General features: G+C 39.6%; 6 protein-coding genes across 10 annotated transcripts; 2 read left to right on the forward strand and 4 right to left on the reverse strand.

Moving 5' to 3' along the window:
• Window positions 1–4,844: 4,844 nt before the first annotated feature.
• On the forward strand, window positions 4,845–53,391 carry rem2 (RAS (RAD and GEM)-like GTP binding 2). The gene is given in 6 exon segments (XM_036596717.1): window positions 4,845–5,129; window positions 11,656–11,832; window positions 11,834–11,981; window positions 13,192–13,265; window positions 42,512–42,689; window positions 52,563–53,391. Coding segments are annotated over 6 exon segments (924 nt in total). The 5' UTR covers window positions 4,845–5,117; the 3' UTR covers window positions 52,898–53,391.
• A 14,738-nt stretch (window positions 53,392–68,129) lies between these two features.
• On the reverse strand, window positions 68,130–72,674 carry si:ch211-119o8.6 (uncharacterized protein LOC556659 homolog). 3 transcript variants are annotated; one of them, XM_036597786.1, is made up of 5 exons: window positions 72,605–72,665; window positions 72,212–72,502; window positions 70,951–71,127; window positions 70,821–70,843; window positions 68,130–70,091 (listed from the first exon to the last, which is right to left on the reverse strand). In XM_036597786.1, exons 2-5 carry the CDS (start codon window positions 72,491–72,493, stop codon window positions 68,468–68,470), a joined length of 2,106 nt encoding a protein of 701 aa, XP_036453679.1. In that variant the 5' UTR covers window positions 72,494–72,502; window positions 72,605–72,665; the 3' UTR covers window positions 68,130–68,467. The 3 variants fall into 3 exon arrangements, with proteins under 3 accessions (XP_036453679.1, XP_036453680.1, XP_036453677.1); XM_036597787.1 differs by having other exon boundaries at window positions 70,951–71,124; window positions 72,212–72,674; XM_036597784.1 differs by having other exon boundaries at window positions 72,212–72,674.
• A 4,069-nt stretch (window positions 72,675–76,743) lies between these two features.
• LOC118826701 (zinc finger protein 883-like) lies at window positions 76,744–83,674 on the reverse strand. 2 transcript variants are annotated; one of them, XM_036597746.1, is made up of 4 exons: window positions 83,215–83,674; window positions 81,201–81,374; window positions 81,058–81,080; window positions 76,744–78,850 (listed from the first exon to the last, which is right to left on the reverse strand). In XM_036597746.1, exons 1-4 carry the CDS (start codon window positions 83,494–83,496, stop codon window positions 77,353–77,355), a joined length of 1,977 nt encoding a protein of 658 aa, XP_036453639.1. In that variant the 5' UTR covers window positions 83,497–83,674; the 3' UTR covers window positions 76,744–77,352. The 2 variants fall into 2 exon arrangements, with proteins under 2 accessions (XP_036453639.1, XP_036453638.1); XM_036597745.1 differs by having other exon boundaries at window positions 81,201–81,377.
• Window positions 83,675–89,774: 6,100 nt separating this feature from the next.
• Window positions 89,775–91,135, forward strand: LOC118826218 (complement C1q-like protein 2). Its single transcript, XM_036597120.1, has 3 exons — window positions 89,775–89,985; window positions 90,617–90,751; window positions 90,834–91,135. Exons 1-3 carry the CDS (start codon window positions 89,958–89,960, stop codon window positions 91,118–91,120), a joined length of 450 nt encoding a protein of 149 aa, XP_036453013.1. The 5' UTR covers window positions 89,775–89,957; the 3' UTR covers window positions 91,121–91,135.
• A 1,823-nt stretch (window positions 91,136–92,958) lies between these two features.
• On the reverse strand, window positions 92,959–112,863 carry copb2 (COPI coat complex subunit beta 2). The gene is made up of 22 exons (XM_036596550.1): window positions 112,807–112,863; window positions 110,124–110,261; window positions 109,890–109,976; window positions 109,048–109,174; window positions 108,767–108,915; window positions 107,691–107,837; window positions 106,571–106,670; window positions 106,313–106,455; window positions 105,502–105,701; window positions 105,050–105,160; window positions 103,333–103,421; window positions 102,105–102,211; window positions 101,841–101,984; window positions 100,548–100,678; window positions 99,956–100,163; window positions 99,176–99,286; window positions 98,670–98,884; window positions 97,592–97,684; window positions 96,489–96,672; window positions 94,375–94,449; window positions 93,665–93,835; window positions 92,959–93,402 (listed from the first exon to the last, which is right to left on the reverse strand). The coding sequence occupies exons 1-22, from the start codon at window positions 112,807–112,809 to the stop codon at window positions 93,307–93,309; spliced, it is 2,829 nt and encodes a 942-aa protein (XP_036452443.1). The 5' UTR covers window positions 112,810–112,863; the 3' UTR covers window positions 92,959–93,306.
• A 4,262-nt stretch (window positions 112,864–117,125) lies between these two features.
• rbp2b (retinol binding protein 2b, cellular) lies at window positions 117,126–121,218 on the reverse strand. Of its 2 annotated transcripts, none has more exons than XR_005008688.1 (4): window positions 121,086–121,218; window positions 120,762–120,940; window positions 117,980–118,095; window positions 117,126–117,259 (listed from the first exon to the last, which is right to left on the reverse strand). XR_005008688.1 is itself a non-coding variant. In XM_036596515.1 (4 exons), the coding sequence occupies exons 1-4, from the start codon at window positions 121,156–121,158 to the stop codon at window positions 117,206–117,208; spliced, it is 408 nt and encodes a 135-aa protein (XP_036452408.1). In that variant the 5' UTR covers window positions 121,159–121,218; the 3' UTR covers window positions 117,126–117,205. The 2 variants fall into 2 exon arrangements, 1 of the variants encoding a protein (XP_036452408.1); XM_036596515.1 differs by having other exon boundaries at window positions 117,980–118,081.
• Window positions 121,219–121,896: the final 678 nt, after the last annotated feature.

The following is a 121,896-nucleotide window of genomic DNA, read 5'->3' on the forward strand; positions in this document are numbered from 1 at the left end:
TCCTGCTGTCCAAAACCAATTTGCTGTAGAAAAAAAGAAAACATACAGGTGAGCTTCCTTTGCTTTTTTAGAGAAATACACCCTTCTACTTTCTAAAATTAAAAGAAAGTCCTGGGCAAGTGATTAGAAACTATTTTAACTTTTTGGTTTTAGCCGTTTAGCTCCATTCAAGGACTCACTCGTGGGCGCTCTCTGGCAGTCCTCTGTTTGATATAACAAGGGAAATAGGAAGCGGCCAGGCTCCTCATAAACTGGCTCTGCTCATACTTGCTAAAGATCAGTGTTTCCCAACTGGTGGTCCTGGTGGACCACTGTCCTGCATATTTTAGTGTTTGTCCTGCCGCGGCCACTTAAACTCAGTAAGAATCTGTTAATGTTGCTACACCGTCATATCCCAGGTGGTTGCTATGGTGTTGCTCAGTGGTTGCTAAGGTATCCCAAGTGGTTGCTAACGTGTGGCTAAGTGGTTGTTATGGTATTCCAGTTGGTGGTTCAGGCGTTGCTAAGTGGTTACTATGGTATTGAAGCTGGTTGCTAGCTGGTTGCTATGATCTCCCAAGCGGTTGTTAGAGTGTTGCTAAGTAGTTGCTACGGTATCCCAAGTGGTTGCTAGGGTGTTGCTAGGTGGTTGCTATGGCATCCCAAGTGGTTGCTTAGGTGTTGCTAGACGGTTGCTGTGGTGTCCCAGGTGGTTGTCACACGTGTTGCACGGTGGTTACTAAGGTATCCTATACCAGGTGGTTGCTAGAGTGTTGCTTGCTGGTTGCTATGGTACCCCACATGGTTAATAAGGTGTTGCTATTTGACTTGTATCAGGTTGGTGCACAGATTTTGCACACCATTCATTCCTTTTGGAAAATCAAATCATTTAATGACCATTGTATGAAAACAGTGGCAGAGGCTAATAGTCAAAATTAAAGCTGCTTTAAATCTACCTGACCTGACCATCTGTAATATATTTTTTCCTTAGTTTATTCATTCATAAAGCAATCAGAAGCAACACAAATGGCAAGATAAAGTACACTAAGTGCCTGATTATGTATGTTTATCTAAGTAACATTGCTCTTGTGGTCCACTTGTTAATAGCTAACATGATATGCTTCCAGGGATTAAACCATCGGGGAGCAAGGGTAATGTTAGGTGAAGGTAAAGAAAGGACACGAGGCAAAGGCTAACAGACATGGGCTGAGAAGAGAAGCAGGGGTGCTTAGAAACACATTGCAAATCTTTTTTCATGAAGAATTATGCTCTTTACCCTTGTTTCACGTCCATTACACAGTGTTGATATACATAGAGAGCTCCATAATTGTGATATTGTGATATTCATATAAAGTAAAAAATGAATGAGCTTCTATGTAGTTCTGAGTACTAAAACATAAAAAAAGCATATTTTTTAGTGATTTGTATATAAAAGCATTAACATCTACAACTTGCCATTAAAGCCAGTGGAAATACCTGAGCATGTTTGGACTTCTTGCCAATGTTAATATGTTTCTCTAACCATATTGTACCAACCATTTTCCACTTTGTGAATTCTTAATGAGATTAGAGTGTTATATCTTCAAAAGCAGTTTAATAGCTGTTGTGATTTCTTTTCTGTGGCTGCACCAGATGGTCCTGTTCAACCCCCCCCCAATTATATTAATTCATGTAAAGGGACAAACGAGTTACTCCTTTCGCTCCTTGTAGCCTATAGCCTGCAAATAAATGACCAAATGAATTAATAATGTCACATTTATATTATGTTAGTATGGAGAGAATAGATAGTATAAGCACAGGGAGGGAAGTAGCAGCTTATAGTTTATGATGTCCAGCATATTGTTGCCTGAAAATTGGTACAGAATCCGAGCTTTCTGTCATCCCTTCAGAATACATTGGTGACTATAGCCATGCGTGGTTCTCCAGCTCATTTGCATGTCTTGTGAGCCCTCGTGAGTTATTGAAGTTGTTTACACTTTCCATCGAGCTGCATTTAATCACTGTTTGTAATAATACAATGCGCAGCCAGTTGTATGTGTGTTAATATGTCTAGTGAATTTGGCCAGTGTTGTTTGTGTAACCATGCACTAGAAGGCTGTGTGAGTACCTACCCCCTGTGTGCAAAATCCCTCCTGGTTTTTGGGGGGTCCCATGTTAGCTGGCTGCTAACTCACTTGCCACAGTGGCACTGATTCTGGCTTCAACGGAAACAAAATATTCGGTTCAACAATATTTCTATTGGAAATGCTCTCTTCCACACATTAATTGAGATCTTACACATGTCTTTGTCTTCAGTTTGAGAAGTGAGTAACAGTTCAGTCTTTCCACCAATCTCTTGTGAAATAGAGCAACTTTTCAGTTTGCTACAGCGCCACCCTGAGGTAGACCAGTGCTGTATCACCAGTTAGTTAAGAATACCAAAGACAGAAGCTTGTAGACTTTGGGTAAAGCAGCTAAACAATGACCTTCCCACGAGTTCGTATTTTCTATTTTTCCATAATGGACAGCATAACGTCACAAGTTTATTTTTTTAGTTTAATCAGGGGGTCCCAGACTGCCCAGGACCCCCTGTATTTTGCGTCTTGCTTACCCCTCTCCAGAGGTCGGTACCAACTAGTTAAGTTTACTCAGTTACATGTACTCAAGTATAATGTAAAGGATGTTCAGTTGTACTGAGTATTTTCATGTAAAAATACTGTGGTGCCTGTTTTAAGAGGTGTTACATGTTGATTGTGCTTTATTGTGCTCGCTATGGGTTGTTTGGTGACCTGCCCCACTATGCCCTGTGATTCAGGAGCGAAGAGCGAAGCTTTCCCCTTGCTGCCTGTTCAATAACGTCTCCCATTTCTTATTCAATGCTGATGCCACAGTGGTGTCAGAAATGGGATAGTGCCCCCCTTGCTGCAAGGAGTGGAAAGGCGCTTGAGGAACTTCAAAGTGGACGGCGAGGAAGAGGGCGCCCAGCAAAAGACCGTGAACGGATCAGTGCGGCAAGGCTCAATTGCAGAAACCTGGATCACTATGTAGAACACTATTAAAGGGAACATAATTTGTGATGGTGGTAAACATTTTCAGACACTATGTTGTACAGGTTTGCTCATTACTGTGTGACAGCAGATTTCGTCACATAAGCACTATAAACGTCACGCCACCAGTCTACTAACCGCTGAGCTTGGCGGCCCACATAAGAAGTCCTCACTTACATTTGTAACATACATTTGTTTGAGGTAGGTGCTAAAGCTGTGTGTGAACCTTCAAACCTAGGAGCACAGGGCATTATGGGTATCCACTATCTGCTAAGGTACAACAGGTGTACACTACTCTAATTGCGATGCATTGTGGGATTGTTTGAGTGCACTAGATATTCTGCACTACGTATTCAGACACCACTACAAAATGGTGGAAATAAAATACAATTCCATTGATTCACTATGCTTGTCCCACCTCTTCCTTGCAGATGCTATAATACATTCAGATTATTTTCTAGGACGCTGAATAGTTCTGTGGTGATTGAACATTCAGCTATGTTGAGTCATATTTTTTTGCACCTTACACAGTTGATGACTTGCCACATGAGTTGTCCAAACACCACTCGCCACAGTCAACAGTGCAGTGTTTTTATGCCCACTGTAGAAAGTCATTTGTCCATTCCCATTTCAACAGCTTCTTAAGACCATGTTGCACACATTACCACTGTATCTTATTAAGGGGTCTGGCCTAAGAAGCCATAACGCAAATGTCCACCACCCTAATAGACTTCAACAGAGGAAACTTTTCATTTTTCCCAGTGTGTGAATATGCAGGCCACAAATTTTTTCTGAAAAGAAAAACCCTACATAATTAAATCATTAAGACGTAAACAAAGTCATTCAGAGTGGTTTGGTGTGAAGTGCTCCATTCTGGAGAAACTTGCCAAGTCAGAATTATTCACAGTGATGGTGATAGGAACCAGACGTCCACCTCTGAGAGTTAATACATGAACTAGTTAGATATAAGCTGCCTGGTGTCTGAAACACTTTTTTATGATAACAAATGCATTTGAATCCATTTATTTTAATCCATTCATGGCGGAGGGATACATGCAGAGCATTGTGAGGCAAAATAGTCCTCGAAGAAAACTTATTGTTTCAGATTTATGACTATTTTACCATTATCAACATTACATATACATTTATATGGCAAAGCAAAGCTTCCATTTATTTTAATCCATTCATGGCGGAGGGATACATGCCATTGTAAGGCAAAATAGTCCCCAACGAAAACTTGTTTTTTTCACATTTATGACTATTTTACAATTATCAACATTACATAATCAAACTCAGAAGACACATGTAGGTTCACTGGTGGTTTGGCTAGTAAATAAAATCGCAATATTCATGTTGTAGACATGGCGACCCCTGGTTCCTATCACCACCCTGCAAAGAAATCAGTCTGTAAGTTTCTCTACAAGGACCCATTTTCACGTCAAACCACTCTGAATGACTCCGTTTACATCTCAGCATTTTGAAAAAGTGGTATAATTCCGCTTTAATGTTATTGCCTAATCAAAAATCACTAAACTGAACGATTCAGCTCATAAAATTTTCAGAGGCAAAGCGAAGCTTCGTGAAGAGGAAAATGGACGTAATGTCTCAAATGACGTCATGCGTCAGTATTGTATGCAAATAGAGTGCAAAAAAAAAAAGCCACAAGAACACAACATAAACACAGAGAGGGGGCGTGGCCATAACGCCTCTCTCCGCCTCTCTCCGAGAGAAAACAGGTGCGTTCATTGGCGGAGCTGCTGAGAGGGGCGTGGCTCCGCCTGGCTCTTCTCGTGGCGAGCCACTACAAAGACTTTCACGAGCAGGTGTAGTACAGCCAGCGGAGAGCTCGCAGCGGTGTTGTCGGCTGTCCTCTGAGAGAGAAGGGGGACCAGGCAGGGCGCTGGCTCTTTTTTCCCTCACGGAAAGTCATGCGGTAGCGTACGAGCCGTTTTGGTGACAGAAACACCCGCGAAAAGGAGAGAAGGAAAGGAGGAGAGGAGGAGAGGAGGACGGCGACGGTACGTTTCACGTTTTGGCGCCCGCTGAACATGTCATGGAGGGAGTTCCTCCTTACCAAGGAGCTTCTCTGTGAGCAAACAGCAACTGAGGACGATGTCGGAGCAGGTAAGAAGCTCATGAGGGTCTCCACGGTGTGGTTTTGTCTCCTGGTTTAGTTGTAGTGTCTCTCGACGACGCTGCGTGGTGTACACGCCCTCTTCCTCAGCTCCTCAGAGCATGTTGGGGGGCTTTCGGCTGCCAGCACGCACCTTTATTTAGCTTCACGGTTCCCTAAGGAGCCCCTAAGGTGACATGGTGTCTATTATTTAATGAGGCGTGGCCACAAATGTTTATGTTTCAGTGTTTATATGTTAATAATTAATGGCCATGAGATAAGTTTCTCGTGGCAATGAATTAATACACTTACTGAGCGCTTTATTAGGTAAACCTAGGATAGGTGGACTTTGTAGTTCTACAATTGCAGATTGTAGTCCATCTGTTTCTCTGTATACTTTGTAAGCCCCCTTTTACTCTGTTCAATGGTCAGCATTGCTGAAAGAAACAGCACAGACCGGCGAGCATTTCATGCTGATCTGTGCTGGTTTATGTTGGTCTGGTTCTGGTTTAGCTGCTCACCCCAGCATAGTAATGCTGGTTGACCAGCATACCAGCATTCAAAACACAACATATGCTGGTTTCACTGGTGACCAGCCATGCTGGTCTATGCTGTTTTTTTTTTTCATCAGGGAGGACCCCCACAGGACCACCATAGATCAGGTGCTATTTGGGTGGTGGATAATTGTGTGCTAGTGTGTGTTGTGCTAGTACGAGTGGATCAGACACAGCAGTGCTGCTGTGTCTTCTGACCACTGATGAATAACTAGAGGATGACCAACACAAAAACAAATGAACTGTCATCTCTGACTTTACATCTGCAAGGTGGACCGACAAGGTAGAAGTGTCTAATAGAGTGGACAGTGAGTGGACGCAGTGTTTAAAAACTCCAGCAGCACAGTGGAGCTGATAAAATGGGCAGTGAGTGTGGATATAAGGAGGTGGTTTTAATGAAGTGGCCAGTCAGTGTACATGACATATAAGCCAATGTATTTGAAATTGGCCATTTTCAAATATATAGTAACATATACAAACATATGTGTGTAACAGTATATGATATATGATATACTGATATACCATATATTATGCATGTGTTCACCCACCTGACAGACATGATCCACATATAATGCATATATGTCCAATATTTGCTATATATATGTACATCATCTATATGTACATAACCTATGTGTACATATACTTTAAAATATATGTTTAATCCTTTTGTTATTATTTTGTGCAATTTACAAATGATGATAATAATATGAATCAAGCTGATTTAGATAATCAATAATAATTGATTGGCAACAGTGATTATTACTGGTGTACTTATCAATTAACTAATGTGACCACAGTAAGTGCTATGTAGTATGACGGTCAACCTATTCATGGTAATGACAGTAGAAATGATAGTGTCATGTAGATTCACTATAGGGCAGTTACAGTTACAGTGTAGTAACTATTTTTGACCTGATAACCCTATTAATTTTAACGACAACAGACAATATTGATGATATAGTCAACATATCAATGCAATAATATTTACTATTCTGCCATGATAATAATCCTACTGATGTTAATGACAGTAGAAATTATAATATCATTATGTAGATTGTCTAGCGTGACAGTTACAGTTATACTGTGATATCTGTTTTTGACATGACGATTCTATTAATGTTAAAGACAATAGACAATAGAAATGATAAGTAGGGTCATTATATTAATGCATTAACATTTGCTTTGACATTTTTGCAATGATAATAATCCTGTTAATGTTAATGACAATAGCAATTGTAGTGTCATTATGTAAATTTATTATAATGACTATGATGCACACTCTTAGCAAAAGGTTTAACCATTCAGATGGTTCTATTCTGTATATAAACACTGTGTTTACTAATGAATCCTTGAATTAAAAATTTTTTTGTTTTGTATTTCATTTGATAATCCTGTTTATATTAATAACCATAGACAACAGTATGATAAACACAGGTATTATATGAATATACACATATTATAGTAGTGTTACACTACAGTAATCCGGTTTTATTATGATGATTGCCATATTAATATTAATATCAAAAGTAATTATAACTAAGGACTTTATATCAGTGTACTATTTTTGCCATGTTGATTGTCCTGTCCATGTTAAATGTAATGAAAAATAAACAAGACAATAATAGTGATATTTATTGTCATTTATATGGTGTTAATATTATTATTCCAGCTGCAGTGTGTTAATGCAATGCTTTGTGAAGTGAGGTGGACTGATGTAGCTCCGTGCACGACTTTGTATCTTCCTCCTGTTGTCCTCTTTACAATCGAATATGATTAATTAATTAGCTCATTGCAATTAGTGTAATTGGTTGCGTGCATGTGTGTGGGTGCGTGAGTATTGAGCTTCTGGCGGTACATTGGCCTAACACAGTCCTCAGCACACCTGCAGTGCTAAGCCTGGGTTAATTGCTGCATTAATATTGATGGCAGTTGCCTGTGTAACCCCAGCGCAGAGCTCCTTGGGTCCATCTATTGTTTAAAGGGAAAGGGAGATTTATCTCTCACCAGCATTGAGTTTCCGCAGCCCATTGTGTTTGTGGAAGGATTTGTAAATGTGCTAAATGGGCCTGATGTAAGACAACGCATTCTAGAGAACAGAGAATTGTCACTTTTAGACGACACTCAGGTCTATGTTAGTGTCAGCCTTGCTCAGACTATAACGTCACCTGCCACAAAGTCATGGATGAGTGTTTTTTACACCTGAACACCAACAAAACTGAGATGCTTTTAATAACTCTTAAACAAGCTCTAACTTCTAGGTCAGGGGTCGGCACTGTGCGGCTCTTTTACTGTCCTGTTGCGGCTCCACAGCAGAATTAGATTTGTAGGTAAAAATAACTTTGCGGTAAATTATAGCTTAGCTGATTGTTTTTACACAGTTTTAACAGTAAATGGTCTTAAACGCTGGAGTTGTATAATACATAACTGCTAATTCACCCTTAAACTGTAAAGGTTGGCGCATAGACTGCTGGTCACCATAGCAACGGCAGACAGCCTCACCTAGCTAGTAGCTAATGAAAAGGCAAACATCGGTAATTTGGAGACGAACGGACTCATATGCAGTTATAAGCGCTCAGCTGGTTTCCTAATACGTTTAATCTGCAACGAGAAACTGTCAAACACAAAGTTTGTGAAGCTGAAGTCAGCTTCTCGTTCGAATTTTCCCATTCCACCTTAAATGGTGCAGCAGTTACATCCTTGCACCTCAGGCAGCATTTAAGGTGGAACAGGAAAATTTGAACAAGAAGCTGGAGAATGAGAAGCGACTTCAGCCTTGTAAAAAATCGAACATCGAGAGACATTTTACAAGAATCTATTCTACTTTTGAGGAAAAGTTTCCTGCCAGAGATGTGAGAAAAGCAGTTATAGCTGATCTTAAAGCAGATCAAAGTAAGTCTGCGTTTTCATTTATGTTATATTTTTTAGCCTGTACTAGTACATTAGCATAAACTGAGACATATTTACAGCCAAGACGGTAAAATGGATATAAAATGTTGTGGCTCTCAAGACGGTTTGATATTTATTGGAAGGACAAAATGGCTGTTCTTAACATTTGGGTTGCCGACCCCTTGGTATTAATATTTATGACATTTTATTAATGCCTTCTGCTAACATTCGCAATCTTGGAGTTATCTTTGGTCCCGCACTCCCTTTTCACGTACACTACAGTTGTATAGTTAACACAGCATTTTTCCATCTCGATACCATTACAAGCCTTCAGCCCCTAATTAGCCTAGCAGATGTAGAAACACTTATACGTGCATTTGAAAGCTAGAGGTGGGACCACTGTAATATTCTTCTACGTTATATGGACATAAGTATGTGGAAACCCCTCCTAATTATTGAGTTAAGGTTTCAGCCATACCCATTGCTGACTGGTGTATAAAATCAAGCACATAGCCGTGCAATCTCCATAGACAAACAGGGGGTCTTACTGAAGGGCTCAGGCACATTAAACACTGTCATAGGATGCCACTTTTGCCCCCAGCCAGTTCATGAAATTTCTGCCTTGCTAGATCTGCCCCTGTCAACTGTAAGTGCTATTATTGTGAAATGAAAGCATCTGGAAGCAACAGCAGCTTTGATGTGAGATGGTAGACCACACACACTTACAGAGCAGGACCACTGAGTGCTTTAAAAATGGCTTATCCTCTTACTACAGTGTTCTAGACAGCTTAAGAACAGTGTGTTCAGAACTTAGTGAAATTGGATTCCATGGCTAAGCAGCTGCACACAAAGCCTAAATAAATAAAAGTGATAATGATGAAACTTATTCACAGTGGTGGTGATGGGAACCATTTGTTGGAAGAGTTAAATGCCTCTAAAAGCTGCCTCACAAAGTTATTAGATGAAATAGTTATGAATATGCTGCTGGATGCCTTAGACCCTCCTTATTTATCAAAGTTGTGCAACAATAGTGCAGATTTGACTGCCTTTAGTGAGGTGTCTGATTCATTAAACTTTCCTACAGCAAGGAAACAAGCCAAGATTTGAGCTTGAGTGCATGAAATCAAGCGCTGACCTGTTGGTGCATTTACATATCATTTACATGAAGCACACCCTAGTTAATGCAAATGTTTCAGTAGTGAGCCAGTAAAACAACAGCATTCAGCAGCTTGGCCGTGCTTGTAGGGGGAGTTTGAGGTCAAGCAGTGAGTGCACTGTTCCCTCTACTGACCAGACTTTAAAATTAAAATTATGACAACTAAAAAGTTGTAAAATTAGTGTTAAAATTACGACAACTAAGTGTTAAAATTACAACAACTAAAAAGAATAAAATATGAGGTAAACAAAATGTCAAAATGTCTTAAAAACAAAGTGTTTTTAAGGTGCTAGAGTGATGTGATTGTGTAGTGTGGTTATTTTCCTAAAATAACATATTTAAATGCTCTATTATTGCAGTTGATGAGCTGCTTATGCTCTAAGAGTGGTGTTGATAATATAAAACAAACGCACAGGGTAATATGTCTTGGAATATAGAACATGGAATATATGTGTTTTTTGTTTGTTTGTAGAAAAAAAGTTTTGGCCTAAAATGTATTTTTAAAAATGTATGCATGGCAGGGAGGTGCATGCAGGGCATTATAAGGCAAAATAGTACCTAAACAAAACTTATTTTACCATTATCAACATTTCATTTAGTTTCTCTGCAATGCATTTTACACCAAAACACTCTGAATAACTGTACATCTGAACAATTATACTGAAATATGAAAAAAATAGGTGCAATTAAATTTTAACATGACTTGCTTCTTCCATATAAGTGCATACAGTAAACAAATCCTGACTGAATGTATAACTTCCCCCACTTCATTATAGACTAACATCAATAGATTATTGATGTAAACTTCATGACTGGCAGTGTATTGCCCATAAATAATATATCAGTCGTAAAGTCTTGGCTGGCTGATATTCACATGACTGCACATATGGCTTGTCACATCCTGTGAAGTCTCCGGTCAATACTTTCAATATTCAGCATTTTCAGACAGCACTTCAGTGCAGATCGCTGTATAAACTACAGCTCACTGCCGTCCGCTTGTTTTGTGACACTGAAATAGGATGACATCTCTGCTGTTAACCTGACCGCTGCAAGAAATTTGACCGCTGCTACATTTCCGTAGCTCAAGGACTAACCTTCATTTCTAGACTCCATGTAACAATCCAGATGCTATGCTTTGTGTACCAGCTGACTAGAAATATACAGAAATGCAAATATATTATTAGAAATTGGCTCTATTATTAAAATGGTAGACTCTGGTCATTGTTTCAAATTATTTTTTTTCTCTTATTTTTCCTTAGATTATAATGGAAAATGCCATTTATTGTATTTGTTTGTTTATTTTCTTTCTAGGTATTCCTCTTAAAGTACAAAGTCAGTTCCAGAATTGTTGGAACACTGTGAAATGCGAATAAAAACAAAAAAGCAGTGATTTGTAAATCCATTTTGATCTGTATTTAAGCAAAAGCAATACAGCTTTTTTGTAAATAGAGACTAATGCTTGAAACACATTCCAAAAAGTTATAATCAAGTCAATTTAAGACTTGGAACATTGTTAAATGTTTAGAAACATTTTAAAAACGGTGATGTAATCATGCTTGGGTGTAAAAAGCCTAGTCCTTGGCATGGGCTTGGGACTACTTTGACAAACCATTGTCAATAAACACTGTCGCTGCATGGCAGAAGCCATATGTCAATAATGTCCAGAAACGCCGCCAACTTCTCTGGGCTCAAGCTCATCTGAAATGGGCTGATACTTAGTGGTGTGGTCTGGTGAGTCAACCTTTCAGATTGTTTGTGGAAATAATGGAGGTGGAATGGATGTGTTCTCTGGACTAAAGAAGTCAAGGACCATCCAGACTGTTACCAACGTAAAGTTCAAAAGCCAGGGTCTGTCATGGTATCAGTGTGTATAAGTGGGTAACTTGCACATCTAATTTTTTAACACCTTAAAGTTTATTACAGATTTTCTTGTGTTTACAGGGTTATGGATTGACTCTTTCTGCTGCACCCCCGCTTCGCAGAGGAAGCACCCCGCTACCAATCAAACACCAGCTAAAGCGGGGAGAGGCTGTCTCAGAGGACTATGATTGGACGCCAGGTGTAAATGAGCCCGCCCCTCCGCCGGTCAGCAGTAGTGACATCAAGGATGCACCGCCACCCCTCTAAGCCCCCACCGCAGAAGTACCATGGGCCCCTGAGAATCGTTCTACTGGGGCAGAATGGGGTGGGAAAATCCTCCCTGGCACTCTCTCTTGCTGGGCTGTCTGACAGATCTCTTTCTGTTGACTCTGAAACCCAAGCAAGTGGTAAGAAACGTTTCCTGTGTTTTGAGTCAGCGTTTTCATCAGTTCAGCCCAAAATCAAATTTACAACATTGTGGATATTTTCAGATCAGAAGCAAAAGTGGAGCTTGAATTTTCTCCTCTCTCTCAAAAATGAAGCCTTTAAGTACTATTTATCTGATGGTGACAGTTTTGGTGATCTTGTACTTAATGGCCATTTTGACTGGAAATGAAATAAATGAAGGGTGACCCGTGACTTTTGTGCACAACTGCTTACATTTAAGTTAACATTAGCTCCAGGGCTGATAGACCACATGTGGCGTAAGTGCAACACTTTGTAAATTAGATCTTTTTGCTGAACCTTTGCTTTCATCTACACAGTTATACAGTTATTAATTTTAAGACTTATTATTCAGTAACAGCTGTTAAAACCACTACAATACCACTTTTTCGTCTAATACCAAGTGCTAATATTGAAACCTTGATATCGAGCTGATACTGACCAGATTTTTTCTACCACGCTTTAAAATGTGTAAAATTACAATGCTTCAAAAATAAGTAAGTTATAAATAAGTCAACATGTAAGATGAGCATCTAAAAGTAGGCTATGTACTCAAACACCCCTAGGAAGTAATACATAGACAACAACATGATATCACAAGATTCGAGTCAGCCCAGATTTGTTACAAGATTGGATTGGATTCATTCTTTTTTCCCTTCGTTATTTGCTTCAGCATTTTCTGCTGATAGCAACCCGACACCGATAATGAATCAGTGCCATCTCTAGCTAATATAAATGATGTAGAACTAATGTGAAACTAATATGCAAGTTATAAAGTTATGACCAGGAGAAATTTCCACCAAAAACGAGCCCTTGCAGTTGTGGTTGAAGGGGTTAAGCAAGATCCAAAAGGCTTTTGGCTCACTCTATGAGTCAGTATCTGCTGCCCCTCATCTGACAGACACAGAATGAAGAGAAGATTACCAGCAAGGGGCTCTCGAGGGGTTGATTGGAAAGTCTGAGGGTTATGTCACGATGGCATTCATCTAATAGCATAGCCTTTCATCTGTCTTGTGGATTTAATAGGCTGCCAGATAACAAGCTCTTGCATTCAGATGGGAGCGCGGCTTCTGTTCAGTGACAGAGTGCATCTCGACCCAAGCAGATTGTTTATAATGGAAGGGCAAGAGTAAAGAAAGAGATTTGTGAAGGATAAATCTGTTTGTTTTGTAGATGAGGGGTATCAGCGGAGAGTGACAATAGATGATGAAGATAGCTCCATCTTGGTGTATGACAACTGGAAGCAGGTGAGTCATACACGCGCAGATGCACACAGTTTTGGAAGCCTGTGTATCTGTCATTCCCTCTTACACACTGCTGTCTGGAATTGGTTGTCGCCGACTGCATTGACACTGCCACTCATTTACACATGTCTCTATTAACACTGCCACTCCAATATTCAGATTTCCAGTTCGTGGCGGATGGATATTCACTGACAAATTAAATTAGCGTCTGTGTGATGGAGTGAGGAGTGAAAATGCTATGATCGAAGAAAAAGAACCTAGGATTTCAAGAGTACTGTAATAAATAGAAATTTGAAAGGTTGATTTAAAGAGGTGCTGAACGTATTGTATCAAAAGTGTAAAGTGTTAAAAATCTAAACACCATCATTGAAATAATATATTTTGACCCCAAAGTGCACTACATGGCTAACAGGATGTGAACATCACACCTATATGAGCTTATTGGACATCCTATTCCAAAACCATGGGAATTAATATGGAGTTGGACACCCTTTGGCCCATCCACTCTTCTGAGAAGGCTTTCCACAAGATTTTGGAGTGTGTCTGTGGGAATTTCTGCCCGTTTATTCTAAAGAGCATTTGTAAGGTCAGGCACGGATGATCATTCTTTTCACCGGTGAACATCTCCACAACCTGAACTTTGAGCTTAAAAAAACTTTTGTTGGGCTCCTGAGTGGCGCAACCGTCTAAGCGTTGGCCCTATCATCAGGAGATCGCGAGTTCGATCCCTGGTGATGCTACAGCCATCCGTAGCCGGGAGTCCAAGAGAGCACAATTGGCCTCGCTCTCTCTGGGTGGGTAGGATGGCCCCTCCTTCTCCCCCCATCACTCAGCGCGATGCTAGTCAGCGCAGGCGTCTGTTAGCTGACGTACCAGATCTGGCGGTTGACGCTTTCCTCCGAGTGCGTTCGGCTGTCCAATGACGTTGCGTGAGCGGCAGCTCGAAAAGAAGCGGTGGTTGGCTTCACAGGTCTCGGAGGAAGCCTGTGTTAGCCTTCACCCTCCTAGCGTTGATAGCATCGTGTGATTGGGGGAGTCCTAACTAGCGGGTGGAATTGGAGACGACTAAATTGGGGAGAAAATCGGGTAAAAATTAAAAAAAAAACAAACAAAAAAAAAACAAAAAACTTTTGTTTATCCAATTTCATTATGACAATGGCAATCCATATATTCAAAAAATTAAATGTGGAAAGTGAAAATCTTTATCTTCAGCTTTCTGACAGAGGCCATCTGATTTTGCGCTAACATATCTTATATTGGAGCTAGTCGTTATCTCATTTATCTGGTCTAGAGCCCCTGTTCCAACTGAAGAGAAGCAGCCCAACCTGGGATACTCCCACCGTCATGCTTCACAGTAGGCATGATGTTGTTTAGTTGATGAGCTGTGTTGTCATTGCACCAAACATATCTTTTAGGATTCATGTCAAAAACTTAAACCTTAGTCTCATCAGATTGTTTTGGTGATTTTATGCATTTTTTTGCATATTTTAGATGGACCATTTTGGTGAAAAGGTGGCCAGTACCTGACAAAACCTCCTCCAGCTTTTTTAACATTGCTGTAGGCCTCTTTTTGTCCACTTTTTAGGATGTCCCCATGGTGCCACATTTTCAACTTACTGATGAGTCTTTACTGCAGGGATGCACAACTCCAATTGTTGTTTTTTTTTGTTTAGTTTTTTTACAAATAACTATTATTTCTGTTGCTTGCAAGATTCCATTAAAGAAGGAAAAATGTCTGATATGCCTACAGTTTCAACTAGAGGGGGGAATTGCATGAAAGAACTTTGATTTGGCTTGACTAAGCTTTTGCTATGTTATCCCAAGTGGTTGCTACGGTATTGCTAGGCCATTCCTACAGTGTTCCAGGTGGTTGCTAAAGTGTTGCTGTGCTGTTGCTATGACATACAGGGGGTCGTTACAGGGTTGCTAGACCATTGCTATACTATCGCAGGTTGTTGCTTAGGTGTTACTAGCTTGTTACTACTATGATGTCCCAGGTGATTGTTAAGGCGATGCTAGGCCGTTACTATATCACAAGTCGACGCTATGGTGTTACTAATCCATTGCAATGTTAAATAAACACTGTACAACAAAAACTGTACATGCAGTCTTTCCCAAAATCAGAAGTGCAATATTCCTTTAGAAGGATTTTGGGGTTCTAGCTCGAAAAAACTGTGACCTGTGAAAAATTTGTAGAATAATAGAATGAAGAACAGTAAGTTTGCTTTGTCAAGCCAACTTAATATGGGTGTGTAGACTTTTTTCATTCACTGTAGCTACCTCTGGTTCATCAGTGGAGAAGTTCATCATGAGAACATAATAATGTACTGTCTTGCATTTGAAAAGCCTTATAAAACTGTTCAAAGACTTCTCACACAGTTTGTAAACAAGTAAATAAGAGGTGTGACATTTTAAATTTGGTTGCAGCTCAGTTGTCACCCGTTGTTTAATGGTTCTTCTTAAAAGCAGAGGAGGAAAAAAGGGACCGGGCAGCACCCAGAGGCAATGACAGGCCTGTTATTGGTTGTTTCTTTTGCCTCTGTTTCCTTTTCTTTAGAAGAAATTGTTTTTTTTTCCCATGTAATTTGTTCCACTTAAGTTACAGCGAGAGCCGGGAGCCTTCTGCGGTTCTCGCTACATTTTATCTTTCTGTGAAATCAGGAAGGGCAAGACTCAAGCAAACCACAAATTATTGTCTTCGAGCACACATTCTATAACCAGGCTCTATGCTAAATAGCTACAGTGCCTGTGAAATTAAAGGTTGAGGACAATGCAAATGCAAAATTTAGTTTAAGCTTTTAGTTTAGCTTGCTCATTTATCATAGACCCCTGTGACCCCTATGTCAACATTAGGGCCAGAATGATATGAACATTTTATCAGTGATATGGATTATAAAGAGCTAAAAAATTTGGTAACTGGTAATAACAACTGAGTTCATTTCGTATGTTTAAAAATTAAACAGACTCCAATTTGGCCACTGAGAATTGTCCAATATGACATAATATTACAGTTAAATTAACAGCAACTCACAAAGATCTAAAAATAACCATGAAACTTTATAACTTGTTACCTTGAAACAAGTTGATAACATGAACTCTCACAGTGTTGATGTGATGTTGGATGTAGGAATTTTGAAATTGACACTAAATCTAGCTGGATTAGTATTATGCAAACATTTTGGCACAGTAGCCAGTGCTGCCTAAACATTCTGTGCTTCCAGACTGAAAGAAATAAATCATCTGTTTGAAATATTGGTCAAATTGAAACAGGTCGAATGTTGGTCTATTTTAAAGGAAATATCTGCTGATACTGCTGTGATTCCGATATCGACACATCATACCTGGTCCTTAAAGTCATAATTTGTCTGAAATGACGTTTAACAAATGAAAGGCTTTAATAAGTATTTCGTGGTGCTAAATGTAAGTTCACATGAGATTTTAGGATAGAGACATGTCTCGTTTGATGTTTTAGGGAATTTTTTAAGAAAACGTGATATCATACTCACATTGAATAATGCAGGGCTGTTGTAGTAACACAAGGGCATGCATTAAACTAACGACAGTAAAAAAAAATATATATATATAAACAAATGTACAAAATTTAGCACATATAAAAACATTTTAATATTCACAAATAAAAAAGGGAAATCTTTTATCCACCGCAAGTTTAAATGGTAGGTTTTCATGTCTGATAAGTCTTGAGTAACAGAGACTGCCTTGTCAGATGATGTGCCAACATCTTAGTTTGTCGAAGTAACATTGAGAACTAGCGCTGCAAGATACGGACTTTCTTTTTCTTTCTTTTTTTTTATATAAATAAATATATAAAACACAAAAGACCCATTTGTCATTGCACAAATAGCAAAAATGTGCTAGTGCTGCATCACTTTTAGATATATGTGCACATATTCTGTAAAAACATCCTAATGGTGATGCAGATTTGTTGTAACAGTACCCATTAAGACTGAGAACAGTCATCATGTTTGAAGTTATGATTAGATTATTTTGAGAGGTGTGTGTGTGTGTGTGTGTGTGTGTGTGTGTGTGTGTGTGTGTGTGTGTGTTTGTTTCAAGCAGCTGTATAGCAGAATTAAATCACTCGCACCGTACACAGGAAGTTGAGGTTTGGTCCCTGCTGAGAAGAACAGCTGCTCTAATATTAGACGTTCTTGGACTGCACGTACAATGTAGTTTGATCTGTTTTCCCAGGCTTTAGTGATTTGTTCTTCATGGACACTCATCATATCATGGTGTTGATTCAAATCTGATTAATTGTGCTCAGAACAAAGAAATATCTTTAAAATATTGTTTTTGGTTTGATAGTCTTGCATATAATATGCTTATTTAATCATTAATACAAGCAATAATACAACAATACTGCCACACTGTACAGCATTTTACTGAATTTTGACCTTTACATTTTCTTCCTTGACTTTTTATGATTCAGCATAACAACCACCTAAACAGCAACTCAAACAAAGATTCATATTTACAGTCAGAGAAATTATGATCTCAAAGACCCTTTCCCTGTGAGAATCAGGGCATTCAGTCATGTTTCCTTTGCAGCATCTGTGTAGCTGAATAATTTACTTTAGACCTTGTCTCGACTCAAAAAGATTTAGGTCATTCCAGTTCTGTCTGTGTCTGCCCTCCTCTGTCCATCCTCCTGTACCCACCTCCCTCGTTATCCCTCTCTTTCTCTCGTATGATTTTCATGGTTTCATGATATTTTTCAGGTTTGGGCTATTAACACATCCTCTACAGAGAACACATTTTAATGCACAATTACTGTTTGTTTGATGAATTTAACATATTGGGGAAAAAGTAAAACATTAAATGTGGTCTGCGCAAAGTTATGGTGCGTTTTATGTTTATTTGTTTATTTTTTACAAGCAAACTGTGCACTAAATTGTGCAAATAATGACATATTTACAGTTGCTCACTGTTAACTTATTTTCAACTAGAAAATCAACAAAACATCTTTTTTTTTCAAACCTTTGCATACAACTGTAAATCAGTTATAAAAGCTGTTGCGAATTTTTCATTGTCTCTGCTTCATTTAAGCAGCATATAAAAGTTCATATGTGCATTCATGTAGTCAGATTTCAGTACATCCTAAACACACAGGCGATGTTGATTTCATAGCAATGGCTTTGTCAGGTTCGTTCATGAACTTTCCCATTTCTGGTTTATTTTACTGCCTGTTCGGAGACTTTAATAAACAATTAAATCAAATCAAATCATGTTTATTGTCGCATCACATTTACAGAGGTGTGAAGATGAGTGAAAATCTTAGGTGTGTTGCCCCCTTGTAGTACTTAAATATGCAAAAAATATATAAGAAAAGAAACTATATATGTGTAGTTTTTCTTTTCTTGTATATATACACACACATTAGACTCTAGATATATACACATATACACAATATACACAGTAATGTACACCAGTGTTGCACCATTCCAATATACAGTTTTTGTACAGTAATATGTTATGAAATACAAGCTATGATATGTACAGTTATACACTTCCATGTATGCAATATGTGAATATAGATAGAGAGATAAATGAGATGCAGGTACACAGGGGATAGAATATTGATGTATATGTTGCAGATTATACAAGATATAGATAGATGTACAAGATGTCAATCTATATGTGCAGGTATGGGTTTGCTAGATAGAAGTTACGGTAAGATCAGAATGAGTCTGTTTGAGGTTTGGGTGCGGTGTAGATTTTCTATGGAGATCATCATGATGATTCAGAATTAAATCAAATAAAGTTATTAAATAGATTATCAAATAGTTATTAAAAGCTTTAATAACTATATTTCAATCATACTTTTGATTCAGCAGATAATATTACAAAAAAATTCAAATGAGAGATAAATATGACAGTAATGTAATTGTTTGCACAATTCAGGTTTTTCGTGACATTGTTTACATTTATTTCTCATAGAAACAGTAATGTAATGGTTACATTATTCAATAGATCAACCAATTATAGAAGCTATCATTCATTGCAGCCCAAGTTTGGATAATGGAGTTTAATATAATGTATAATATGAATAGAAGAGTTTGGGTGTCTCATGCAAATTGCATGTTTTGTTGGTTTTCTTTGTGAAGATATGACTGTGAAAATATGACTGTATAACATTAAGAGAAAATCAACAAAACGTGTTGAAACTTTGGCATACATCTACACAAATTTGTCCCAGTTGTATGTTACTGTTATATTGCTGCTGTCGGGAGAAAACCTTGTATCTCCATTTTGGTCGTTTTTCAGTTTTTGGCATAATTTGAAAATGTCTGATGCCCTTTACATTGTACGTAAATTTCAAGATGAACGGACCAAAAGAAACGGCCCAAAATGACTTGGAAAAAAGTCTGGTTCCATTGACTTACATTAAAAGTAAAGGATGTTTTTTCCTTCTCCTGTAAAGTTGTCATTTTGGAGGTACGAGGTCTTCTTCTGACACCAGTGATATGATGCCCCCAAGCTCACAGACCTTTTTAAGACATGGACCATATCTAATGTTTGCTCTTTAAGCTTTGTCTTCCAGATTTATTTAAATCTCTTTATAAAGCTCTTATGACCCACCTTAGTGTGGCTGGTATGTGATTATGTGTATTGTATGTCAGTAGCAGAGGTGTATTAGAGAATGACTGCACGCTTTGGACGGGCTCCAGAGCAGCGAGAGAGCCAAGACTGGACATGCTCCAGGGCCCCTCTCTGTTTCACCATCCCTCTCTCTTCTCATCCTATCCATCCATCCAACAAGACATCACATTACCATGCCCCACTTGGTCTGCCACATGTTCATATGGCCAAAAAAAAAGGGTTAGAACAAACTAACTCAGGAGAAATGCAGGTAATGTAGGGATAAATCTCAGAGAGTCCAACAGTTAAGTAAAAAAAAATCTTTAGGAAGTGTTTAGTGCATCATGAAATCTTCCACCATGATTTAGTTTGATTTATTTTGGTGCGATTCAGAATCCTTACACTGCAAATTAAGATTAAGTGACCCTTATTAGTCCCACAACGGGGGAAATTTCACCTCCGCATTTAACCCACCCGTGCAGTTAAACACCACATACACACTAGTGAGCACACACACACTAGGGGCAGTGAGCACACTTGCCCAGAGCAGTCGGGCAGCCCTATCCACAGCGCCCAGGGAGCAGTTTGGGGTTATGTGCCTTGCTCAAGGACACTTCAGTCACATACTGTCGGCTCAGGGATTCAACCGGCGACCTTCCGGTCACACCTTCCGGTCACAGGGCTGGTTCCCTGACCTCCAGCCCATGACTGCCCCCATGTGTAACTGAAGGGAGTATTTGCAGAGTAGTGAAATATGGACAATTGAGCAAAACACCTACTTTATGTTTGAAAATGTCCCAAGAATTTGAATTGTGGCAAAAATGTGGACATACATTACTGTTCAAAAGTCAGAGACAATCTTTCAGTTATTTTCAGGTCATTTTTCTGTCCACTCTGCCTTTATTACAGCTTCTGTTCTTTTTGTCAGAATTGCTTTCAGTTTTTTGAAGAAATCTGCAGGCTTCATTTTCCCCACCACCGAAGTTCAGTCTTAGAAGTTGGTTTCCTTTTCTGCTTTTTACATTCCAAGTAATCCTATACGTATTTATTGATGCTGAGGTCTGGACTCTCAGTTGGTCAGTCCATTGTTCTGAGAACACCAGCAGCTTCTTTGTTTGATTTGCAAATGTTGTTCTTTTTTAGCAATTTCCTTTTATCAGTATTGGCTTCTTGACCTTTACACATCCTTTCAGACTCATAGCGTTGAGTTGTCTTCTCACAGTGGAAGGATGGACAGAAACGCCTGTGGATGTTTTCAGATCTGAAGCAAGAGTGGAGCTTGATCTTTCTCTCAAATATGAAAGTTTTAAGTGCTGTTTATCTTATGGTGACACACGGCGGTCTAACAGATTTTGCGGGTGGTAGTTAGGACTCTCCTTTTTCTGTATTGCTTGGATTGGAGAGTTTTTTCACTTAAGTTCCTTTCCCCTCTCTTATACAAGTGGATTATTTTACATGTGATCTCCTCAGAAATCTTCTAAAAAATAAATAACTTGTACTTAATGGCTGTTTTGACTGGAAATGAAATATATTTAATCTATTATAATTGATTCTAACTTTCTAAAATCGATGCCACTTTCAGATTGATGCATCATGATGTATTATAAATGCTGCTTACAAGTAATAGGACAATTTCATGTTGTGTTGGACTTAAAATGAAATAGCGATTATGATGTTAAATTGTCAGCTTTTACTAGAGGTTATTTACATAGGAATCTGAGCCCTTTTAATACATTGTGATTCCTAGTGCTTAGTTGCAAATCCCTTTCACATCTGTGTCACAGATGTGCTAGTATAATTTGGATCAGGTTAATCTTCATCTCTTCATCTCTGCATCTGTCCATAAGACATTTTTAGCGATTTGTTACCTTCTGTTGCTGTTTTACCATTGAATGTGCTCTTCCCTTTATGGAAGCCTTAAACTATGAGTGTATGTGGAGTGTTCTGGAGTGTTCATGACCTGTTTTTTTCTTTGTGCTTGAAAGTATTCGGTCATCCAATATTTGATACTATGGTCATCTGTGGCCTGCCAGTTTAAGTTTGCCAATGTGTTCTTTTTTTGTTTTTAAGGATTATTCAAAAGATTTTTTCAACTTAAAAATAATCTTAACTATTGTTTTATGCACAAAGTCATTCAGAGTGGTTTGATGAAAAAGTGTTCATTGTTAAGCAACTATATATATATATAGCCATTTTATTTACTATTCAAAACCACCAGTAAGTTTTATATGAAACAAAAGTTTTCTTTGGGGACTGTTTTGCTTTGCAACATCCTGCATTTATTGCTCTGCCAAAAAAATCTTTTAGACCAAACCCTTATTGCAAAACTATTGTAAAACAATGTCCCAGGCATCAGGCAGCGTATTTGTGCATGCAATAGCTTTCTGTGAGGGACCTTTTAGAGGCATAAAAACTCTTCAGACAGACTCTGGTTCTTATCACCACCACTGTGAACAATTCAGACATCAGTAAGCTTCTTTAGAACAGAGCATTTCACATCAAACCACTCTGATTGATTTTATTTATATCATCTAACCATCTAATTATGCAGAAATAAAAAAAATGTCTGATTTATTTGTCTACGGTCACCTCATAATGGCCTGCTGAACTGGCCTTGAATTTTCTTTACTCAAGGGTCTTGATCATGACTGCGGATACACATTAACTAACACACAGTTGGCCTAAGAACAACTGAGCAACCAGTTGTCAAATATACAAAAGGCTGGCATTCATATTCATATATGTTTCACCCAGTATAGCTGTAAATACTCTCAAATTGAAGCTGTTTTTCTGGACTGGACTGCAGTTTGCCCTTTAACTAGGTCATTGTTCCATTGGTTGTGCACTGTACATGTAACATTTAGGTTTAGACTATACTATAGGAACTCCTAAATCAATGCACAGTACAGTGCAAAAGTCAAAGACCACAATCAATTTATTTAATTTCCAGTCAAAACGACCATTACGTTGTTCATTTTTAAGGAGATATTTTTGAGGAGGTTAGATTTGAAGATAAGTAAAAGAAAGTTAAGATAAGTTAAGGAAAGTAAATAAAGAAAAAAAAGTTTCCAAGTTTCCAAAAATTATTAAAGGGTATAGAGAACATAGACTCTAGACAACCATGCAAGACCTGGTGGACCACCAAATCTGTACTTAAAGCTTTCATCTTTGAGAGAACATCAAGCTCCATTCTTGCATTAGATCTGAAAAGCGTTCCTGTCCATCCTTCCACTGTGAGAAGACACAGTGTGTGAAATACTCTGGTCGTTGGTTGGCTACTCAGCATTGACTAGCTGTTAACTCACTCACCATAGCGGCGCTAATGCTAGCTTTTAGGGTAACAGTTCTTCTTCTGGAAATGCTCTTTTCTAGTTTGGTAATCCGCTCTTCCTCACCTTAATTGGGATCTCCTCTAGTGTCTCAGGTTTGGGAAAATCAACCACGCTCTGTTTCAGAGATATATCAAGCATAGTTGTTATCTATGAAGGACTAACTAAGTGAACCATTATGCTAGAGCGCCACCCTGAGGCAGACCAGTGCTGCATCTCTAGTTAGTAAAGAACATTACACACAAGTTCCTTGTTTGTGGTTGAAGCAGGCTATTCAAGTCAGTTTTTCCTAACAGACAGCATAAGTTTATTTTCAGGGACCCCCCTGAATCTTGATTTTGAGACATTAAGGGGGACCAAGAGGTTATTTTGGACATCCCAGACCCTCCAGGACCCCTTGTACTTCAGAAGGCACCTCAACGCTTTGGGCCTGAAAGGATGTGCAGCTCTCAAGATGCAGTTACTAAGAAGAGGAAATAGACAAAAAAGAAAAACATTTGCAAATCAAAGAAGCTGCTGGTGTTCTCAGAATAAAAGACTGACCACCCCAGACCCCCATATGAATGAGTTTGAATGTGTTTGGGTTTACTGGGATTGTGAGAAGCGGAAAATGCAATCAACTTCTAAGACTGAACTTTGGAGGTGTGGAAAAATATTCCTGCAGAATTCTAGGATAAACTGAAAACAAGTTTCCTGAAAAGAATGGAAGCTGTAATAAAGGTAAAGAGTGGTCACGTTAAATACTGGAAATGTTGATATTACATGTCAGTTGTTGAGGCGTCTGAGAAATTAAGCGTGGCAATTTTTTTTTCCTAGAGAAATGAATAACTGTAAATGGCCAATTAAAAACATGAAGGGTTCACATAATAATTCTCAGTTTATTAATGAAAGAAAAATATTTATTTAATGAATTCTGTTCTTTCTCCAAGGTTGTTTTGGTGCTCCTTTTTAAAAAGAGAATGAGATCTAACTGGAGTTAACCTCTTGAAACTGTGAACTGTGGGAAGCAGGATTTAGTTTGTGTTGAATTAGGTCAGTTCTGCAGCAGACTTTCCACTAGTGCTATAAACGAAAAGCAGGCACCGGTCACCTTGTTCTTCACCTTCACTGAGCCCGCCGGACACATGAGTCAGTCACCCAGGCCTCTGCGAACACATGACCCTGTGGAGGACTGCATACATAAACCAAACAAACATGCAATATGCTGCAAACAGGAGCACTCTTGCATTCACAAATATATACAGTACACCCTCATTTACGCACACTTAGCTTGATGTATGCACACTGACACACTCGCACACTCACACACGCCTGCTCCCCGGAGTCTAGACCGCCTCCATTCGCCCCGAAACTTGAAGTGCTTTTGACAGCAGGAGGAAAGAATGGTTTTAATAAGTCATCCACTTTCCTAAAATAGCCGGTCATACGGTCAGCTACATCCTCACGCTCACGCTTCAGCGTCCTGTCACTGCTCTCAGCCATCAGCGCTGGTGCGTGTTTACGTCACGCTCCCTTACTCCTGTTTTCATGCTCTTTACTCTGGAGATGAGTAGTGGCAGGCCATCTGAACGTGCACGCAGAGAGCAGTTGAAACCTGACCAACCTGTCTCAAAGCTGCCGTGTCCACTCCGTTATCCAGTAACGTGCCGCAGGGTCTGCCTCGATGCAGTTAAATGCAGGCAGGGTACAGAAAGGACTTGGCACAGTTTAGCATATTCCCCTGAGATCTGCTCTGAAATGAATGGAAAGATTTGCGACTGTGAATTGATTTCAGTGCGAAAGTGAAACTGAACAGGATGGTCTACAGCAATGCTACCCTGTAAAACATCTGGGCATTATAAGCTATACTGATTGACATTCAGTGTTCTCTTGAGCTCACATAAAGCTGCTAAATGTTAACTTTACAGAAGAAAAACATACTTTACCTTTAGGGTAAGTCAATGTAATCAGACATTTTTCAAGTAATTCTGCGCCATTTGTTTTGGTCCATTTATCTTGAAATTTACACAGAATGTAACAGGCAGCCAGAATTTATGTCTTCCAAGGGGACTCAAGGGGAAGGAAGTAGTTCGCAGTGGAACCGGTAGAGATGTATAAGTAAAAACATCGCAGTCGCAGGCTAATTAAATGTCATCAGTTTGAGACAACGCAGCCGAGGGGAGCAGTGCAGACAGCTAGTCACAGATGGAGAGCTTCCTCGGGGCGCTACCTTGTTTGGTGCGGACCTATCAAACGTTTTTCTTTAGTTCGCTCCATTTCGATGTATGTAAACACTCCACCCGTATTCGGGTCTGCATCAAACAGCTGAACCGGTCTGACAAAACCCACGGGTCTCGGTCCGCTTCCAACCGAACCCTGTTCGGTTCATCACTGCTGGCGTATTCTTCAATAGAGCTGGCTTTCCTCTTCTTCCAGCAGCACATCAGCACTGTATGCTGTCAGTATAATCTGCCTGTTTGAATGTCTGACTCTTTACAGACTCTCATTGCACTTCGAACTGCAGCTGATAAAAATGACAGACGAGCCTGAAAATAATATCTGAGTTTGATTAAATTGTAAAAAAAAGTTGATTTTAGTTGTTCTGTGGGCCGCTATACTTTATAGTTCTAAACAGCTGGGCCTTGGTGTGGAAAAGGTTGAGAACCCCTGATGTACACAAAGAGGGGGAAATGCTTGTGGGTTCACAACATTAACCGACACAAGATTTCTGTTACATTTGATTTGTTTATTAGTCTACACTGTATATTATAGCATAAACACTGCATTTCTTTACTGTGTCTGCCTAGAAACTGCTAGCATGCTGCATGTAGTATACATTAAAAATAGACCCAAAGCATATTTTTGTGCTTCACATATGCATTACCGCTGTGTTGCCTCATCACAATATTAATATTTAAATTGATATGGGAGCGTATATTGCACAGCACGGCGCTGTTACCGCAACTGGTGTAAAATGGGCTTTAGGAGTCTTGCCCAAGGACTTGTGCTGGAGCTGAACCCTGGTTTGTCACATGGAAAGGAGTGGTGTTACCAACTATTCCACACCAACCTCAACGTAACTACAAATATGAACATCAGAACACACAAGATAGGCCATATGACTTAATATGTATACATTATGGAGTTTTGAATTTGTGTGGTGGAAAGATTCAGACTTTTTTTGCCTAAAGCCAGATAGTTTGATGTAGTGGCAAAACATGCCATCCCTTGGCCCATATGCAGAGCTTTTGGGCCAGGCCCCCCTTAATCCAAGACGCATATTGCCACAAGACGCGAGACCTGACATAACAGTGCAAAATCTTTATAGAGCCAAGATTCTCATGATATAGCAGCAGAAAACATAAGACGTAAAAACAAAAAACACAACCTTGTGACTCGCTACAAACATTTTAAAACTGACTTCAACAATTATCGAACAGATTACAGGAACAGAACTGATGCTGCGGCGCAATAGAATTCTAACTAGTTTTATTTATGAGGGAAAGTTGCTTTTTAGTTTACTGACTCAGATCAAACGTCTGATTCAGCGATGCATTCAGATGTCAAGTCAGATTATCTGAGATTTGATCATGTTGTTTTTAGGGAGATTGTCTGTTTCACCCCATTTTTATAACAAACACATTAGATCTACTGCAAAACACAGAAGGCTGTTAAGAGAACCAACTAAATTGCTTACTTTTCCGCACACATTATTCAGCTGATGGCGAGGCTCACCAGCAGACAAATCCAAAGCTTACGTTTCTTTTATTTGTTCTCAGCTTTGGACATAAATAGAAAACAAAACAGTGCACTCTAGGATGTCAGGGGTCATTTAAATTCTCCTCTTATGACCAGTTCTGGAGAACTCTGACGCACTGTGAACTAAAAGCTTGACCGAAGTAATGGCAACTAGCATGCTGAGCTGTGATTTGAGGGCTGCAACACATTGGACGAGAATACAGAACAGAAAAGCATTGAAAAACACCCATACACTTAAAAATGGGGGTTCTTCAAGGGTTCTTTTGTAAAGAAAATGGTTCTATATGGAACCATAAACATTCAAAGAACCCTCTCCATGACTAAAGGGCTCTTTGCATTGTGAAAGGGTTCTTCAGGTAGATGTGCTGTAGATGTTTCTATATAGAACCTTTTTTGAAAAGGGTTCTATATAGCACCAGAAAGGGATCTTCTATTGTAACAAGCCTGACATCGTAACAATAGAAGAACCCTTTTCGGTACTATATGGAATCCTTTTCAAAAAGGTTCAATCTGAAGAATGCTTTCACGATGCAAAAAAACGTTTAATCACTGAAAGGGTTCTTTGAATGTTCATGGTTCTATATAGAACCATTAAATAACCATGATTTTTACGTATGTAGCACAAGATCATCTTACACTGTACTCATATAGTTGTGAATAAACCTTTATTTATTGTAAAGATGGATATCTTCACAATCTCACTGTTTTTAAGCTTTGAAGTAGGAGGTGAAATAAGTTATGATGTGACTAGTTAAGGTTAGTATGGTTAGTATTTGTCCGTTTATTATAAAGTCTATAGATTGATCGCTTTTCTCTTTGTAAATTTTAAGTCAGGTCACCTACTATGGCTTTTTGTGGTTTCATTTCAGGTTTAATTAAACGCAGTCAGTGTGTGAATTCTCAGCTTTTTGTTTAGCTGCGGTAGCATTCTGGTCAATGTATTTATATTTATTATATTTATTTCATTTTTGTATGCTGTGAGCTTCTACAGACCATCTAGAGTCCATTCTATTATCCACAAACACGCTACAGGGCCAGTCTAACTGCAGTCTAATGCAGGAAGAGTATGTGAACAATTGCATTAAATGGACCAATTTGGTACACTCCCCAAGATGTACTCCGAAATAAATGGAAGAATTAGAGATGGTGTATTACATTTCAATGGATCGCTTTTATTGGTGGAAGTGAAACAGAACAAGGGCAGTAGACATCAAATATCATGGGGCTTTTTGCTGTAACTTAGCTGTGGTACCTTAAAAATTAGATTTCTGGTCAAAGTAGGGATGCAAATTTTGGACATTTCTTTTGACCAAAAACCAGCTGTTATAAGTCAGCAATTAAATGTTAATTGGCAAGCTTAAAATCAATGGCTCATCAAAATACCAATTACAACATGGACAGTTTCGGGTTCTTAAATCTAATAACCCGAGCCACGTTTGAAGAACTTTGTAAAATATTTAATATATACATACCCATTTTTGTTTAAACCAAGGAGCTGAGCTATAATATGTTCATGATTACATGAACTAATTGATTTCTACTTTCTAAAGTTGGAAAGTTCTACTTGCCACTGATTTGTAGCCAAAGTTAAAAGGGACATAAAACGTAGATGTCATGACCAGGCCTAGCTTTGGCTCAGTATTCCTCAGCAACTGTGCAAAGCTGTCACCATCCACCAAGTCCTTCTCTATAATTTTGCCCACCATTGGGTGATTTCCTCACATTGCTGTGCGTCACACTTTCGCTCGTAGAACATGGACGAAGCTCAAGATTTTTGCTTTCGATATGGTTCGTTGTTGTAATTGTGCTGTCATCCTCGCAAAAAGTGTTCCTGACCACTACTATTTTTAGCTGTGCTTCATTTTTTAGTGGGCATGTCCAACAGAACTAATTACCTATTGTGTTGTCATGACTGCATTTAAAAAAAAATCATCCTTAACTCGAATGATAAACCCTAATAAACTAGAAACTGTTTAGTGGAAATGAAATGAAATGTAACTTTTTAAAACCGATAGCATTGGCCGAACCATTGTTTACTGGACGGTCACTGCGTGAAAGAAATCCTTTAACCTCAGTGTGCTTTGAGCTCTCACTCACCGTCTAGGGTCTGCTCTGGTATATAATGACACACTGCACAGTCATTCCCACTGCAACTTAATGCAGGTAGAGTACATGGAAAAAATTTCATCAAATGGCCGAACGTGGTACGTTCTCCAAGATCGACTCCGAAATAAATGGGAGGATTGTGATTGAGATGGTGGATTGAATTTCAATGAATCGCTTTTCTTGCTTTTATTGGAGGTGAACAGAACATGGTCTATTAAAATGCTGGAATGCCACTCTTTTATCCAGCGACATGCTGCGGGTCAGTCCCACTGCAGGCCGGGTGCAGAAAGAAGTGGGGGAATTTGGAACATTACCCAAGATCTCTGAAATTAATGAGAAGATTTGAACTGGTGAATTAAATTTCAGTGAATGGTCTTTGCTGGGGAACATGAAACAGGAAATGACAGTCTGCTGCTACAAATAAGAAGTAAAAGCCTAGTAGACACCAATTAGCATGACGTTATTTACATAATGCTAATTTAGGGCTATTTGCTTTCACCCAGCAGTTTTAGCATGCAAATTAGAGTCTCTAGTGAAAGTATTCCTTCAACCCTGGTAGGCTGGGAGCTCCTACAGACCATCTTTAGTGATGGAAGTTAAATAGAGTAAGAACGTCTATTAAAATGCTAGAACAGCAAATGAAAAGTGAAGGCCAGTAGACGCCAATTAGCATTAAACAGTGCTAATTCGAAGCTGTTTTTGCTTTGACAATTCAGAGTTGTTTGCTTCCCCAGCTCTTTGTGGGAACATGAAAATTTGATTCTGGTCAAAGTTTTCCTTCAACCCTGGTAAACTTAGAGCTCCTACAGACGGTGTGGTGTTACTCAATGCCTTGCCAACTGGACACCCAGGAGAAAGGATGGCCATAACTAATACATTACAGGAGTGAATTATTAATGCTATTAACAGCATGAAGCGTAGCCCACAGGCCAGTGTAGAAGTTCATGCCACACTGTATGGAATTCATTTGGGTAAATGTAAAGTATAGGTGATGTCAGCATGCTGTTTAATGCTAGCAAAAGTAAATTTATCGTACTCTCCTTGGAACATCACATTGATCGTAGGGAGCGACATATTGATTAATTACATGGGGCTTCTATCGAAGGATGCTTATAAATACCTCGGCATGGTTTATATTTGGGCAGAAAATCAATGATTCAGTTAACTTTCCTGTCTGTGCTGGATGTAATTTGCTGTTGGTAGTCCTGGTACACTTTATTAGAAACAGCTACCTTCTATTTTCACTCACTGGCCAATTTATGAGGCCCGCCTACTTTATATACACTATATAGAGTGGTCCAGAAAAGCATTTGAACATTTTAAACTATATGCTTTAATGTAGTTCTTTTGATTCCTTCATAAAATGTGGAACACAGTGATGTTTGTTTAAGAGAGAAGCACTTTAAGCACTGCACTGCACTGATCTGGAAATATTGTGGTCGATATGTAATGATTCTAAGGTGATTAAAATTTAAATAAATTATAATATCAACTTTATTCACAGACATGAATGTCATTTTCTCAATTGTAGGTCTTAAACAAAAATTAGATCTGGATCCACTGTACATGTTACATACATACAAACCAGGTATTGGATGATAAATAATACTGGGCTGCCACAAGGAGAGGTTGGGAAATGATTAAATGAACACATTTACTTGTAAAATCACTACTAAGTGTATTCATGTTATTTGCATTTATTCTAATATTAGTGTTTTTCTGAGAAAATAAACACCTACTGCCCCGATTAACATCTTTTAAATCTGATTTCTCAGGCACCTAAAACATTTCCAGAGTACTGTATCCACAAACCTGCTGTAATTCAAAGAAAGTGTTATTACTAGAAGTGAGGATGAAGAACTCATTAACAGAAATTTATAATATTTCCAAAAAAGAATATCCTAAATGGAGTTTCTGGAAAATTTGGATTTCAGTAGATGTCAATGGGCATTACCCTCCCTTCTATCCTTTATCTTCAAACCCTCCCTTCTGTCATTATTACAGTAAGACAAAAAAAATAGGACAAAAGTCTGTTAATTCCATAAACAATGTAAAGGGTTGATTCGTCAGACCACAAAACATGTTTTCACTGTGCATCAGTCCATTTCAGACGAGCTCAAGCCCAGAGAAGTCGGCAGCGTTTCTGGATGCTGTTGTCATATGACTTGTATTGTGCATAGTACAGTCTTAGCTCACATTTATGGATATAGCGTATTACTATGTATGACTATATATCACTGTATATTCTCCTGTTCAGCCCAGAGAAGCTTAGCCCTGCCCATTTACACTGGAGTAAGGAGTGTTTCGGCCCATACAAGGCAGCCAACCAGAACAGAGCTAAAGTTGCAGTAACAAAACAGCGTGTTCAATTCTAGGGGATAAAGAGAGGTTGAAAATGGTAATGTTAAAGACAGTTTTGACCATTTTTTGTGCATAAAACCACAAAATTAAGATGATGTAGGTCCAGAAACCTACTGTAATTCACATGCATGAAGAGCATGGTGTTAGAACAAAACACATTGAGGTAAAAGCATAATAAAGGTCTTAAATACAGATTTAGGGACGGCTGAAACTTTAAAACACCTTCTAGATGCTAACAGAATGCATGTTTGATGGAAAGCTTTAGGTTTAAAACAGTGAGGCATGACTCAGTCCTGTGATGGTTAAGTAGTTGGAAAGCTGCTTGTTGACGTGGAGTCTGAAGCAGCAGGCCTGGCAGAAAGCTAGGATTTTGTATCTGCAGAGGTGTATGTGCATTGGTTGGGACAAAAGATCTGGACACAACATATTATTGTGGGTGACCAGACTTTTGGACAGCAAGGTTTGTGTTTCTGTTTATACTTGTTTGGACAGAGAGCTTGCTTGGTGTAGAAGGCTTGGACAGATGGTCACTTTTATGACTGTCCTAGGGTGTGTGGCTCCTCATTACATTACAGAGAAACAAACTCAGCACAAGGCTAATCCCCAACATCCAATTATCAGATTTTACTCCTCTCTGTTCAGACAAACAAGTCAACATATCTTTTCTCTATGTTCTCTCTCTCTCTCTCTGGCTCAGGATTGAAGGCCTTGGCTTGATTTTAGTCTAATCTCTTTTTTTCCCCATGCCAGTGTCTAGTTCTCGTTCCAGGAAAAGGCGTGTATGTGTATTAAAGCCCAAGGGAGAGTGGGGTCAGTTGGGTATTTGGCATGGGGGGTATTTTAATTGCATGCCATGTGCACTAAAGATTCTAATCAGCTTTGTTCCGACCCCACATGAACTTCTTCTGTTTTGTGGAACAACTAGCTTAACTGCGGCAGCAAAAAGTAGAACACTGTGAGTGGACGGAATCGCAGTGAGGGGTTTTTAAAGCCATTTTAATTTTAAATCAACTACATTAAATATGAAATGTTATTTTTTCATTTAATTTAAATCTCAGTATTTTCAATAATGTTGATTTACATACATTATTGAAAAAACAAATACAATTAAGTAAAACAAACAGAATCGGTGCAGCCAGGCTCATGATCAAATACTGTATTTTAAATATTTAAAATGATTGTGTAATAACAGCATCCAGTTTCAGGGTCCTCTGAGGTTTATTCCAGGAGTATGGAGAAAACATACCATCTCAGGACAGATTGAACCTGACCTATATCGAGCAGGAGTAGCTGCATTGTTCAGGGGTTGTAGGTATCGACCTCCAGCATGATATATGAAAGCTGTTTATGGAGAGTGGCTATGTAAATAAACAAGTACCATTGATGTTGCTTTCTTACAATGACGAAAGGCCGTGTCACTTTTATGTGCACAAACCAATTCCAAAGAAGTTGGAACAATGTGTGAAATGCTTATAAAAACAGAAAGCAGTGATTTATTAAATTATATTTGACTTGTATTAAGTTGAAAATGGTACAAAAACGCAAGTTGATTTTCTTACCTTATCAGCTTCATTGTTTTTTGTAAATGTATGCTCATTCCTAATTTGATGCCTGCAACATGTTCCAAAAAAGTTGGGACAGGAGCATGTTTACCACTGTGTTACATCAGTTTTCCTTTTAACAGCACCTAATAAACATTTGGGGACTGAAGACACAAACCGATCCAGTTTTGAAAGCAGAATTTTATTTGCCATTTGTCTGTTATAGCAGTCTTCAGCTGTGCAACCATACGGTCCTTCATTGTTGGAGACCAGGTCTGGACTGCAGGAAAGCCAATCTAGCACTTGCACTTGATTACACGTTGTTTTAACACATGCCGAATGTGGTTTGGCATTGTCATTTTAACATAAGCATGGATGTCCTTGAAAAATATGTCATCTAGAAAGCAGAATGTTACTCACATTTTGTTCAGCATTAATAATACCTACACACATGTGTATGTTACTCACTAATACCCCCATACCATGACAGACCCTGGCTTTTGAACTTCACGCTGGTATCAATCTGGACAGTCTTTTTCTGGACAGTCTATTAAGTCCAAGCCCAGAGAAGTCGGCAGTGTTTCTGGATGCTGTTGACATATGACTTCTGCTGTGCATAGTACAGACTTAACTTACATTTATAGACACAGTAACTGATGGTGTTCATTGACAGTGGTTTGTCAAAGTATTCCCAAACTCATGTGGTGATATCCATCACAGAAACATGGCCTTTTGTAATGCAGTGCTGTCTGAGGGGTCGAAGGTCACTGGCATTCATTTGTGGTATTCAGCCTTTTAACTTTACACAGAGGTTTCTCTGGATTCCCTGAATTTTCTATATTGTACATCGAAGAGTGTGAATTACCCAAAATTCCTGCAGTCACTCGCTGTGGAACATTCTTTTTAAACTGATGCATTTTTAGCAAGGTGGCGAGCCCCGACCCATCCTCGCTCATAAGGAACTAAGCCTTTCCTGGATGCTCGTTTAAACCCAAGCATGATTGCATCATCTATTTTGAATGTTGTTTTTTTTATCATTTCTTGGTCTTAAATTGCCCCTGTCCTAACTTTTATGGAATATGTTGCAGGCATCGGTTTCTGAATGAGCATAGGTTTACAAAAACAATGAAGTTGATAAGATAAAACATTACATATGTTGTCTTGTACTGTTTTTGTTCAAATACAGGTCAAAGTAGATGTATGAATCCTTGTTTACTGTTTTTGTCTGCATTTGTCTCAATGTTTTTGGAATTGGGTTTGAAAAACATAGTGACAAACCTGTTAAATGATAACTGACATCAATCATTTTAAGTACAGAGACGGCAGTATGCCTCTGTTTATTACATTTCCATAATTAAAAACCCTACAGCCTTTTGTCAACAGGCTATTGGAAAGCAAGTTGCATTGCTGTTTAAATGTACTAGTTTCACCCTGTTTGTGACTGTTTTCAATGTATGTTTTAAAAAAATGACTTTATCATTAAGCCAAAAGGCAAAGTAATTATAATAGGAAACATTTTTCATCTAAAATGCAAATGTTACAGTGGTTAAGGTTTCTGGGAGCACAGGCAAAGAGTATTTAAAGTAACTTGAAGGTTTTTGAATAGCCAGTTAATCAGATTCAGCACAACAGTACAGCACAGTGTCATTAGCATATAGATGAATATTACAAGTTACCATCGAAGCAATACTATTCATATAAATAGAAAATAAGACAGGACCTAGAATAGATCCCTGTGGAACACCTTTCACTATTTGCAGAAAATATGATGACACATCTCCATCGTCATGCAATCAAGTACTCTCTGTTAAATAATTCTGAAACCATTTACATGTAGAGGCATGAAAACGAATAAGTGACAGTCTATTTAGCAGCAGGGAATGAACAGCTGCGTCAGAGGCTTTTGATAAGTGAACAGAAAGGGTGGCAGGATGTCGTCTATTATCCGAGGCAGAGATAATGTCATTTACACCCAGAGAGAGGGCTTTGAAAATGCTATGACCGGCCCTGAAACCATACTAAAAAGGAACTTTTTTTTTGTGTAGCACTTTTTTACAACTGACTGTAGCTTTTTTTGGTTGCTTGGATATCAGTTATTGTGGTTTAAATAAGGAAAGGCCATTGCTATGACAAGAACCTTGTATTGCTGAAACTGACAATTTTAAGGGTGAAAAAAGGTTATTTAGCTTGTATTGGCCAAATGATCACAAAAGGTTAGAAGCATGAAGTCTGTGGTGCACAGCATCTCACTGAACTTAAGGCACCCCACTGATAGAACTCATTATAAACTCACTGGCCTTGATAATAAGTGAGGGCTCCTCACGGTTACATTACAGGAGTTGGTCAGTGTATAAACATATTGAATGCACTGAAAATAACTATGTTTAGCACTTTTATGCCAGTGATGCCAGTTTGGATGGTCATGTGGAACCCAAACTGAGGTCAAAAATGCTATGCTGTAAAAACTAAATATCAAGGCTAGGCATATGCCCTAAAAATATATTATAATAATCACAGTAGTTTTTAACACAGCTTATATATCTGCTGTCGGAACCAAACCCCGTGTCTCCAAAATGGTAACTTTACAGGTGAAAGAAAAAACATACTTTACTTTTAATGTAAGTCAATGGAAAAAGACTTTTTTTCCAAGTAATTTTGGGTCATTTATTTTGGTCCATGAAATTTACACACAATGTAAAGGGCAACAGGCGTTTTCAAATTATGTCAAAAACTGAAAAACGAAAAAATGGAGATACAAGGTTATCTCCACTACAATAACGCAAATTACCACTTATATGCTATTTTCCATGTTATGTTAGCATGAACTTAACAGTGGTACTGTTTTCCACATTGGGTTTAATACCACACAGCTCTGGCCTACACATTTAAAGCTTGTAACAGACATTCAGATATCAATTTTTACCTTGTATGTTGCAGTTTTAAGGAATCCTTCACTGATATTTCAATCTACAGAGGAGACTCTTATGCCCTATTTGTATGGGATTAGTTTTATTATGAGAAGGTGAGGTAATGTATTGCTTACCTGCACTTTTCATTGATTTTGGTCTCGTCTGAATGCGCCATGTCAGTTGTTTTTACTGACTGAGTGCTCATGCATTAGTAGAGATTCCTGTATCTTCTGCCTTTTATAAAACACAGTAGAAATAACCTCAGTTTATATTAATCTCGTGATGGAATTGACGATAAAAACGTTATCATATTCTGTGTAAAAAAGCGTGGAGGCACTTAAAGAAGCTCTCTGTGGCTAAAATCAAGCAAATAAGTATTGTCCTACCTCAAGTTCTACCTCAAATGTTGAATTCAGAACATTTAAAAAGTCAAATTACATAAAAAAAAGGTTGATTTTATGTGGTTTGCTGTTAACTGTAAATTCTCAACTAATGGCAATACTGGTGATGCAGTGCTTTCACTTAAAACAGCAAGACAGATAGTTAGGATTAACAGAATAATGACTAAATGAATTGTTTTGACATGTTTTCTACTCTTTTCTGGAATAAAGGCAGTGAGTGAATTGAATAGCCGCTTCCATCTCTATCATTTATACTGAGAGTTCTTATCCCATTTGAATTGGACATAAACATTACAGACGTCCTATGGCAAAATTACATTACCCTGCTTCCCCATACAAAACTAATCCTGTCCCAACAGCACTTCTGTTAAGCTGATTATATTTAATATGCCATAAGCCTTTTACTTTTTATATAAGCAAATATGTTTAGTATGCTGTTAAGCATTTTATGTAATTGAGAGTGAAACTAGCCTCGTTCTCTTTGGGTGGGAAGAATAGCCCTCCCTTACCCCCCATCACTCATTGTGATGCTAGCAAGTATGAGCATTTAATAGCCGATGGAACAGAGTTGGCAGTTAGTGTTCTCCTCAAAATGTGTTGCACTGTCCAGTGATGTTGTGTTAGTGACAGTTGGCTGGCTTTGCGTGTCTTGGAGGAACTAGTACTATCCTTTACCTTCCCAGCTTGGCAGTGTGATAGTGGAAGAGCTAACTAGTGAGTGGAATTGGCAACGAGAAAAAAAATCCCCCCAAAAAAAAAGAACAGGAAAAAATGGTGACGTAAAACATCTCTATCTATTACAGCAGTGATTTGTTGAATCAGCTCTGCTATCTGCTCTGTTTTGTCGTAAGTGGTAGTCTGACATTGATTTGGAGCATAAAAATAGAGCATTATGAATAATACACTGAACCTGGATTCTACATCTGTACCTGCCTGTAAAAGGGCAGCACTGGTGAACAGTGGTACATTTTCATTAGATTACAGTTAAATGAATTGGTTACATAATGTATGCTGCCTTATATCGGATTATTAGACTTAATAATATCTTGTGTATTTATTTGTCATCCAACATCAGCATCAGATTTATAAGATTATTATGTAGTGTCAGAGATAATTCATTTTAGTGTCTAATCTAATAATCTCTGCACACAAAAAAGACTTTGCCTTGCTTACTTGCTGGCAGCTTGGAGAACATCTGTGGGCTTTGAGTTTGAAAAAGGATAATTGGGTGGCTGTGTGAACAGTAAGTATGTGTGTGTGTTACTAGATTTGAGTTTACGTGTGTGAGAGAGAGATTTTTAAGACTTGACTGGATTTATGTGCGTGCATGAGGGCCTAAGTGTGTTTATATTAGGATTGTGCTTGAGTACTTACTTTAACCATTTGAGTTGCCAGTATTTGAATACTGAAATCACTATTTGTGTACTTGTTCTGCTTCATCACAAAAAGACGGAGAAAATATAAGTGGTTGTTAGTTGAACTGAATATGTTTTAACACGACAGTAAAATTTTGCTTATTTTGTAAATGTGTATGTATATTGCATTGTGCCACTCTGTACGAGTGCCTGAACGTGAGATAATGTTGCTAAGGCCGTGACAAAAAAGGCTGATGTAGCATGGCTTTATAGCTAACTAGGCTAACTACGCTAGTTGATGTTAGCGAGGTCCAGAAACACACATACATTATCTAAACTGCTTATCCTTCTGGGTTGCCATGGGGTGCTGGTGACTATCCCAGCGGGCATTGACCGGAAGGCAAGATACACCCTAGACAGGTCAGGTCCAGAAACATGTTGGCACCTCATTCAGTGACGAGAAAGGACAATGTGTCCTCATCGACATCCAATTGATGTTTTTTATTAAAAAATTAATAAAATAACATTAACAAAATCTCCTTATTAGTAGGTTATGGGAAAGTCAGGGAAGCCAAAGGTGTCCAAGTTGCAAAATGAAATTGAAGATGTCAGTGTAGTTTTACTGATAAACCAAAACTTATGAGACAACAGTTTTGTGGCATCAGCACAATTTTTTTTTTTACACATTTTATCATTTGCAATTTGTGCAGAAAGTGGATAGAAACATAGCTAAGAAGATAAAAGCTATTTGGCTGCTAATGGTGCCCCCTTGTGGAGAATCTCCAGCCTGCTAAACGTGAGTGAGTAAGTTAGTTAGTTACAAGGCAGCTCCATGAAGTGCTTTGTATCTAAAAAGGTAAAACGAAGGAAAAAATACCTCCAAATTCAGCGTCAACCCATAAATCCGGTTATGGTTATTTGAGGAGTCTGTTGCCAGCACAGGCCTATGTCTGAGAGAAGTAAAATCCATATGCTGGTGTAGTGTAACTGTATCTGTGAGTATATGTGTGCTGTTAGAAGGAGAGAGAAAGATAGAAAAAGATGTGACTTTTCATAGCTATAACTGCGTGTTTATAGTTATGACTATTACAAGATTTGACTGTTAGTGTGTGTGTGTGTCTGTGTGTGTGAGTGAATGCGTGAGCGGGCGGACTCTGACAGATGGCCTGCTCTGCAGTAAGCAGTGTAGAGTCCCTTTGCGGATGCTACTGTACGCTCTCCCCCTCCCTCTCCTGATGAAAAGACCTTTTAGTTTTGTCAGAAAAGCCCTAGAGAGCCCTCTGTCATGCCGCACACTATCGACCACTCATCCCCCGTCCGCCCTGCTCTGCGACAAACATTACTGCCTGTCCCTGAAAGGAGGAAGCATCTTCCCCATCTGCACCCCCACCCCCACCCCTTATCTCTCCATGAAGTAGTGGAAGGTAGGGCCGAGTAATTTTCACAACTAAATGATTCCATTTGAGTTTTAATACAACCAAAGCTGCACAAAATTATGTTTGTTAGTGTTTACCACAATATCAGTCTTTGCAACACACAGAAGGCTGCAGAATGTTTCTGTGCAAGGTGGGATGAAGTAAAGCAAAGCATTCACAAGATCCAACAAACGTAAACGTTCCATGTTCCAGGGTGCCCAAAGTTTTGAATATTGTTTTGTGTAGATTGTATATTGTCTGAACCATGCAGGTCTAATGTGGTGTGTAAAATATACAAATACAAAAATTTTCCATTAAAATATTAGTAAATTCTTCAGTTACTTTTGTTAAGAAAACATACATACATACATCCATCATCTAAACCGCTTATCCTTCTGGGTCGCGGTGGGGTGCTGGAGCCTATCCCAGCTGTCATTGGGCGGAAGGCAGGATACGCCCTGGACAGGTCTGTTAAGAAAACAGTTGGAGACTAAAAATGAAACTAGAGGGGGAAAGTTTGCAAACTAAGTTTAAGTTGGCTTGACAAAGCTGTTGCTGTGAAATCCCAGGTGGTTGCTAAGGTGTTGCTGGGCCACTGGCATCCCAGGTGGTTACTAAAGTGTTTCGTACTGTTTCTATGGTATCCAGGGGGGTTTTAAGGTGTTGCTAGACCATTGCTATGTTACCCCAGGTGGTTGCTAAGGTGTTGCTGGGCCATTGGTATCCCAGGTGGTCGCTAAGGTGTTTCTAGGCTGTTGCTATGGTATCCAGGGGGTTTTTAAGGGGTTGCTAGACCATTGCTATCCCAGGTGGATGCTAAGGTGTTGCTAGGCAATTGCTGTGTTATTTTGGCTCGGTGCTATGATGTTACTAGGCTGTTGCTGTTATCCCAGCCTTGTGCTAAGATTGAGACAGGCAGTACTTCTCTTGTGGAAGAGCTTGTAACTAAGGTAGTAATGGTAACTTCAGTCGTGTGAAGTTAGTTTGGATTTGGAAGGTTTGATGTCAAGCAAAAAGTTTAACTTTAAAAAGAAATCATCTAAAAATGACAGCAAATTTCTTCACTTGGGACAAAAACACCCAGTTGATCCAATACTCAGATTTGTCCTATTATAATAAACAAAACTGTGGTTACGATTTAAACGAGAAAAATTCCAAATAAAATTGTGAAATATCTAAAAGAATTTTCGTTTTTTTTTACTGTATTGCCTCGGCTGCATCTTTTCTTTTGGTTACTTCCCTCCAGCTCACCCTCCCCCATCACAGAGGATCCGGGGCTTCAAATCTTCTCCTTCGGGGCATGGTCCAATTGGCTCAGCCAGGATGTGAAATTTTCAGGCAGCTCTCCAGAGGGCTAGAATTCACCTTCAGGGCTAGGGATGTAGGACAGAATCAAAAAATATATAAATAAATACATAAAAAGAGGGAGAGAGCAACCTTCTCTCCACTTGTCCTCTCTTTTTTTTCTTCTGGGATAGAGACAGAGCCCTAAAGATGATGGCGAGAGGGGGGAAAAGGCGCTAAAGCTAAGTGCTTGGCCTATGTACCTCACAGCCTGGAAGAGTGAGGGAAGTGGAGAAGGCCCTGTTGTAGCCATGAGTAGGGGGATAAATGTGCTCTGCCTTCTTCACGGTAGTTCTTCTTGCTTCTCTGATATCTCTGATTATAGAACAAAAACCCACCATAGCAGCTTGTATTGCCTGTGCAGCATTTTTTTAGAAAGAGAAAAACAGATTTTGCAGCTTATTTTAGCCTAGTTATGAAGAAAGTTTAGAGGTATTATGTCTGTGACTCACTGCATCTCCCTCATTTTATTGTGTCTCAGTGGTAGAACTTATTTTACACCCACAAGCCTTGGAAACAACTGAGGATGTTCCTCAAGGTTCCGTGTTAGGGCCGGAATGATTCAATTTATGTCAGTTAAACTATTCTGTATGCATGTGAGGAACCTAAACTGAATCGGTGTGGTCATCACATGGCTCAGTGGGGGGATTGCTGTGTCCTACTTCACCTTGGCTGTTACCTTTAAAGCATAGCAGTGTGATGAGATGATGTGACATGACACTTGCGGAGGAGGAACTGCTGGGTATGAGGCATCTGTGTGTGTCTACACTGGAACACTCGCAGAACACACCTGAGCTCAGTCTTCTGGGACCATGAACATAGACCCTCACTGTAGATTTCAGGTCATCTCTTTCAATTTCACCAATGCTTTTTAGAGGCAAACAAAAACAGGCCAGCCAGTGGAAAATGCATTTTGCTGTTGTGAGGAAATGGGGGAAAAAAAATCTATTGGCCTGTTCATCCTGAAATGTGCACACAATTTAAAAGGCAGCAAACAGTTTCAATTTGTGTAAAAATGGAATTACTGGAGCTCTTTTTATAACATTTTTTAAATAATGTACACTTAAAGTATACACTACTTGGCCAAAAGTGTGTGGACACCCTTCTAATTAGAATGTTCAGCTGTTTCAGCCATACCCATTGCTAACAGGTGAATAAAATACAATGCCATTAGAATGGGTGATGGTTAAGAATTCAGTGACTATGTGGTGCTGTCACTGGATTCCACCTTTTTAGTGCAATGCCAGGCATTGGCTGGAGTGCTGTAAAACGCATCGCTGTTGAACCGTGAAAATATGTTCTCTGGATTGATGAATCATGCTTCATTATCTGGTATTCAGATGCCAGGAGAACACTACCTACCCTAAAATGGAACCTTGTGGAACACCCCAGTTATTTCCAAGGCCTGTGAGTTTTACTGCTGAGATACACTGAAATGGGGGAGATGCAGTGAGTCATAGGCATTGTCTCTCTAAACTTTTATGATGACTAGGCTAAAACAAGTTGCAAAGTCTGTTTTTCTCTGCTGCACAGGCAATACAAGCTGCTACAATGGATTTTCCTTTTTTAGTCAAAGTCTGAAGTAGGTAAAGCCTCCCTACTCATGGCCATGCTGGGGCCTTCTCTACTTCTCACACTCTTCTAGGCTGTGAGGCACAGAAGCCAAGTACTCATCTGCATAGACTTTTTTCCCTTTTTTTTCTGTTCCAGTGGTGGAAAATCCAAATGCTACATACAATGACATTCTAAAGAATTGGAGGCTTCTAATTTGTGGCCGGTCCTTTGCCTGACTTTGGACCCATGCACAAGGCGAGGTCCATAAAGCAATGTCTTTCCTGCAAACAGAGCCCTAACTTCAAACCCACTTCAACACCTTTGGAATGAATTGTATTGCAGACTCAATGTCTTATCACCCAACATCAGTGCCTGTTCTTACTAATGCTCTTGTGGCTAAATGGAAGCAGCAGCGAAGTAGCAACCAACCAGTGGGATAAGCACCTGTGGATGCATGCCTGTACACGTCATGTATCTTATGTGTATTTTATAACTGAACAGCATCAATGTAGGTTCAGTAATGTGCAACTGCTCAACATTGTACAGCTTGTTCTTGGCTAACTCTCCTCATGATTGGCCTGTGTGTGTTTGATTGACAGGACCTGTCCACTCTGCAGTGCGAGGTGTGCATCCTTGTCTTCTCCCTGACAGACAGACGTAGTTTCCACCGCGTGGCTCAACTGCGCCTGTTGCTGAGGGAGAGCCAGCCAAACACTCCCATCATCCTTGTGGGCAACAAGAGCGACCTGGTGCGCTCACGAGAGGTCAGCACAGAAGGTGAGGACGATGGCCTGTGATGCTCTCACACTAAACTACCCATAAACCAACATCTGCTCTGGGTTTTGCTCAAAGCTTCATATGGCAACGTTACATTTACACAATTATGACTCCAAACATAGCCAAGAATTCTTTGGTCTCTAAAGTTTGCCTCAGTTTTCCTCAAAGTTAGCTGCATCTTGAGCTGCAGTGATTCCGCAGAGACCTGAGGGATGCTATGCTGAACAGTTGGGAGTTGTGTAATGCACCTGATTCAAGCTTGGTAAATGGCTGATGAGCTGAATCAGGTGTGCTAGAGGGGAAAACACTAAACTGTGAAGAGAGTCCCTCTGGACTAGGACTGAGAACAGCTGTCCTAGTTTGCCCTTATTTATCTTGCTTTTGAATCTATCTATTGAATATCCTGATTTCTCAGGGATTATTATTTGCTGTATTCATGTCACAGGATCCTGAGGGCCTGTATACAAACCCAATTCTAAAAATAGTCAGGACAGTATGTGCAGTGCTAATAAAAAACAGAAAGCAGTGATTAGTAAATTTGGTTTGACCTGTATTACATTGAAAACAGTACAAAAACATGACCTTACCTTATGAACTTCATTGTTTTTTGTAAATATACAAACACTTATTCCAAATTTGATGCCTGCAGCATGATCCAAAATAGGACAGGAGCTTGTTAACCACTGTGTTACATCACCTTTTCTTTTAACAATGTTTAGGGACTGAAGACACAAACTGATTCAGTTTTGTAAGAGGATTTTCTGGCCATTTTTTTTGGTTATTCAGTTCTTCAGCTGCGCAACCCTGTGGGGCATTTGTTGTCTAATTTTGAGCTTAAGTCAGATAAGTCATTCTAGCACCCACACTCTCTCGTCACACAGCCACAATCTTGTAACTTCTGCAGAATGTGGCTTAAAATTTTCATGAAATAAGCAAGGATGTCCCTGAAAAAGATGGCGTCTAGAAGGCAGCATATGTTGCTCCAAAATGTGTTCAGCCTTAATGGTGGAACCGTAATGGTTCTCTGGATCTTGAGTCCAGTGAAGCGTCTCTGGACGTTGCTGATGTATACCTTCCGCTGTGCATAGTACAGTCTACTTGCCTTTGTGGATGCAGCGATGGACTGCGTTTGTTGACAACAGTTTGTCAAGGTCTTAATAAGTACATGGGGTGATATCCATCACAGACAGATGCCAGTTTTTATTGCAGCCCTGTCTGAGGGATCGTTTGAGCTTGTGTGGTCATCTGTTGGTACATTTATCATGTGAACACGAAATATATGCTGGGAGTGAACCAATTACTCTGTCCTTTGGAGAACACAGAGGGGAGTTATCGAGCTAGCACTGCCCTCAGCACATTCTCTTCTACTGCAATGTGGATATGGAAATTTTAAAAATCCATCTTGCAGAACAAGATATTGGTTACTTACTGGCACGACCTGCCTATTCACTACATGAACGCTTTGTAAAACAACTATTTTGGTAGTTGAATAATCTATCAATTATTGAAGTGAGTAACGATTATGAATGTATCACTCAATGACTAAATAACTCTTACGTAGCTATCAGCTTTTAAATTTAGCTTGAGGTTGTTATGCACTAACAGTGAAGACAATAAAGATGAATACCTAATTGGCCGTTTGAAATTTGAACAATTTTGTGTAAAAATTACATTTGAACGGCAACTCGTCATCCAGCTCCCCTGTGTGTTCGTGGAGAAGCTATTTGGTAGTGGTGGCAAATGTTCACAGAGAACTCAAGGCAATCAGAAAAATGTTTGCAACTGTTTGCAAACGTTCTCCTATGTTAGTCGAAATGGAACGCACCGGTGGCCTCGACGTTAAGACAACGATGCACTGTTTAAAACTGTAATCGTTATTTGGAACATGAACAGGGTTGTCGTGAATAATAGTTACTTGCTTCTCCATTAACGATTCCAGAGAGAATTAAATTCAACATAGATGTTACAGCTCCTGACATGAAGTACGACGGCTTTTAACATTGATATTAGCTAACAAGCACACCTATCTTACCCAGATGAATCTTCTTCATCGAGTGAGCCGGCGTGTTTCCTCTTCAAAAGCTCCAGCATGGAGAATGTGCTTTCATGCCAGCTGAGGTCAGCTTTACAAATAGCACAACTAACAACCTATTTTTGGAGTTTAGTGTGAAATGCTCCCACACTTTTTTTTGTTCTTGAGGCTGCCATCGTGCTTTTGTCTCCTCTCCAAACATTCCTAGTTAGCGCAGGAAACACGCATGATGACGTCACCAACTGATCGACTATCAAATTTGTTGCCAACTTATTTGGTCGTCACTTTTATTTGACGAAGACAATTCATTGTTATACCCCTAATTATCGCACATTAGGACGCAGACTTTGAAGAGTCAGTATATTTGACTCTACCTGGTACAGTGTTTACCAGTTTAGTCTATTTATGCACTGTGTGAAGTAGATTCAGACATTTCTGCAACATGGACCTCAAAATTCTTATCCTGGTTACGGCCTTGATTAGGAACCACAGCAGAATCAGCTGTTTGTTGCTGCTTTGTAAGCCGTTTTTGGTTTTGGAATCATGGTACATTATTCGCCAGCCTGGTCACTGCATTCATGTGGTATAAGGGACTGTTCTAGGCTGGACCAAGCTCTGGTAACATGGAAATTGCCTGAGCTTAGTTCTTGTATTTACAACGTTGTTGGCCATTCGAGTGCATCTTCCATATGGTAAACTCTGGAATTCACACGTTTACGGATTTGCAAGGGCTGCACACACCGTGAACACTGTGGGAAGACAAATGGAGACTAATTAGAGACTGTGATTGCAGTCCCACCAGACCCTCATGCTCTTGCATTTAATGTGATGCAGCAAGCTGTGCAGTCTTAAAACCTTTTAAACTGACTGTCTGAGATCCTCCAGGTTGGTCTTTGTCTCTCTTCTCCCGAGAGCTCATGTGCTTTCTGTTTGCTCTCTTTCTCTGTTGTCTTTGGGGTATTTGTCTGTTTGCTCTAGATTATCTTTCACCCACAGAGCGCTGGTGTTACTATCTTAATGTGCGCAAGTGTGTTTGTCTTGCGCATCTGCCAGTGTCAGCACACACACACACACACACACACACACACACACACACACACACACATGTGTGTGCACGTCTCTTTCTATCACCAACACCTCTCTCTCTCTCCATTCTCTCCTCTGCTTGGTGTGGCTAACGTTCTTGCGCTGTGTTTGCAGGACTACGATAAGAGAAGACAGAGAGAAATAAGCCTGTGAGTGTTTAAATCACAGTAGAACCTTGTGTGGGAGCTTTTTGTGTACTCGTGCCGATAACAGTAAGGCAGCAGTCTTAGAGGGGGGAGGAAGATGTCAAAGGTATGCTGCAGCGTGTATTTAAAAATAAAAACCGGAGAGTCTAGACTTCGCTGAAGCTTGCACAAGAGGTGGGTGTGGCATACAGAGAGAGGAAGGAGCAGAGTGGAGAGGACAGAGGGGGGTTATCCGGCTAGCGCTGCCCTCAGCACATTCTCTTCTACTGCGGTGTGGCCATCGATATGGAGATTTTAAGAATCCATCTTCATCTTCCATCCTCTCTTCTTTTCTCCTATTCAGATTCTTCTGTATATAGATGAGACCAGGGTATTTGGTATGGATATTGCTTGATATTAGAATGGATCACATATGCATACAATATTTATAAAAGTGAAGAGATTTATCATCTTTCAGGCCACGCTGGAGGAAGAGTCCTTTTTCTGATGTGCATACTGTTTATAGAAGTAGTTAAAAGTGAAAAAATCTCATTTCTTAGTCCGAATGTACAAGCCCATTTCCGAAAAAGTTGGAACGATGTGCAGAATGTAAATAAAAAAGAATGCAATGATATGCAAATCGTAAGAACCATATTTTTAAAGGTAAATACTACAAAGACAACATCAGATGTTGAAACTGAGAAATTTTATTGTTTTTTGAAAAATGTATGCCTATTTTGAATTTGATGCCAACAACACATTACAAAAAAGTTGGGGACGGGGGCGTGTTTACCACTGTGTTTCAACACCTCTTCATTTAACAACACACTGTAAGAGTCTGGGAACTGAGGAGACCGACTGCTGTAGTTTTGAAAGCAATACGGTTTTTCTTTCTTGTTTGATATAGGATATCAGCTGCTCATCAGTGCCTTCACAGATGTGCACGTCACCCATGCCATGTGCACTAATGCACCCCTATACCATCATGAATACCGGCTTTTGAACCGTGCACTGATAACGAGCTGAGTGGTCTTTAGCCTGGAGGACACAGTGTCCATGATTTCCAATAAGAATTGGAAATGTTGATTCGTCGGGCCACGGGACACTTTTCCACTTCACCTCAGTCCATTTTAAATGAGCTCAGGCCCAGAAAAGGTGGCAGCGTTTATGGATCCTGTTTATATTTGGTTTCTTCTTTGCATTTTAGAGTTTTAACTTGCATTTGTGGATGCAGCGACAAACTGTTTTCACAGACAGTGTTTTTCATAAGTGTTCCTGAGCCCATACAGTGATTTCCACTACAGAATCATGTCTGCTTTTAATGCAGTGGCGCCTGAGGGCCCAAAGATCATGGATTATGAATTATGATTCATAATCCATGATTTATGATTCACAATTGTGAATTATGATTCACAATTATGAACCATAGATGATGAAAAGCAAAAGTTCTTTGCTATTTCATGTTGAGAAATGTTTTTCTTGAATTGTTGCACTATTTGATCGTGCAGTCTTTCACAAAGTGGTGAACCCCTCCCCATCTTAACCTCTGAAAGACTCTCTGAGATGCTCTTTTTATACCCAAACATGTTAATGACCTATTGCCATTTAACCACCAGGTGTTTTTTTTTGCCATTACACAACTTTACCAGCCTTTTGTTGCTCCCGTCCCAACTTTTTTGGAACGTGTTCTTGGCATCAAATTCAAAATGGGCTAAATTTTTTCAATGAACAATAAGATTTCTCAGTTTCAACATTTGATTTGTTGTCTTTGTACTAATTTCAATTAAATATAGGGCTTGAATGATTTGCATATCATTGCATTTTGTTTTTATTTACATTTTGCTCTTGTCCCAGCTTTTTTGGAAATGGGCTTGTAGATCAGCATCAGTATGACCAAAGTTTACTTTTTTTTTAGCTAAAGCTACAAGGATTGCACCAACTTACTTACAGATGGATGACATGTTGTGGCGAAGGAACATCTTGAATAAATGAGTGACGATGCATAACAAGTGCAGATGTATATACAGTCAGCATCCTACCACGCTCTGGATCAAGATGGCAAGAGGAAAAACATCTGAGTTACTTTGAAAGAGGGTTCATTATTGGGGCACAGATGGCAAGAACCTCAGTCAGTCAGCTCTTCTGGCTAGTGTTTCAGTAGAAACAGTGGCTAAAGTGACATCAGCAGTTAGATTTCTGGGAAAGACATCAGTGAACAGGGCTGAAAATTGTGGTCGACAGCACACGTTCAATGAGTGTGATGCTCGTGCATGAGTGCCATAAGGAGGAACAGAAGAGCAGCAGGTGGCTGAGAATGCAAATGCAGGACATGATCAGAAAAATCCATCCACAACGACATAAAGAGGGATATTTTATCAGAGGTGCAGTGCATATAAAGACAAATGACCATTTGAGAGTTCAGTGCTGTAAAAGCCATTGGCGCTGGTCTACAGAAATGTGGAAAAGGTGATATGGTCAGAAGAGTCATCTTTCACCACATTCTCTACAGGTGGGTGAGTGCATGTGCAGCATACACCAAGTAAACAGTACAGGCCTAAATGCTGGACTTGTACAGTGAAGAGGTCTGGTGGCTCTGTTATGTTATGGGGGGCATTTTTGCTGGCATATTTTGGGTTACTTTCTCGTCTTACAGGGAAGGATCAATGCAAATCAATGCTGAATGATCACCTTTATCATATGATAAAGCATTTTCTTCCTTATGGGAATGGTCTCCTCCAGGACGGCAGTGTCCCCATCCACAGAGCACGAGGGATTGCTGAATGGTTTGATGAGTATGAAAATAATGTAAATCATATGCTACAGCCTTTGGAGTCACCAGATCTCAACCCATTTGAACACCTGTTGGAGATTTTAGACCACAACCCTCTCCACTACCATCATCAAAACAACGAATAAGGGAATATCAACCTCAAGTGTTCTATTGGTTTTATACAACAGTTAAATAAATTAAGTAAGAGACAAATATTGGGGCATGAACGTGGCATTTGATGTTTTAATGTTAGCAATTTTTCTGCCAAATTATAGTTCCTTAACAAGCAGAGTAGAGTCAGAGTAACGAACTCCGCTCACTCACTGCACAGTCTGCTGTAAGCCTCGCCTTTTGAAGTACGGACTGAGCCAAAAAACCGCCGCAATATCAAGTTTAGCTCAGTTTTGTCAATTTTTGCCAGATCAGTATTAATGTTGTTTTGTTCCAGCCAGTCTGTAAAGCATCTTACAGCCCATTTAGTTTGGTGAATGGTATTGGGTTCATTTCGGGCTGATTCCAGGTTGTTTAGCTGTTCTTCTGTCACAGCTGCCGACTGAAAAGCTGCTCAGTGGTGATGACAGTTTGGGAATTTAGTGTCGTCTCATCTTTAGAGTCTGACCAAATCGGCTGTCGGTCAAATGTGATCTTAAAAGTATCCATTTTCTGTTTGTGGCAAAGTAAGAAGTAAAAACGTTCAAATGGCTTGAGCATCTCCTACAGCTGTCATTTGCTTAGCAACAGCGTCTCAGCGGAGTGATAGTAGGCGAAATAACTGCATGGTTAGAATGTTTCACAACCAGTCAGCTTGTGTGGCCGGAACTAACTGTTGTATAATAAGAGGATAAGTGATTTCTACATGCTACGTGCTACAGTGCTCAGCAGTCCCGCTCTGTGAGCTTGTGTGGTCTCGTCCTTTTCACAATAATAGTACTTACAGTTGTCCGGGGCAGATCTAGCAGGGCAGAAATCTCACAAACTGACTTGTGTCAAAGGCAGCATCTTATGATAGTGCCACATTCAAAATCACTGAGCGCTTCAGTACTGCAAATTCTTGTCTATATGGAGATTGCATGGCTATATGTTTGATTTTGTACACCTGTTAGCAGTGGATATTGCTGACACACCTGAACTCAATAATTAGGAGGGCCGGCCACACACATTATACTAAATGTATTCTGGCTGGAGAAATTGGACTACAGCTTTAAAAATATGAGTTCATCTTTACTCACTGTGCAGCTTTGCCTGTCGATTTCAATGACCAGGTATATATGACATTTAATACACACACACACACACACACACACACACACACAAACAGTCATCCAACACAGCAGTAAATCTCCACTTTACTCCAGCTGAGACGAAGCCCCTTTATCCTTATGATAACACAATGTGCTATTTTTTAACTGCCTTGGTGATGAATGCAACCAATCTGTCCCCTCTCTCTCTTTCTCTCTCTCTGGCCTAGTGAGTGCACCCCTCCCACCCCGTCCTCTCTTGTTCTTTCTCTCCGGCTGTGTCATTCCGCAGCTGAGGTGTTGGGGGACTCACTCGCTGTCCCGCTGAATCAGACACTGATCTGTATCCAAACCTCCTCCTTCCCTCCCTCCTCCATTCACAGCTCCATCATGTCTTTCTCACCTCTCCTCTGCTTCACTCGGGCCCATTCAATTCACTTGGCTGTCCCAGGCTAAGCTGGAAAGAGGATTGTCAAACTTAATACGTGCATAAATCGCTCACTGTCTCTCGCACTCACTCACTCTCTGGCTCTCTCTCCCTCACAGACACGCACGCATATGAGCTTTCAAATCAAATCAGCAAAGTTTTATTGCCTCACATCAAGTCAATGAAGCTTCCTTGTAAGAGGAATAAAAAGCATTCAGGTTAATTGAGGTGATAATGGCCTAGTGCAGGGGCTCTCAGCCCTGGTGCTGGAGTACCTCCACCCTACATGTTTTTGTGTTATTCCTGCTCTGACACACCTGGTTGAACACATCATCAAGTAGGGCTTGTTACTTAGCTGATTAGGTCAGGTGTGTGAAGGGCAACAGGTCTCCTGGACAAGGGATAAGAATCAATCCAGAAGGTTGCAGGTTTGAATCCCAGGAATGAGCAGGTATTCCTAGTTGGTGGTTGGGCTGCGGACTGGAGGGTTGCTAACACCAGGAATATGATAAGCCTGCTGTTATGCCTTTGGGTAAGGCACTGAACTCTTACTGCCAGAGGCGATGTTGCTCCCACTGCGTGTTGTTAATAGAGCTTTAGATATTTTATAATACATCTTTCTCAAATATTTGCTGGACTCAGGTCGGCTTCAGATTCCACATTTGGGTTTCCCAAGTGGTAAACCTTAACTGCTAAAGCTAGGCCTTATGTCCGGGCCACACTTGTCCAAACGCTAAAAAAATAAATGATTAAAACCCTCTTTAATAATGCTAATTACTGCTAGCAGCCATATGTGATTTCTAATAGTATGTAGTATCTAATAATATATTAATAGTAACCTCACTTTTTCTGGGGCATCTAAATATTAGACCCAGGTGTGCTGGATCTGAACTCTCAGGGGTGGTAGATCTCCAGATCAAGGAATGGTCACTCCTGCCTAGATTGATGTTTTTCTTGCTTTCTTGTCCCACCCATTGTAAATCAAAATTTGCTGTTGATTCCAAAGTCACTTCCTAATTGCTTGGTAGTTAATCTAACATGGAAGGCCTTCTGTCCAGTTCCTAAAGGCCTAACCAGTAGGAGAGCTCACCTGGCTGTACCAACCTAGATACCACACAATTTTTTCCACTGGCCATTTCAAGTTTATCCCTTTTGTTTTTGACCAAACCTTAACAATGAAATTAGAGTCTAAATACAACAAGCACAATGATACTATCAAATAAAAGTGAACTAAAAATGATAGACATTATAGTATTTTGTTTAGTTCTCAGAGAAGTCCCTGAAGGTTCCCCATTGGGTTTCTTACAGCTCCTCTGCGACTTTTTTACTATTTTGTCCCACTTTTACTCCACTGTAGTTGTTTCTCCCTCTACTTTATACTTTCCTCTCTACTTTCACAGCCTATATTAAACTGTGTTTGTTCTGGATCCAGCTACTCCAGTGTTGCTGGCAGCAAGGTCCAACGAGAAGCCAGCATGATAAATGATAATGATGGCTGTCAGTGTCGCTACAAGGTAGCGTAACATTAAAGCTAAGGTAGTTTATCAGGCGCTGTCATTAGAGATGCTGGGTTTCATTAATTCTCCATTTGGTTTTGGACAGGTTCAGGAATTTGTTGGGCTACAGTCAGATTTAAATTTAAACTGCTGTGGGTCACCTTAGGTCATTTAGAGTTTTTTCAAGCTATACTTGGCTTCTGATCAGAATTTCAGGTCCAGTTGTCAAGTTTTAGACAGCAAGCAAACAAAATTGAATTCTTAAGTAGATCTCACTACCGTTCAAATTCAGAAACAAGTGTTTCCAGTGATGCATAACCAGTGTGGTTGCAGATAAAAGTATACATGATTCTAATATGCTAATATCTGAAACTTTATAGAATTGAATAAGTAGTCAGGAGCAAGGAAATTGTAAATTAGAATGATGAAGCTGTATAAAAGCTGTATAATATTAAGAATTCATAGACTATAGAAGTAAAAATATAATATTATAAAATTGTACTTCGAAAGTCACAGTCAATCTCAAAGCAGATAACAAACTATTTACAGTGTATTATTTACCATGTAATAACTTGTTGTTTCAAAATTCTCAACCCCACTATTATTAAAAAAATACATTGTAAAAATTTATTATTATTATTATAGATAAAATAACAAAAATTACTAATATAACAAGTGATTCTCTTTTTTCATTCTCAGAGGCTCACTCCAGTGCGATGGTGTTCGACTGCTTGTACCTGGAGCTGTCCGTCTCACTGGACCACCGCACTAATGACCTCCTGGAGGCGGCGGTCCGGGCTGCCCGGGGCCACAGCCTGGGGCCTGGCTGGACGGAGGGTTCCCCAGGAGCCGGCCGACGTGAGAGCCTGACCAGCAGGGCCAAGCGTTTCCTGTCCGGGCTGGTACCGCGGTCACACCACGGGCGGGACAGGGAGCGGGACAGGGACCGAGAGCGGGACCTCAGCAGACACCGGGCCAGCAGGATGCTGCGACAAAAATCCCGTTCCTGCCACGACCTCAGCGCTCTGATGTGACATGGAGAGAGGCGAATAGAAAGAGAGAGAAAGAAACGGGACAAATGATAGAAAGGAAGACAGTCACAGAGACAAAACAGCAGGGCTGCTGTTCCCTAACAAATTTTCACATCTGTTTTTCTTTGGTTGGTGATCAGAACTGACCACATATGAGGAAGCAATACTAAGAAAGTTACACTCCTTGACCAGTATGTAGTAAGTATGTAGTCGCAGATTTATGGCCCATTCATTATACTCATGCGAAATTCTAAGGGGAGCAGCCATTTGAGCTGGTTCTAATTCTCTCTGAATACTGCATGAAAGTGTAGCTTTGCAGACCGTATGGTCAGAATTTTGCTCCTCTCATAGCCTCAGTGCTCTGATTTAATGGGAAAGGGAGAAGAAACAAATGTCTGCATGTTTTTTCATTCGGTTGGAACGGACCACATCTGAGGAAGCAATACTGAGAAAGTCCTACTTCTGCACCCACATAGTTTGTAGTCTTTAAATTAAAGGTGAAGTCCACCAATTTCCCCCAGTTTCTGAATAATCCAGTCCTTACGATGTAAACCAAAAATCAGAAACTAACCGAGTCAGAATTGTTTACAGTGGTGGTGATGGGACGTCTGAAGAGTCTCTAAAAGCTCCCAAACAGGAAGCTATTACTCAACATGGCTACAAATAAGCTGCCTGAGATATTAAAAAATCTGTTACAGTAAATGAAACATAGGAAATGTATGGAAATGTGTAGCCTAATACAGGAAATGTGTGGTAACATGAAGATTCCCATTCCTGGTCCTGGAGCCCCTGCAGAGTTTAGCTCCAGTTATAGTCTATCACACCTGGTCCAGGTAATGAAGCCTTCAGGGGCATCTGAATAATAGAGCCAAGTGTGTTGAATTTGAACTTTATACGGTGGTAGATGACCAGGAACAAGACTGGACACTCATGGCCTATTCAGTTGTCTCAATTGTCTTGTTACCATGCATTTCCTGTTAAGCCAATTGGGGTATGTACTTTATTTCCATAAGAGGTCAATTTAAAATAACAGCTAAGAGATTTATTTTAGGTTTTATTTACTATATCAGATTTTCAGTAGCTCAAAAGATTTACATACAATTTGTCAGTATTTAGTGGCATTTCTTTCTAATTAATTAACATGGAGTATCCCTCCACAAGCGTCTCACAATGCTTTGCTGGAATTTTTGCCTGTTCCTCCTGGCAGAACTGGTGTAGGCCTCTTGTTCAGGCATGCTTTTTCAGTTCTGTCCACACATTTTCTATGGGATTCAGATCAGGGCTTTATGATGGCCACTCCACTACTTTCACTTTGCTGTCTTTAAGCCATGTCGTCCCAACTTTAAGCGGATATTTAGGATCATTGTCCTGCTGATATATCTGAGGTCTTGGCTGAGTTGCTTTGATTTTTCCATGGTATTAAGGGCAACAGGTTCCTGACTCTAAAGGTAGGCACCTAAATACAGCTACAGGTGCACTTCCAATGGCAAATTAGAAGCTTCTAAAAGTTATTACATTAGTTTTTGGAATCCACACAATTTAAAGAGCCAGTCAGCTTGATGCATTAGAACTTCTGACTGACTGGAAATCTGATATAGTGAATTGAAAAAAAATTGAAGATTGTTTTAAAATCACATGTGCCAAAAGAAATGTGTAGAGAAAAAATATTTGTTTGAATGTCTGTTGCCTGGGTATATGTAAACTTTTGGCCTCAAGTGAGTTTACAAAAGTTCACAAAAGGTGTTGCAGGGCAAAATATATCACCATTTTACCCTTATCAACATACCAAATAAATTAAACTGATCATTTAGGATAATAAAAAAATAATGGATATATTTGTCTTGTAGACATCATGACCCCTGGTTCCTATCACCACCACTGTTAAGAAATCCAAGTCAGTACGTTTCTCTACAATGAACCATTTCATGTCATTCTGAAGGATTTAATTTACATCTCAATGATTGAATTATGCAGATAAACTGGAATCATGGAATTCGTCTTTTAAAAGCAATGAATATCTCACTCATTCTATCAATGTGATATTCTAAGGGAAGCAAACGGGAGTCCAGCAGTCTAACACTACATGGACACTGCACGGAAATATGGATTTAGAGAAGATGTGGCAAGATAACAGATGAAGTTAGAGAACGGATGATGAGACCGAGGATGGCAGGAGCAGCGGCGAGATGAAAGGATTGCGAATTTGACAGGTTAGCTAGAGGAAAGATGGAGTGTTGGTGCAACACTTCAGCAGAGAGAGAAATCTGCTGAGGCAATGCATACGTATTAATCTGATGATGACGACCTGGAAGGTTGAGTAAGCGAACTTTATAAAGAACTCTGATTATCAAAGAGAATGTCTTTTTTCAGTCTCGTTAATAATGCAAGGAGGATAGAAACAATACAAAACTTTGGCACACTTGGTAAAGTACTGTATAGTGCAGGATATTAGTGGTTCTAGCATAGACACTTTAGTAGTCCTTGTTCAGAAGCATGCTGTTGACTTGAAGGCTCAGGGTAATACACAGTATTGTAGTTAGTGCATGGACCTGTAGCTATACTGCACTACTTCTCTGATCACCAACAATGGGCCTAGCATCTGTTTCAGGCCTCAGTAAACTCAGTTTTGCCTAGAAGAAAGAAGTCGATAGGTTGGTCCTCAAAAGTGAATGATTTTTTTTCTTTGTTTTTGGATTTTTACCCATTTTCCCTCCACTTTTAGTCGTGTACAGTTCAACCAAGCCGGGAAGGTGAAGGCTAGCACAAGCTTGCTCTGAGATTCGAGAAAAGCTCCATGGCATCTTTTCAAACTGCTTTTAATGCAACGTCATTGGACAGCTCAACACGCTTGGAGGAGAACACTAACTGCTAATTATGTCAGCTAACAGACGCCATGTTGGCTAGCATCGTGCTGAGTGATGGGGGGCGATTCCACCCACGAGACAGAGCAAGGCCAATTATGCCTTCTTGGACGCCTAACCATGGACGGCTGTGAGCCCCATCTGAATCTTTTTGACTGTATGTTTTAATAATGGTGTGTACTTTAGGATTAATTACCTAAAAGAAATGCTGAACCCTTTAATGGTTTGTAGTTTTTTTGAAGTGGTAGGCACCTGAACGAATAGCTACTTCCTTTCTGACATCAGTCTAGATCCTAAACTGTTCACTCATTCATAGAATCAATAGCACATGTTAGTGTAAAATCAAATGATGCAAGAGCAATATGAGTTAGCACACACTACCATACTAAACAGGGACTATATTGTAAAGCATAATCTATTTATGTTCTGAAATATACTGAAAAGGAAAGGTACTGTGCAAAAGTCAGAGACCACGTTTCATTTGTTTTTAATTTCCAGTCAAAGTGGCCAAAGTACAACTTATTCAGGAAAAAAAACGATAAACATATTTAACGGAAAATTACACAGAAGCATCGGCAATTAAATATATCACATTTTCCAGAATTATTGCGTCTACCTTTATTGCAGCTTTCATTCTTTTTGGAAGACTTGCTTTCAGTTTTTCAAAGGAATCTGCAGGGATATTTTTCCACACCTCCAAAGTTCAGTCTTAGAAGTTGGTTGCACTTTCAGTAATGTTGAGGTCTATGGTCTACAAGGTCTTGTGGGTGGTTGTTAGGAGTCCCATTTTCCCTGTATCTTTCAATCTTTTCTTGAAGTTTTGGAGGCTCCTGTTTTTCACTTTTAACTCCCCCCTCCTTATGCAAGTCGATTATATCTCTTCTCAGAAATATCTTCTTAAAAAATGACTAACTTGTGGCTGTTTTGACCAAAAGCCAAACCAGTGGTCACCAACCCTGGTCTTGAGATGTACCTTCTTGCAAAGTCTAGTTCAAACCACAATCCGCCACAACTGCTCCAGCTAATTAACTTCTTCAGAAGTCCATGATTGGCTAGATTCATATACATTAGTGTTAGGTAAAGGGGGTGGCAGCTGTTAGATTGAGGTTAGAACTAATCTCTGCAGATCTCCAGAAGAAGGGTTGGCGACCACTGAGCCAAACAAATGAAGGCTGGTCTCCGACATTTGCACAATACTGTATTACAATACATTTCATAGTTATATGGAATGGCTTTGGGAATGTTTTTAACTTGAGCAAATATCTGCAGGTGACTCATTCAGTCTGCCAGGCATAATATGGCTGTTTACAATTAGAATTTAACCACCATCAACTTTGCACTACAGTATTATTACAATATTTGCAGCAAAGCACTGTCTGGCAGTTAGATGATGCTTTGTGGGTAATACACATGCTTTCTTTTTAGCCCCAGAGTTCACACATGCTGCACAAATGAGTAGTATTTGGCTAAGCTGATATCCCACCAGATTGGTTCAACGAGTTAATGATGTTCGAACTCACCGCTTCAGGAAATATTAGGGAAAAACATTAACATCATAAGAACGTTGGCGGTTACCTGCCCCAGAAAGATACGATACACTGCACTGTCACAATCTAATGTGAGTTCTTAAGCGCTTTTGGTCAATTTGGAAATACATCACTCTAGTTTTCACCTAAGCAAAACCACAAACTGCAAGTGTGGACTTTGGGCCAGGCCGTATCTTATTTTGCCTGAGACTAACTAAATGTGAGCTTCAGAGGTTCAGTAGCAGTTGGCTCACGTTTTTGCCACATGCTCCACTTGGATTACAGCCATGCTCCGAGAGCCACTGTTCCCTAACAAATACACATTTTCATGTCTTCGTGTCTTTTTGTTTGACCACATTGTTCGAGGAAGCAATAGTGAGACATTTCCACTTTATGACCCACGTATAGTTTATAGTCTGCACCATTTTTTTAAAGACAAATCAGTATACCATAAATTTATGTCACGTTTATTCCACTAAAGTAAACAGGGTCCATGCAATTTTTCTTGAACCAGTCATTTGTCTAATAGCCACGTCTAACAGTGTGGAAATGTGGCTTTAAAGGGGCACTCCGGCTAAAATTGAAAATGTAACCAATTGTTACATCCATTGAAGTCATGCCTATTTGCTGAAAGCGTTCCTGCCATAGCATCTAGAGTAAGATGTTCTGGTTTAAATGCTAGAAAACCCCCTTCTGATGATGCATCTTGAAGGTGGGCGGGACATTTGAAAAACTACGAGCACTTTGTGGTGGATTTTTGAGGATTGTTTAGTTTCTTTTGTCTGCTAGCTGGCTAATGCAGATTTGTAACACAACTAAAAAGCTGAATATCATGACTATACTTGCCACATACGCTAGCAGTCAAGATTCCTATTGATTGTACATTTGTGGAATGCATGCTGGGTATTGTAGTGAGCACAGAAAGGATGCAAAATTATGAATTCTATCAACCCAGTGAGGCCGAAGGATGCAATTCTGCACCACACAACAACAAATAATTTAATGCTAGTTTAAGGCCGGAATGCCCCCTTTTTAAAAGTAGATCTGGAAAGCCACCAGAAATAAACAATGTCGTTTTAATGTCTTACTTCTTCTCTTCAACTCTTTCTTTTCTTTTTACATCTTCTTGGATCTCTTGTGTTTGCTGTGGGATTGAGCATTGCTGTGGGGGCTGGCCACACAGGCTTATGCAATAGAAAAAACGTTCTGGAAACGTTCTGAAGTCGACACCGGCTCACGCGTTACTCACTGTTGACGAACGTTACTCACACTGTCGTCATAAAAGGAGAAAAAAAAGAGAGAAAATAAAGATGATTTGTTCCGTAACTTGTGAATGCTTCTCTTCTCTGCCTTGTCTCTTTGATTGGGCTCAGTTGTGGCTGAAATGACCAAACAAACTTGCATTATCTGGGCTCAAAATGGCCACCAGCCATTTGGCCAGCGAGCATTTCTCGCTCAGTGAGCTGCTTCATATTAGCACGCTGGCATAGCCTGGGTTACAGAGATGTGCCGCTGTTGTAGTGTGGGCAAAGGCTGGAAGACTGAACCCTAAGGGCAGATGGTTGGTTATGGGACGCGAGGTGAGGGAGGAGGAGGATGACAAATGATAGTTGCCTGGCGACTGTCGTCAGGGAGACAGAGTGTGACTCTTCCTTGGCTTGAGTCACTATTTCTTACTATGTTTATTTGTTCAGCTGGGACTCAGACTTGTGGCGTGGAAGCTCAGTCTGCAAACATTCAGCGGAGAACAAATGGAAGCGCACCAGCAAAGAGAAATCGCCCAAACAGTTTATTTGACACCGAAAAAACGGAAAAATGCAAGATGGCACTGAGAAATGAACCATTCACCGACTTTCTTTACAGTGATGGTGATGGGAACCAGGCGTCTGAAGCGTTTAAGGCCTCGAAAAGCTCCCTCATAGAAAGTTATTACTTATAATGGTTATAGATGCGCTCCTTCAGATATTGGCCCTCATTCATCAACGTTATATATGGTCAAATCTGATCATAAAGTCTGTCACGTTGTTAGTTTAACAACCTGAAAAAATGGTTACCTCACCCAAACTATTATCAATGTCATCTATAATACAAATAATAAGAATAAAATTAGAAAGGAACAGTAATACTAATAGTTTGCAACCCAGTCCAAAAGTGGATGTTCTTATTTTACATGCTTATTGGTCTAAACAAATGCTGCAACTGTTCCATGTTCCATTTAAAGACATATTACCCTGTGTTTTTGTTTTATATTACTGCCTCTGCCTTAGAAAATAAACAATACAAACGTGCTAGTGCAGAAGCATCTCATACACTGCAGTAATGCAGCATTTAAATCTGTTATTTTCACATCATTGTACCGTCTTGAAAACACTAAGACATTTTATTTCACATTCTGGTCAGTAGGGGGTGCAGTGCACTCAATGCTCGCCCTCAAACAAGCTGCTGAATGATATTGGCTGCCTACTGAAATATACACATGAATTAGGGCATGCTTCATGTAAATGAGGTCCTGGTAGGCTCTTGATTTCACGCACTGAGCTTTAAAAGTTTCATGAATCAGACGCAGAGTAGTTCGTAAATCATTAAATGCAACCAAATCTGCGCTCTTTTTTAATTAGCGTCAATGTTGTAGAAGTTTTGAGAAGGTTTAAAACATTTTTTAATATATGTTTATGGTGGAGAGGTACATGAAAAGCATTGTAAGGCAAAATAATCCCCAAAGGAAACCTGTTTTCTCCTGATTTACCACTATTAGCATTATACGTGAAAACTCAGACGAGTAGCCTCTCCGGATAGTAAAGAAACAGCTATACTAGTGATGTAGATATCACAACCCCTGGTTCTTATCATTATTATAAAGATAGCTGAGAGGACGATTAACTACAACTGCAACTTCACATCAAACCACTCTGAATGTCTTTATCTTAATTCTGCAATATTGTCTTTTATAACTTGTGTTAATGTATATGGATCATTTACCAAATTGGTTTAAAATCAGGGCTGAAAACACATTTTCCAATTTTAACTGACTTGATTTTAGATTTAAATCATTTTGCTTTATACCACTATACCTTATGTTTATGTTCTTAAAATAAATGTTTGAATATTCCATTTCAGTAGTGACTTTCAGTGATAATTTTAGCACATTTTGAGCATAACTCAAAAATGCTAGGCAGTACATGACTAGCAAATAGTTTGTACACATATAAACAGTTGTACACACATAAAAACATTTTTCATTAAAACTCAAAAAAGTTTACTTAATTGCAGAAAATATGTGTTTCTGTAGTGATTCTTAATGTTCCACACTGATTTTCAGATATAGGGACACATTCACTTCAAAACAATGGGATCTAACTGCTCACCATGTGGCCATTAGGGACAGGGATGCAGCCTCACTTCCTGCTCTGAAATTCAGGGGTGTGGCTAAAATAAAGCTCTGCCCACAGGCTAAAACTCTGCATTTCAGTAGCGACATGAAAATGTGGCACGGTTTTTAAATAAAAGTTTTTAATGTAAAGATTAAACTCATATCTAAATCTTTAAACTTAAAAAAGAATCAAAAAAGATCTTTTAAAAGACATTTTTAAAAATGTGAAAGTTGTCAAGTTGAAGAAAGTACCCTACAAATGATGATTTTGTTTATATGTAGTTTATTACTATCTCTATTGTATTTGGTTTAAATCAGTTATAACAATGATCGATAAAAAGCTAAGGTCTGAATACTTCATTCTCTTTTACCGTGGGACCACTGTTTGAACTAATTTGGTAGAATGAGCCATACAGCATGTGCACTCAACCTTTTCCACCTCAAGGTCCACAAGCATGAAACCCTGCAGGGGGAAAAAAATGTTGGAAATTTTCAACACAGCAACTTTGGGTGCCACAGCATGTCATGTGCATCACAGTACATTAAATATCAACAGTGAGACAAACACAAGTTTGATGCTAGTGAAATCAGCCAGAACTGTGGCAAATTAAGCTAAATTCACTTGCAGGTGGACAATTGAAACTTCAGGGTAGTGTAATTTGTTTCTAGAGATAAGTGGGCAAAAAAATAGATGAAGCCATTTTTTTTTCCACTGATTTTTATGCCAAAGCATCAGTATTGGCTGGAGGACCACCAGAAGGTGCTTCGGTCTGCAGCCCAGTGGTTGAGAAACCCCTAGAATATACACTGTTAGAAATAAAAGTACTGTGCAGATACATTTTTCATTTACCAAGGTACAAACAATGTAAATGCTCCCTCAAAGGTACAACAGTGGTTTTAAGGTCCAATTGTGAACCTTAAATACGTTTGTATTTGTATATATTTGTACCTTCTAAAACAGAACAATAAAAAAAAAGCCTGGAGACGAGACGGGGTGTGTGGCGTCAATACAACTTAGATAATATAATTTCAATGGATTATGGTTCAGTTATGTTCCCTGACTAAAGGTACTGAGATGTACCCTTGAGGGTCCCACACCAGTGACAGTTTACTACCTTTATTTCTGACAGTGTAGGATGTATAAGGAATTCCACAAATTTTCACCAAGTCCTTCAGAGTAGTTTGAAGTGCAATGATTCATTGCAGAGAAACTTAGAAACTTAGCCATTCAGATTTTTAACATTTCTTTACAGTGGTGGTGATGGGAAGCAGGGTTCGTGATGTCTACAATGCAAATATAACCATTTTATTTATTATCAAAAATGACCAGTGAACCTACATGTGTCTTCTGCGTTGATATATGTAATGTTAAGAATGATCAAATAGTGATAAACGCATTCTTTGGGTACCAGAAACACAGTGGCCCATGTTTTGCGCTGTTCTACAGAGTGGACAGAATCCCACAGAACACCATGTGACTTCCCTTCATGGTGCATTGCATCATTGTACCCCAAAGGTCACTGAGCCTTCCAGTGTTCACGTGTCCACAAGCCAAAGTTATAAACATCCAAACTTTTAACAAAGCTGTGAACTGAACATTTTTCCACCCTCAAGCTAATAATTGAGCAAATGTGACATTTAGATCACAAAAATTTTACCCCCAGACATTTTCACTACCATTACACAAGCTATCAGATTTTTTTCAAACTCGAAGTGGCAGCGTAAACTGGTGCTGCACTCAAGATGGCAAATCCTCTTAATGTGGATTACTATTTAGCCAAGTGCGTCTTATTAAAGTGGCTATAACTAAATTAAAGTCTATTATAATAGGATTGTGGCGATGGATACTGAAACATTGGCTTCAGGGTCCCAATCAAGAAACTCCATCCTATTGGATCTTTCAGTGTAATGTACCATCTATAAGGAGTACACACTTGGTGTGGTTTTTCCATAAACTTCAGTTATGTCATAACTCCATTTTATGAATGCAGGCCACGCCTCGGTTAATGGGATAGTGAGAGGAGGGGAACTTGGGTTGGCCAGTCATTAGAAGGCCGACCCTCAAAAACTCCAGATTGGATGGAGGCCCACCGAGCATCTCAGGAAACCGAAGAAAGCGAGAAAGAAGGCTTCTAATATAGTGGATATGTCCTTGGGGAAGAGTCCTGCATGGATTGCCTGAATGCAATGGTGGAGGATGTCAGAGGTTAAGGGCAGCTGACGTGGTGGAATTTCTTTGGATTCCTTTCAGTAAAAGGAAATCTGAGGGTGGTTAGCTGTGGTGTGCTGGGTTCCGTTAATGAGTTTTGTAAAGAAATTGATGCCAGCTAAATAAACTCATAAGCTGGAACAGCGAATGGATAGGTGTGAACTGGCAAATGTGAGGAAAGCAGCTGTCAGTGAAAGATTGTCTGAAGGGAACAGGACATTGTGGAGTTCATGAAAGCACTGGAAAGATTTCCATCCTGACCAATAGGTTGACAGGGTATGAGGGGCAACCGTGCTTAAGATTGTTTCTTGAGCTTGGAAGAGGAGCTGAAAGAACTGCTGGCCTGTTGGAGGATGGAGTCCGAATACGGTGGAGTTGGTGTAGGATGAGGCTTCGCTTGAGGTGCCAAGGCTTTGAATTTCTGAAATTGAAAACGAGAGTGAGTTGATATTGGAACATCCTTCGTTGATTATATGAACAATGACATAGTTGTCAGAGTGGATGAGGATTGCTCGTCCTTTCCATTCATGTCCCCAAAGAAGTGCAGCAATGACGACTGGGTAGAGTTCCCACAAGGCAGAGGAATCGCTTGAATCATTGGAAAGCAAAGTGGACTTCGAAGGCCAAGGAGAAGCAGACCAACGGCCACTGTAGAATCCGCCGAAGCCTATTGAAGGAGCTGCATTGGTGTATAGTTGCAGATCTTCAGGGACAAAGATAGCGTCTTCATAGAAGAAAGAGATGCTGTTCCAGTGCTGGAGTTGGAAGAGCTAGAAGCAGAGTTCTATGATTGATACATCATCTAGAGAGAGGTCATGGTGGAGTGAGGGCAACAAGGAGGCAATGGTGAGGAGGTGGGAGATAAAAGAGCATCCTTTGAGGTATTATGCGAATTGTGTAATTGAGGTGCCTAAGAAGGGAGAGGAGCTGGAGCTTCAAGCAATGAGGCTTCAGCACAAATTCTGACAGGGCAGTAGTAATGCGTTCTACTTTATCGGGCGGAAGGGAAGCCTGAAACAAAACTGTGTCTAGCTGAATGCAGAGGAACTTGAGTGACGTAGATGGGCCCACTGTCTTCTCAGGAGAGAGAAGGATGCCGAGTCACTGAAATGCGGAGGAGAGGGTACAAAGGCCATTTGCAGGTGGTGGGGGAAGGGAAGACTATCACAAGGAAGTCATTAAGTAGGTGGAGCATGTAGGGCAGTCTGCAAATGTTCAGCAGGATCCAACACAAGGCTTCAGCTAGGGTGTCAAAAATTTTGGGGCTACTCTTGCAGTCGAAGATGATATGGACTGCAAAGTAAAACCTGTCTTCCCAGCAAACTCCAAACAGATGCCAAAAATTGGTGTGTAGAGGGAGGATCTTAAAGGCTGAGACAGCGTCAGCCTTGGCGAGCCAAGCTCCATGGCCGGCCTGCTTAATGAGTGAGGTAGCATGATCCACAGTAGCGTACTGGAGAAAGAAATCAGAGCTTGGCACAAGGCTATTTGCGGATGGTTCTGAGGAGCCATGGGGGGGCAAACAAATCAATGATGAAGCATTTCCTGCCAGAGTATTTAAGAGTGGCGATGCCAATGAGACTGATACAGTAAGTGGAGAAGGGAGGAGAAGTGAAAGGGCAGATCATAAAACCTGAAAATTCCATGGCCAAGAGGGAAGTCATGACAGCAGGCTCAAAAAGAGAGGAGGTTGTGACACAAAAGGAAAGAGGTTGGAAGTCTTGGAGAAAAGCTAAAGATAAGACCATCTAGTAAATATGAGGTGAAGGAATGATCAGGATGGAGGTCGAGACCAGCAGCGAGAGCAGGGACATTGACAGGAGTGAAGAGGTGCCAGAGTAGTCATTTGGAGGGCAAAGGGGCATCCCGATCGGGAATGAGCTTGACCCCAATGAGAGCAGACATGGAGAAACTTGCATGAAAAAGCAAAACATCCAGCTGCGTTGAAATTATTACAGACCATCAGGCCCCTGAGGAAGAGCAGATGCTGCCTGCGGCTGTTGCGGGAACTGGAAGTTGTAAAGATGGGGGCGGGAGCAGCAGTGGCATGGCAGGGTGGTGAGAAGAAGGTGGGGGAACAAGAGTGCAGGACGAAGCAGGGTGAGGGGGCAACCGCAAAGCTCACAGGAGAGAGCAGTCTGTCCAGTAAAGACATGACAGTAGAGCTCAAGATCCAGGTAGCCACAATACATAGAAATGTTCCACTGCTGAAGGTGGGATGCTGCACAGGCTGAGAGCAGATGATGGTAATTATAGTAACCCGACCCACCGAAACAAATGGCAAGATCCAAGACGATGGAAATGTAGTCATCGAGCTCCTGATGCCTGGATGGGAAGGCCAAACAGACAACATCATGGTACATGGAAAAGTTGAGGGTGAACACCAGAACAGTGAGGACCTTGGAGGCATGAGGATTGGCACACTTGAGGGTGAGAGAAATGACGCCGGTATCAGTGATGTGGGGACCCCTGGAGGCAGCTGAGGGGTAAAACAATTAGCAGAGGCTGACATCCGCACCTTGGAGGATCTGCATACACAGGGCAAAAGAAACAAGAGGTGGGCATCACTGGGCGGGACTGCAGGCGGAGCAGTGTAGAGGGAAAACAAGTAGTTGGTGACAAGGATTTTAAGGAGGAAGGGTGCGGAAGCGGTGGTGCTGAGGGAGCCATGGGAACAACGGGAACTCAGAACTCTCGATGGTCATCGCATTTATGGTGACCGGGCTGGAGCAGGCGGGGGAACCAGGGAGGAACACCGGCTTCTTCCATACGAGAGCTGACGCAGCGAGATGAGGAGCCAGACGAAGCAGATGCAGCAGGTGTGGTAGGAACCGCAACGGACTTCAGCCTGGGCGTAGGACTCAGGCGTGGTCTTTCCTCAAACTTCAGTTATATCATAATTCCTCCTAAGGTAGTCAGAGGATCCACAAATATATCCATCTGTCTAAAACCACCAGTGAACCTACACATTATCAGAGTTTTCATATGGAATGTTGATGATGGTAAAATGGTGGTACATCTGAAAAAATAAGTCTCCTTCACAGACTGTTATGCTTTATACCCTGCATATACCTCTCCACCACGTACATGCAGGTGGAAAAAAGTTCTTCAGTATTTGTGGTATCAAGTAAAATAACTAGTATTATTCAACCTTAACAAATACTTTGAAGTAACTACTAAGGATTTTTAGTGGAATAAAAGTAGCTCAATTGCTTAAATGGGATTATTTTAGGTTGAACTGATGAACTGATTTTTACATCCATATTCATAACCACTTTCTGTGAGGGAGCTCATAGAGGCAGTAACTGTGCACAGAAATCCAACTGGGTATGTTGTTTCTAGACCTGAGCATTTTGCATCAAACCACTCTGAATGAGTAGAATGAGGTATCATGCTCCAATGACAGACAGCATTCCAGGATGCAGAAACCCAATGGGAAGTGTTGCTGCACAAAAACGCATAAAGCAAAAAAACCTGAGAACTTCTGTGCAGTAGACCTTTAAAAATTATGGTTCTTCAAAGGTTCTTTAGTGAAAGAGACGAATGAACACTCAAACAACCGTTTGCATGATTAATTGGTTCTTTGCATCATGAAAGGGTGATGGAAAATATACTGCAGATGGTTCTATATAGAACCTTTTTGAAAAGTAATAATAGAACGCTTTTGGTGCTATACTGAACCTATTTCAAAAAGATTAAGACTATAGAACCATCTACAGCCCATTCTCCATTAATCTAAAGAACACTTTCACCATGCAAAGAACCGTTTAATCATGCAAAGGGTTCGAGTGTTCTTTTTTCTTTACTGAAGAACCCTTGAAGAACCATAATTTTTAGTGTGTAATTAAATCACAGTGATCAGAAGTATAACAGATGAGCTTTTTTGTGTTATTTTCAATCATTCTAAAAGGGCTACTTTAACTACTCTTTAGAAAGTGATTCATAATTGTATTCTTTCTGCTAGTATTCAATGCTTTCAGAGCCTAAACGTCATTCTCTACAAGTTTTGATGGCTTTTCAAACGATTTCGGCGCAGGTTATTTGGAGTTATTCTGCTGAGTTGATGAATCTTTCCTAGTACTATCTTGCTAGAACTGAACTGAGGCGGTCCTGAGTTTTACTTTATTCATGCCCCTAAGACTGCTAATGTGGCCACGTCAGCCGAAATGTTTTAAGAATCATTGGAGCAGCCGTTTGTGACAGAGGCTGGAAACATGAGGCTGGGAAGACGACTGAGGCAGGATTGTCCCTAAAGGGTAAGGACTGTCCTAAGTGCTTTTAGAATCTGGCCCAAAATTAGCAAAGAAATATAGCTGTATGCATATGTTTGGGCGCCAAACCACTTGTTAATTTTCTAAGCGAAAATAAGTTAACACATCCTCTGCACGGAACAAACTTAAAAAGGGAATTTTTCTGCGAATGTTAGAGCAGTTTACTTTAGTTTTGTGAGTTGAACATATTGGAAAAAAAGAAAACAAAATAAAACTTGACAACTTTTGCACATTGGTTTTTTCCCCCCTCAATATGTTAAATTTGGCAAATAAACAGGAATCATGCCTTAAAATGCACAGGAGTGTGTTCTGTATAGAGGATGGTTTAATTTACTTTCACAATCAACAACATTTGAGCAGGGGCACCCAAACCTTTGCATGTGACTGTACATTTTTTTTTTAGTTCACATTGCCATCTAGTGTCCCGAAAACATCACTGCACATCCAGAAACATAAGTAGAGCTGTGAAATACACAATTTATTAAACAAAAACAGGGCAAAGCACAAATTGTTTGTTTACATCTTAACCATTTAATGAAAAATATGGTGCAATTCCCCTTTTTTCCCCCTCAATATTTCTGTTTTATAATCAGTAGTCTGTTGTGTGTACTTAAACTCTACAAAGTAAACCCTGTAAAAGGTTCAATGAAACTCTTTAATTTTCCATTTTTAAATTTTATACTTGAAGCCTCGTCTAAAACACTTTTCCAGCATAAACTGAAACCTCTGGGGTGGGGAGTGCACTTGTGTTATTAATATATACAGTCAAATGCAAAAGTTTGAGCACACCTGGTCAAATTATGTTTCGTTGATTTTCTAATTAAAATAAGTTACATCCTCTACAGAGAAAATACACATGGCATATGGCAAGTTTCTGAGTTTAACATATTGGAAAGGAAAAGCATAAAATACAAAATGTGCCATAACTTTTGCACAGGCCACATTTCAGTACGAAATAATCAGTTAAATACATCAATCAGTAATTGTGTGTTAAAGTGCACAGCAAGTGCCTTCTCTGTAGAGGATGTGTTCACTTATTTTCACTTAGAAAAGCAATGTCATTTAGCTAGTGGGTGCCCAAACTTTTGCATATGACGGCATGCACTAATGGCACACCGGAAAAACTGATCGTCATCCTAGACGGGCAATAAAAAAGAAAAAAACTTCAAAAAAAGATTTTGAATGGTCAGTAGAACTTGCTCAGTTTTTCACTTCATGAGTCTTTAGATGATACCTCAGGCTGTCCGTCCTTGTAAACTGTTTCCCACATTCCTGGCACTGATGTGGTTTTACAGCAGAATGGAGCTTCTTGTGCCGTTGGAGGGTCATTTTCTGTCTAAAAGCCTTGCCCACACTGCGAGCACACGTGCTCCTTCTTTTTTGAATGTTTCAGCTCATGCGTAGCCAATTTCCCAGGGGAGTTAAAGCTCTCTCCGCACTTTGAACAAGCGTACGGTGTTTCCGTAGTATGCACCATCTGTTGGTGTTTCATTAGGTAAGACTTGCTGCTGAAACTCTTGTCGCAATCAATGCAGGGGTACATCGTCTTCTGCGTGTGGCTCTGCACGTGTAGCCGAAAACTGCTGGAGGTGCTCAGGCTCTTCCCACACTCTGGGCAGTCGTACACTTTGGCGCCTGAATGAATCGCTTGGTGATCTCTGAAGGTGTCCTCGCGGGTGAAGATCTTCCCACAAGTGGTGCACTTAAACTGTGGCCTGGGGCCATGGGTCATCCGGTGGGACTTCAGGGTGCTGTGGTTGTTGAAACCCTGGCCGCAGTCTGGGCAACGGTGGCGTCGCTCGTTGCTGTGCACTGCCTCGTGGGACCGTAGATGTGATGAAGCTGCGAAGGTTTTACCGCACTGCCGGCATTCGTAAGGTCTCTCGTTTGTGTGTGTCCTTAGGTGGACCGTCAGGGAGGCTCCGTAACGAAAGCTCTTCTCGCAATGAGAGCACTTGTAGTCTTTCTTCATCGTGTGGACACGCCGGTGTTTCGACAGATCACCCGACGATATGAAGCGCTTCCCACACTGGTCACAACTGTAGGGTTTCTCTCCCGTATGAGTGCGCTCATGAAGTTTGACACTGTTGGGATGCTTGAAGGATTTGCCACAATACGAGCATTTGTACGGCATGTCGGTAGAGTGGGTCTTCATGTGCGAATTGAGGTGGGAGCCTCTCCGGAAGCTGCTCTCGCAGTGCAGGCACTTGAAGGGACGGTCCTCTTTGTGAATGAGCTCATGCATGGTGAGGCCCTGCCTCATCAGAAAGCGCTTCCCACACACTGTGCAGCCGAAGGGCAACTGCCCTGTGTGACTGCGCAAATGAACATCCAGGCTATACTTTCGGATGAACTTCTTGTCGCACTGAGGGCAAGGAAAGGGCTTCTCTCCTGTATGTGTTAACCTATGATCCCTCAAGGTCGCTGCCGTGACAAAGAGCTTTCCGCAGTGGTCACACTGGTGCGGCTTCACACCCTTGTGCCGCCGCAGGTGCAATTTAAGCGTGTTCCTCCGATTAAAGCTTTTCCCACACAGGAAACAGGTGAAAGGCTTCTCTCCGGTGTGGCTCCTTTCGTGGGTCTCCAGGCCACTCTTCCTGATGAACTTCTTCTTGCAGTACGAGCAGTGGAACAGCTTCTCATCCTTATGTAGACGCATATGCAATGCAAGCTCATGCTTGCCAGCATATTGTTTTCCACAGGCGGGGCACTGATGCGGCCGCCGTAGGGAGTGGGATTTCCGGTGGGCTTTCAGGGCAGATTTGCTTTTGAAACTCTTGCCACACTCAGTACACAGGTTGGACCTCAAACCCGTCACAGAAGACCGGGTATTTAGGCTAGTTTGTGCTACTTGTGTCGGACTTCTCTCAAACTTGCTTGAGGTCAGCTTGTCAGTGGAATCTGGTTTTCGGTTGCGAGAACAAATTTCAGTGTTTACAAGCTGCTCATCATCCTTCAATCTACAAAAGTGGAGAATAATTGTTGTAAATAAAAGTGTTAAAGACAGGGGTTTTAGTTCATTGTGCATAGATTGTATCTCCTTTATATGTACAGTATTGTGCAAAAAGTCAAAGACCATATTTAATTTACTTGTTATCCAGCACAAATCAGTACAAAGTATTCATTTTAAAGCATCAGGAACAAAAGTGGAACAAACAGAAAATTACACAGAAGCCTAAATAAATAAATAAATAAATAATAAAGTTTTCCGGTTTTACTGCCCTCATTTTATCTTAATTCCATCTTCCATTCTTTTCATGAGACTTTTTCAGGTTTTCAAAGAAACCTGAGGAATATTTTTCCACAGCTCAAAAGTTCTGTCTTGGACATGGGTTGCATTTTCTGCTTCTTATAATCCAAATTATCCTGATGTTGAAATCTGGACTCTGAAATGGTCAGTCCATACTTCTGAGAAGACCAGCATCTTTGTTGTCTATTTCCTTTTCTCACTAATGACGTCTTGACGTACCTTTAAGTCCTGTTAATCTGACGTTGACAGTTTGTGTGGTCTACCAGATCTCGTTCAGTTGACATGCCTTCTGCTTTTGATAAAAATAATATCTTCCAAAAAATAGCTTGTACCTAACAGTCATTTTGGCTGGAAATGAAATAAGTAAAGTGTGGTCTCTGACTTGCACATTACTGTATGAGCAAATTTAAACAGAAAGGGATATAAAAATCATACTTACTTGTTTCTCCTGGACTGCTCAATCTAAAAACATAGAAAGAGCTGTTAGTCATAATCTGGGTGAACTATGGTAGCCCAACTATTATATAATACAGGTCAACATTTTCTCCCATTGTTACCGTTATACTCACTTCTGCTTTAAAACCACACGAGATGGTTTCTTCCAGGCTGAAAGTAGCTGTTATCTTCTGATCTATTGGTTCATATTTGATCTCCATCCACATCTGGTTTGCTGTACCACTTCTCTCACTTCCAGCTGATGCCACAGTGCTCACAGCTCTTGGAAGCCCCATCTTTGGTTGTGCCTGCCGAGATCAAAACCACGACGGTGAAGCAGTCACATAGAACAGTTTAGAGGTGAACTGGTCATGCTTTACCTGCTTGATGCTTTGTTCTGCTTTAATTCCCATGGTGCCTATTATCTACTGCTCATCTACTGCTTGGAACAGTATATAATCCACAAGCTTTAGGTAGCGGCCTACGTTATGTTTGTAGCGGACCAAAAGCCAAACGTACTGTAGATGGTTCTATAAAGAACCTTTTTGATAGAAAAAAAAAAAAATAATAAAAATAAAAAAAATCAGGCTTGATGTTGTAATAATAGAAGAACCATTTTGAAAACCATTTTTATATAACCATCTACAGGACATTTTCCGTCAAGCTGAACAACCATTTTCCTTACTAAAGAACTCCTGAAGAACCATCATTTTTGAGTGTATAACACCAAAAAGGGTTCTTCGATTGACATCGTAACAGCAGCAGAACCCTTTTTGATGCCAGTTTTCGAAAATCTGAAAGCCATTCTATATAGCACCAAAACGGGTTCTTCTATTATTACAAGCTTAACATTATGACAACAGTAGAACCCTTATTGGTGCTATATAGAACCCTTTTCACAAAGATTCTATATACAACCTAAGCAACACATTCTCCATCAATCTGAAAATCGTTCATATAGCGCCAAAAAGGGTTCTTCTATTATAACAAGCTTGACATTGTGACAACAACAGAAGCCTTTTTGGTTCTGTATTCTACACATAGAACCATATTCTTGGTTCTCTATTCTATATTCTACACAGAACCATAAACGTCATTATTATCAATGTGAAGAACCATTTCACCATGCAAAGATCCATTTAAGCATGCAAATGGTTCTATATAGAACTCATGATTCTAAATACAACCATTGCCATTACTAAAGAACCCTTGAAGAACCATTTTTTTTATGAGTGTATAGAAGATCACATGCATTGCATTTTCTCTGACAAACATACAGGAAATAAAGCTCTTTAAGACTAGTTAAGTAAACCTTGGACACATTTATTAGCTTAAAATAACAAAATGACAATTACTAAAAAACAATCTGTTCACATATCAACATTATAAACTCACCAGTTCACTTCCTGTGTTCTTCACCACAAGCAGGTTAAAGCTGGCAGCCTTTGCACCCTTTGAAACAGGCGTGGAACCCAAGCTGTGTAAGAGCACTTCACATGATGGTTCACTCAAACAAACAGGGCATCTGAGGGACCCTGTTAACTCCCAGTAACTGTGTAGGCAGCTTTTACACAATCTGTGGCGGCATCTTAGAATCACAGGGACGGTTAAATAATCCTCACAAAGTGCACAGATGGAGTCTTCAAGAGGAAATGACTGTCTTGTCTTATCAGCCATTCTCCCACACTTTCACAAAACAACCCAAAAAGCAGGAGACAGATCAGCTATTAGGCTAATTCAGTGTTATCTCTTCTATAGGTGGCTTTACAGTAGTTATTCATCACTTACAGACCGGCTAAGTTTGATTCCAACTACCAGTCCTCCAACCTGTGAACCATGCTGCTCTTTCTCTGGGCTTTTATGGTGGCTGTTTGTGAGGCTGATGAGGAAACTTAGCACCACCTCTTGGAGAGGATGGTAAATGTGCTCAGGCCTTGTACTGTGAAGTTTGTAGAAAGGAAGAGATCCTTAAAATGACCTTCATGAGAGCTACTCACTTGTACTTTGTCACTTTTTTTCATTTGGAAGATTTGTGCTTGTGCTGGACTGTACTTTCCTTCAGTACACTCGTAAAAAAGATGCTTCCTCAAAGGTTCTTCAGTAAAGAAAATGGGCCTATATCAAGCTGAGATCATTCTCAGCTCTACAGTAACACTGATGTGGTGGTGGTGTGTTAGTGTGTGTGGCAATGGTACGAGTGGATCAGACACAGCAGTGCTGCTGGAGTTTTTAAACACTGTGTCCACTCACTGTCCACTCTATTAGACACTCCTGCCTTGTCAGTCCACCTTGTAGATGTGAAGTCAGAGACGATAGCTCTAGTCCTTCATCAGTGGTCACAGGATGCTGCCCACAGGATGCTGTTGGCTGGCTATTTTTGGTTGGTGGACTATTCTCAGTCCAGCAGTGACACTGAGGTGTTTAAAAACTCCAGTACTGCTGTGTCTGATCCACTCAGACCAGCGCAACACACACTAACACACCACCACCACGTCAGTGTTACTGCAGTGCTGAGAATGATCCACCACCCAAATAATACCTGCTCTGTGAGGGTCCATGGGGGTCCTGACCACTGAAGAACAGGGTAAAAGGGGGCTAACAAAGTATGCAGAGAAAGAGATGGACTACCAGTGTGAAAAAGTAATTTAAGGAACGGTTTTAAACTGAAATGTAACTAGTTTGACTGTTATTAGGCTGTTATTGGCAGCACTCAGTGGAGAGCACAGTCAGATTGTGTTGGACATGAGTTCATAAAAAAGGCTACATAAAACTGAAACTTCCTCTGATATGGGTCATTCTGCTGAATCGGTTCAAACTCAATAGCTAAAAACACTTTCCAGACCTGACTTGGGCCCAATCCCATTTCACCCCTTGCCCCTATCACTTAGCCCTTAGCCATCAGTTTTACGTGTAATTGTTGTTTCCCCTCTCTTTGAAGGCATACGATTCCCTAAATGTAACTAAAGCCCAGCAGTGAGGTTGCTGAACTTTACTGCTGCTCTGCTGTCACTGCAGACTGGCAGGGTCACCTACAGAGCAGTGCTAGTAGCTGTTAATGAAGTAATGCTCTTTTTTATTTGAGGCTCACATTTCATAGGGGAAGATTTCAACCACTACCCCTTGTAACACAGTTCTAAGGGGCAAGGTGACACTCAAAAACAAGGGACGGGGTAAAAATAAGAAATGGTACTGAGCCTTGGACTTTAGACTAAAATCCTTTTGCTTTGAGTGACCCTGTACCCGAATTCTGTTCATTTTATTAAAATGAATGATTAAACAGTCCATTTTGTCACTAACAAAACGATCATAACATTATCAAAACCTTCCCAAATGTTTCAGTACTGTCTGTTTGAGCTGTGATAATTTTAGCTCATTTTGAGCAGAACTCAAAAATGCTAGGCAGTACATAACCAGCAAACACAGCTTTGAACAGTTGACTTTGGGGAGATCTCAAACATGCAGCTTTACCATCTGAGAAAATAAAGTACCTCATCCACAACTACCACAAAAGACTTCAAGCTGTCATTAATGTTAAAGGAGGGAATACACGGTATTAAGGACTAGGGTATGTAAACTTTTGATCAGGGTCATTTGGGCAGTTTCTGTTGTCATTATGATTTTAAAAAGGGCAAAAAACAATTGTTTGATAATAAATGGCTTGGTTGTTGTATTATCATTATTATTCTCTGAAAAAAAATCACAAATTCTGCCAGGGTATGTAAACTTATGAGCACAACTCTACATACAATGAATTTCTTTTATTAAAACACAAAAAAAACTTCAACCTGACAGCACGTCCTGCCCCCGGATATCCACCAACTGTCTCTGGCGCTGTGTGTTCAGCCATTGGCCCTCCCTCCAGGCTGTGTTTTCTTTGCTGTCTACCTTTGAGATCTTTGCTGTGCTGCTCCATTTTGTCAAACTCTGCAACCACATCCTACTTCTGACATCAATATAGCACAAATAAAAGAGCATTCGCTATGCTATGTTGTCCGCGTCTTCTTTATCGACACAGTAACAGTAATAATGTACTGTTAATCAAAGCTCATATCAATGACATTCACATGCTCTCAGAGCTGCTGCTAATGATAATAAAAATAACAAAAATAATAAAACAACAACAATAATAATAGCAAAAAATACTGTTTGAATTAAAGTAATTCACCTTTTCTTTAACTAAAACCTTCATTTATTTTTTTAGTTAATCTGAAACAGAAATGAACAACAAGCAATACTATATTAAATTACATATATATATATATATATATACACACACACACACACACACACGCACCCGCACACATACACACACACACTAGTACTAATATAAAATGTATAGTATTTGAAAAAAAAAAAAAGAACACAGAACTGAAGGAAATTATTTAAAAATGTACTAAAACACATAAAAAATTCAGTGCAATATGAAAACTTGCATGTTAACAAACCACACGTAATAAATATAAATGACCAGAGAATCGAGAATCACTGGAGCAGCCAGTTATGACTGAGGCTGTAATAACAGGATCCGGCCCCTGAGTAAAATACTCCTGGGAAAAAGTATTAAAATGAGTATTCAAAGGAGTCATATGCAAATGTTTGGGTGGCAAACTGTTTTGTTGATTTTCAAAGTGAAAAGTTAACCTCCTCTACAGGGAACAAACTTAAGAGGGCATTTTTCTGCAAATGTTAGATTAGAGCATAGTTCCTATGCATTTGTTGAACATACTGGAAAAAAATAAAACATAAAAATAAAAAATAAATAAAAATAAAAGTTTTTTTTTCCCTTCAAAATGTTAGATTCAGTAAATAAGCAGGAATCGTGCATTAAAATGTGCTGAAGTGTTTTCTATGTAGAGGATATGTTATTTTCACTTAGAAGACCAACAGCACATGGAATTTGAGCAGGGGCACCCAAACTTTTGCATACGCCTGTATTTTTTAAGCATTCACATCGCCATCTAGTGTCACACAAACATCACTGCACTCCAAGAAACACAAGCAGAGCTGGGGAATACACAATTTATTAATCAAAAACTGAACAGGGAAAAGCACAACTTTGGCAACAACCCCCCAAAAAAGAGCAACCCAAAATACAAATTTCTGTTTTATAGAGATGTTTGTTTACATTTTAACCATTTAATTGTTTAAAAGATGGTGAAATTCCCCTTTGTTTTATAACAAGTTGTCTGTTATATGTACTTAAACCTTATAACAGGTTGGCAATACGTGGCTTTTTAACTGCTCTGTTGTGGCTCCACAGCAGATTTAGATTTTTGGCAAAAATAAAATAATCCTCCTTTACAGTAAAATAAAGCTCTGATGATCGTTTGACACAGTTTTAACAATAAATGGTCTGCAGCGCTGGAGTAACTGTATAACTATAACTGCTAATTACCAACCTAATCACCAACCTTTAACCCTGAAGGTTGGTGTGCAGACTTCTGGTCACCATAGCAATGCAGACAACAATCTTGTCTAGCTAGTAGCTAACGAAAAGGCAAAGAGAAAGATTTAAGATAAACATCGATAATTTGGAGACAACTGGACGTATTTGCATTTATAATCACTCCAGCTGGTTTCCTGATATGTTTAATCTGCAACAAGAAAGTGTCAGCTTCCCGTTTGCCAGCTTCATGTTTGAATTTTCCCATTCCACCTTAAATGGCACAGCAGTTGCATTCTGCGTTTAAGGTGGAACAGAAAAATTATAACAAGAATCTGGCGAATAAAAAAAAATGACTTCAGCCTTGTAAAATCAAATGAGAGAGATTTTACAAAAAACTATTTGACTTTTGGAAAAGTTTCCTGCCGGAGATGCAAGAAAAGCAGCTATAGCTGAGCTAAAGCAGAGTAAAGTAAATCTGTGTTTTCATTTATATTATATTTTTTTGCCTATACTAGGACATTAGCACATATTAATACATATTTTCAGCCAAAATGGTAAAACGTTACTTCAATAAAGTGGCATAAAATGTTGTGGGTTCCAAGGTGGTTTAATTTTTGTTGAAAGGACAAAATGGCTCTTCTTCACTTTTGGGTTGCCGACACCCGCCCTAAAAAGTATAAACCGAAACCTCTGGGGTGGGGAGTGCACTGGTGTTAATATTGTTTCTATTTGAAAATAAGTTAACACATCATCTACAAAGAAGACACAAGTTCAACATATTGGAAAGAAAATAAAAAATAAAATATAACTTTTTGCAATATGTTAAATTCAGCAAATAAACAAGAACTGTGAATTGAAATGTGCACAAGTGTAAAAACTGGTTGTCATCTTAAATGGGCAATAAAAACTTCAAGAAAGATTTAGAATTGTCAGCAAAACTTGCTCAGTTTTTCACTTCTTGAGTCTTTAGATGACACCTCAGGCTGTCCTTCCTTGTAAATGGTCTCCCACATTCCTGGCACTGATGTCTAAAAGCCTTCCCACACTGCGAGCACACATGTTCCTTCTTTTTTGAATGTTTCAGCTCATGCGTAGCCAATTTCCCAGGGGAGTTAAAACTCTCTCCGCACTTTGAACAAGCATATGGTGTCTATGTAGCATGCACCTTCTGCTGGTGTTTCATTAGGTAAGACTTGCTGCTGAAACTCTTGTCACAATCAATGCAGGGGTACATCGTCTTCTGAGTGTGACTCTGCACGTGTAGCCGAAAACTGCTGGAGCAGCTCAGGCTCTTCCCGCACTCGGGGCAGTCGAAGACTTTGGTGCCTGAATGAATCGCTTGGTGCTCTGTGAAGGTGTCCTTGCGAGAGAAGTTCTTCCCGCAGGTGGTGCAAGTAAACTGCGTTCTGGGGCCATGGGTCATCCGGTGGTTTCTCAGGGTGCTGTGGTTGTTGAAACCCTGGCCGCATTCTGAGCAACGGTGGCGTCGCTCATTGTTGTGCACTGCTTCATGGGACCGCAGACGCGATGAAGCTGCGAAGGTTTTACCGCACTGCCGGCATTCGTAAGGTCTCTCGTTTGTGTGTGTCCTCAGGTGGATCGTCAGGGAGGCTCCGTAACGAAAGCTCTTCTCGCAATGAGAGCACTTGTACTCTTTCGTCGCCACGTGGACACGCCGGTGTTTCGACAGATCACCCGACGATATGAAACGCTTCCCACACTGGTCACAACTGTAGGGTTTCTCTCCCGTATGAATGCGCTCATGAAGTACGACACTATAGGGTTGCTTGAAGGATTTGCCACAATACGAGCATTTGTACGGCATGTCGGTAGAGTGGGTCTTAATGTGCGCATCGAGGTGGGAGCCTCTCCGGAAACTGCTATCACAGAGCAGGCACTGGAAGGGACGGTCCTCTTTGTGAATGAGCTCATGCATGGTGAGGCTCGGCTTCCTCAGAAAGCGCTTCCCACACACTGTGCAGCCGAAGGGCAACTGTCCCGAGTGACTGTGCAAATGAATATTCAGGTCATTCTTCCGGCCGAACCTCTTGTCGCACTGAGGGCAAGGAAAGGGCTTCTCTTCCGTATGCGTTAACCTATGATCCCTCAAGGACGCTGCCGTGACAAAGAGCTTTCCGCAGTGGTCACACTGGTGCGGCTTCACACCCTCATGCCTCTGCAGGTGCAATTTAAGAGTGTTCCTCTGACTGAAGCTTTTCCCACAAAGGGAACAGGTGAAAGGCTTCTCTCCGGTGTGGCTCCTTTCGTGGGTCTCCAGGCCACTCTTCCTGATGAACTTCTTCTTGCAGTACGAGCAGTGGAACAGCTTCTCATCCTTATGTAGCCGCATATGCAATGCAAGCTCATGCTTGCTAGCATATTGTCTTTCACAGGTGGGGCACTGATGCGGCCGCCGTAGGGAGTGGGATTTCCGGTGGGCTTTCAGGGCAGATTTGCTCTTGAAACTCTTGCCACACTCAGTACACAGGTTGGACCTCAACCCCGTAACAGGAGACTGGGTATTTAGGCTAGTTTGTGCTATTTTCGGACTCATTGCAACTTTGCTTGATGTCAGCTGATCAGTGGAATCTGGTTTTCGGTTGCGGCAACAAAGTTCAGAATTTACAAGCTGCTCATCATCCTTTAATCTACAAAAGTGGAGAATAAATGTTAGTGTTAAAAACATGGGTTTTAGCTAGTTGTGCGTAGATTGTATCTGCTTTATATGTACAGTACTGTGCAAAAAGTCCACCCTTAATTTACTTATGTTCCAGCACAAATTATTACACATTATTCATTTTTCAGCATCAGGAACAAAAGCAGAAAACTCAGTTTTCAGTTTTTTTGTCCACATTTTATCTTAATTATATCTTCCGTTCTTTTCAGGAGAATTGCTTTCAGGTTTTCAAAGAAATCTGAGGGATATTTTTCCACAGCTGAAAAGTTCTGTCTTAGACATTGGTTGCATTTTCTGTTTCTCACAATCCAAATAATGCAGAACACATTTAGTGATGTAGAGATGTGGACTCTGGGGTGGTCATTGCATTGTTCTGAGAAGACCAATTTTTATTCTTTTGTATTTTTTCTCTCTAATGACATCTTGACAGCTACGCATCCTTTCAGACTCAAGTCCTGTTAATGTATGGTGACAATTTGTATGGTCTACCAAGTCTTGTACAGTTGTTAGGAGTCTGATTTTAATAAAATAATACCTTAAAATACAACCCCAATTCCAAAAAAGTTGGGACGCTATGTAAAATGTAAATAAATGTAAATAAAAAAAGAATGCAATGATTTTCATATCTCATAAACCTATTTTATTCACAATAGAACATAGAACACGTATCAGATGTTGGAACATTTAGAACTTGATGGGACAGAGCCATGTCTACCATTGTGTAGTATCCCCTCTTCTTTTAACAACAGTCTGTAAATGTCTGGGAAGTGAGGAGACCAATTGCTGGAATGTTAGGAGAGGAACGTTGCCCTATTCTTGTCTGATGTAGGATTCTAGCTGCTCAACAGTCCTGGGTCTTCTTTGCCATATTTTTCGTTTTATGATGCAGCAATTGTTTTCTATTGTTGAAAGGTCTGGACTGCAGGCCAGTTCAGCACCTGGACTCTTCTTCTGCAAATCCATGCTGTTGTGATGGTTGCAGTATGTGGTTTAACATTGTCTTGCTGAAATATGCAAGGCCATCCCTGAAATAGACATTGCCTGGATGGGAGCATATGTTGTTCTAAAACCTCTATATACTGTTCAGCATTGATAGAGCCTTTCCAGATGTGTAAGCTACCCAAGCCATAGGCACTAATGCAACCCCATACCATCAGAGATGCTTTTGAACTGTGCGCTGATAACAAGCTGGATGGTCCTTCTCCTCTTGAGTCCGCAGGACATGGTGTCCGTGTTTTCCAAAAAGAAATTTCAAATTTTGATTAAACTGACCACAGAACAATTTTCCATTTTGCTTCAGTCCATTTTAAATGAGCTTTGGCCCCGAGAAGACGGCAGCGTTTCCGGATCATGTTGACACATGGCTTCTTCTTTGCAAGATACAGCTTTAACTTGCATTTGTAGATTGCAAGCCAAACTTTATTCACAGACAATGATTCCTGGAACTGTTCCTGAGCCCAAGCAGTGATTTCCAGTACAGAATCATGTTTTTACTGCAGCTCTGCCTGAGGGCCCAAAGATCACAAGCATCCAGTAATGACTGTCCCTTGCGTACAGGGATTTCTCCAGATTCTCTGAATCTTTTGATGATATTATGTACTGTAGATGGTGGGATATCCAAAGTCTTCGCAATTTTATGTTGAGGAACATTTTTCTGAAATTGCTCCCCAATTTTGAGAGGCAGTTTTTTTCGCAGAATGGTGAACCTCTGCCCATCTTTGCTTCTGAGAGACTCTGCCTCTCTAAAATGCTCTTTGTGCACCCAGTCGTGTGAGTTAGTTCCTCCAGCTGTTTTTTGTTAGTACCACTTACTTTTCCAGACTTTTGTTGCCCCTGTCCCAACTTTTTTGAGATGCGTTGCTGCCATCAAGTTCCAAATGAGTTAATGTTTTTGATGAAATGGTAAAATGTCTCACTTTCAACATCTGATATGTGTTCTGTGTTCTATTGTGAATAAAATATGGGTCTATTAGATTTGCAAAATCACTGCATTCTGTTTTTATTTACATTTTTTTTACATTTTACACAGCGTCCCAACCTTTTTGGAATGGGGGTTGTAATCGCTTGTACTTAGCGGCCTCTTCGACTGGAAATTAAATAAATAAAGTGTGGTCCCTGACTTGCATATTACTGAATGAGCAAATTTAAACAGAAGGGGATAATAAACATCATACTTACTTGTTTCTCCTGGACTGCTCAATCTAAAAACATGGAAAGAGCTGTTAGTCATAATCTGGGTGAATTATGGTATCCCAACTATTATATACTACAGGTCAACATTTTGCTTATCCCTTTATGTCCTTTGGTACCTTTATTCTTACCTCTGGTTTAAACCCATATGTGATGGTTTCTTCCAAGTCAAAAGTAGCTGATATCTTCTGATCTATTGGTCCATATTTGATCTTCATCCACATCTGGTTTAGAGTGCCACTCCTCTCACTTCCAGCTGATGCCACAGTGCTCACAGCTCTTGGAAGCCCCATCTTTGGTTGTGCCTGCCGAGATCAAAACCACCACTATGAAGCAGTCACATGGAACAATTTAGTGGTAAACTGGTCATGCTTTACCTGCTTGATGCTTTGTTCTGCTTTAATTTCCCATGCTGCCTATTACTGCTCATCTACTGCTTGCAAGAGTACATAATCCACAAGCTTTAGGTGGTGGCCTAAACATGTTTGTAGCAGACCAAAAAGACAAAAGCTAAACACTTGCTACCTCTATGTTTTCACAAAATGTCAGTGTGCATTGAGAAACTGTATGTTTTACATGCTCCAGTGGTTTCTTTACATACAAGACACACTGCCTTGTCTTTAAACCTTAAATTAAATTCCTTGTAAATTAAAAGGAATTTTTAAAAAGGAATCTCCTTATGCCCACGTATCACCAATTATGCTCCAAGTCCTTGCAGGCCAACATTAACCGAGGGTCCTACTTTGGCCAGCCCTGCCTTAGACATACTACTGGATCTTCACTTCGCAGTAGAATACAGGTGAAAGCAAATACATTAGTGTGATTAAGGAGGTTATCCAAAGCATTTTTAAATAAAACAAAAAAATAATAAACTGGACTACTGCTCGCACTCAGAACCTTAATCTTAACAGTGCTTCAAAGCTCCCGATTGCTCATAAAATCCTCCAAAAGTAAACACATGCCCCCAAATTTGTGAACTTGAGCTGTACAACAGACAAGCATTATGACTTCTTACCTTCTATCATTGCTCTTTTGGTATCAACAAATTCGTCAAGCAAAGTGATGTGCTTGTTCTGAATCTTGACTAAGTAAAAGCTTGTCAGTTATAAACACTAGAAACAGCACCGATTCCAGCAGGTATTGCTGAACAGAATATGAGTGGGGGAAAAAAGAACAAATCCACTCTAGATGTGTAACAAATCTACTCTGAAATAGCGCTCCCTCACACTGTGACATGTGGTCAGAGTACTTCCGGTAGGGTGGTAGAGTGTTAGAGTCTTAAGTTGAAGTGCCTTAGTTAAAATAATGTACAGCACCTTCTTCATCAATCTCAAAAAAGACTGAACAATGCAAAGAACGCTTTAATCATGCAAAGGGTTCTTTGAGTGTTCAGGGTTCTATACAGAACTCTTTTCTTTACTAAAGAACTCTTGAAGAACCATCATTTTTAAGAGTGTATGTAGGACCAAAAAGGGTTCTTCTGTTGTTACAAACTTGGCATACAACAGAATCCTTTTTGGTGCTATACAGAACCATTTTCAAAAAGGTTCTATATAGAACCATGTACGACACACTCTCCATCAATCTCAAGAACGATTTAACGATGGAAAGAACTCTTTAATCATGCAAAGGGTTTTTTGAGTGTTGTTACAAGCTTGACATCGTAACAACAGCAGAACCCTTTTAGGTGCTATATAGAACCATTTTCACAAAGGTTCTATATAAAACCTTTACTACACACTCTCCATAAATCTGAAAATTGTTTATATAGCACCAAAAAGGATTCTTCTATTGTTACAAGCGTTCAGAAGCATTTGCAAAAAAGGTTCTACACTGAATCATGAACATCACCAACATCATCATCAATCTGAAGAACCATATCCCCATGCAAAGTGTCATTTAAGCATGCAAATGGTTCTATATAGAACTCATGGTTCATGCCATTACTAAAGAACCCTTAAAGAACCATCTTTTTTATGAATGTATAGAAGCTCATGTGCTTTGCATTTTCTCTGACAAACAAAAAGGAAATAAACTTCTTTAAGACTAGTTAAGTAAACCTTAGACACGTTTATTAGAACAAAATGACAATTACAAAAAAACTTACCACAGTAATCTGTTCACATATCAACATTATAAACTCACCAGTTCACTTCCTGTATTCTTCACCACAAGCAGGTTAAAGCTGGCAGCCTTTGCACCCTTTGAAACAGGCGTGGAACCCAAGCTGCGTAAGAGCACTTCACATGATGGTTCTCTCAAACAAACAGGGCATCTGAGGGACCCTGTTAACTCCCAGTAACTGTGTAGGCAGCTTTTACACAATCTGTGGCAGCATCTTAGAATCACAGGGACGGTTAAATAATCCTCACAAAGTGCACAGATGGAGTCTTCAAGAGGAAATGACTGTCTTGTCTTATCAGCCATTCTCCCACACTTTCACAAAACAACCCAAAAAGCAGGAGACAGATCAGCTATTAGGCTAATTCAGTGTTATCTCTTCTGTAGGTGGGACTGCAGTATTTACTTGTCACCTACAGACCAGCTTAGTGTGCTCAGTCTTCCAACTCGAGGACTAAGTACTGAAACTGCATGATTGCTCTTTCTCTGGGCTTTTATGGTGGCTGCTTGTGAGGCTGATGAGGAAACTTAGCACCACCTCTTGGAGAGGATGGTAAATGTGCTCAGGCCTTGTACTGTGAAGTTTGTAGAAAGGAAGAGATCTTTAAAATGACCTTCATGAGAGCTACTATGCCAGTGTACATTGAGAAACTGTACTTTTTAGATGCTCCAGTTGGTTCTTTGCATACAAGACACACTGCCTCGACTTTAAAATCATGTCTATGTACCACCAGTTATGCACTGTTAGATACATTTAAGCTGTTACATCTTTGTTGAAATGACACCTGTAATGTCATTGAACTGTCAAGGGCGAAATATGTCAAAATTAAGAGTTTAAAAGAAAATAAAATATAGAGAATAAAAATGTGAAGTTGCATAAAAATACATGTTCTCTCACTGGAAGATTAGGCAACTTTCTGGTAGGCCAAAAAGGCCTTGCAGGTCAACTTTGACCCATGAGCTCCACTTTTGTAGCATATAGTGCTGAGGTTGCAGACTGCAACCAACTGAATACCCCTCCCTCACCCTTCCCTTTCCAAGCGTGTAGTAGAACCTACAGTGGCCGGCAGGTTTTTTACCGTCACCTATCCCAATTTCGTTTTGCTTCCTTATGTTTTTGCATCTTTGACGATGAGGATTCAACCACCATGGCTTTTTCTTGTGCTAAATAATAAGTATGATCCTCCACCAATGTCATAATTTTCATAAGCCCCATGAAATCTCAACAAATGCATTTACTTTTTTCTTTTATTTACATTCTTTTGTCTCTTTCCACCACTCAGTTTACGTTTTGTTCATTGTAACTTAATATTATTGTGAAATTTAAGTGTACAGTGATAATTGTAGTAATCTCAAATTGCGACTAGGCGGGTATGTAATAATTGGAACGGGCATAGGTGCATGTTCTGGCAAACCTCTTTTCATAAGCACAGGCCATATGGCACATTTACCAAGTGGCACTATACAATATATGACATATAAACATTACTTTAATGATGTAATGACACTACAGCCTACAGTGTACTAAAATTCAAACGTTATATATTTCTTAGTTTGAAGTGATACACTGAAATTGAATAGAGCCAATAAGTCTAACCTATATTATTGGACCTTGCCAACAGATTGGCCCATGTCTTTGGGTTTTTTTTAACCCAAATGTTTTAACAATTTTTTTTTTTTTTGCATTTTTAAAGCCAACACACAATATCCAGTTGTACTCTGCTACTGTATACATGTTACTGTAAACATGAGTGTTTAGACTGGTTAAGCTACTGCTGCTTGATTTTAGCTCCTTTGAAGACAAAACAGATAGCTGTTCCGTTTTGACTTATTTAATACACAAACTCATTACACATTCACAGTAAACTCAAATAAAGTTGGAAATGTAACTGTCTCTGATTATATTGAGTGTAGCAAGTTGTAAACTAGTAGTTGTGAGATTATATTGATCACGTTGGTCATAACAAACTATTCTTCTTTTAAGGAAAAGTTTCCTGCCGGAGATGTGAGAAAAGCGGCTATAGCTGAACTAAAGCTTCAAGCACAGCAAAGTAAGTCTGTGTTTTCGTTTATATTTTTAGTCTATACTGGGACATTAGCACGTACCAATAGACATATTTACAGCCGAGGTTTTACAACTTTACTTCAATAAAATGGACATAAAATGTTGCTTCCAAGGTCGTTTGGTTTTTGTTGAAAGAACAAAATGGCTCTTAACATTTGGGTTGCTGACCCCTGCTCTAGCTGCTAAGTCTTAAAATGTATCTGCACATTTCCTGTTAGCTGCACCACGCTTAGCTGCAACTTCCTGTTTCTGTAGCAGCCTGATTTAACTGTTTTCTATTCTGGAAACATTGTATGTTACATTTGCAACTGTCAATCATGTATGCTTTTATAACCACCCATGTATAAAGAGGCCCTTCTAACTAATTATAAATGGATTGTGTGCCTGAACATTGATGCTTCTGTGTTGTTTGTTCTAACACATTCTCCGGATCTCTGGGGAGGGCAAACAGATCCACTGAGGTCATAGTGGGATCAGAAAGGGACAAAAGTTCTGACAGAGTGCCGCAACTGGAGCTTGGGACAGTGTCCCTTCCTGTGGTGCGAGTTGTACAGCCACATCCAAGCCCCAGACAAAAGGGGCTGCCCTTAGCAGCATGAGTCTTGCCCTGGTGGGTCATAGCAAGGTGGTGCACAACATGGAGACACTGGCAAAGCTACTCAGCATACTCTGCTCTAGGTGCGCTGCCCCTCACCGACTCCGGCGGGTAGCCGAAAACTGGCTCTGTGAATGTCCTGAGCTTACGGCCGAACATCAAAGAGCTGGGGTGAACCCGGCTAATTCCTGCACAGTGGAGCAGAATGGCAGCAGGACCAGGGGTAGATGTCAGTCCCAATCACTCTGGTGCTGGGCTGTGATGATGGCAAGCTGAATAGTGCATGTTTGACACTCCAGGTTGCTCTGGGGGTGGAGTGGCATAGTCCAACTCTTACGAATGCCGAGTTGACTACTGACCTCGGCCATGACCAGCACCTCAAGGTTGCATCCCTGGTTGCTGTGGAGCTCCTCTGATAATCTGAACTGACAGAAGAAATCCTCCACCAGCTGCTGTGCCATCACGGCCGCATTCTGATCTGGGACTGCATACACCTTAGATCATTTGTGAAATAATCCATGGCCATTAACATGTAGCAGTTCCTGGTGGGAGTGGTAGGAAAAGGGCCCAGGACATCCACAGCAACCCTTTCCATTGGTGCACGAGAACCTGGGTACCTGAACCAGTATGTTCTCATGATAGATGATGCACCGGTTCTTGGGGCTGCTAGCAAGCACTCACTCCTTTACTTACTCAAGTGTGGCCAGTGGCCATTACCATAATCTGCCATAGCCTGGTGCCCAGTGTGATCACTGTCTTCTCTTTGGCATCTGGAGCGAGTGCCACCTGCTAACGAGCTGAACCACCTGGAGCCGGTAACATGATCCAAGGCGTCCTTGATCCATGGTAGTGGATATGAGTGGTGACAGAGTTAACTTTGCTAGGACCACTGGCACCAACCAAGAGCTACTCTACCCACTGCCACCATCTCACTTATTTTCTGGTGGCTTCTCTCTTTGCCAGTGGAAGCCAGAGATGAATTGGGGTGCTGCACCAAGTCGGTCCGTGTACTGTCCTTCTCCATAGCCATGAAAATGTTGCTGTAATGCTGCAGTAATGTCGTTGCCCACCCCGCTCTGCTGCCACAGCTCATGCATCACTTTCAACATTGAGCAAACCTCCTATGCACTCACTGCCACTGCCCATTGTGCTGTTGATGCTTTGTCCTCCATGGGGAAACCACAGCCACTAGAGGAGCTAAACATGTAGCACCAGTGCGAGTGAATGGATCCCTCCACTAACCTTAGCTAGCTAAGTTAGTTAACTGATTTCATTTATATAAGCTTAGCAACTTGATAGCAGCTTGGCAACAGATTTCACCTGTGATTAACCAGTAATTTCCCTTATGATGCATGAAATTCGTATAGCCAGTCACACTACTTGTATCCTCATGATATATGTATGCTTGATATGCCATGCATATTACTCTATGTCTAGGTCTTATTTCCTGTTTTCCTCAGCTGAGGTCTAGCTAGCTGATAGACGCCTCAATGAATCATTGTTTAAGTGGCCTTGAGGTTAGGCTAGCTCATCTTGAAGAAACCAGATGTGAAAAGACTCTGCTGACCATATGAGTTTCCTTCCTTGTTGTTAATTATGCATATATGTTAACACTCTTGTTTATTCTCATTACAATTAAGTGTAAGCAAATATTATGATAATTATTATTAACTCCTTTGTTCTCTGTCAACCAATGAAATGTAAGAGCCTACTTGGGGAATATATAACCTCTTGTAATTTTGGTTGACTTTGGAGATCTCTGGGTATCTTCCAGGGAAAGAAATATTAATGTCAAAAAATCTATTATTTTGAACTGTTTCAACAGATTTTTTTCTTACATAATATATTACTTAAATGTTGCAGTAAAGCATTCATATACTGACCCTGTTTGACTAAAAGGAAATGTTTGGCATCATGTTTATACAATGATTTCTTTTTATTTGAGAGGAAGCATTTGTGTTCTTGTTTCAGAATAACTGTAATAGAAACATAAATGCCCTGTTAATGAATCACAGTTTGTACTTGTGCATAGTTTTAAGGTCAAAATCAACTTCCAGACCTGCCCAGACATCGTTATCCATAACAGGCTGTGTACTGTAACCAGAAATCTCAAAAACAATGCATGGTTGGAAGTGTACACAAGAGACCGAGAAATTCCCACACATGTCGTGGACACTTCAAATTTAACGGGAGGGGTGCAGGTCCTTAAATTCCCAGAAATGTCAAGAACAGGGCATCCCTCCAAAATTGATGAGAAGACAAAAAGAAAAAAGGTCAGTCTGCTAAGAGGCCTACGGGAACACGAAATGAGACGTAGGAATTCCTGACAAGTTCTGGTTGCTCCTTACATGTCTCAACAATCTCTCGTATTCTTCTTATGTCTGGGTGTGGAATTAGGGTTGCATGACGGAAGGCTTTTCATGTGAAAAAACAAATATCGAAGCCCAGCAGACTTTTCCCTCCCAAAACTATGTGGAACAATGTGTTATGGTGTGATGAGACCAAGGTCTTTTTAACTTACATTAACATTACATTACAACATAACACCATACCCATGGTGTATATATATATATATATATATATATATATATATATATACACTATATATATATATATATATATATATATATATATATGCTGTCGGAAGAACAACTCATATCTCCATTTTTGTTTTCCAGTTTTTTACATAAGTTGAAAATACCTTTTGTCCTTTATATTGTGTCAAAATTTCATGATGAATGGGCAAAATTGCTTAGTGAGTCGATAGGCGAAGCCTCTTTTTAGCCACATCCCTACATTTTAGAGCAGGAAGTGAGACTGCATCCCTGTCCCTCTTGGCCACATGGTGAGCAGCTAGATCCCATTGTTTTGAAGTGTGTCCTAAAGTCTGAAAAACAGTGTGTAACATTAAGAATAGCCACTACCGAAACCTATTTTCATATTTTCTGCAATTAAATAAATGTTAGTGTTTCAATAAAAATATATTATTATTATTATTATTATTATTACTATTAATTTTATGTGCGTCCAGCTGTTCAAAGCTGTGTTTGCTAGTCATGTACTGGCAAGCGTTTTTGAGTTCTGCTTAAAATTTCCTAAAATTGTCACCACCGAAACGAAACCACTACAGAAACATATGCTGCAAAATGGAATGTTCAATCATTTGTTTTAATGAAATAAACATAATTAAGGTACAGGGTCGCTCGAAGTCCAAGCTAGTTAAAAGACCGAAATGTTTTTCGAATTCTGACATTGAACCAGTTCAGGAGAATGATCCACGTACCATTTCACTGGATACGTGTTGGCAAGGGAATAAAGATAGATGTGGTTGAATCCCAAATGGCTATTGGTAGCTATATTTTGCACTGTTGGGGTGCAGGAGCCAGTATTTAAACTCCGTAGTGCACTAAGGAGCTGTTGGAGATTCAGCTCCCAGTATGGGAAGAGGGTTGCCATTTGCTTGGTGCGCAATAAGACTCACAAGGGTACTTTGGTGACCAAAAAGTACTTACACAGCAAAGGTTTCTGCTTTAAACAGTGCTGAGTTATGTTCATTATTAAACAGCAAAAAGTTCATGAAATAACGATAACGACGTTGTTTAAAGACCAACAGAGGAACAAGAGATGACCAGATAGGCGGATAGTTTCTTATTATTTGTTCCAGTTTTGTTAATAAACCTGTTCACATTTAATCAATTTCTTCATTTCAGTAACCCCCCTTCCCTCCATACCTTCTCCTAACCCGAAACACATTGCAGACAAAGAGGTTTTTTCCTTGCATTAGTCCCTGTATGTTGTCTGCTTAAGGGGTACTGAGTCCCCCCTCCTGCTCACCAAAACCACGTGACTCATTCCCAGAAGTACTTTGTCAGGACAGTTCTTGGCTTTACGTATCCTCCCTGGTCTTACCTCTCCACGCCCCTGATTGCATAAGATGTTCGGAGTGGAAACGGCACCCTCCTCCTCCTCCTCACCGCAAGCGGGAAACGCCTTTAGGTACAGAATTATGAGTGATGTACTTGCTCCATGTGGATTTGGGCCATCAGAGGGGTGTATAAAAGGGGGACAGAAATCAGAGGGAACCGCTGCTGAAGCTACCGATCAGAGATGGCGGAACCTCTTCAGGCACTCTCAGGTGAGATAAACTAACATGCAGCGACTTCAAAGAATTTAGTCTCACTTTATATTGTCTCAAATAACTGTGTAGTTACATGTGAACAACATATGCAATGACAATGTAACTATGAATGAATTAGTCACTGTTACAGACGTACACCTTATGTAATTACACAAGTGTATCTTAATAGCCTATGCTCTCACACGTAATTACACAAGGGTAATAACACAAATATAATTACATTTGTAATCAGACTGGAACAGCAGTTTATTTGGTCCCACTCGATATTAAGTGTCTCTAATAACTGTGTAGTTACATGCAAACAGCTTATGCAACAACAAAGTAACTACTAATGAGTATAGATGGATGACAAACGTACACCTTATGTAATTACACAGGTGTATCTTAACAGTTGTAACAGCCTATTCTCTCTCAGGTTGTGTAATTACATAAGGCAAAACTGAAGTTGATAACTAATAATTACAGTTCTGTAATCCATCTGTAACATTATCCAAATCATCAGTAGTTACAGTGTTGTTGCATGTTATTCATGTGTAACTACACAGTTATTAGACACTTAATATAAAGTGGGACCAAGAAGTTTTACGTGTTCATGGAAGGTGCACTTACATTGTTCTCTGATTTGCAGTAAATCGTACAATACCAACCGTAGTTGGTTTCACAGCCTTCCTTGATGAAAGCCTGGATGCCTCCAACACTGATGCTGTAATTGTCTACGGAACAGTCATCACTAACGTTGGCAATGCCTACGATCCTCAAACAGGTTGTTTTTTTTTGTTTTAAATGAAAGAAAAGTTGAGGAAAACCTACGTAGCTGTGCCTAAGTGTGTTCTCCATTTCCACAGGCATATTTACAGCTCCAGTTGGAGGACTGTACTCCTTCAGCTTCTCTGGAGCCACATGGACGCAAACAGACCTGAAGCAAGAACTGCATATGAACAAGAAGCGTGTGACCACCATCTACGGTAGCGGAGGAGGGAGATTTGTGGCTGCTTCCAAATCAATCACACTGCAACTCAACCAAGGAGACACAGTCTACGTTGTAATAAAGAAGGAATCGAGTGCCTTTGAGAACCGCGATTACAAAAAAAACCACAACACTTTTAGTGGCTTTCTGCTGTACCCACTGTGAAAAAAAGGGAAAGTGGCTTCTTAACAGCATCTGCACAGATGTGAAACATCAACAGAGAAGGTGAGCCTCGGTTTCCAATGTTTGCTTTAATTGCAAAGTAGTTCAACCTGTTGCTTCTGGACATGTTCTGTCTTTTTTTTTCTCCCAAATGTGACGCTGTACTGAGGTGAAATCAGCTTGATATGTGTTCAAATCGTTCTTGATCTTTGAAACCTAATAAAAGTTTGTTAAGTGCAAAGCTGTGTGTGCAACTTTGTCAGGCTGGAAGTGTGAAAAGTGCCATAGCATGCATTTATTCAGTATCTTAAATTGTTTTCTGAAGATATGCGGCTTTGGTCGGGGTGAAAAATGGCCAGGTGCAGTTTTACATCCCCTTTTGCAACCCTGTGATTTGGCCCTAGAATGAAACGAGCTGTTTTCCCTTTTTTTGGGGGGGGTGGGGGGGTGGGGGCGGTTTGTCGGGACTAAGTGCAGTTTTCTCCTTGATCAAAGCCCCAACATATGGAGAATTAAACACTAACCTGTTCTATCGCTGTGTTTTAGTTCTTCGGGATAATCTAATCACTTGCTCAATCAAGACACTAAGAAAGACACTAAGGCCCAATCCCATTTCACCCCTTGCCCTTAGCCCTTAGCCCTCTGTTTTGTGCGTTCATGTCTCTGGTTAATTTTTTGTTGAGACGGAGGGGTAGGGTGAAGTGTTAGGGTGAAGTGTTAGGGTGAAGTGTTAGGGTGAAGTGCTGGGGCTACATGGCCCTCCAAATGGAGGTTTTTCAGAGACTCACTCCAAACAGTGTTAGGAGGAAAAAAAAGAAAAACTGGGAAGATAGCGCGACCACAGAAACCCACAAATGTGACTATTCTCTCCATTAAAAATTACGATACCCATTCCTTTCTCTTAGTTTAATGTAGTTTCAATGTATTATGGTCGTTTTCTTCCTAACAAGTATAAAAGAAATCGCTAATAGCATGCTAATGTCTCGGTAGCTAGAGAGCTAATTTTCCTGTTCCACCTTAAATGGTGCAGCAGTTATATTCTGGCACTTCAGGTGTTATAACTGCTGGACTATTTAAGGTGGAACGGGAAAATTAGCAATCTAGCTACCGAGACTTTAGCATGCTATTAGTGATTTTTTATGTTCAGACAAAAAGCTGGTGAATTGCTGACTTCAGCTTTGTATCACCAAAGAATTAGCGGTGGGCGATAATAAATGTCTTATACCCCCTCTTTGAAAGCATATGATGCCCTAAATGTGACTAAAGCCCACCAGCAAGGTTGCTGAACCTACAGAGCACCGCTAGGAGCTGTTAACGAGGCAATGTTTTTTTTTTTTGTTTTTTTTCGAGGGTTTGTCCCATTTCGTAGGGTAAGATTTCAACCACTACCCCTTGTAACTCAGTTCCAAGGGATTAGGGTGACACTCGAAAACAAGGGGTAGGGGTAAAAAGAAGAAGGTCTGAAAAACTGCCAGGAGTGAAGCGCAAACTAACAACTCTGAATTAAAGTTGTCCGGGATCCTGGTGAAGATGTGGGACAAATTAAAGGCCTTCACTTAAAGTAGGAGCACTGCTGCTTGAATAAACATCTTAATATTCACTGGCACCAGTGGCGTCATAATTGGGGTAATAAATAATTGGCATAATAAAACCTTTATTTTATTAAAATGAAACTGTCATTATTTAAACTAACTGAAAGTAATCATCATACAGGGGGGATTTTTGGCACCAAAAGACCCTAGTTACGATGACTGCTGTCGAGTACAATATGAGCTTAACCAGTCTTCTGAAAGATCATGCTTTCACACTGGATGTACTGCAAAACATGCCAAACTCGCATGTAACTCAACCAGAAGTTGAAATTGATATTTATTAAGATTGATTGGATTAACATGGTCAGAAAAACATGAATGTAAATATACACTTTGATGAAAGGGGAAAGAAAGAAAGAAAGAAAGAAGGAAAAAAAAAGTTGAAGGTCCTACATGAAGTACAAAATTTGAACTCAACAAGACAAAAATTCTCCATATCTTTTCATCCATGGCGACAGCCATGTTCACCTCAGTCCTCGTTAGATATACATTCCCTTCCACATCTTCAGTTCTGGAGGACTTGCATGACAAACGACATGAACAAATACAAAAGGGCTTGGTCTCTTAAATAAAACGTAATGCTTCGGTATTTGGGGTTCAGTCGTCTAAGAAGTCGTCGTCCAGGTTGATGTCTGTGGTGTCGATGTCGTCCAGCTCCATGTTGTCCAAGTCGTCTTCTAGTTCCTCCAGAGTCTACAGGCAGAGCCAAAAGATCCATTAACTAAGAGAACTTCCAGCAGCTATAGTCATGAAGCAGTTCTAACACCACTAATTTACAAAAATATTCAAAAACAAGTGGCAAAAAAACAAGAATAATGTTTACACAATAATTCATGCATGTATAATACCAAAACACAAGACCAAGAAGATATGAAATGCTAATAAACTCAAGACTTGTAAGGCACATTAAGGAAGAAATGTAGATCATTGTAACACAAAAGCTAAGCATTTGCACCTTATCTTGCAACGTGCTTGCTGTTGTAGTGGCCACCTCTGGCTTCTTAGTAGGTTCAGGCTCTGTAGGAGCCACACTGGCTACAGCAGCTGCGATAGGTGCTGAAACAGCAGCCATGACTGAGGCCAATACTCCAGCTTCTTCTGCAGCCTCCTGAGTGTCTTCAACCTTCTGCAAGAGCACACAGACATAAGCAGTTATTCTCCAGAGGACATTAATAAGCCACTAAACTATGTTAGAAGTAAACCCCCCACTGTCTCGGCTGCAGGTTTCCCAGAGTGCGACATAACATCTGAGAATTCTAAGCATTTTCTGTACAGCATCAGTGTCCCAGTGCTTCAGATTAGGACTACACAACGAATCACAAAAATGATGCAATTAGACTGGCAGAAACATAGTGATAGAAGCCCAACGAGTGGTTCTCTGGGCTGGGCTTGAACCCTGCTCTATCAGCTGGAGGATGAAAATCTTAGCCATTCAGCTAAACAGCTAATTATAACTGCTAGCCTGTAAAAATATTTTCAATTATCAATTGTGATAATTATTCTCACTCCCAGATCTGCATGCAAAATGTGTGATGCCTGCAATAAAGGCTTCAGACACAACAGAATACAAAACGATACAACCTGCATCTTAATAAGGTGTTTTTTAAAGAAATAAATACATATATATATATTAATTGTTGTGTGCCTACATATGCAAAGACCTACCTGTGCAGGGGTGAGGGGAACGTCTTTGGGCTCATAACCGCTGGCTTCCTCCAGAATATTCCGCTCCTCATTAGGCTGGGCAGAAACAGAGTCGGACAAATAGCAATGAACACTGGGATCACAGTGTAAGAGAAAGGCATATTCATCCATTTGAATTTGTTAGGCATTATTAGTTTCACATAAAGGATAAAAAGAAAACAGAAATGAAAAACAAATAATTAAGACAACAAATCTATATAAAAAAGGTAGAATATTAGAGTAACGAATAAACATCTAATAAAAACTACAAATTAAAACTAGAATGAAATGAAAGAATTAGGAAGCATCAAATAAAAATAAAATCAAAATAATACTGGAATAAGATTGAAAGACTTTCAAGTAGGAGCACTGTTTAAAAGTCTTTACGTTTGAAAATATCCAGGCTCTACTGCCCTCCGGCCCTCTGGCAAGCTACTTCAAAAGGCGAGGGCCATATATGCTAAAAGCTGCCTCTCTGTATGTCTTTGTCCGTGCTCTGGGTATTCTGTGTAGACTGGTGCCAGAGGAACAGAGGGAGCCGTTTGATTCATTAAATTGAAACATGTACTACATCTATACGGGGGCTGGTCCATGAAGAGATTTAAAAACTAATAAAAGTATTTTCAAATCCATTGTGACCTTAATGGGGTAAACAATGGAGGGACTTTAGGATGGGAGTCATATGGGCTCTCTTTGGTCGTGATGCAGCATGTATCGATTGTAACTTATTAATGGATTCTTTAGAGAGAGACCTGCAAAGGCACACCGCACAGCAGACGCGTCAGGAGACCAGAGACAGTGACGCCACTCGACGTCTCACTATTCTCGTGCTAAATTAAACCCAGACCCAGATCACATTTCCTCAGCAGGCCCGAAATCTACACAGAGAAAGGTACTGATCTAAGTCTTTAAGATAAACAGGCACATTTTAATTGTCTCTGCTAACGATATGAGACAAGCTACTCTTGCCTTTTAGCTGGAAAACAGCAGATACCACACATGATAAATTCACTACATGATGTTCAAGGTTCTACTTCATTAAATCTAAACTTCTGTTAATGTTAATCTGTGTTCCTTTGTGCTATCTGCACCCAGTTCAAGAGATCTTCTGCTTCTCGTTCGTTGTGCTGTATCCTTTAAAAGGAAACTATTAAGCTCATTTTCAATGTTCATAATTTTATTTTTGGGATCTACCAGAACAGATTTACCTGCTTCAGTGTTTCAAAAACACTTTTTTTTTCCATACTGTACATCTCTATTTACCCTCTGTCTGAAACGCTCTGTAAGACCTCCTGTGTCAATAAGCCCCGCCTCCTGATAAGCCCAGTGGGCTCTGATTTGTCAGTTCCACCACTCTGTTCTGATTAGTCAACTGCCAGAGGGGCTTCCGCTGTGGCTATTCTTACAATGTCGTCAGCCGGAATCCGATCCTGAGAGTCAGGTAGAACAAATTGGTAGACCGATCCACCTTCATAAGCTAGACTATAGTTAAATGTTTCAGGGTGGTAATTTTTTATTTTGTAGCTCTCATGTGTGAGGGCTTGCCAAGCTTGCCAGTAGGTGGGCAATAAGGATTGTGTTACAAAATTGCATCATCTTTTAACAAAAGTAAAGGGCTAGCTTTCCAATGAGGCGTTTCAGGCAGCTGAGAAAAGTGGGTTCTGTGGGAGAGAGTCACTCTTTACTTGGGGCTTCTTGACTTTGAGGACTATTTACAAGCACATAAAGCTATAACACAGTAAAAGGGGGAATAAAAGCATGATAGGTCCTCTTTAAACTGGCTTTAGTCTTTCTATGCTTCCCTCTTTAGACTAAACAAATAAGAAAGTCTAAGATAAACTTAAGATGCCAGCTCTTCACTGCCCTCTGGTGGAATACACAGTTCAGACATCTGGTGGTTCTTATGACAATGAATAACTTCAGTGACAAGCTAACTTGCAAATAGAAAAACCCGAATTTCCAATTCAATTTAATTAATAAATTAATAATCCACCAATCGATTTTATCTACTGCCATTCAATGAAAAGAAGCAGAAGTAGGAGCTGAATACAAGATGGTGAGGATGAAGGACAGAGAAAGTGTAAACAGGCCCTCACCGTGACCAGCGGGTAGTCAGTGGCTGGTCTGGTCTTGCCCAAGCAGGTCTCACGGAGGTAGTGCTCGGCCACAAATGCCTCCTTCAGGCCAGGGAACAGGTTCTCGTACTCGGTGGGGTCGGCTAGTGACTCGGCTGCCTTCTGGTTCACTTTAGCCAGGCTCTCTCTCCAAAGCTTCACCACTCTGTCAGTAACACACATACTCTTTATTAGGGGTGGATCTTAGTATTTGTTTACCTAATTTGATAGTATTAATTTGAAGTTTGGACTAAATAAAACAGAACCTGTGTAGTTATTTTTTTCAATATGCTCTTACAAACTCAATATATGGAAATATTTCAAACAAAAAGATGCCAAATGTGAACAGAAAGTTGTGCAACTCTAAGCAATCATTCCGTAGGCCAACTGATATTGTGCTTAAATCACATAAAAATACAATGATAAACCCTAACAACCAGGTACAGATCACCTGCTATGCTAGCTGCAAGCAATAAGTGAATGCTAAACCGTTCACTTTTTCAGTTTTTGATTCATAACAAAAAAAATCTCCTGTCTTTGGGATATCTGAATACTGTTTGGTTTAAAAATGGGTATTCAACAGTGTTTTTTAACTCCAGGTTTAAATACCCCAATTAAAGAACATACTTTGTTGATTTTCTAAGTGAAAATAAGTTAACACACATCCTCTACAGGAAATACACTTAAACACAACATTTGTCTGCATATTTTTTGTTAAATTTCTATTTATTTGCTGAGTTTAACATACTGGAAAAAAAGTATAAAACAAAATGAGCTTTTGCACAGACTACATTTAAGGTTTCATTTTTTCAAAAAAGTTAAAATCAGCAAATAAACAGTAACTGTGCATTAAAATGTGCAGAATGTGCAGTTTGTTTTACTGCAGAGGATGCGTGCTTATTTTCATTATTTATCATGCACTTGGCCCTATTTACATATCACATGCAAAGGACACACCCCAATGATTAACACTATTTCATGCAGATATTTTGATAGAGAGGCAATAAAAGGAAAGCATTCAGCTATGTGTATATAGTGTGAGCAAGAAGAGTAATTTCCAGATTTGTGACCATGACAGGACATACCTGGACACTTGGCTAGGTAAATATGTGCGAGCCAAGAAAGCGGCCTCAGGCAGGCGATTGGTCCGGATCAAGAGCTCCAGACAATGGTCCAACCTGAGCAAAAGAATATATGCATACTTGCATCAAAATCCAAATGTAAACAGATTTTTTTAAACATAAAAATGACCGTAAGCATGTCATATTTTGACAAACTGGTTTTGAGGGCACAAACGTGCTGAAATGTACTAATTTAGCCATGGGGTGGGCAATATGACAATGTTTTTATCGTTATCAGGATAAATGATGTCACAATACACTTTTCTGAGCATTTACGTATATCAGTAAAACACCAACTGCACAATTTATTACAAAGACAGCATAATTAGTACTGTTTAATGGGATTTACTGCAGTGCAGCGAAACATTTAATAAAAATCATTGTAGTTTTGTGGGTTGTACAGAAGAAACATTTTAGGTTTATTATAGTTTTCAGTAGTATTTTAGTATAAGACAATTCTATTTTGTCTGTTCCAACTTATTAAATTTCAGAAGACCGAAATATTGTGATGTGTATCATGAATATGTTATGAAGTATTGTGGTATAATATTTTTGCCATATTGTTCACCCCAAATTTAGCATGTGAAACCTTACAAGCCTATATGCAGCATCGTATTCGAACATCTTATATATACATACATACATGATGTTGGTCAACATTTTCCTTTACAGTCTTTATACAGGAACAAAAACCTATCATAATGTATCTTTTTTATATATCAGCCAAATACCAAGCCACAAGTATAAAAGCAAGAATTATTTTCAAAAATATTTTATATTGCACAGTTTACTTGGTTGGACCAGTCAGTTTGTTGGGTATGACTGCTACAGACATTTAGTCAAAGCTTTTGTTCTAGGTTAATAAACATACTAGCCACATTATCACTCGGGGGCGAAATTTTTTTTTAAAAAGTGAGCGTTGCTTCCAAACATTTGGCCCTTCCAAACATTACCGAAGTGTGGACATAGATGTCATATGAGTCAATCCTTGAAAACGAGCAAAAGTTTAAGAAGAACCCATATACAATCCCAATATACTCACTTGCCCTGCAGGAAGTAAGTCATGAAGGCCACGTTGTTTTTGCCGTCACGTTCGGCGCCTTCGGCCAATTTGCTCACCATAGTAGCATTACCGGAGGCGGTGGCCAGCAGCAGCAAACCACCATAGTCCTGGGCATGATGGAGGCACTCCTGGGCCAGCCCAAACTGGCACTTACTGATGGCCAACTCAGCCAACTGCTTCCACTTTTGCTCAGACTAAAGAGGAAGAAATAAAATATGACTTTGTACTGACAGCCAAGACATCATTTCACCCCGAGTGACTTTCATTAACCAAAACTACCCTGGGGCTACTTGGGGGTTAAGTGCTTTGCTCAAGGGCAGACTGGCATTAGCCAGCAGCTGAGAGCCAACTCGCGGCATAGCCAAGTTCCTGAACTGCAGGGTAAACACGATCCAGAGTAGCATTCAAGTAAAAAAAAGTCAGATTAACAATCTGACTGAGAGATGACGCATTTCTCACTTGGACATTCCTGCTAGGAATCTTACCTCTGCTTCTACTGCTAACTGGTAAGCAATCTTCAGTTCTCCTAATTGCAGTGCAAGCTCAAATCTGTGCTCTGGGTCAGTGGATACAGCAAGTGCTTGCTGCTTGAAACCCTGTGGAGAGATGGCCCCATAAAAAGAAGTCAATCCTTAGTGAAAACTTCAGTGATTTACAAGTAAATGATTAAAGTACTATATCATTACAACATGACATCTCATGCACTTCTGCTCACAAGTCTAGAATCACCATTCAAAAGCCAGGAATCAGTATTAATAAATAAATAAATAAATAAATAAATAACAAAACTAATTCTGTTGCAGATACATGTAAAACATTATTCTAGGGTGATAGTATTCCTTTGAGACTTCACTGCTGTATAAATAAACACATTTGTACCTTCATATATACTGTTTATTAAAAAAAAATAAAAATAAAAAAAAGTGTCCAGAACAACAAAAACAGCTACAAAATGTCTCGCATTTAAAAAAGTGGTGGCAAAATCTCATGGCAGGTAACGATTTACCGTAATTACTTAATTTTATCATTAAATAGCTGCTTCTTCTTGTTCCCAAATTACTTGAAATAAGGAATAAAACATTTAATCTAAAAATATCCTCAAGTTTACCTGTGTACATGGTAATATGTACAATCTGTCCAGTTTATAAATTATATACACACACAAACACACATGCGTACATGTATATGTATGTATGTATGTATGTACATTTATACATTCATATTAATGGTACTGTTCAGGTTCCCCCACATTCGAGAAGTCCCACCTGTTTCTCCAGGAAGTGAGCTACCCTGGTCCTCTGCTCTTTTGGAATGGTGGGAAGCACTTTGTCAGCCATTCCAAAGTCTCGCCGCATCACTGCCGTCTGGTACTCCAAAACAGACACCAGGAGCGAGTAACTGACAATATTCAGCTCTTTGTCTCCCAGGTAGAGTCGGTCATCTTTAGGGATGTAGCCCAGCAGGTACATGGTCCTGAGAAGACCAGGTCAGGGTCAGGCTGATGTGCTGACTAAACTAAACTACACAACTACCCAAAATAAAGGTATTTGATTTGGCCTTTCAGAAAGCTGCCCTCACAGCACCAGTCTTACCCAATAAGAAAACAAACAAATTACGCTAAATATGATGTATTAAAAATACATAATGAAATGATACAGGATGCATTTTAAAAACTTGACCTAAAACCCATGTACCTTCTTTATTTGTGTATTGTTGTCTTTTTGACCTACAGCAAATTCTGCATTTTGGCCTAGCAAAACAAAGAGTTTGGCCACCCTGATCCATGTCACTTCATAGGTATCTGAAGTACCCTGTCCCCTTGGTGACAGTCTAGTAAGACTGAAACATCTACTGCACCTGTCCAGATGAGCAATAGTGACGATCTCTCCTCCTACAAAGTAGTTGAGCCTGTTGACAGAGCTAGTGTAGATGAAGCAGTCTCCCACCCACAAGCCAGTCTTCACAATTTCCTGAATCTCCCCTTGGACCTGCACACACAGAGACACGCAGAGCAAGCTGGTTAATGTTTTAAGCAACATAATTAATGTGGTATTTGGTTCTCACTCTGAACTTGAACGCTATTTGGTTCACATTTATTTTTAAACTAACCAACAGCAACAGCAGAATAAATAACAAATACTCTGCCCAATGCCTCATCTGGAACAATACAGACATACTGTATAATATTCACTTGCAAATCAAATTCTCATCAAGAATCCTTGAATATCAACTGATATCTTTGCTATTTCTTAAGTTATTTTTAATTAAGCACTTCACTTAAGCATCATCTTAGGCATCATGCTCAAACTATTCAATCACTCTATTATCCCACAAGAAGAAATACATGCTAACAACAACACATTACATGAGTGACATGTGAGTGTGTGCTATTTCAGGATAGCTTTTTTACATAATTGGATCCTTCAGATATCCAGTTCTTCATCTGCTGATACTGGGCCGATACCAATAACCATCAACATATGCCACCTTTAACTGTATGTTTATGCACACATCTGTAAACCAAGTGTAGTTTAAGTCTTTTATAAGCGCTTTGTAAATTTTAAACTTTATAGTTTCACCTGAGTGCTGAAAGATCATCATTTTTAAATTGCAACTGCAATTTACAGTTCTAGCCTACATTATCAACAAGACTGTATTAGTAAGTTTTAAATGGGGACTTGCATCCCAATAACACAGAGCTTGTGAACCACCTTTTGATGAGTTAGACCAGTGCTACTTAAACTAGTCCTCAGAGCCAAAAGACATTCCACATTTTAGCTCCAACACAAAATGTAACCCATAAGAACGGAGCAAACTGGCTAATGTTTGGGGGTCCCTTGGAACTGGTTTGAGAACCACAGAGTTAGACCAATCAGAAGCAATCTCCATTTATAGAAAATAAACACTATTTAAACTCAATTTACTATATTGGTCAGAAAAATGTAATTAAAGAATTAGATTATGAGATGAGATATCACAATTAGACATTTTGCCCAAATTATGCAGCCCTACTCCATCAATTATTTGTCATTTTGGACAGTTCTCTTCTCTTTTTGTTGTAGTGCTCAAATCGCTTTCATTTTCAACGTTTTAATTTAACCTTCTAAAATGTTTTTTTTTAAAGTGTAATGATTAAAACAGTCCTCTAACCTCAAAAGCATCCTCAATACCATCCTCTGTGACCCCCTCGTTGGACTCCTGTGATGCAGCCACTTTGTCAGCCAGATAGCGCAGGATGAAGAAAGACTCCTCAGTGGCGATACAAACCAGCTCTCCAGAGTCTGACCAGAAGATCTAAGGACAAACAGAAAACTCATCACACATGTATCATCACCCTGTGACTCAAGAGCAACACTGCAAATATCCACGATTAAAAACAGTTTTGTGAAGTGAAGCAATGTGCAATATATTTACGTGTTTGGGCTGAATCTCAATGCGGCGAATCAGCTCTGTGTTCTCCCAGTCATAGAAGGCCAAACCGTTTACAGACCTGACGCCCAGCAGGAAACCGCCATAGATACCTAAACAACAAAAAAAAAAAAAACACAAACATGGATTGGCATTTGCTCACAATCACACATCACTTCAAGTTAGCAACTTCAGTTACAACCCCTGTTTCCAAAAACGTTGGGACGTCGTGCAAAATGTTACCTGGTGGTTAATTGCCAACAGATCAGTAACATGACTGAAGATAAAAAGAGTATCCCAGAGTTTCAATCTGTGAAAGACTGCGCAGGCAAATAGTGCAACAATTCAAGAATAAAATTCTCAATGAAAAATAGCAAAATCATCTACATAATATCGTTAAAAGATTCAGAGAATCTGGAGAAATGTCTGTATGCAAGCGACAAGGCTAAAGACAAATACTGGCAGGCTGTGATCTTCGGGCCCGTCAGGCAGCACTGCATTAAAAACAGACATGACTCTGTAGTGGAAATCACTGCATGGGCTCAGGAACACATCTGAAAAACACTGTCTGTGAAAACAGTTCATCGTATCCACAAATCCAAGTTAAAACTCTACCATGGAAAGAAGAAACTGTATATAAACAGGATCCAGAAACGCCGCTGCCTTCTCTGGGCCCAAGCTCATTTTAGACGGACTGTGGCCAAGTGGGAAAGGGACCTGTGGTTCAACAAATCAAAATTTGAAATTCTTCAAGCCGAGTCCGGGTGCTAAACTGGCCTGCCTGCAGTCCAGATCTGTCACCCATTGAAAACATTTGTCACATTATAAAACAAAAAATACGACAAAGGAGCCCCCAAACCGTTGAGCAGCTTAAATCCTATTTCAAGCAAGAACGGAAAAACATTTCACTTTCAAAACTACAGCAGTTGGTCTCCTCAGTTCCCAAACGCTTGTGTTGTGTGCGTTGTTAAAAGGTGACGCAACACAGTGGTAAACAGGCCCCCATCCCAACTCCTTTGGAATATGTTGCTGGTATCAAATTCAAAACGGGCATGTATTTAAAACAACATTACTCAGTTTCAAAATCTGATATGTTGTCTTCGTACTATTTTCAATTAAATACAGAGTTGACATGATTTGCATTGTGTTCTATTTTTATTTACATTTTTCACAATGTCCCAACTTTTTTGGAAACAGGGTTGTATAAAAAATTGTGAAATTAAATGTGCTGTACCCTCAGCTCCAAAGTCTGGCTTGAAAGACTTCTTCTCCTTGAAGTTCTTGAAGATTTTCACAACACTGTTGCTTTCTCTGATTGCATACCTGCACATCAGAATAACACAAGATTTCTTATTCATTTGACACTCTAATAAAATTCCAGACAGAAGTTGCAAGAAACCATGATTGCTACACCAGGACTAATACTGCGTTTAGGCACTCATGAGAAAATCGTTCATTTCAATAAGCTCGATTGATAACGTAAATTTAGACAAACATTCTTAATCATCGTGATCCAAATTCAGTTACAAAGTACTACATGAGTATTACAGAGTCTTTCCCTATAGCATTTTCCCTGACAGTAATACAGCTATAGTATAATTATCAATAATTGTTAATAATGTATCTTTTATACTGATAATTATACTCTATACAGCTCTATTTGAATAGTCTACAATAATCTGCATAATCTTTTCTACTGTATGCATTTTTTAAACTAACCAAAGAATAGAATGACCATATAAAGTGAACAATTGAAACAAGGCAAAGCAATAAAAAAAAAAGAATGTACAATGTAAAAGAGAATCAAAAGGACAGTAATTTACACAGCAGCACATTTTTAAATGTTTACAATATTAGATAATATAATTAGCATAGACAGATGATCCTCTACTGAATACAACTTGACCCTCATTGGGGTGCCTGTTGTCCACCACACAAAGAAGGAGCATATATCCTGCGTTTTCTCTGCTGTTTAAAAAAGCGCATTGAAGCGCGTCAAGTATTTATTCTTCACATTCATCACCTGTTTTTCACTGGCTGAAAAGGTGAAAGCTCTCATTATATGTAATTCGTATTTCATTTTTATTCAATAGAATCACGCTTGTATTTAAACTCTGTCAGTATTACAGTATTACTCGTTTCATTGTAAAGTTTTGGATGAAAACAAAATGGTTAAATTCTTGAAACTCTAATCAGAAACTGTTTTTCTCCATGGGGTATATGTAAATTTAGCTAAGCCAGCGCTCCTCTTGGTTACGACTTCAAGAGCTGAAGAGAAGTCCCAATGTGCAAGATTGACTAATAAGAGCAAGCAGAGGAATCAACCAATCATGTTCTGATTTCCAATATGCAGGACCCATTTCGTGAAATAACAACATCACTTTAGTCCTTATGGAAGTCCTACATACATCACTTACTGTGAATACAAAGCCAATCAAGGGTTTGTCAGTAACTGAAAATAGAAGTGGCAGCTCTACAACAGCCCCTCTACTGAAGGAGTCTGAGAAACTGCTAGAAGGTAAACCATGCTTGTCACAAGCTTTAAGTAAAACATCATGTCTGTTAAAAGGTTCAAATGTCTATCTTAAACCTAGAAATACCTTTTTTGAATTTTCCATCCCCCTTAATTGGTGCAGCAGGTACATTCTTGTGGCAACAAATTTTCCGTTCCACCTTAAATGCGCCAACCAAGTTTTGACATTTATGGCCCAAACGGAAAACCTAGCCCTAAAGGTCATAGTTTGCGACTGGGTAATCTTGTGTATCACCTAGAATCTCGAGTTATAATTCCACTTGCAAATACGACCTCAAACTTTTCTGATAGAAAGCATCTCATGAATATTTTAGCAGGTCTTCTAAGACCTATTATTTATGCATGCTGTTAGTTCTGCAGTGCAGTGACTGCAGGGACTGAAAAAGAAGTAGATCAGGAGAAAACGACAAAATCTTACTCAGAGGAGTCGTGGGCCCAGACAAACTCCTGGGCTGAGCCGAAGCTTTTGTTCCTCAGAGCCATGGCTGTGTAGATGATATACTCTCCATCCCCACAAACCACTACAAACCTAGTGACATCAATCAAGATAAAACCTAATTAGTCAGTTAGTCACAGACAAACATTTCTAACATATTTCATAAAGAGAGCCCAGACGCGCTGTGTATTAAGACAAATTGGCCCAGTCTAACATTACAGCACAAGTGTGCTTCCAAAAATAACTAATACAAGATCAATTGCTTCAGCATATTCAAAGCAGCTAAATTAGAAGTAGTTAAAGAAGCATAAAATCTTTTTCATTATATTTTTCAATCCATTTTCATACAACCTCACTAAAGAGTCCCTGAAATGCTGTTTCGCTGTTTTGATGTTTCAGTACGGATTTGGATTTAATATACTGTGTAAACTAACCTTCCGTTAGGGTTGTGCTGAATAGTCTGTGGGTAGATCTCACAGCTGCCCATGTCTTTTACAGCCAGTGGCAGCCTCTCTCCATCTTTAATTTCAGCATCCCCCATGGCCTTCAGGTTAGCCTGCTGGACCTCAGAGTGCTTAGCCCAGATAATCTTTCCATTGGTGTCCATAGACATGGCTGGCTCCTCACGTCCAAGCTAATGAAGAAACACAGAAATCATTACATCAAATTATTTGACAGTCATAATGGCATGGATTGTGATAAGCAAACAAAGGAGGCCATAACACAATGCTGAATTTCAAAAGGACGGTAAATGGTAACTTTCATAGGCTTACTTGATTAAAATCATTCACTGATTAATTAATTAAGACACATTCTTGATGAATCAGCTTAGTACATAGTTTGCAATCTTAATAATAAACAGGGTATCCACAGTCTGAACAACCTCCACAAGGGGGAGCTATTAGAACCCAAATTGCTCACAAATGAATGTATCTTCATAGTTACAAACACAAGAAGTGAAAGAGTATATAAAGCAAAAGATTTTTCTTTGAAGTCTTGGCTGGACAGCTCAGCAGACAGCCAACAGGCTACTCCAATAATATTCAGACAGTGCTTTACTGATGGATTCACTTTAAAACTGCAACATACATAAAAATGTTGCTTGAATGCTTAAATGCTTTGAATGTCTCTCTTTAAATTGAGCTGGCCTAGTAGTATTATTAAAGCATGTGTGAGATGTGAATGTACATCATGTTATATCATCCAATTCAAATAATCGCTGATTGTATGGTAATAACATATTACCTTGATTATGATGCTACCCTCATCGTAACCAAGTGCCACGTTGTTGGAGCCACGCAGGCCACACACACACCACACCCGCTCCATGCCGTAGTTCAGTGTGCTCTCCAAGCGGTAGGTGCTGGAATGCCAGATACGCACTGTGCCTAAACACCAGTAAGGAAACACAATATTATTGGATCTCATTAACTGATACTTCTAGCCTTCACAAGTCGCTGGCCACATTTGCATTTTTGGCAAATCTCTTTCAGGCAAACTGACCGTCTTCAGATCCTGTGACGATGATCGGCAGCTCTGGGTGGAAGCTCACACAAGACACGTTCTGGGCATGACCCTCCAACGTCTGCACGCACGTCTTATTCTGAGGAGACATGAGAGGCACTTTAAAGGAGCAAAAAATATAAGAGGCAGCGAAAGCTGCAACACAAAGAAATCAAAAAGATGCTAAAAGGAAGAAGGTCTGTCCACATCCAAATCAAACATCCTCACAGGCCACACTTTGGGCAGCCTTGGCCTAAACAATTTTGTTTTTGGCTACTCTCTTAGCAAGGCGACTTAAATACTATCTGGATGGGTTACGTTTCTTACAGTGGGGTGGGATAATATCATTTTACCACAGAACATCTGTAACGTTATTGACTGATTGGCACAGTATAAGACATCTCTGTTCATTTATCCTAAACATCTACCTAGCTGTCTTAAAAGAATACAACATATCATTAGCATGGTCATTAGCAAAGACATTTACAGTCAACAGTAATCATCGGTGCATGAGATCATACTGTTTTCTGTCATTTTACATGTTTTAATGTTCAGAGTCGTACACTTGTTAAGGATGATACATAATGACTTAATTTGGGAAACTCAAAATTAATACAGCATTCATATAACCTTCTATACTTTATAATATGACATGGGAGCGTGCAGATCATGGTGAACTGTGATTGTGGATTCAAACAAGACTGTAATAACTGCATTAACTCAACTCCCCATGTAAAATAAACCCATCAAAACAGGGCTTACACCAAATGATCCCAAAAAAAAGTGGTCTAGTGGTCTGGACAAATGTAGAAAATACAGACTCCACTAATGTCTTAGCCTTGTGAAACCACCACCTCTGTGATTTTAAATAACTGAGTGAATTTTACACTATGTAAGTAATACATGTTTATAGGTGTTTTATTTTCTTATTTATTTTGTTTGTATGTTTAGTTACATAAGAGTTTTCCAATTTAAATTATATACTCATTGTGTGATATAACAGTAGGGATGGGCCGACTGTTGGAAAAGGGTTTTCTGTTTCTCTCTCTCTCTCTTTCTCTCTCTCTCGTGTAATACAGAAAAAAAAAACTTTGCTTAAAAAAAGGAAGGAGGTCTATACCTGGTAGTCCCAAATCTTTACAAGCCTGTCATCAGCTCCTGAAATAAGATAAGGCTTATCTCCTCCACTGTAATAATCAATGCAGTTCACTCCTTTCTCATGACCCTCCAGGGTGAAGTTAGGAGACGATGAGCCCAGCTGCCAGACCTACGGCACCAGAAAAGAAAAAATAAGAGGTTACTCACATCATCAAAACAATCAACCCGCCCTCCTTCAGTCATCTTAAAGCTATTATATTTACTTCATGCAATGGATGAATGGATGAACTAAGGGCAGGGTGTCCGAACTTTTGTCTTGGGTGGCTAAAGTGCAACATTGTAGGGCAGTAGGTCAAAAAACCACAATAGTATGCAAGTATAGAAACATACAGTAAAAGTAAAGGGTGCCTGAATATATAGCTTGTGATCATATGTTAATGCTAATATATTAGCATTTTTTCTTGCATACCACTTGCATACATCAGACAAGGTGCATAACAATGCAAACATTTTCAGGTTTGATTATATTTATAATTCTAAAGTCAAGATTCAATTTAATTTTCAATATTTTGTATGTTAAAAATGATACAGCGCTCTAATTTTATACAGTTTGGTTCAGCACAGAAAAATAAAAGTTGTCAAACAGAAGTTTTCAATTTTCACAACATATTTAGTTACTAAAACGAGCTGTGCCAGCTCGATTGCACACTGTCATTAAAGCAAAACATAATATTTCACATAATAATATATCACATAAATATTTCAAAAAGTCTCCTTTTCACTCACGTTTTTTTATTAAATTAGAAAAGAACACAAAACAGAAGTATTTTTAGTACTGGTCTCAGGCTTTTGGTCCCCACTGTAGTTATATTTAGTATAAAACTATGTTCTCTCATTGTGTTAGGGGGTTGGGATAGTGTACCTTTCTAGGTACACTATCGCACTATCCCAACTATCCTCACAGGCCAACTCTGGCACACCTTGAGCAGCCCTGCTCTAGTTTATACACATACATAATGTTCATATGAAAAACAATATAATAACAAATAAATTTTGTGTGTAAAACCACATCCGCATATTTGCACGTCAATCAAATACCTTGATGGTCCTGTCCAGAGAAGCACTGGCAAACTGGTTGTTGTCTTTTGGGTTGATGACAATCTGCATGACGTAGTGTGTGTGGCCCTCAAACACCTGACTGCACGACCACTTCTTCTCCCAGTCCCACAGCTTAATCAGCATGTCATCTGAATGCACACATATATACAAACAGTGTCATATTCATACTTATTAATTACCCAGTGATATCCATCATGTGGGAAACATTCTCCTTTATAGGTCTGCAAATTAAGATCATGTGAAAATGAATCTGTACATACCGCTGCTGGTAAGGATGTAGGGCTGGGTGGGGTGCACAGCAATGCAGCGGATGTAATCCGAGTGGGCCTCAAACATGTGGACCCGCTCTAGTGTGTTGTAGTTGAAAACACGAATCTGCATGTCATCCTAGAAAACGAGGGTGGAAAGTAGGCAATTCACACCAGGTCCAACCAAATTTGTTACCATAATAGCATCTGAGATGCAATAACAATTACTAAGCTTCGAAGACATCTTAAATTCATCTGCTATTAACATGTAATACAACTGGTTTACACTTGAAGGGCCAATATCCTACATTTTTTAATTGTTCCCACAGAGGTCCACTTATAACATCTGTGTGGGCTTATGCACCAAAAACAGTCATAATTCATTTTTACACAACTGTTTTCCAAACTCTCTGTCTCTTAGAATTAAAGAGGCTGTTTTGTTACTGTGCCTTTAAGACTGATGCAGTAAATGATCTCTGTTCTGATTGGCTGCCCTGTATTGTGTCTCATTCAAAAAGCAGTCCAGCCTGAAAGTCTCCTTATAACTTCAAACTCAGTTGGACAGGGCTGAACAAGCAGATATACGTAACTGTGTTGGTTTTTGTGACATCACAGAAACAGTGAATTTAAAACAGGCTGTTAACAGCTTAATTTCCATATACAGACAGTGTCGACTGGGTAGTAAATAGTATATTTTGAAACTTGAGCAATGTTTACATACTACACCCAACTCTTACGTCAAAAAAGTGAGTAAAATTTGTTTTTCCAAGATATGGGCCCTTTAAGCATCCAGGAATATGAGGAAGGGGCTACATGAAGTGACCTTATTACAACTATTGTAAAGTTCGACTTACCGCTCCAGTGATGACCCAGTTCTTCCTGGCAACAAACTTCGAGGCCCTCACTGGCAGGTCACATACTTCAAACGTCTTAACCAAGGTCTATAAAAACGATGACAGGAAAAACTATGAGATTGATGCTCAACATAAAATATGATTTACTGCTCTAAATTATTCTTGAACAACTACAAATGTTACAGTTTGCAGTTCACTAACTAAACTTTCCACACAAAGTGATCTTTCACTCACTTGTGTTTCATGGTTCCAGACACAGACGCTGCCATTGTACAAACTGGCCATCATCCATGGCTCGGTGGGATGAAGGTCCACACTTTTGACACGGTCGGACCGAGCCGTGAGCTTGCGCTTGATGTCCAGCCTGAGAGGCTACAGAAGAAAAGTGCAAAAGGATAAATTACCATCTATGTGATCACCCAGTTCACTTTTACCTACTACTGCATTACTGAGGCAGAAACTAGGCACTGTAGAAACCTACATGCACATAACGTTACAAGGGATGACTGAGAATATCAGAATCACACCAGTATCAGAAAATATTCATTGAAAAAAATACAGATGATTTGATTTGAACGATATTTAAAACCAATTTTAGATATTTTGATGTACTTATTAGAAAGAACTGAATGCTTAGGTGACGCTGGGCTACTGAGCTAAAATGTATGCATTTTACTGCATTTGTAACCCTCAACCAATTAATTTCTCACTAATGCTATTCCAGATGAATTTAGTCTTAGTTTCTACGTTTTATTAATGTTTGTCTAATGGCATACACAGTGGGGTCCAAACGTCTGAGACCACTGGTGACGACGCTTCTATTTTGCATTCCTTTCTAATTTAATACAAAGTTTTTCATTACGAATTCTATTGTCAGCATAACAATTAGAGTGGAAGGTAGAATCTTTGGAAGTTTGCATGAGTTTCGGTATTTCTTACTATTTGGCGCAGTATGTCTCCCTTTTGCTTTAATAACAATCTGTACTTGAGCTGGTATAGACTCTAAAAGTTCATGCTAGAGTAGATCAAATTCACCTCAAGGCCATCTGAACATGTGCTTCAATGGAAAGAAAAAGGCCTTTTTGTACATGGTCAATTTCATAAATTTGCTTCAACTTGAATAGTGACCTAGAAATTCAGGCTGGGCAACATGATTACATATCATTGTTGTAATAACATTGCAATACGCTTTTCTGAACATATTGTGTATATCATCAGTACTTATACACAGACCACCTGCATTTTTCATTATAATCAGAGAAGAATTAGTCCAGTTTAACTGGATTTAGTGCAACACATTATGTCAAACATTGCAATATTGGCAAAGAAGATCACTGTATTCACAGGATGTGATAGTATTTTTAAAATGCAGCACTACTTGTTCTTTTTCACTTAGTTCCAACTGATCAGATGTCTGAAAAAATAAATCTTATGCATATCGTGTATCATGAAAAGTTCTTGAAGTATTGCCATACTATATTTTTGCCATATCACCCACCTTTACTAGAAAGAATATCAAATATTTCTTCTTTACTTTAACTGTCAAAATTTATTTTGTGTTAATTTTTTCACTATTCTAAAACTTTGGGTTTATTTCCACGTTTAAGTGAAATAAATACCAGATTTTCAATGTTCTCTCAGACTTTTGGACTCCACTGGATGTACATGAAAGATATCGAATATCCGCATTTGCCCACACTTTCCTTGTGGGTGCATCCTAGGGGTCAGCAATATGGCAAAAATGCTACATCACGATACTTCAAAGCATTTTCAAGATACACAACATGCATCACCATATTTTTCAGAAAAAACTATTCTAGGAGTTGAGTCGGGACAAATTAGAACCTGTAGTGCTACATGTAAAAAATACTACTGTAACAACAACACCAACAACAACATCAACAATAATAATATTACTAATAATAATGGCAATAATAATCAACCTGCAACTACAATGACTTTTATCCGGTGTTTTACAACCTGCACTGCACTAAATCCAATTAAACAGGCCTAACTATGCTCACTTTGCAATAAAACATGTAGCTGCCTAGTTAGTCTGTGTTCACTAAGTAGTGACAAAATCCATATATGCTCAGAAAAGCGTGCTGTAACATAACTAATCACGATAACGATAAATTATCGTCATATTGCTCACACCTAGACTGCATCCCCAGTCTCACCTACCTAAAGCATTGTGGACATAAGCGAGCACAAAACGAGACACAATGTACAGCGGACCTCAGAAAAAAAGACTGAAATATAAGTTAGAAACTTGTTTGACTTACTTGAATGTTCAGAAACGAGCGTCGTATCTTACTATGAAACGTAAGCTAAGCTAACTGTCATTTTCTTACTACGCCTTCATAGCAAACCAAGTAACCTTAACAAACACAGCGAGTATCTACCGTTAAAATATAAATATATAGATTAATTAATATTCAGAAACGGATTGGCTGTCATTTAAAAGGACACTTCTATATGGCTGTTACATATGGACCGCTGACACCAGCTAGTAACTGACTGTTAGCCAGCTGGCTAGCGAGATAGTCAACCAGGTAAGCTAACCTAGCCAGCTAAATGAAGACTTTAGATATAGGCTAGTTAACCTATCTAGCAACTTTAGCTGACTAGCTAGCTCACAGTACGAGCAATGAAGTCTGATACAGTCACAAAGCATAATTATCATAGTAATTAGACATCTAGCTCACTGAATGGAGAGCTAGGTTACGTGGCTCGCTATCTGTCTGTCTATGTGGCCTTCAGCGCCGCTAAACTCAGCTAGCTTAGCAATGCTAGCTGGCAAACTGATAGTAGCTAACTAACCTAAATGCCCGCGGAGCTGGAAAACGCAACGCAGAAACTCGCTGTGCCCCACTGAAACTGTGATGTGCAGCAGTGATAGCCGTGTCGCACTCACCATGTTGTTTCCAGGGCTGTTTCTCGCTCCTTCTGGCCGGTTCTGCTGCTGCCCGTCTCCGCTCAGTGAAAGGCTCTAGCTGGACGAACACAGATCTGACGTGGAACTTCCTGAATCGGGTTGTGGGAGCTGATGACGCGACACACATGAACAGAGCCGAACAGCGTGGAGGAAACATGGCTGAGTTTCCTACACGTCCCAAAAAAGTAGTTTTAAATATGTTCACCGTCACATTAAATGCAATATTATACGGAGCCCTTTAGGTTAAAAATGACGTTGAGTTCTCGGTAAGGATGTATGGATTTTGTGCTGCAGCGAGCCCTAAAATCCTGTCTGATAAAGCCTGAATAAATAAACCCTGAAAGCTAGAATGTTAGAATGTTTTGGTGTTTATATATGCATATATATATATATATATATATATATATATATATATATATATATATGCAAATAAATGCAGATAACACGCCATACGAACAGTGCAAAACACTCCCTCACCTCTCATGTACTGAGTTGCAGCCTGAGGTTAATTAGTCCAGTTTTCAAAGGAGTGACATCAGACTGTAATGAGTTACTGAGTTCACGAGGGAAAAGCCAATCTCTTGGGGTTAGCTGTTAGCCATTAGCCTAGCATGGAAACTAGCCAGATTTCCGTGTGCAGCGCTCCTCCCTAATACGGCATTGTTAGGCCCAATCCCATTTCACCCCTCGCCCCTACCACTTAGCCCTTAGCCCTGTGTTTTGCGCATTCATGTCTAGGGTTAGGGTCCCAATTTTTGGTGAGATAGAGGGGTAGGGCGAAGTGTTAGGGCTACATGGCCCTCCAAACGGAGATTTTTCAAAGGCACACTCCAAACAGAGTGTTATGAGAAAAAAAGAAAAAACTGGTAAGATGGAGCGACCAAAGAAACCCACAAATGTAAGTATTTTCTTTTTTAAAAATTTACGATAACCATTGCATTATCTTAGTTTAATGTCGTTTCAATGTATTATGATCGTCTTCTTCATAACAAGCATAAAAAATCGCTAATAGCATGCTAACGTCTCGGTAGCTAGCTAGCTAACTTTCTCATTCTACCTTAAATAGTCCAGCAGTTCTGACGCCTGAAGCGCCAGAATATAACTGCTGCACCATTTAAGGTGGAACGGGAAAATTCGAACAAAAAGCTGGTGAATAGCTGACTTCAGCTTCATATCACTGAAGAATTAGCAGTGGGTGATAATAAATAATTGTCTTATACCCCCCCTTTGAAAGCATATGATACCCTAAATGTAACTAAAGCCCAGAAGTGAGGTTGCTGAACTTTTCCCTTCTCTGCTATCACTGAAGACGGGCCGGGTCGCATACAGAGCACCGCTAATAGCCTGTTAATGAAGTAATGTTTTTTTTTTGTTGTTTTTTTTTGTCCCATTTCATAGGGCATGATTTCAACCACTACCCCTTGTAACTCCATTCCAAGGGGTTAGGGTGACCCTTGAAAACAAGGGGTAGGGGTAAAAAGAAGAAAAGGGATTGGGCCTTAATCTACAAAAAAGGTTTACTTAAACATCCAAAATGGTTTAATGTGAAAGAAATGTACATAAATGCACTATACCGTGATATATACAGAAACCGTTAGTAATCTTAATTATACCGTGATATAAATTTTCACCCATACTGCTACTGTATCTAATACTATTCAAATATGATGCAGAAATCAAGTGGAAATGTTTCGTTTATCATACAAAAACATGAAAAAATTCCAGTGCTGTTAGGTTGCCATTGACAAACTGCGATGATGTTATATGGTTGCACTGGTCTCCAACAGAAAGTAAGATAATGACACAAGTTTTTTCTCTTGGGCAATGTCCTAAAGTAGCTAAAGTTGGAGATGATCAATGATATATCTAAGTTAAAGAAGAATTCCACAATTTTTCTCATTTTTTCTGCATAATTTAATGGTTAAGACATAAACAGTCTTTCAGAGTGGCTTGATGTGAATTTTTCCATTTTAGAAAAACATAAAGAGTCCGAATTCGCAGTGGTGGTGATGGAAACCAGACATCTAAAGAGTTTAATGCCTCTCTCAAGGTTTAGGATTGAACTGTAATTTTTCAATATATTTAAGGCTAGAGGTACATGCTGCGCTTTCTCGGACAAAATAGTTCTCAAAGAAAACTTATTTTTTCAGATTTGCTACTGTTTTACCATCATCAGCATTACATATGACAATTTAGAAGACACATGTCGGTTCTTGGGTGGTTTGGATATTAAACATAGCTAATAGCTGTTTTAAACTTCTTGATTATTGACCTAATAGTGGATATGGGTTATTATCAGACTAACCCTTGCCCGATTTGTGTGTCAGATCAACACACCTTTGGTACTTGTCACTCAGTGGGTTCTCTAATCTCCCTCCTGTGGATGAATGGGAATTTGACCTCGATCTGTCAGGTCTGCACCTGCTGTTACTCAGGTGGCCCACCAGATGGGGCCCTTACACACTTCCCGTACTCACCTTTTTTCTCCTGTTTTTTTTTCTTTTCTTTTTTTGGCTTTTCTCTTTGCTTGTCCTATGGTTTATCACTACTGTTTTTTGTTACTGATGCCCATTTTGGATTGAATTGGATTGAAATATGGCATTAGTAGTAGAATGGATCATTAGAATAGATGGGCTTTAAATGTGGCACAGACTTACAATGCTACCTTTTGCACAAGTTTGTGAAATTTATGCCCTGCTAGGTCTGCCCTGGTCAACTGTAAGTGCTATTATTGTGAAATGGAAGGGCCTATGAGCAACAACAGCTCAGCCACAAAGTGGTTGGGTTGGGGAACTCTGGTTGACAGTTGGTGATTTTCCTGCTCAAGCACACCTTATTCAACTTACCAACTGGAATCCAGCCCTCAGTTCCCCACCCTGCAGTATACCATGCAAAAATCACAGAAGGGGGCTGCCGAGTGCTGAAGCTGAGTTGCAAACTGCCTCTGGAAGCAACATCCACACAAGAACTGTGCATCAGGAGTGTCATGAAATGGGTTTCCATGGCTGAGCAGCTGCGCACAAGCCTAAGATCACTATGCACAATGCCCTTTTGAATGAATGGGCACATTTGTTTTTTAAAGATCAATAATAAAGAATTACAGTTTTGTTCATTTATTAACAGATGTTAGTAAAATCTTCCTGCTGCTGCTGAATTCCTTCTCAGTTTTTAGCCTGTTTAAATGCTGTGATTCAGACAGCCCTGCAGGTCCTGCTGTAATATCTTTGTTGTGGTCTACTCCTGTTGACTGCATTTGATCGTATTACTTATGTTTTTATAGTACAGAAGTGCTTTTCTAAACCAAATTGGGCATTAGCATTTTGTTAAGAACAAAAATGAATTCTCTGGTTACATTTTCTAACTGAACTAACATGCACTTTGCCCTACATCAGGAGTGCCAAAACATTTAGTCTTGGAGGGGGGCTAAAGTGCAATGTTTGTGGTGGACAACGGCCCAAATAGACAAAACAATACACCAATAAAGAAAGTAGTTAGGTTTCAGATATCTATAGTACTGTTCATAGGTCAGCCCCCTGAATTTATTACATTTCCAGTTAAAATGGCCATTTTTCAGTATAAAGGGAAAAAACAGAAAACATATTTAACAGAAATTTTCACAGACGCCTCAACAACTTCTTCGTTACAGCTTTTCAGGCAGACTTACATTCAGACTTACTTGTTCCACACCTCCAAAGTTCAGTCTTAGAAGTTGGTTCACTTTTCTGGTTCTTACAATCCAAGTAATCCTAATCAGGTTCACTGCTGTAGAGTTCTGGACTCTGCGGTGGCCGGTCCTTTGTTCTGAGAACACCAGCAGCTTCTTTCTCTTTTCACTCAAAGATGAAATCTTTAAGTAGTGTCTATCTGACGATGACAGTTTTGGTGGTCTACCAGGTCTGGCACAATTGTCCCAAATTCTCTGGACCTTCCACTGATTCCCCTTTGATTTTCCACTTCCTTATGCATGTCGATCATTGAATATCTAATCTCCTCAGAAATCAAATGGCCTTTTTAAATGGTAATGATTTAAATGAAAGGACTCTGACTTTTTATAACATCCCACAATATTTTCTTACTAAGAAATACTATTTAAAAGGTAGACAGGATTCGTATTGCATATATTCTATATAAAATTGTATATAGAGTAAAAACATGTTTTTCTTCTCACCAGGTGAAGGGGTTAAAGTAACTTTCTGGTGTGGGGGGGTTTATGCTGTACTGCCCCACACAGGGCCTAGTTAGGCCACAAAATGTCAAATTTGTCTTGTAGGATCAATAAAGTACTTAACATTGCTACATTTAAGGCTCTATTCAGTGGTTTCTTTATTGATAAAAAGGGTCAATACAGTTATTTTCCAGTGACCATGGAGTGCGACCACTAAGCTTGTTTCTTAAACACTTGATGACAAACAACTCCTTCACAAAACAGCTCCTGCAAATATAAAGGGTAGAAAAACACAACGTTAGCGTATCAATTTAATAGACGCCTATTATGAAAAGTAAACAAAAAAAATAAATAATAGAAAGACAAAGGTCGTTAACTGACTAAGTTGGCTTGACAAAGCAAGCTAATAATGCTTCAAAAGCAGTTGTCTGATTGTTTTTGATAACTTAATTGGTTTTATATAGTTATTCCATGCAGTTGCTATGAGGTTGCTGTGATATTCTAGCATTTTAGGGTGTTGCTTGCTGGTTGTTAGGTGATTGCTGCAGTGTTGTTAGGCTGTTACTATACAATCCCAGGTGGTTGCTAAGTTTGGGCCTCTTAGTTCCAGTGAAGGTTAATGTTAATGCTACAGCATACAAAGACATTTTTAGGCTATTATACTCCTTCAATTTTGTGGCAATGGTTTAGGGAACAGTTTAGGAAGCTTCTTTCCTGCTCCACCATGACTGAGCCCCTGTGCACAAAGCGAGGTTCATAAAGACATGGTTTGATGAGTTTGGTGTGGAGGAACTCCAGTGGCCTGCACAGAGCCCTGACCTCTGAACCTCACGAACACCTTTGGAAAGACCTGGGAAAATTGAATGCAAGCCAGGCTTTTTGAATATGCGTTAAATACTTCTGTCTGTGTTGTGAATTCTCTGTATAGGTAGTGTTACCTGTAGGTAGTGTTAACCTGTAAGTAATGCAAAGCTATTGGAGGCTCACCAAGTGTAGTTTATCTCCCTCTATCCAGTGCTTCCATCCGCGGTTGGCCTTCTCACCTCTTTGTGTGCACACCAATTTATCGCCCTCCCAGGTGATCAGGGTCTGTTGAGACAGGCCTGTCAGGCAACAGTGCAATGGCCTTATTCTGTGCTATTTCACTCACACTGAGCTACGTTTTCTTACTCAAACACAGCTGCTTTGGCTCTAATGAAGTCAAACACAGTGAGACTCATGAAAGGTACATGTCATAACTATAGCTTATTTATATCGATCACTCTTCCAAATTCAAAATTACAGTTGAGAACTCATTTTAGACATTTAACTGACTTGGACTAAACTCTTTTGGCTTTGAGTGGCCCTATACTTTTATTATGTTTATTTTGTTCAAATAAATGATTAAACATTCCATTTTGTCACTAACAAAACAATCATAACACTACTGAAACTTTACCAAATGTTTCAGCAGTGACTGTTTTGGTGCTGACCATTTTAGCAAATATTTAGCAGAACAAAAAACACTAGTCAGTATGTGGTCAGCAAACATAGCTTTAAATACTGTGTACATACATGAAATCATAATATTTTACATTAAAGCACAAAAAAATTCACTGAGTTGCAGAAAATGTGTTTCGGTAGTGACAATTCTTAATGTTGCAGACAAATTTTCAGATTTTGGGACACATTTACTTCAAAGCAATCGGATCTAACTGCTCACCATGTGGCCATAAGGGACAGGGATGCAGCCTCAGTTCCTGCTCTGAAATGCAGGGGTGTGGCTAAAATAAGGCTCCACCCATGGACTAAAACTTGTCTTTCACTAGTGACATGAAAGTGTCACTAGTGAAACACTAGTGCTGCCCCATGAGCAAAAAGTGGGGCAGCATTTTTAATAATTATTATTATTATTATTTTTTATTTAAACACGTAATAAATAAATCTTACAACTTCACTTTAAAGTAAATCAAAAAGATCTTAAAAAGAAAAAGGACAAAAATAGTGTTATTTCACAAGTTGAAATATAGGATTTAGGATTTGAATGCAGTTACCTCTTGCATTTTAAGGAGAATAATTTTAAACACTTAAAATATATAATCTTTTAAAGAAGCATCTTCATTGCATGTTTATTACCTAGTTTAAAATCAGTGCATAAAGCCTAAATATACTGATAAATCAAAGTGATGATCAGTTATTAATCTGTGTCACTGAGCTCTGCTAAAGCCTGAGTAGACTGATAAATCAATGTGATGATCAGTTATTAATCTCAGTGTTACTGAGCTCTGCTAAAGCCTGAGTAGACTGATAAATCAATGTGATGATCAGTTATTAATCTCAGTGTTACTGAGCTCTGCTAAAGCCTGAGTAGACTGATAAATCAATGTGATGATCAGTTATTAATCTCAGTGTTACTGAGCTCTGCTAAAGCTTGAGTAGACTGATAAATCAAAGCGATGGGCCAGCTATTGATCACAGCATTACTAAGCTCTTTTGAAGGATAGCCAAACTAACCAGCATCCTCAGTAGTGATAAGCTTAGTATTAGTGTTTTACTGAAGCTGTGTGTAATTGCAGAGCTCCCCAGTTTATTATAGTTATTTAGTTATATTTAGTTAATTGCCAAGTTTTAAAATATGAATTTTGTATTAATTACTTTTAAGCAGGGTGAGATCAGCAAAAGTGGGACAATATGTGCTTGAATGAATAAATAAATAAATAAATAGATAAAAAGAAAAACTACCTAACTATGTTCCAAGGTCTGTGGTATACTAATAAAAACTTTTTTTAAAACATATTTGTTTATGAGTATATTACCAAATTAGTTCAAGCTGTGGTCCCACAGTAAAAAAACAAATTATAATAAGAAAATAATCAGACTTAAGATATTTACAAGAAATATGTTGTGATCTATTTAAACCCAATAAGCTAAATATATACAAATTCATAATTTATACACTACTTTCTATTGGGAGGTGTCTGTTCCAAACCCTAACCCCTAAATTTACACTTTACACTTGATGTCACTCCCAAAACACAAAGAGTTTTATTCCATGGGTGGAGCCTTGTTTTTGCCACACCCCTGCATTTTAGAGTAGGAAGCGAGGCTGCATCCCTGTCCCTCATGGCCACATGGTGAGCAGTTAGATCCCATTGTTTGGAAGTAAATGTGTCCCAAAATCTGAAAATCAGTGTGGAACATTAAGAACTGAAACACATATTTTCTGCAATTAAGTAAAGTTTTTTGTGTTTTAATGAAAAATAATATGATATTATGTGTGTACAACTGTTCAAAGCTGTGTTTCTTTGCATGTACTGGCTGTGTTTTTGAGTTCTGTTCTAAATTACCTCAAATTTTCGCTACCAAAACAGTCACTACTGAAACACTTGTTAAAGTTTCATAAAGTAGCATTATTACTATATTGATAGTGACAAAATGAAATGTCTAACCATTTATTTTAATACAGGCTCATTCAAAGCAAAAGGAATTTAGTTAAATGTCCAAGTCAGTTAAAAGTCCAAAATGGGTTTCAACTAGACTTTTTAAACAAATTCTACCAGATGGCCCAACCATTGCTCTAAGGTGAACCCGATAAATCCCTGTCTACTGTACTTATTGTCCCTGCGGGTGTACTTTGATGACTATTCTCTATTTGTTTAACACGTGTTCCATCACTGGCGCTGGGATCGGAGCCAGGGTCGCAGAGTAAGTGCAGCTCGAGCGAGACACATGCCATTAAGGTAAGTGGAAAAAGACGTACGATATTAACACCGATTCATCACAGCCTCACCTTAACCACCCGGTTGTCAAGGCCCTTAGTGTACTCCTCAATCTCCTCTCCGATCGTGAAGCTCATCTCGTAATTCCGGAAGATGCTGAGGGTCTTCATCACAAACTTGTCCCCGTCCTGGATAATGACCTTGGTCTGAGAGAGGTGGATGGCAATCTTGCGTGTGGCCAAATCAATGTCTGCAGAGGAGAAAGAGAAGATGTCCACAGTAATGACCCCTCTGGTCCATACAGAAGACTACAGCTACCCCTCTATTCTCACTCCAATCAGCAAAAACCACTGTTTACAGTAACGAAATCAGCCTCCGTGTCTTTTCAGGCTTACTCAGTACTTTCATGAAGTCCTCAAAGTTGTCGTTGGTCTCCATCACCCATCTCCCATTGAAGTCGACAGGCATGGTGCTGAGCGGTGGACTTTGGGCAGAAACACTGTGTTAGGAGAGGAGAGTGCGCAGTGTTCTGGCCCTTTTATACAGGATCTGTGGAGAGGTCAGAGTACTACTGATAAGGGGATAGGGCGATGGGAGAGGGGCCAAATAGAGATACCCTCCCCCCACACACACTCCATTAACTAGAGCAATCCTAAGGAGAATACACCATACTACAAATCTGTGATGCAGATGATGTAGATATATTATAAATGAGGCAGTGGGGAGCCCTCAGGGCATGTTAGGTTTTTGGAGAAGGCCTACTGAGTTCTGTGAAATAATAAAAATACGTATCTGTAATTTTTCGTTCATGTTTATTGCATATAATCATCTCGCTTTTTGTGCACTATATGGCCAAAAGTATGTGGACACTCCTCCTAATTAGTGAGTTCAGATGTGTCAGCCACACTCATTGACAACAGGTGTATAAAGTCAAGCACATGGTCATGCAATCTCCATATAGACAAACACTGACAGTTGGGTCATACTGAACAGCTCATTGATTTTAAATGGAGCACTTGCCACAAGTCGGCTTGTGAAATTTCTGCCCCGATATATCTGTCCTAGTCAACCGTAAGTGCTATCAAATTTAGCCAGTGAAAACATCTACCTACAGAAAATATATGATATTTTTCATTATGGGAGTGTTTGAAGAATATTATATGGTTATTCAACCTAATTCTACACATTATTACTTGTTTTTAAGTA

This window comes from Colossoma macropomum, unplaced genomic scaffold (genome assembly GCF_904425465.1).
Source record: "Colossoma macropomum unplaced genomic scaffold, Colossoma_macropomum, whole genome shotgun sequence".
NCBI classification, from domain to species: Eukaryota; Metazoa; Chordata; class Actinopteri; order Characiformes; family Serrasalmidae; genus Colossoma; species Colossoma macropomum.

Excerpts from the sequence above, each read along its gene's own strand:
- si:ch211-119o8.6 (XM_036597784.1), bottom strand. The coding sequence starts at position 72,493 with ATGGCTGATAAGACAAGACAGTCATTTCCTCTTGAAGACTCCATCTGT. Across the intron at positions 71,128-72,211 it reads AGAACACAGGAAGTGAACTG|CAGGCACAACCAAAGATGGG; the intron begins GTGAGTTTATAA and ends TTTTGATCTCGG. Across the intron at positions 70,844-70,950 it reads CGTGTGGTTTTAAAGCAGAA|ATTGAGCAGTCCAGGAGAAA; the intron begins GTGAGTATAACG and ends CTATGTTTTTAG.
- LOC118826701 (XM_036597745.1), bottom strand. The coding sequence starts at position 83,496 with ATGGCTGATAAGACAAGACAGTCATTTCCTCTTGAAGACTCCATCTGT. Across the intron at positions 81,378-83,214 it reads AGAATACAGGAAGTGAACTG|CAGGCACAACCAAAGATGGG; the intron begins GTGAGTTTATAA and ends TTTTGATCTCGG. Across the intron at positions 78,851-81,057 it reads GAGCAGTCCAGGAGAAACAA|ATTAAAGGATGATGAGCAGC; the intron begins GTAAGTATGATG and ends CCACTTTTGTAG.
- LOC118826218 (XM_036597120.1), top strand. The coding sequence starts at position 89,958 with ATGGCGGAACCTCTTCAGGCACTCTCAG. Across the intron at positions 89,986-90,616 it reads ACCTCTTCAGGCACTCTCAG|TAAATCGTACAATACCAACC; the intron begins GTGAGATAAACT and ends TCTGATTTGCAG. Across the intron at positions 90,752-90,833 it reads TGCCTACGATCCTCAAACAG|GCATATTTACAGCTCCAGTT; the intron begins GTTGTTTTTTTT and ends CCATTTCCACAG.
- copb2 (XM_036596550.1), bottom strand. Across the intron at positions 102,212-103,332 it reads GCCAGACTTTGGAGCTGAGG|GTATCTATGGCGGTTTCCTG; the intron begins GTACAGCACATT and ends TTTGTTGTTTAG. Across the intron at positions 101,985-102,104 it reads TTGAGATTCAGCCCAAACAC|ATCTTCTGGTCAGACTCTGG; the intron begins GTAAATATATTG and ends GTTTGTCCTTAG.
- rbp2b (XM_036596515.1), bottom strand. The coding sequence starts at position 121,158 with ATGCCTGTCGACTTCAATGGGAGATGGGTGATGGAGACCAACGACAAC. Across the intron at positions 118,082-120,761 it reads TTGACAACCGGGTGGTTAAG|ACCCTGATCACCTGGGAGGG; the intron begins GTGAGGCTGTGA and ends CTGTCTCAACAG. Across the intron at positions 117,260-117,979 it reads AGGGAGATAAACTACACTTG|GAGCTGTTTTGTGAAGGAGT; the intron begins GTGAGCCTCCAA and ends TTATATTTGCAG.